General features: G+C 39.8%; 6 protein-coding genes, 1 long non-coding RNA gene and 1 pseudogene across 15 annotated transcripts; 2 read left to right on the plus strand and 6 right to left on the minus strand.

Moving 5' to 3' along the window:
- Positions 1-10,212: 10,212 nt before the first annotated feature.
- On the plus strand, positions 10,213-20,448 carry si:ch211-178n15.1. 2 transcript variants are annotated; one of them, XM_047369362.1, is made up of 3 exons: positions 10,213-11,916; positions 14,717-15,372; positions 19,899-20,448. In XM_047369362.1, the coding sequence occupies exons 1-2, from the start codon at positions 10,945-10,947 to the stop codon at positions 15,263-15,265; spliced, it is 1,521 nt and encodes a 506-aa protein (XP_047225318.1). In that variant the 5' UTR covers positions 10,213-10,944; the 3' UTR covers positions 15,266-15,372; positions 19,899-20,448. The 2 variants fall into 2 exon arrangements, with proteins under 2 accessions (XP_047225318.1, XP_047225319.1); XM_047369363.1 differs by lacking the exon at positions 14,717-15,372.
- A 17,069-nt stretch (positions 20,449-37,517) lies between these two features.
- Positions 37,518-50,942, minus strand: loxl5b (lysyl oxidase-like 5b). Of its 2 annotated transcripts, XM_047367464.1 has the most exons (8): positions 50,927-50,942; positions 44,377-44,444; positions 41,741-41,849; positions 41,224-41,361; positions 40,853-41,009; positions 39,178-39,273; positions 38,926-39,041; positions 37,518-37,934 (listed from the first exon to the last, which is right to left on the minus strand). In XM_047367464.1, the coding sequence occupies exons 3-8, from the start codon at positions 41,788-41,790 to the stop codon at positions 37,919-37,921; spliced, it is 573 nt and encodes a 190-aa protein (XP_047223420.1). In that variant the 5' UTR covers positions 41,791-41,849; positions 44,377-44,444; positions 50,927-50,942; the 3' UTR covers positions 37,518-37,918. The 2 variants fall into 2 exon arrangements, with proteins under 2 accessions (XP_047223420.1, XP_047223419.1); XM_047367463.1 differs by lacking the exon at positions 50,927-50,942 and having other exon boundaries at positions 44,377-45,377.
- Positions 50,943-51,117: 175 nt separating this feature from the next.
- On the plus strand, positions 51,118-57,923 carry LOC124870543. Its single transcript, XR_007038801.1, has 3 exons — positions 51,118-51,148; positions 51,369-51,564; positions 57,867-57,923. It is a non-coding gene; the product is annotated as an uncharacterized LOC124870543 (long non-coding RNA).
- Positions 57,924-59,476: 1,553 nt separating this feature from the next.
- Positions 59,477-64,244, minus strand: nmrk2 (nicotinamide riboside kinase 2). 4 transcript variants are annotated; one of them, XR_007038711.1, is made up of 8 exons: positions 63,847-64,244; positions 63,651-63,741; positions 62,864-62,912; positions 62,475-62,652; positions 62,324-62,395; positions 62,134-62,240; positions 61,902-62,042; positions 59,477-59,657 (listed from the first exon to the last, which is right to left on the minus strand). XR_007038711.1 is itself a non-coding variant. In XM_047368498.1 (8 exons), exons 1-7 carry the CDS (start codon positions 63,870-63,872, stop codon positions 61,957-61,959), a joined length of 609 nt encoding a protein of 202 aa, XP_047224454.1. In that variant the 5' UTR covers positions 63,873-64,234; the 3' UTR covers positions 61,603-61,864. The 4 variants fall into 4 exon arrangements, 3 of the variants coding, with proteins under 3 accessions (XP_047224454.1, XP_047224453.1, XP_047224455.1); XM_047368498.1 differs by lacking the exon at positions 59,477-59,657 and adding an exon at positions 61,603-61,864 and having other exon boundaries at positions 61,957-62,042; positions 63,847-64,234; XM_047368497.1 differs by lacking the exon at positions 59,477-59,657 and adding an exon at positions 61,603-61,867 and having other exon boundaries at positions 61,957-62,042; positions 63,847-64,231.
- Positions 64,245-65,291: 1,047 nt separating this feature from the next.
- atcayb (ATCAY kinesin light chain interacting caytaxin b) lies at positions 65,292-85,966 on the minus strand. Of its 4 annotated transcripts, none has more exons than XM_047368494.1 (14): positions 85,787-85,966; positions 85,240-85,415; positions 80,638-80,744; positions 79,355-79,404; positions 79,055-79,282; positions 76,153-76,311; positions 74,308-74,410; positions 73,763-73,894; positions 73,522-73,608; positions 72,621-72,719; positions 69,273-69,308; positions 69,135-69,182; positions 68,882-68,920; positions 65,292-66,951 (listed from the first exon to the last, which is right to left on the minus strand). In XM_047368494.1, the coding sequence occupies exons 3-14, from the start codon at positions 80,712-80,714 to the stop codon at positions 66,939-66,941; spliced, it is 1,071 nt and encodes a 356-aa protein (XP_047224450.1). In that variant the 5' UTR covers positions 80,715-80,744; positions 85,240-85,415; positions 85,787-85,966; the 3' UTR covers positions 65,292-66,938. The 4 variants fall into 4 exon arrangements, with proteins under 4 accessions (XP_047224450.1, XP_047224449.1, XP_047224448.1 ...); XM_047368493.1 differs by having other exon boundaries at positions 85,702-85,966; XM_047368492.1 differs by having other exon boundaries at positions 85,499-85,966.
- LOC124870130 lies at positions 85,877-91,928 on the minus strand (annotated as a pseudogene).
- Positions 91,929-109,221: 17,293 nt separating this feature from the next.
- Positions 109,222-115,966, minus strand: rx2 (retinal homeobox gene 2). Its single transcript, XM_047367285.1, has 3 exons — positions 115,608-115,966; positions 112,397-112,653; positions 109,222-112,072 (listed from the first exon to the last, which is right to left on the minus strand). Exons 1-3 carry the CDS (start codon positions 115,897-115,899, stop codon positions 111,635-111,637), a joined length of 987 nt encoding a protein of 328 aa, XP_047223241.1. The 5' UTR covers positions 115,900-115,966; the 3' UTR covers positions 109,222-111,634.
- A 7,740-nt stretch (positions 115,967-123,706) lies between these two features.
- cplx4c (complexin 4c) lies at positions 123,707-138,683 on the minus strand. The gene is made up of 3 exons (XM_047369302.1): positions 138,385-138,683; positions 127,795-127,882; positions 123,707-124,667 (listed from the first exon to the last, which is right to left on the minus strand). Exons 1-3 carry the CDS (start codon positions 138,549-138,551, stop codon positions 124,449-124,451), a joined length of 474 nt encoding a protein of 157 aa, XP_047225258.1. The 5' UTR covers positions 138,552-138,683; the 3' UTR covers positions 123,707-124,448.
- Positions 138,684-143,983: the final 5,300 nt, after the last annotated feature.

A 143,983-nucleotide genomic window follows, 5' to 3' on the forward strand; every position in this document is an offset into this window, starting at 1 on the left:
CTTACAAATGGGAATTGTTTTATAATCAGCTTTGGAACAGCGTAACCATTGTGTGTCTTCTAAAACAGGACATGCACGAACACACGGTAATAATATATGACCTCAGTGTGTGTTAGGTCCTGCATGGGGGAATGTTTAAAAGAAAAGCTCTCATTGGTTGATACCAAGCAGCTCTGAACGCAGGTCTTCTTCACCACTTTAACTTATGTAAATTATTTTAATCCCTCTTCAAAGGATGTCAGCCATTTAATCGCTGTCAAAAAGCTGCTTGAGGGAAATCTGCTTGATTAAGCTCTCATTCTAGTTTTTGATATATTTTACACTCTTGGATTCTCAGGCATTCAGTTTCTCACCAAAACAAAATGTAATCTCATCTCTAGATTCTTTTGCTTTCTGTTTCATTGTCATGTTTGATTATAAGGAAATGTTTCACTCAACATTAGATTGACCGAGAGTGAAATTAAACTGACCTCATCTGATGCAGAGGCAGTTCATCTTCATTAAAACCCTTACTGGGCTCACTCTGTCTCTGTACTTAACAAATAACATAAAAACAGGTACAATCCAGTTTCTGTTATTAATCTTTATTAAGGCCGTAGAAGATTTAAATGAGGTAAGGAGAAAAGATGCACGTCAATTTTCTATATTACTTGTATCATAAAGCACTTCTTTGAAATGTATAAACAGTGTTACCTGCTAATAAAGAGCGAACTACAACTAGTACTGATAGCTTTATTTATTCATCATTTATTACAATTCTGATAAAAAGCTGTTTTTGAGAGTATTCCCTTATATTCTTATTTTCTACTGTTCATGTCACATATTCCATGAATACCTTCTTCCTTTCACCTTGTTATGGCTTTACTGACCTCTATGCCATCCAGGAAATTTAGTTTCAATAAAAAAATGTCAACTTCAAATAAACAGACATTTTTTTTATTTTTGACCACACAGAACTAAATGCATGCTGATTTTTATTTATTTTGTTTTACATTTTCAAAATAGGGTAACAAGATATGCTGGACTCAATACTAACATTGATTTTGTTAAATTAATAAAAAAACAAGTTAGTTTAACATATATTTAATCGTGGGCTGCACGGTGGCGCAGTTGGTAGCACTGTTGCCTTGCAGCAAGAAGGTCTTGGGTCCGATTCCCGGCCGGGGGTCTTTCTGCATGGAGTTTGCATGTTCTCCCTGTGCATGCGTGGGTTCTCACCGGGTACTCCGGCTTCCTCCCACAGTCCAAAGACATGCCTGTTAGGTTAATTGGTCTCTCTAAATTGCCCTTAGGTGTATGAATGAGTGTGTGCATGGTTGTTTGTGTGTTGCCCTGCGATGGACTGGCGACCTGTCCAGGGTGTACCCTGCCTCTCGCCCATAGACTGCTGGAGATGGGCACCAGCTTCCCCATGACCCACTATGGAATAAGCGGTAGAAAATGACTGACTGCCTTTCAGTATGTTTAGGTTTTCTAGCTCAAAATATAATTTGTCCAATTAGGTGGTTGATAAACATGCTGGCAGCTTTGCTAATAAAACAGAAATGATCATTATAAATTGAAACATTAGCAATTCAGTGATTTTTTACATTTTAAATTGAAAGAACTCTGCATATTGTTTTAACTTTTATGTTAAAATGTCGGTCCACGCATCAGTAGGAGAATAAACGGGCTGCACCATCCGACTAGCATCTAACAACACATTGAGCTCTTGTATATTCTGAATTAGATGCAGCCATATGTTATATTTAGGTCATCTTGACCGTGTTTAGGTTAGGAGACTTCACAGTGGCAGAGCGGTACAGTGTAGCTTCTATTTTCTCCGCTGTTGTTGCCCTCCAGTTGTGCAGCGAAGCGAGGGGTTGACAGGGCGACAAAACACTCTGGTGTCGGAGTTGCAAAGGCTGTGAAGTTCTACATGAATATCTGCCGACAAAGCAGAGAGCTATACGCTTTTTTTTTTTTTTTTTGTAGTTCATACAAAGAAATAGATATGCCTGAGGAATTTCTCCTGAGAACCATCGAGATCAAATTGGCACACAGAAATCTTGCTTCATCTGCTCTTATCAGCTTACCTTTTTACATTTCAGTCTGGGTCACAGGAATGCATATTGGATATTGGCTAGATAGTGTTTCTGTGTAGTCCTTTTACTCATAAGATGGAAATAACCTAAAGGTGCAGATTTTGTAGGTGCTCAAAAGTCAGTTTTGGCACAAATTTGTGAATAAATATCACAAAGTTAAAATTTAGCACCTATTATAAGTTATTTGTTTTTTTTGCACAATACATACAGGGATTAGACATTGAAACTGAAACACCTGGTTTTAGACCACAATAATTTATAAGTTTGGTGTAGGGCCTCCTTTTGCGGCCAATACAGCATCAATTTGTCTTGGGAAGAACATATACAAGTCCTGCACAGTGGTCAGAGGGATTTTAAGCCATTCTTCTTGCAGGATAGTGGCCAGGTCACTACGTGATCCTGGTGGAGGAAAACGTTGACTCGTTCCTCCAAAACACCCCAAAGTGGCTCAATAATATTTAGATCTGGTGACTGTGCAGGCCATGGGAGATGTTCAACTTCACTTTCATGTTCATCAAACCAATCTTTCACCAGTCTTGCTGTGTGTATTGGTGCATTGTCATCCTGATACACGGCACCACCTTCAGGATACAATGTTTGAACCATTGTATGCACATGGTCCTCAAGAATGGTTCGGTAGTCCTTGGCAGTGATGCGCCCATCTAGCACAAGTATTGGGCCAAGGGAATGCCATGATATGGCAGCCCAAACCATCACTGATCCACCCCCATGCTTCACTCTGGGCATGCAACAGTCTGGGTGGTACGCTTCTTTGGGGCGTCGCCACACCGTAACTCTCCCGGATGTGGGGAAAACAGTAAAGGTGGACTCATCAGAGAACAATACATGTTTCACATTGTCCACAGCCCAAGATTTGTGCTCCTTGCACCATTGAAACCGACGTTTGGCATTGGCATGAGTGACCAAAGGTTTGTCTATAGCAGCCCGGCCGTGTATATTGACCCTGCGGAGCTCCCGACGGACAGTTCTGGTGGAAACAGGAGAGTTGAGGTGCACATTTAATTCTGCCCTGATTTGGGCAGCCGTGGTTTTATGTTTTTTGGATACAATCCGGGTTAGCACCCGAACATCCCTTTCAGACAGCTTCCTCTTGCGTCCACAGTTAATCCTGTTGGATGTGGTTCGTCCTTCTTGGTGGTATGCTGACATTACCCTGGATACCGTGGCTCTTGATACATCACAAAGACTTGCTGTCTTGGTCACAGATGCGCCAGCAAGACTTGCACCAACAATTTGTCCTCTTTGAACTCTGGTATGTCACCCATAATGTTGTGTGCATTTCAATATTTTGAGGAAAACTGTGCTCTTACCCTGCTAATTGAACCTTCACACTCTGCTCTTACTGGTGCAATGTGCAATCAATGAAGACTGGCTACCAGGCTGGTCCAATTTAGCCATGAAACCTCCCACACTAAAATGACAGGTGTTTCAGTTTCATTGTTCAACCCCTGTATATCTTTGTAGTTTTTTTACAGAGCAGATTTTCAAGAGGAGAGCATCGCCTCGTTATCTGAAGTTTCACATTTCTGAAACAAAAATGTACATGTGATGCTGGCATGATGACAGGGTGTAAAATAATTGATCTTCATTTTCTTCAGCTGTGTCAAAACAGTGAAAAGAAACAAATGAGGAAAGCTGCTAGAGCATGTCATTTTTACTGTACTGGAGCAACACAGGATGCCCTAAAATTTCCATATAATCTTAATAGTGCAATACCAGCTGCACTTAAACTGTTAGATTTTCTTGTATAGTTTTAAAGGGCACACTTGGAGTTATGGCTTGGAATTATTGTCATCGTTTTAACATGCTGTCTTAGAGTGGAGAGAAACTACAAATGTTTCTGAATAGCAGGGAAGCATTGCGCCAAAGCAGCTTAAATGTCTTCTGACAAAAAAGACGTTCAGACATAAAAGATCCAAGAGACTGACAATAGAATAGAAAAGCAAAAAGCTTCCCATCACTTTGCTAATAAGCTCCCTAATGGCCTTTCTTCATTTAAAATCAGAATCAGAATCAGCTTTATTGCCAATGTCATATTATGTCATTTTCTAACTATAAAAATATGTTTTCAGTAAAAGAGAGAAGATTGGCCATGTTTGTGCACAGAAAGAAGGAATTTGGTTTGATTTTGGTTCCTCCCAATGTACAGACATTTTAAATATAAATTTGTTGGGAAATAATAAGGATTACATTTTTTTTTTAAAGAGAAATTTGTAATTTAATGCTAATAATTTAATATGTTCTACTACTTGTGACTGGGCCGGAGCCACATTTCATGCACAATGCTGCAAATAGATCAACAAGTAAAAAGCAATGAAGAGTGGACTGATCTGATCCAATTCGTTCTTTGGACCAGATACTGACGTTATTCTTGGATTGGCGGGTTGAGACTACAGATCCAGATTTTATGGTCCTTTGTTGTTGCAGCTCATTTCAAGTCACCTCACTGCATCTAATAAGATCAAGATCTAGGTTTTGACTCGGTCCAGAGCTTTCCATTTCTTACTTTTCAGGAAGTCCTTGGTGAATTTACTGGTATGTCATTGTCATGTTGCAGAGTCCAGTTTGGCTTCAGCTTTACTTATTTTTTACAGATAGTCTCACATTTTACTCAAACACACAGATACATGGTAGAATCCATGGTGGATTGCATGATGGTGAGCTGGTCAGATTCTGCTGTAGCAAAACATCCCTAAATCATTAAATGTCTACAATTTACAGTTCATATGAGGTTTTTTTCATTGAATACTATACTTGGTTTATACAAAAATGTCTTCTTTTCTGATGATTCAAATTAGACGCATTTGTCTAAAGGGGATTATTCCAGAAGTCCTGGCCTTTGTCTTTGGCAATCCTTAGTCTGGCCTTTACGTTTTTTTCAGACAGTAAAGGTTTTCATCTTGCACAACTCCCATGAAAGGTCAACTAGTGCAGTCTCTTTCTGATTGTGGAGTCATGCACTTTCATATCAACAGTTGCAAGAGCAGAAAATCCCAGTACAATTTCAGGTTGTAGTGTGAAAAAATGTGGAAAGGTTCAATACTTTAGCAAAGCACTATATATTCAAAGAGAAGACTACACCTACTTTACTCAAAGGAAAAACAAATGAAACTTTTTGTTTTTCACTTTTATTTAGTGTAATTCTGTGCATGTAGAAGTGCATGTCTTTGTCTACAACTGGATGCCATGTTGTACATATTTATGTAATAAGATAAAGTTATCTCAACTAAGTTTCATCTCTGACTACAGTTCTTTCCTGCAGCTGTGGCTGGACCGCTCATCCTCCTGCTGCGTTGGACGGATCCCCTTCATCTTCCTCTGCTGTTATCCTCAGCAGTTCTTTTTTTACAACCCATTGTTTTCAAGGCTCCACTTATTTTCTTTCAAAACAAAAGCCTTCCTCAGATGAAAATTTGCAGCACAAGCAATTTCAGAAACAGAGAGAGATATTGCTAGCTCATCCTGCTTTTGAAATTTTGACATGTCTGTTTTCTTCAATGTATTGAAATTAGTTATCCAAATAAAACTAAAATAAATAATGAAAACGTAATGATTTTAAGTCTGCATGGGCATGGTTTCCTACTACAGAATTGTGACAGAGTCAAAGTAAATTCAGTGCTTTGCAAAATATTCATGCTGCTGAAAATGTTTACATCTTGTCACGTTACAACTACAAACTTTAGTGTATTCCAATATGATGTGAATTTGAACACAATTGTGAAGTGGAAGGAAAATGACGCAAAATATTTTACAAATAAAACTCTGAATCTGTGGCATGCCTTTGTATTCATCCCCCTTTTCTCCGACTCCCCTAAATAAAATTCGGCACAAACATTCAGCACAAACTTGCCAAGTAGTTGATATAGTCCACGTGTATTATTTATTCTTAGAGTAACTTCAGGTTTTTTTTAAAGAACATTTGTGGGCAAGCTCCATAATAAAAAAGGAAAGAGGCTAATATTCAGAAAAGCAGTCAAATGGCCAATGGAAACTCTGGAGGAGCTACAGAGATCCACAGCTCAAATGAGAGAATCTGCTTACAACTATTAGTTGTGCATAAGAAATCCTGTTTGTAGTTTTCCAAAAGCCACCTAGGGGGCAGAGCAAACCTGTGGTTCTTTGGTCAGATGAGACTGTCAGGATCTGGGTTGTGTGTGTGTGTTTGCATTGTGCTTGCAACATTGCCTCAGTGTTCCAGATGGTGTTGGAGTTCTCAGGAGTGTTGGGGGACAGGTGCGACTTATTCTGCTGATTGCTTGGAGGAGTACTTTAGCAGGAGGCTGCCAGCTGTTCGACGCCAGAGTGTTTGCCTACTGTGGTAACAAAGTCAGCCAATGCTAAGTCTATGCTTGTCTTTTGTTCTGGAATAACTTTGTTTATGTCCCTTCACAGACTAAGAATCTGAACTTTGGATTTATGTAACTGGACAACTGACTTCATGTCCAAGAGTTTTCTAGATGACCAAGATTATCTACGTTCTAAGGATTTTGTTTCCTAACTATTGTTCCCATCTGGATTACCGACCAAGTTGGCAGTTTCCTGCTTCCTCCATCTCCAGGACCTAAGTCTAAGCATACCCTGTCCACCCTCCAACGCAAGTATCAGCACAAACGAACTAACTCAATCATTTCCAAGCTCACCCAAGATGCACCTAAGAAACCAACAGAACAAACTCTCCAACGACAACTTGGATCCCGAATCCCTCTACCCCTGGCGACCTGACCGCACCCACTTAGTAAGCCATTCACTTCTCTATCTGAAATTCTTGTCCTTCGCTCAGTTACGTTTGTTCCCTGTTTTCACCAGTTCTCTTCCCTTCTCCCCTTACAGTTGGAGTTTCGCCCGTTTTTGTTCCTGATTATTTTATGGCATAATAAATATCATTTTACTCTTTCTATTTTCTCTGGAGTGTTCTCTGTATGTGGGTCAGTGCTATCACGAAAATAGTGACAGAACACTCTGGCATACAAGACCCAGCAGAAGCACTCCGTAGAATTCTCTCTGAACATGGTAATCAAATCCATTTCCATGATTCTTCTTTCCGTTCCCTTTCAGAACAGCAACGTTAAACAAACCAACAACTAGAGCAGATTGCCTCCATGCTACAACAGTCCTTAGGTTCTCAGTCCACCACTCATGTAGATGGCACTAGTGCACCACCGGTATCTCAAAAGCTTCCCTATTCTCGTGATGTCACTTCCCCTAATCCAGAAAGATGTTCTGGTGAGGTGGGTAATTGTGGGGGATTGTTGCTTCAGTGTTCCCTGGTTTTCAACCGTTCCCCCCATTCTTTTCCCCATGATGATGTAAAGATTTCATATGTTATTGGTTTATTGACTGGCAAAGCCTTACAGTCCGCTGAAGCCTGGTTTCCTGATTGTAGAGAGTTTGGTTGTACTTTCAAAGAATTTGTCAAGGAGTTTAAACGAACCTTTTCCCCTGTGACAGATCAATCTAGTGCAGGTCGAGAGTTGAGAGCCTTAAAGCAGCATCATAGATCCATTACAGAGTTTTCTATTGAATTTTGCACACTATCTGCTACTTCTGGTTGGAATAACGAAGCTTTGAAGACTACATTTTTGCTGGCTCTAGATGATTCTTTAAAGGATGAGTTAGCCAGGATTTAGGAACCTCCTACATTAGATGAGATCATTACTTTAGCAACTAGAGTTGACAACCGGTTAAGAGAGACAAGAAGAGCCAGAGCAGAGAGGTCCTTTTACCAACCCCAGCCGAAGACTAATTCTCCACCTCATGTTAAAACTCCACCTCAGCAACCAATACCTGAACCTGAGCCCATGTCGGTGGGACGTACATGTCCAAACAGTGCTTTTATTGTGGCTCTTCAGAGCATTTTGTGGCTGCTTGTCCTGTTTGCCCAAACCCATAGAATGTTTATTATCCGGTAACCATAGGGAGAAGACATTTTTTTTGTGTTTCCAGTGTCTCAAGGTTCCTTAGTCCTAGGCTTTCCCTGGTTACAGGAACATAACCCTCATTTAGATTGGTCTAAATGGCGCATTGAATTCTGGTCTACTAATTGTCACTCATCTTGTCTCCAGTCAGCCTTCTCCCCGAGTCAACCTCAACAAATCAATAAGGAGGACGAGATTATTGATCTGTCTCATGTGCTCTGTGAATACCATGATCTAAAGAGAGTTTTCAGTAAGAACAAGGCCCTGTCCTTACTGCCTCACAGGCCCTATGATTGCGCGATCAATCTTCTTCCCGGTGCTCCTCTGCCTACTAGTAGACTTTATAACATCTCCCGTCCAGAACAAGAGTCTATGGAGAACTATATCAATGACTCCCTGTCGGCAGGTATTATTCGGCCTTCTTCCTCACCACTTGGGGCAGAGTTTTTCATTGTAGGGAAAAAGGATGATTCATTACGACCATGTATTGATTATAGAAGCCTAAATCAGATCACTGTTAAGAACAAGTACCCACTTCTACTCATTTCCTCTGCTTTTGAACCGTTTCATGGTGCTACCATATTTTCCAAACTAGATCTAAGAAATGCTTATCATCTGGTCAGGATCCGCCAGGGGGACGAGTGGAAGACGGCTTTCAAGACGCTGCCGGGCCATTTTGAGTATTTGGTCATGCCTTTCGCACTATGTAATGCTCCTGCTGTGTTTCAAGCCTTAGTCAACAACCTTCTCAGAGATTTTTTGAACATTTTTGTTTTCATATACTTGGATGACATTTTGATTTACCCCAAGGACATTAAGGAGCATCGCAAACACGTTCGCCAAGTCCTTCAGCGCCTTATGGAGAACCACCTGTTCGTAAAAGCCGAGAAGTGTGAGTTTCACCAGTCTTCAGTCACTTTCTTGGGCTACATCCTTGAGGGTGGACAGGTACGTTCTGATCCAGAAAAGATCAAAGCAGTGCTGGACTGGCCTGAGCCAGACTCACGCAAATAATTACAGCATGTTCTTGGATTTGCTAATTTTTACAGACGATTCATTAATAATTACTGCAGCACCACTCACTGCTTTAACTTCCTCTAAGATCTCCATCTCTTGGTCATCCGAAGCTAAAGCAGCTTTTCGGGAACTAAAGAAAAAGTTCTCTCAAGCCCCCATCTTAGTTCATACAGATGCTTCAAGACAGTTCATTCTGGAGGTTGACGCTTCAGACATTGGGGTTGGAGCTGTGTTATCAAAGTTGGTTAGTTAGCCTTACAGTTAGAGTTTTGCCCGTTTTCATTCCTGATTATTTTATGGCATAATAAATATAATTTCACTCTTTCTATTTTCTTCGCAGTGTTCTCTGTATGTGGATCAGTGCTATTACGAAAATAATGACAGAGACAAAATTTGAACTTGTTGCCTTACATGCAAAATTTTGTGTGGTGTGGAAAACTAACACAACACATCATCCTAAATGTCATCCTGGTGTGTGGCAGCAGGGAAACACCCAAAAAATGCAGGCCAGTTACTGAGAACCACTGGGTTAGATTTTTCACACAGTCATGTTTTAGAATGGCCCTGTCAAAGTCACAGCCTGAATCTAATTAAGAATCTACAATGTTTTAAAATAGCTGTTCACAGGCACTCTCAATCTAATCTGACCAAGTCTGAGTTGTTTTACAAAGAAGAATGGGCAAAGATTTCAGTTGCCAGGTGTGCAAAGCTACTAGAGACATACACCAAAGGACTTGTAGCTGTGGTAGGAGCAAATGGTGGTTCTTTAAAATATTGACACACTACTTCATGTTGTCCTATCACATTACATCTCAATAAAATACATATAATTATGTGGCTGTAAAGTGAGAAAATGTAAAAAGTTTAAAGGGTATGAAAACATTTGCACAGAGCTGTGTCTGTAGACTGGAATGTTTCTCAGCTGTTGAGTTAAATCAAATTTAATTCAGATAATTGTAGCGTGAGGAGGAATGGAGAGGACAAAAAATTAGAACACTGGAAGAAATGTGAAGGAACAGAAGATGAGAATAATGACAAATTGCCCTCCCTGGCTATGTCTCTTTTGAATAAGACTGCTGTCTGCTCCCTTGTCTGTGTATGTTTGAAACCCCACCTCCCATAGCGGTCCTCTCCAAACCCCTCCCCTCCACTTTTCTCTCATTCTCTGGCCGAGGAATACCAGGCAGCGTTTAATTGCAGAGTGCAAAGGCTTTTAGTTGGGCTAATGTGCTCTGCGCCAGAGCTGAGCCGCTTCCCCGCACCCTCTGAGAAAACGGAACACCACATGGAGTCCTTCACTCGAAGAGCCTCACATGGTAGCTGGATTTCAGGTGGAGGGGAGAGAGGGGATTCTCAAATAATCCAGGTACTATCGACTATGTGAGAGAATATACTAGAGGCAAGAGGCGTTCAGAGGTGGAGAAAAGAGAGCCTGAGAGGGAGGGGAAGAGACGGGAAATACTCTGCCAGAGAGAAAGAGAGAGACTGGACGCCTGCAGCAGCAAATGAAACAGAACAACAAGGCGGGAGAGGTAGAAAGAAAGACAGAGAGGGAGGGAGGTGGAGAGGGGCCCCGTCCTGGAGAGAGGAGTACAGGGTGACCAAAGAAGAAGGAACGAGAAAAAGTTAGGTGGGGGAAGCAAAAAAAAGTAAAGAAGGTTTGAGGAAAGTGTGCACGTAAGATTAACAGTTACAAGTGAGAAGAGAGGGGGAAACAACAGACAGGAAGGAAGGAGAGGGAGGAAGGAGTCTTGGGTTGAGAGTTGAAAAAAAGAAAGAAAAGTTTGTGGGTAGACGTAGATGAGAAAAACAGCGAGCGAATGACTGGGCTGGAGTGAGCTCGGATGGAAAGGAAACCAGTTGTTTATTGAGGCCTTTTCTATTCAAGTCTACTGCCCACTTTGGACATGTACACAGAAGGCTCAGAAACGGCGGGACGCCACCGATTTCTTAACTACAACAACGCAAACAGCCCATGCCCCTGCCGGCACTGCATCTACTATGACCTGCTGCATGGGTATCAGCAAACAGCATCAGCCAAACAAACGGACCACTCATTGGAGGGCTGCTGGGGAGACACCCAGGCTCCTTGGGTTAAAGACGTAGGAGGCAGAGCGTTCTTGGTGGACAGAGTTGACAAAAGTGGTCATTTCAGCCCACAGAAGAGGCCTGTGTTTGCAGGGCCAGGCCCTTGCATCCAGTCAGATGATTTGAGCCAAGACGGCCCCTGGGAGTTGAACCCTTCCCAGTGGGGCGACCCGGCGGAGCCTGGGGTAAGACACTATTCATTTGTGAGAGAACAGTGTGGCTGTGTGGCAGGCAGTGGCAGAGCACGCCCCTTCCACTCTGGGATACCCCACCCTCTCCCTCATCTTCAGGTCAAAGGTCAAGGGTACAGGCGAAGGCGGACTGTCAGGTATATCTCGGTGGATGAAGAGGAAGGCTGTGAGTGCACTCCTAATGGCTATCATTTGGAGCTGCACCGTCCCCAGCCGGGTCATTCGAACATGACGAATGGCCACTGTGGACCGAGGCGTGTGGTCTTTGAGCGAAAGGAGGAAAGAGATGGGTATCTGGACCAGGGCAGACCAAAGGGTGGATCAGAGGACCGTCTCAATGGCTGCACTCAGCCTGATAAAAGCTTCTTCCCGACTGAAGTCCCTCAAAAGCACTTGAGCCAAAGACGACATAAGGGATCTAACATCACCTGCTCAGAAACCTGCAAAACGGCAACCAACAACGACCTCTACAGCGAGGGTTCAGATGTGACGAGGCAAAGGGTGCGGCAGGACTCAGTGAGGGCTCAAATCCGGCAAGTCGTAACAGATCTGGAGGAAGTGTTGGGGGGTCTGAAGCAAGTTCATGTGGAAATGAAAGAGGTAGGAAGGACTGTAATTAAAGATGTTTAATCCTCTGGGCGTACCTCAGGTATCCAATCATGAAAGACTGCAACTGCTGCAGATGCCTCAGCCTTTTATCTGTTCTCTCCTGGCTATAGTGACATTTAGAGTGATTATCACAAAGCTCAGATGCTGAAAAAAATGAGCCACGGTGCAGAGCATTTTGACACAGGTCATGCGTGTGTTTGTGCACACTCCTCAGAACAATTGTGAGTGTGTGTCAACATGCTGATTGCATTGTTTGTGACCCAGCCATGGTCTCTCACCAAAGACATGATTGAGAACAATTTGCACTGACCTTTAGCAGCGCACCGCAGTAACCGGCAGCGTTCCGGCCAACACGTTACACAGGCCAGAAAAATAGACTCTTATTAAATCATGCAGCGCTCATTGTGCATGCAGCTGTAAATGAGCATTGATTCGGAGCCAAATGCCTGGTGTTGCAGCTTGATGAATAAAACACCTCAATTATTGGTAACTGGGCCATATGGAGACAAAATAGATGAAACCATTTTTAATTTAAGCCAGTCATTCATAATTTGTTTTTGATATTTATCCAAATATTCCAGTTTGGCAGAGGTGAAAAAATTACCAATTACTAATATAAGTTTAAGAGTGCTCAGTCTTCAGGTTTGGCCTTTGAAGAAAACATTATTATGCGTTACATGATAATACTGTTGAATTAAAAAGTTTTTTGTTTTTTTTACACAAGCTAGAAAGGTTAGACCGGATTTTTCTGTGAAGCAATCCGAGCTGGCCCAAGGCAATACGAACTAAGCTGCTGTTTAGGTCCAGCATGGCGAACCCCCCCCCACACACACATACATTCGCGCTCAAAAAACTTCAAAGCTTTTTAAGATTGAACCTTATTTTAAATTTGCTTTGAAGGTTTCTCAACAGCATGTTTTGTGATAGTAGCAGTTTAACTGGAAGTGAAGCATCAGATTAAATTGTATAGGGCCAAATTTCGTCTTAGCCCAGCCATGGGAGTAATTACTTGTTTTACTACTGTCTTACCTGCAGCAGAGAGAAGTCTCAGTGATAAGAGTTTGAGAAACAGGAAAACCCCTATTACACAAGAGTAAGAGACATGGCAAGTTAGCCTCAAACAAGAGAAGGTGACTTCAGGCACAGAAAACATCCTTAAGTTAACAGTTTTATACCAGTTCAAGCAAACATTACATTAGCTGTTTACCTTTGCAGGGAAGTCTTGCATAGTTTCACACTATTTTCTAAACAGGAGGTCAGCGTTATTCTAAAAATATGTAAAAATAAGTGATTTTAACAGCAAAAATAGCATTGCTCTTCAATGGACATGGGAATAAACAAAGGAGCATAAACACAGGAACAACTGTTAGAGAAGAAACAGAATGAAAGGACAAGGGTAGAAAGGGACAGTGTTTATCTGGAGACTTCAGAGAAAAGAATGTCTACTTTGTGCTGCACAACTACACACTTTATTTTACCTGCTAATGCTGAAATAAGTGAAATACGTCAAGGACACAACATCATAGTATTTCCAGAGGCGATGCCAGCACTTTATAGTGAGTGTGTACCATGCATCGAGCAGAGCCTAAACCCCCTAAATCCTGGTGTTTTAAAGCCCTTTTTTATTTTTCAACAATATAAATGCTGTAAAATGGGACATTCTTCTTAAAATGACTATTACATGAGGAGCACAACCAGAAGTCTCAGCACAAGTAGTTCTGTGTACCAACAAGTTGCCATTTTGTCTGTTTCTACTTCTTTTTACACATGTAAACAAACCGTTGCAAATCCATAAAACATGATCATCTTTTTTCTTTACATTAGATCATAGAAAATTACTTCACATCATTGTTTCTCGAAGCACTCACGCTGCTGGTTTGACTTGATACATGATTGGTATAAAACGTTTTAAAATACACTAAATAACATGGCAGACCGCTAATTTTTGTACCCAGAAAGTCAGATGCAAAAGACTGAAAGTGAAGAAATGACCAGAACAGCAATGAATTGAAAATGAAGTTTACAATGACCCAACTTAGTGTTCCTTTGCACAAGTATGATATGACTGAATGACAGACTAAAACAAAGTAGTGCATAGTTATGAAATGGAAGGAAATGGTTTTAAAAATATTTTTACAAATAAAGAAAAGATGTGGCATGCATTTGTATTCAGTCCCTTTTGCTTCGCTATCCTAATTAAAACCTATTTCAACCCAATTCCTTCAAATCTCACTTAAATAGTGACTAGAGTTCGGCTGTGTCAAGTTTAGGGTAGAGTGTACTAGAGAGTACTAATCAACCCCACATTCACAAATTGACAGATTATGGCACAATTGCAAACCTGCCATGGGTGCCCACCTAAACTGAGTGCTGGACAAGGAGAGCCTTAATCAAGGAAGCAGTAATAAGGCATTCTGATCGGATGAGACAAAACCTGCAAAGCAATATGTGTGGCAAACAGCTAACACTGCACGTAATCCTGAACACACCATCCCCACCGTGAAGGTGGCAGAATTATGCTATATTTTGTTAACTTCGTTTTTATGTTTATGTTCTACTTTGTGTTCGTCCATCACAAAATTCAGAGAGATTTGTGGTTGTAAAGTGGCAAAATGGGAAAGAGTTTAATGTTAATGGATGGTTTTGAAAGGGACTGTATCTATTAGCCAAAAGCTGTTCAGAACATGTGGAGAACCTTTGTAAAAATCTTTAACAGTGACTCAGAAATTCAAAAGGTATCTTCTATTTCACTGCAGTTTGGTAATAACCACCTCCTCTATTATCATTCAAGGTGGTTGAACAGATTGATCGCCTCACAGCAAATATCGACCTCAGTGAAGAAGAGCCATGCATCACTCAGGGGTCATCCAATACCATTTACAAATCAGCTTATTCAGGGGATTTCAGGTTAGCCCTTCTGGCCCCTCACAAGCCCGCCACAGTTTGGGTATCATCACAAGGCGTTGACGAAGACCACGTCTTATTCAGAACCAATTCTGTATCTCCTGTCCACATGGCGTCTGTTGTTAAAACAAGCTGCTTCACCCCACCCAGTCTCCACAAAAACGTCACACACAAAAAGCCGAGTGTGAATGGGCAACTGCCTCATCTGTACCCCACAGGAGATTCAAACCATAATGGCAAAATTCGTCCAGAACCCCACCCACACACCCTTGACCCGACAGTCATAATAGGCAACAGCACTTCCAGTGCAAGGACTCAAAAGCCTCCACCTTACCCTCAAAATGGACGGTGTGGGAAGGGCCCATACCTACCTCTAAAGCCCGTTAGGATCCCTGCCTACCCAGCAAGAGGACGCCAGAGCACCAGCATGGTGTGAAGGAAGTGGGGGGTGGTGGTGGGTTGTTGTAGGACCCCCACTAGAAAAGGAGGCCCAGCTGCAGAGATTGGAGCTCAGAAAGGGACCAGGCAGGGGAACCATTCACAGTAAGTGCTTTTTCTCCCCCTCTCTTCTTTTAACAGTGTTGATGATTCTGTCTGTGCCTGCAGCTGATGACGTTTGCTCTGTTTACTGGCAGAGCAGGGTTCAAAGTCAGTAAATGAATAGCAGCGTTCCGTCTCTGTGACAAAAACAAGACGTGTGTTTAAAGTTTGTGCGTCTCTGTGTGTGGGCGACAGAGGAAGGGGTGGGCGTAATATGTCTGTTTTTGTTGATATCACATGATTTCCCAGTTTTCACCACACTGCAAAATGTATGTGCCCAAAAGAGGGAATTTATTTCTGAGTTATGTCACACATGTGGTTATAATCAGACAGCAGAGTAAGATGATTTTCACTTTTATGATTAAATTGTGGGACTTTCTGACTGTAAAAAAAGCCATATTACAGTGCTTTGAAAAAGTATTCACACTTCTAACCTTTTCTCATTTTGCCATATTACAAACACAAACTCCAGAGTATTTTATTTGAATTTTGTATGGTTTACCACATTAAAAATATACATGGTTTTCAAAAGGTTTAACACATAAATATCAGAAAAATGTGGCATGCATGTGTATTCAGCCCCCTTGAGTCAAGACTTTGTCAAACTATCTGTTTGTGTATGTCTTTACCAGTTTTCAACATCCTGAGACTGAACTTTTTCCTCATTCTTAATTGCAAAATAGCTCAAGTTCAAAGCTAAAGGTCAAATTTAAACTCTTTCCACATATTTAGATCTGGACTTTGACTGGACCATTCTAGTCCATGAATATTGTTTAATCTAACCCATCCCATTGTTGATTGTATGTTTGGAGTACTTTTCCACCTGGGAGGTAGAGTTCTGGCCCAGTTTCAAGTCTAACAAATTTTCTTCCAGCATTGTCCTGTTTTTAGCTCCATCCATCTTCCTATCAACAAGCTTTTCTGTCCATTCAAATGAAACACGTCCCCTAGCATGATGCTGCCGACACCATGTTTAACTGTGAGGATCCGGTTCAGGGTGATGCGCATTGTTAGTTTTTCACCACACAGAATTTTGCCTGTGGGCCAAGATGTTTAATTTTATTCCCATGTGACAACAGCACTTATAGCTGCTGTGTTGACTGATACTCCCACCTGAGCTGTGGATCTCTGAAGCTCCTCCAGAGTCACCATGGGCATAATGAATGCTCTCCTCTCTCCTTGCCTGACTTGTCAGTTCAGATGGATGGCCTTGTCTTTGTAGGGTTGCAATTTTTTGAAGATATACTGAGGAGTTCTGAGATTCCTGAGAAGTCTACAGCGTTGGATGTTGTTTTACCGTATATCTTTACCTTGCTTTAAGCTCTTTTAGACCATTATCATAAAATCAGTCCAAACTGCTTGTACTCGTAAAGCAGCCGAAGTGCCTGCTGATCCATATTCCACTTATGCAAAACAATCGTATTGGAAGCCCTTTGGCTTAGCAGCCAGAGTGTGAATGACATCCAGATGTGGTTTTTAAAGTCTTAATCTGTATTTTGCATAATGCACTAATGGAACTAAATGAACTGAACTAAACTGAACTGAACTTAGGTTCTAATTCAATTTCAAATCCCTGTTTAACAAAAGCGACATAAATAAAATCAGCATACCTGAGATTTGACATTTTTAGTTTGTATACGCAGCTAAGCCTATAATGTTACTAATTTGAACCATACCATTCATTTTGATTTATTGTATTTGTTAGATTCAAATTTTGTTATATTTAATTGACATCAGAAGCAAAATTAATATAAATATTAAATTCGGGCATTAAGGGGTTAAACCTTTTCCACAGTGTCACTTCCAAACACAAATTATTGAGCCAGGGGTCTGCAACCTGCGGCTCCGGAGCCACAAGTGGCTCATTTGACCTTCTACAGTGGCTTCTAATAACTTTGGCTAAAAATTATAAACCTAAAAATAGAAAGTAAAACAGTGTTTTGTTTTTCTTTAAATGACAACAGATTTTTTTGTAGTAGATATATAAAAAAAAATCATAAGTTGTCTTTTTTGAAAAGGTCATGTAACATGGAGTCCATTAAGTTTCAATCTTAAGGCTTTTTATTTTTACAGTCACTACTTTAAAGGAACTGAAACTTTGCAAGAGCAAAGTTCGTTTTGGTAACGGAAAACCCCAAACCTCATTCTCATTACGTGACACAAAAGGAAGCATTAGTGCATTTACAGAATGATCATAGCTCTGACTCAGAATTGGGTTAAAGAGGGGGAATTTAGTTTGCTTTTATTTTAAGCATCACTTACTGCAGATGTGATAACAAAGTGACACCTGGAAAGAAGCTTTCATACCAAAGCTTACTTGAATTTCAGACCTCCTCAGATGAGTCCACCTTCATTGACGCTGCACATACTGAGGTGCATGCTTCTGTACTTCCCTCTTGTGAAGAATACGGTATCTGTAACTGCAGTCTATTTTTCTGGTCTCTCCAAGCTGCAGAGTCTGGTTTTAATCACAAAACTCCTTCAGCCATCTGACGGAGCAGAGTAAGTCAAACTCTTCGTACAACTGAGAGGTCCTCATAAACATAACCTGCGGCTCAGGAATTTATTCTTTCAAGATTACGGATTCAAGCTGGAGCTTTGCAAAGCTTCAACTTTTTCTAAAGTTTTACATATTTAAATGACACAAGTGTAAGTGGTTCTCTGTTTACTGCTCTTCTTTTGTCTCTAAAGCGTATCTAAAGCCTCCATGCTGTTGGTGCTTTAAAGGCCTGAATCATCTGAATTAGTCACACAGAGCAGGTTCAATGTTAAAGTAACTAGCGCAAGACATTGCTAAGCAACCCAGCCACACACAGCAAGTTGTCTCTCAGTCCCCTGTCTTTATTGTTAAATAAATTAGAAATAAATTAGAGTCCTTTTGTGTGGTCGCTGGTCTCCGTGTGGGCATCAAAGAAAAGGAAATTTAATGAAAGCATGATGCACACTGTAACCCTGATTTGCAAAAACACCTACAAAATACTCAGTCAGTCAGGAGTTTGCACCTAGAAAATAGTTTGATAAATAATTTTAGATATGCATATTTTTTTGCATATTATATCTCATTAATATGCATTTATCTTTAAAACATGTTTTTACCATCAGGTGAATAGTATGTGCTGTTGCTGTGTTTACCTCAGTGTATCCAACTGGTGTGGCTTTTAAAATCCCAATAATCACATTTAAACCCTTCAATCTTAGACATGAGCAAAACTAAAAGGCAAATGAATGCAAATGATAAAATCCTAATACATTTTGGGATAGAAACATTATTTATAAATGGAATGTTATATAAATTAAAATGAATCTGTTTAACTTGGTAAGCAAAGTATGACATGTATGAATTTTCAAAACATACTGCACCAAATATCTTTTGGCCATCATAATTGTTTTTGAAAGATCAAGAACTGTGCAGTGCCTTGTAAAATATCTGCTAAAGGAGAAGCAGAAATGTCTGCACGCCTTTTTTGGTTGAACCTCTGCCCCAGCATCAAGCCTTTTGCAGCAACTAATAGGTTTTCTTCCAGGATGTGCTTATCTTTCTTCCCATCCCCTCTGATCAGTTCCCTTGTTCCCTGCTGAATAAAAGCATTCTGATGTCAAGGTACTACCCCCACCATGCTTCACCATGAGGATGATGTGTTCAGTGCGATGTGCTATCTCAGATTTTCCCTCACAAAGTTTAATTTTGGTCTCAAGTCAGGCAGTTGTTTACACTTCTTTGAAATTTACTATCATCAGAGTAAAGGGGGTTGCATGCTTATGCATTCTACACTCTTAGAACATTTTAAAAGCTGTCACATAAAATTCCAATAAAATACATGAAAGTTTGTGGTTGTAGCATGACAAAATGTGACAATGTTAAATGGCTATGAAGTATTTGGCAAAACACTGAAAAGCAAAACTAAGTCAATGCTAATTAACTCTTTGAAATTACCATTTATGTTAAAATGTCTATTAGTTTACACCTTTTTAACTATTTACACTGTCAAACAAACCTAAATGTGCTATAATATATGCATTACAATGCATACAGGGTTCACTTTCTGCATTTTACAATCAGGGTTGAAGATCTGCTTATTTACTTTATGCTGAAGCCATTTTGGAATAAAGCAAAACAGAAAGATGTGTGAAGGGATCCTTTATGCATCAGCCATGACCAGAAAGTTAATTTTGCTTTGCAGGGTAAGATAAGAGGTAAATTCCCAAACTTCCCACACTTGTCTTTACTGAATGCTGTGGTCTTAATAAAGCCAGAAAGAGCTGATGCACAGACCTTTTGACAAGTTTGATAAAAACCTGACTCGCAGCAAACCGACATGACTCACAAGGACACACAGCGTCTCACTTTCAGTAAAAAGCTGAGTGGTTTTGTTACTGAATTATGTTCCTGGAGGATTCTTGAAAAAGTACAGAGTATAAAACTGTCTGTTTGGGGAGAAGCACAGAGTTGGAGCTTTCTGAGCCATTGCTGAGCTTTCACTTTAGATTCTTTATTCTAACATTTTTGATTTCTTGATGTTTTTTGGCAGATGCTGTTGATGCCACTAAAATAATCTGGTGGAGACAGAGTACGGCCTGAAGGTGGGGATATTTCCAAAGGGAAAAACTCTCCTAAAGTCCTGCGTTGACCTGCTGCTGTGTCACATGAGCCCAGGAAGCTCTCAAATCTTTCTTGAAATTTTACATGGATTTGTACAACCAATACATGAGGAATTCCATGAAAAAATTCAGCAACTGAAACAAAAAAAATTATTTTCATCATTTAATTTATTTATTTTTTATTATTTTCATTTCCAAAATACCTATTTTTATGCAGTTTCCAGTAAGGATATTGCTTAAACCAGAGTGTACTATATAAATAGATATAATCTGTAATAAAGCTATTTTTTAAATGAGATCGTTTTTCCTTTCTGCTATGGGAATTTGATAAGCAGAGACTGAATTGCAATAAAATGAGTTTTCTTGCACTTTTGCCACACAGATCAGTCAGACATCTCACTTCTTCTAAAGATGGATCATTGATTACTGAATGTCTCATGTTTGAAAATCAAATAAACAGATGACACCAGCATAACATCACACATGTGTATGAGAAGTTCTTAACATGTCCTCTGAGGGAGGAGGGCTTTTGTTCAAACTGCTGAAACACATCTTCAGCTGCATCATCTTCGTTGGCGGTGTGTGATCCGAGACCAGCCCAGCTGCTGTCGGTCTCATTGTTTGTTTAAAATGTCATTTTAAACAGAGGAGCATACACTATATTGCCAAAAGAATTTGCTCGCCTGCCTTGACTCACATATGAACTTATGTGACATTCCGTTCTTAACCGATGGGGTTTAATATGACATTGGTCCTCCCTTTGCAGCTATAACAGCTTCAACTCTTCTGGGAAGGCTGCCCTCAAGGTTTAGGAGCATGTTCATGGGAATATTTCACCATTCTTCTAGAAGCACATTTGTGAGGTCATAGACTGATGTTGGATAAGAAGGCCTGATTCTCTGCACTAGTTCATCCCAAAGTGGTCTATCGGGTTGAGGTCAGGACTCTGTGCAGGCCAGTCATGCTCATCCACACCAAACTCTCATCCATGACTTTGTGGACCTTGCTTTGTGCACTGTTGCAGTCATGTTGGAAGAGGAAGGGGCCATCTCCAAACTGTTCCCAGAAAGTTGGGTGCATTGAATTGTCCAAAATCTCTTGGTATGCTGAAGCATTTAGAGTTCTTTTCACTAGAACTAAGAGGCCACGTCCAGCTCATGAAAAACAACCCCACAACATAATTCCCCCACAACCAAACTTCATACTGCTCCACCATGGAAACCCATTTCATGAAGCTCTCTATGCCCTGTTTTTGAGCTAATCTGAAAGCCACATGAAATTTGGAGGTCTGCAGTGAGGGACTCTGCAGAAAGTCTGCACACAATGTGTATCAGCATCCTCTGCCCCCATTCCATCAGTTTACGTGGCCTACCACTTTGTGGCTGAGTTGCTTTCATTCCCCATCACTTTCACTCTTATACCAATGACAGCTGAAGGTGGAATATTTAGGAATATTTAGGAGCGTGGACTTGCTGCACAGGTGGCATCCTATCACAGAACCATGCTGGAATTCACTGAGCTCCTGAGAGCGACCCATTCTTTCACAAATGTTTGTAGAAACAGTTTGCATGCTCATGTGCTTCATTTTATACACTTGTGGCCATGGGAGTGAGTGAAACATCTGATTTCAGTTATTTGGATGAGTGAGTGAATACTTTTGGCAATAAAGTGTATACAGGACCCTCCACACCTATGGTAAAGATATGTGAAATATCCTTAAATAAAGAAATCTTTTATTGTGGCATCATATTTTCCCAATGAAAATGTTTTACATTTATTTGGTAGGGAGAAGATTCTCACAAAAATAAGCATATAATGTGTTGCCCAACTTAACTGTAACTGATATATAAAATTCCCTAAACTGTGGCTAAAAAGGTAAACATAATGTTGTATTTTGCAGTAAGGAGCCAGTTTGTAAACTATGACTGCACTCATTTTGCTATGAGAGCAACATCTGTAAATGAATTTTTCTCCTGAATCGTTTTAAAAGATTGAATGTTCTTCACATGGTTTTTGTGGCGACAGGCTTCCTGATAGATATATCGGAGGCTTATTCACAGTATTACTTTGATTTGGTGTACATTACAATGATCAGCATTCAATTATAATTGAGCTTAATGCACCAGCTAGACTGCACCATTTAGAATTGAGACGTAAATTGTTAAACATTTTTTATTTCGGCCAAGGATCGTAATTAAGATTAACAGCATTTAACCTGTGCAACTCTATTTTTTAAATTTTATTACTTATACTGGAGGAAATATTGCCAAATGAATCAATGTTTTGCCTCCACCTCAGACACTGAAATCTGGGTCTGTGCTTTTGTCTTATGTGACTGAAGTCCCTGTCAAAAAAAACACTCCAGGACAGGATTAAGATCCCTTTTTACCGTCTCCAAATGTTCTGTAAAAAGGCTGATACGACCCAGAGTGTACAGGGGTGCAGAAGTCAGTCCACCTCTTTCATGCCCCTGACCAAGCAACCTGGCAAGCTAGGTAGTCACCGGCCTGCATCTGCAGACTTGTATAGGAGTGAACCGGCTTTGCAGGTCAGAGGAGCGATGTTGTGATGATTTGTTTGACCAGCCAGCAGCAGGATTTAAACATAAACAAGACTCAAAAATAACTCCCAACGAGAAGAGCAAGAAAGTGAAGTATGTCTAATGCTGAGATATGTCTATGGTAGACCTTTTTTTTCCTGAAATAAGGCTGAGCTGGAGCTTTTCAACAACAAAAATTCCAGGCATGTATGACATTAACAAAGGACAATTATGTGGAAGAACACATTATTCACCCTCGGAAGAAGAATCTGTGTTGCTGTGGGTCTTTTTATGTAAATGCGCTGGCAACCTTTTTAGAGTGCATGGCATTTTGATCTTGGACAAACAACTAAAACCCAACAATCCAGCAGCCTCTGACAATGGGCCCTTCAACAGAATTATAATAAAAACGTATCTCAGAATTAGCGCTGAAATGCTTCACCAGACACAAAATCAACAGTCTTTCATGACCATTTCAGTGGCCAAAGCTAAATCCTACAAAAAACCTTTGGGGTGAGAAAGAGCATAAGAGAGCACCAAGAACTACTGAGAACCTAGGGAAACTGTGCAAAGAGACTGAAATATATTTGGAAAAAAAGATGGTGGCAGTGGGAGGTGAAAGAAACTACAAGAACGCATTCAAAGAACATATTCAAAATCTGTGAGTGTGAGATTACACTATTGCAGCAAAAGATTCATTCGTTTGAAGGATCTTTACACACCTACACCAGTGCCAATTTCTGGGAAGGAGCTATAGTCTTGATAAAACACAAATGTGTCCTGTTAAGGTTGAGGAGGCACCAAAGTGCAGAGCATAGTTGACGTCAGTAAAATCTTTAATAATAGAAGGAACTTACAGGAATACCTGAATACAAAGCATAGACAGGGAACCAGGCGATGACAAGGAGCATATAGCATGGAGCAGACGTGCAACGGCAGACAAAAAGTAAAACCCAACAACGAATGAAAACAACCAGAGAGCTTATATACAGGGAGGAAAGAGAGCAGAAAGGCATGGTAAGCAGGTAAGAAAAATCAGGGGAAAATCAAAAACAACTGAGGCCAATGAAGGCAGAGGAGCTGAGGGAGAAAAGAGTAATGGGCAAAATCTGAGCAGAGAGAAAATACAGGAAGAAATCAATCTACAGGAATCTACAAGAAGAAATGGAACAAAACACAAGAATGAACAAAAAACCTAATCAAAAATGAATGAACAAAAATGGGAGCAACAACAGAACATCAACAAGAGTGAAGAGAAACAGACAAGAAGGAAACTGAAAACTCAAACACTTAAAAAAAAAAGCATTGATCCCTAAGCAGAGTCTTAGATAATGTCTGGAGCTCAACAGCCTCTCTGGCTTTGAGAAAGGTCACGTCTTGATCAGCTGTCCAGGTCTGAGCCTTTCTGCCAACTGGGTCAATGAATCTTGTGAGATGGAAAGCACACCAGCATAGACGTTAGCCATTGCATTTTTTGTTAATACTGGAGTAAAGCTAGAATGGACTCACTAACAGCTTATATTTGTCTTATGGAACAAGAAATAAAACCGGAACAGGAGGTTCTTTGCTCCACAATTAACTCCTCAATGTAAATAACTTCTGTAACCTACCTTTCTTCTCATTTCTCTTTATTTTCTTCTGCTCTGTGTCTTTTGGTTGGACTGGTTACCTTGGATCAAGGGTACCAAAGTCCAGTCCTCGAGAGCTACAATGCTGCAACCTTTGGTTGCAATGCTACTCTGACACACCAGATTTAAATGGTTGATTACCCTTCATCAGCCTGTCATTCAGCTCTGCAGAGGTCTGGAAATGAGTCATTTATTTGATTCAGGTGTGTTGGAGAATGGACACATCTAACATTTGAGGATAGTAGATATTGAGGACTGGAATTGGGCACCTAAGGCTTGGATTCAGTTTTTCTAAGTACCTAGGGGTGATATTCAACTTGATTTTTGTGCATATTCCTGCATTTGTATCCTCACTTCACGACCAATTTAGCACATAGGTTCTGAGACATATGCTATACAGCCTCCACATTGACATCCCTTTTAAAGATAGGTAAAAAGTATAATTTAATATTTCATTGCAGTTTTATAATCATAAACGCAGATCTTCCTCAGTTCCCTAACAATGAGCTTCATTTGCCTCCCCTACCACACTCCCCAATGTATGTGGTGTCAAAATTAAGACAGGTCCTTATCCAGGCCTTTTTGTTATTCTTCCACTGGTTTTAAATTATTAATTGTGGAAATGAGCAGGTTTAGGTGGATACATAGCCATTGGAAACAGGAGTTTATGAAAGTTTCTAAGCCTGCTTCCAACATCAAAATGCCAAGCATGCATTAAAAAAAGCTTTCTATATTTACTGTTATTTTATGAGAATTACTATAGGTTTTGCACATTACGGCATAGGTGTGTTGGGATTATGATTATTGATTAATTAATATTTATCAAGAATTATAAATAAAAATCATAATTTGAGAAAATTAATTTCTTAACCAAAAATCCTTATTTATGAATCAAAATCAGAGATGTCCCCTGGTGTTGTAATTGTGGCTCAAATTCCACCCCTCCGTGGGTAACTCAGGAGATTGGTCTGTCTTCGTCCTTTTTGGCCTCCTTGGCAAAAAGGTGAAAAATATGATGGACCGTCACTAGTCGACTGGAACAAAAAAACAAGGAGGAAAAACCGTGGTTTTTTTGGTTATGTGTTAAATCCACGTCCTCGATCGGTAAAGTTGAAAACTCGGGGCCTTCCTATTCCCGGAGCCTCTTTTATGAGGTTTGTTCTCGTTGGCCAACGGGGGAGAATTGATGAAAGTCCACGTGGGATTTCTTCTCCAGAGTGATGCTCCAGTTGCGTGGTAACCGCGTCCCGGTTTCCAGCGTGAAAAGCCATGGTGGGCGTCTCTGGTGCACTTACATAGTCCACTACGACGTCAGAGCTGCGACGCCCCCGTCTTATCAGCTGCGGTGTCCGCTGGGATTGTAGTAGCGGACTATCCTGGGGTACAAAATGGCCGATGGCACCGGAAGGCCTGGTGGCGTCCAGCAACGTGCAAATGGTCCAATATTCAGCAAAACATGTTCCAACATTCCCCCCTAGGTTCAGAGGTGAGATGAATCGCAGTCTTTGAAGCTACCGGGACCATTCTCTCCTTAGCGGAACAATCAGTGATCCGTGGTGAAGCAAAACAAAACAGCAAACTGTCTCTGTGTTCCTCAAAAGCCTATGATTGGGCAGGATAGAGGTTAGCCTGGGCAGGGCTAAATTCTGACTCATACCTTTCTGTGTTGTTCAATGAGAAAATACAAGACAATACATTCACATCATCATTACATTCTTTTGGTCATCAGCTTTGGTAACCCTGAGACAAAGTGAAACAACAAATAAAAGATACAGTACATACAGGGGTTGGACAATGAAACTGAAACACCTGGTTTTAGACCACAATCATTTATTAGTATGGTGTAGGGCCTCCTTTTGCGGCCAAATCGTTTTGGGAATGACATATACAAGTCCTGCACAGTGGTCAGAGGGATTTTAAGCCATTCTTCTTGCAGGATAGTGGCCAGGTCACTACGTGATCCTGGTGGAGGAAAACGTTGACTCGTTCCTCCAAAACACCCCAAAGTGGCTCAATAATATTTAGATCTGGTGACTGTGCAGGCCATGGGAGATGTTCAACTTCACTTTCATGTTCATCAAACCAATCTTTCACCAGTCTTGCTGTGTGTATTGGTGCATTGTCATCCTGATACACGGCACTGCCTTCAGGATACAATGTTTGAACCATTGTATGCACATGGTCTTCAAGAATGGTTCGGTAGTCCTTGGCAGTGATGCGCCCATCTAGCACAAGTATTGGGCCAAGGGAATGCCATGATATGGCAGCCCAAACCATCACTGATCCACCCCCATGCTTCACTCTGGGCATGCAACAGTCTGGGTGGTACGCTTCTTTGGGGCGTCTCCACACCGTAACTCTCCCGGATGTGGGGAAAACAGTAAAGGTGGACTCATCAGAGAACAATACATGTTTCACATTGTCCACAGCCCAAGATTTGCGCTCCTTGCACCATTGAAACCGACGTTTGACATTGGCATGAGTGACCAAAAGTTTGGCTATAGCAACCCGGCCGTGTATATTGACCCTGTGGAGCTCCCGGCGGACAGTTCTGGTGGAAACAGGAGAGTTGAGGTGCACATTTAATTCTGCCGTGATTTGGGCAGCCGTGGTTTTATGTTTTTTGGATACAATCTGGGTTAGCACCCGAACATCCCTTTCAGACAGCTTCCTCTTGCGTCCACCGCTAATCCTGTTGGATGTGGTTCATCCTTCTTGGTGGTATGCTGACATTACCTTGGATACCGTGGCTCTTCATACATCACAAAGACTTGCTGTCTTGGTCACAGATGCGCCAGCAAGACGTGCACCAACAATTTGTCCTCTTTTGAACTCTGGTATGTCACCCATAATGTTGTGTGCATTTCAACATTTTGAGCAAAACTGTGCTCTTACCCTGCTAATTGAACCTTCACACTCTGCTCTTACTGGTGCAATGTGCAATCAATGAAGACTGGCTACCAGGCTGGTCCAATTTAGCCATGAAACCTCCCACACTAAAATGACAAGGTTTCAGTTTCATTGTCCAACCAAATATATGTGTGTATATATATATATATATATATATATATATATATATATATATATATATATATATATATAAAACAAAATCGTGGTTCATAGCTTATTCGTCCAACTTCCATTAGGCACTGGAACTGCCTGTGTCATTGACAAAGGTGGTGCTATGAACCGTGGGGAAATGAATATGAGCAAATCAATCCTGACTTGTATGCGGTGTGTTATCTTAACAAAACCACTGTTTAAAACAGGTGTAGACTTAAACACATTAGCTCTTCCAAATGATGATGGGGTTTAATATAACTCCTTTCTCTAAACTATCTAGATGCGAAAAGAAAGAGAAAAAGAATAAATGAATTGCAGTACTTAGGCTATAAGCCAGGTGTGTTTGTGGAGGTTGCAAGGTGTCGGCTGTGGTGGACTTAGGATTTCTCTACTAAGTTCAGCAGAACTAGGCCAGTAGGTATCTGTGCCTCGGTGGGACTGTCTACAGATGAACCAACCTCTCTTAATAAGATTTTGTATGAAATCTCTGGCAATATGTGTGTCCAGTAAATCATTCTTAATCACTTCTGTGAGGGTCTGTTGTGCATGCAGAGTGTTAACGGAAAAATACCGTGCCAACTTACAGTTTAACCTTGTGTCCTAGAAGGTAGTTATATTTTTAACTGTTTCTGTTGAAGAAACAGCCTGTTAGTGATTAGTGCATATTAGTGTGAGTTTTGAAACATGCACCTATTTAAACTGGTCCCATGCACTGGTCTCTCCTTTCTAGGAGATGGAGACAAGCTCTGTTCTTGGGGAAGAGAGTTTGATGTAGAACTTCATCTGGTTCAGCAAAAGAGCAGCAGCTGGGATGACGGTGTCATTTGGTGCTGACTTAATGAAGCTGCATGTCACAGTTAGGAGGAATTTGTTACCGCCAGCTAATTTTGGGGCTGGTTCGACCCGGTTGGTCTGAAGGTGGAACCAAAGTAATGTAACTCCCCTTTGCTGAAGCGGAGGTTGACTGATTAGCTGGGATGGATAAAACTGGCAGCAGGTTAAGCATCCTTGGATGTAGACCTGAGTGTCGTGAGACGTTGGAGGCCAGTATGTCATCTGTTGGAGGGTGTGGAGTGTGCTTTTGTAGCTCCCATGGCTCCCTACAGGAGAGTAATGGGCGTAGGATAATGTGATCCCCCTTTGGTCTGTTGGAACAATGCTCAAAGCATGGGAGAGCTGTTCTATGCCAATTTGCACACTGGAGGTGCACACTCTGGCTGTCCTAAGGAGAGGGCGGAGCCCGTCTGCTAAAAGGAGTGTGTGGCTGGGTTGTGCCTCAGTTAAGAGGGGACCTTTTTGGTTCAGTTTACTTGAGAACCCTAGAAAAATGGTTTGTGGTGTTTCTCCTGGAGAGGTCCCAAGGGTTTCTTGGGGTTTCCCAGGTTTGTCTCCCCATCCGATCAGATAGACTCTGATGGTTGTGGAGACTGGGTCCACACCTAGTCATGCTGACAGGGATTTCAGGTCTGGTTTAAATGGAGGGTTGGCTTCCTGTTTCAAGGGTTGTGGCCTGACGCACCGCTTCTGTCACCATCTTGCGTAAGGCATCCTCCATCTCTTTCCCCAGAATCCCTTCTGCGCATCGGTTCCATCCTTTACCATCAGGTTTACCTTTGGGCCTCACGTGATGGTCAGATCGTCTATTCGACCGGAAATGGTCCGGCAACTTTGACTGTGGTTGGTATTAAGTACCACCCCCCCGGTCCAGCTGACCAAACTTACGTTGTTCCCTGAACCTGTTCTTAACATGGGTTCTGGTTGAAGGCATTTCCTGATCTTCCAACGCAAGGCTGTTCCTTTCCGTCTGTATCTGTAAAACCCTAGCCTCGCCTTCTGATCCCTTGGTCGGGCTAGCACGTATTTCCCACCCCATCTGAGCATATTTCCAGATCTCTTGCATGCTCAGGGTCTTTGTTCTGCAATACATAGTAACATCTTATCGCACACTTTCATGAAGGTTGTGGATGAACAGGGATTTAAAAGCATGTTCCTCCTCAATGCCAGGAGCATTGCGTCCTTAGAAATAAGTGGCTCTCAAGCGCCGGTAATACTCCCTGGGTGCTTCGCTTTTCTTCTGCTAGATAGTGAAAGCACCAAGTGTCGCGGAGGCCCGGTCCGTGTACACAGAATATTCTTCCCTTAAAGCTTCGCAGAGGGTTGAATAATGGTCTCGGACTGCAGGGGGCAGGCTCTCCATGAAAACATGGATGCTCCTGGATGTTGTCTTCCCGATGAGCTTCAGTTTTTCCCGTGCTGATGGGCTATACAAATCTAAAAGACAGCGTTCAACTTCCCTAAGATAATCATCAATGTTTGATTCTGCATTATTAGGGTCGAAACACTCTATGTCTTTAGCCAGAGACTCAAGCTGGGAGGTGCGCAATTCACTCTCAGGGATTGGTGCCGGCCCATCTGAGTCATCATCTGAGAGTTCACTCCGGCTGCACTCAGGGTGTGTCAGCGCATCACGCCTCATCCTCAGAGGAGGCAGTGGAGGCTGCTCAGGGTACAACGGTGGGCCCTGTGCTCCCCGGACTCCAGTCCTGGGCAGCGGTTGAGGGCGGTAGGAACCACCTGAATCCCAGGGGCGGCTTTCCTCTGAACCTTGAACCATTTACTCCTGCTGGATCCACAGGCAGGTATTGTTCATGGCCGCTGACTACAGTGCAACGGGACACCGCACCACTGAACCTACTCTGACTATTTACACCTGTTCTGGACTCGGTGGATGTTTGGGGAACCCCATGAGCCTGGAAAGGTAATCTCTGGAGGGCAGCTTCTACTTCCTCCAGATCTGACCTGCAGGTTCTCTCAGGGTATCGCAGGTATGGCTCACCTCCAAAGGTTTCAAGCTGTGAGGTGGGTTTCTTTTTGCGCCCCCATTCCTCCAAGGATGGGGGGTTGACGTGCAAATGGTCCAATATTCAGCAAAACATGGTCCAACAGGTGGTTTTCTAAATAAAAAAATAACATAAGATACATTGTATTGTTTTGAAATATTACTTTTTAACTGAATAAAGGCATTAAAAATAAATTTTGGATTATTGTGCATTAAAGATAATGCTGCTGGAATTAGAGATATTTTTTTCAAGGCTTGCTAGAAATGTTTACCCAGGATGCCAGTAACTGTAAAATGTTCTGCACACAGGCCTCGTGTGATTGGTTCTGAGCTTCCAGGTTACACTGACAGATGAAATTGAGTCTTGTTTAGGTATTGCGTGATTAAATACAATACTTTAGACACTACTGTAACTTTGCTAGATTTATAGAACATTTAAAACAGCTTTCAAAAAGAAATAGATGATGTGGGAACATCTAAAAGTTATTAGGTTCAGATTTAACTTTCATTTTTACTATTGCGATTTACTCCATCTTTAAAAGTTGATTTAAGTTTGACATGCACTACCGATCAACAGTTTTAGAACGCCTTTCTCATTTAATGGTTTTCTTTATGTTTATGACAATTTACATTGTATGTAGATTCTCAATGAAGGCTTTAAAACTGTGAATGAACACATATGCAATTATATAGCTAATGAAAAATTGTAAAATAACTTTAAATATGTTATATTTTAGATTCCTTAAAGTAGCCGCCCTTTGCTGAAATGACTGAAATATTAACCTTTGGCCGTCTCTCAATGAACGTCTGGGAAGTTCTTTTAAGACTCTTTAGAAAACCATTTTAGGTGACAACCCCATGTAGCTCATGGAGAGAATGCTAAGAGAGCGAAGCAGTCATCAGAGCAAAGGGTGGCTATTTTCAAAATCTAGAATAAAAAATTGTTTAGTTATTTTATGCTTTTTGTTTTCCAGATAATTCCATGTGTGTACATTCACAGGTTTGTTGTCTATGGTGAGAATCTACAATTTAAATAGTTATGAAAATAAAGAGACCCATTAAGTGAGACCCATTACCTTCGACCGGTAGTGTAAACCTTAAAATTTATTAACACTGGTCCAAAGACTTTTGGGACGCAAACTGTGATACCAGAGTAGGCTTGTAGTTCTGTTGCATGTCGGGTTCTTTAACAGCAAAAATATTGGACGGAGCCTAAAGCCACCATTGTGCTGCTTTGTAGTGCAGTGCAGAACCAGTAACAGCTGTAAACTATTGGCCGCTATAAATGGGTCCATTAATCTCCCATATAAAACTATCAATTTTCTCATGAATTGCTGACTAAGAACATTTTTCTCAACTCATTATAATCTCATTAGACAGATTTGCTTCCTTTTCTTGATGGACTGGAGGTCTTTTTAAAAATAATTCAAACAATTTAGTTGATGTAAATTCTTAATAAAAGATGGGTTGCTCAACAACGTCTCTCCTGCTCTAATAATGTCATAATGTCTAAATATGGTCACTTCCAGCTTGATAAAGGATGAGGTTAAGTGCAGTAGCTGGTACGTACAAGCATATAATGTCTGGACTGTGTGAAGGATCATGGAGAACAGCTGCCTAGCAAAAGTATTGACACGTCTTGAACTTTTTCACATTGTGCTACATAACAGGCAAACACTTAAATGAGGATCAAATATTTCTATGTATTTAGCCCCTAAAGATGCAAAACGGTCTCTACCAGCTTTGGACTAATCTTTTGAAACCTCTAACAGGTCTTCTCCCAGGATTGCCTATCAACTCTCACCAGTGCCTCACCTGACTATTATGATTTGAGGTTGTTTGGTTTTTGGTTTCTGGGTTTTTGTTGGTTTTTCACAGTTAAGGTTTTGAATCATGCTTCTGTTATTTTCCTGGTCATGCTTTTGTTTTGTCGTCTTGTTCATGTTTTGTCACGTTTGGTTTTCGGATCTGGTTATGCTTTTGCTTCATGTTTGTTCTAGTTTCTGTTAGTTTGTGTTCAAGAGTCTCTGTTTTTGCCGCAGCCACGTTTTGTTCTGTCTGTCAATTAAGTTTATTCGGTCCACCTGCACCATGTTAATCAGTTTTGTTTTCCACCTGTACCATGCTCCATATATACACACCTGTTCTGTCATTGATTGCGGAAACATTCTCTAACCAAGTCTTGTTTCTTTTTGATCATGCCATGCCTGTCTTGCCTGCCCGTTTGTTTTGTTCCTGCCTCCTGTTGAGAGTGAGTTTTCGTTATTAAACCTTTTTTCACTTACCATCACGCTGCCTGCTCGTCTGCATTCTGGGGTCCTATTTCTCGCAAGTTATAACACTGACCTAAAACCTGTCCCTGCGGAAGAAAACCATTTTTCACAGTGGGCGTGGTGCTTTCAGGGTGTTAGTTTTCCACCACCCGTAACTTTTTTTGGCCAATCAGCCAGATGTTTGTGTGAACGGACCAGAGGACCTTCATTTTTGGTGTCCCTACATGGATTGTTGTAAACTGCAGAATAAACTGCTTAGGACTTTCTTTCACCAATTCACTTTTTACACTTTTTCCATCAAGATCACTCCAAAGAGTGCAAAACTAACAGCAGTTCTGTAAACACTTGAGCTGTTGAACTCTGCAGCTCATCCAGGTTGATATTTGACTCTTGTTTCTGATTAATGATCTCATTTCCCATATTCTTTCCATTTTTGGATGAAAAGATGTTCAAACTTGGAATATTATTTTATAACCCTGCTATAAAATTCTTCACAGCTGATCGTTACCTGTCGGCTTTGTTTTTTGGTTTCATGATGTTGTGTTTCACCTATAAATACATTTATTTACACACAGGTGGGCAGGATATGCTAAGTACATGACTTCTGAGTTGGATTAGATTAAGGGGTGTCAAAGAAAAGGAGCTAAATACATATGTTTTCCACACTTTTGAGATTTGTTTTTATTAGAATATTTGAAACCATGTATCATTTTTTTTCCACTTTACAGTTATAGACTCCTTTGTGCTGGTCTACCTCATCAACCCCCACCCCTACCCACCCTTTGCTAAAAAGTCAAACAAAAGCTACATTTCAATCTTCATTTTGCTGTCAACAATAATTAAAAGTCTTTTTATTCTCTGTATGTTCCAACTCTGCTTTGTCATCTCAGTCAAATCATTTATTTTTTTAGGAAACAGATCTTAAAAAGAATAGTTTTCTATGTTCAAGCAAGGCTTCATTTGCTAAAAAAAATGTTTTCTTTCCATTTGTATCAAAGCACCTTTTATGCTGTGGCCACAATCACTGGGAGAGATGAAAAACATGTTGGGTCAAGAGAAGCAAAAATCTCTCCAAATACCACCCAAGTCATGATACCACCCACTTTGAAAGAAAAACAGAATCCATCATCAGTCCCACTCAAAGATGACTCTACTGTTTTGTCTCAGGATTTGGTGTAGTATTCACTGGCTTTGCTGGAAGTATGTCTCCTTGTTGTGTAAGGATCCCAATGTGAGGAACCGTGTCTGCTCTCAGTGTCCCTCAGGCCGTTAGATGATCCCAGGGCTGTCCTTAATGATCTCAGCAGGATTACAGAGATGCTGAGGAATTTCTCTGCTTTTTGCCTAAACCAACCTCCTGAGATGCTCTCCTGACGCTGAGCACGTTTCTCTATTCTCGCCTTTTGTCACGTGTTCCGGTTTTGTTGAAATAAAACCAGCAAATACCAAACCCTGCCCTCTGTAACCTCTCCAAACACTGCATCCGGAAAACGTCTCTAATTTCCACTCAGTGTATGTTAAATACATATGGCACCATCTGCTCCGTCTCTACTTTACCTCCCTGTACATTGGAATATAGAATATATGCTCTCCAGCCAAATAAAAGATACAAGCCTAGATATTATTTTTCTTTAGCTTTTCGGTGCCAGTCTGTGCTTGCGTAAGACCTAGAAGAACCCCTCCAGATGTTGATGTAAAGCTGCACAGCTGAGCAAACAGTTATTGTCTTCTCCACAGCACAGCTTGTTTAAAATGACATATTGGTCTGAAAAAGAACAAAGGGCTCTCATTCTCAGGAACAGATGTATTGGATTCGAAAGGTCTTAAGGCCTTATGGATGTATATGGTGTACATCGGTAAAAGCTCAGGAAAGAGAAAAGTAATTTTCCTACTTAATTTATTTGATATTAATGTGGACACTCACCTGTAAGCATTTTACTGTCATTGCCTTCTTGTGTGAAGAGGTTTGATTTGGCAAAACGTCCAAAACAAAATGAAGAAAAAGAGGTGGAAACTAAACTTTCCCAAAACTATCACTCCTGGTGAGATACTGAATGCTGATAATCATCCCATAAAACCCCACTCTGATCTATGCCCTTAAACCTAACTGAGCTTGTAACTATAATGACTATTTAAATGCAGTTCAATGTTAGTAAAAAAAGAAAAGTTTTGTTCTCAAGTAAAATCCTGATGAGCTCTTACCATGTATGTGGATTAAAATATTTAGTTAGTCAAGCAGTCAATCTCAGCTTTAGGCTTTCATAGAAGAAATCAGCTGATGGAAAGATCTCTGTCTATAAATATCAGGTCCAGAATTCCAAGACAGACAGGAATCGTGATGGATAATTGGAGAAGGGGGGATTTCCAGACATATTTCGTGGCTTACACAATCTATTCAGGCATGGAAGCAGCTTGGCAACTAAATGTCTTGGTTTCTAAAGCTAAATTTGAGCTCTTTTGTATATAAAACCCCACATATGAGCATTAAGCCATGTATATTCTTTCTGATGGGTAATTTCCAGTCTGAAAGAAATTTAAAAAAGTCTATGTCTGAAGCACTGATTTGTTTTATTCAACATAAAGTCTTTGTTTCAAGCATAATCCTCTCCAGAAAAAACATGATTAGTCCTGGCTTTATATTTCCCCCTTCACTTGTTTGCTATTTGAAACTCTCTAATCTCTTCAGTAAAGTCACATTTTCTGTCACTCTGGAGAATTTTTCCTGGTGTGTTTTCGCAGTTCTCCAACAAAGACAAAATATGCCAGTGACAATAAATGAATGCATGCATGCATGATGTGATGAATTCGGATCCAGAGAAGGGCTTTTAATTTAACCATGCAAAAAGGAGAGGAGCAAAAAATGGCCTCCATTCATTTCTCCCTGGACATGTTTTAGTAGATGTGACAGGGATACACAAGATCCCACTATTGTGCCTTCACAGAGATCTGTCAGCAAACATACCATCAGTGTTTGATTGCAGCTCTGTTTGTGTTTGAGGCCACAAGCTGCTCAACCACATCCATCAAATTAGAGCTCCTCTATTCACCAAACAGTGGGAAAAAGAGATTTTCATAGGATGCTGTAATAACAAACAATCATTTGCATTTTTCCTATTAAAACAGAAATATTTATTGCAAATAAACAGTAAAATTCACGCAAGAGTGAGAAAATACTGATTTGGCCACTTTACTTCCCCTTTAGTCAAAGGAAAATGTTGCACTCACAAATTCAAACATTGATTCAAATCCAACTACAACAGGTTTTCAAAAAAGAAATTGTATTAATATAAACAGTCGACAAAAACTCAATTCTGTCCAAAGACACATGCACTCAGACGTTTCACATTCACTCAATATTTCCATGAATGTCATATTATTTTGGGGCTTTTAGAGGTTTACTTGAACATTTAGTTATCTAGGATTAAATAATTATACAAACAAGTTTGATGGAATTTTAAAAACAGTTAGTTGCAAATGTTTAACTGTATTGTGGATTCTCTTTAATCCATACTTGGTTAAAATCAGAAGAAAATATACCCATTCCCCCCTATGAATATTTGGTAAATGTTCCACATCAAACTAGACCCTGAAAGCACTTTTTCTAGCCTTGGTAGAGCTCATATGTGGGTGTCTTGGTTTTTCAGCTTAGTTCATAGATTTTCAGTGGTGCTCAATATCTATGAACCAGTTTTGATGTGTGTCTGGGATTATTGTCCTATTCTAACACCCAACTGTGTCCAAGTATCAACTATCTAATCCAAACTATCACTGTCAATGTCCTGTAAGGAAACTGGTTTTGATGTTTAGGAATAACCCAAGAACCAACAAGGCTTTAGTCTGCCGATGAACTGGAAAATGCTGGAACACCAGTTCCCACCGTAAACCCATTTAAACATTGACTGAGAGGGTGACAACCAAGAAAGAAGCTTCTTCTCTAAAAGCTACACCATGGATGTCAAACTCCCGTCTTCATAGGCTGTTGTCCTGCAACCCTTGTGTTTAAATCTAATAGTTAGGTCATTATTAGGACTCTGTAGAACTTCAAGAGAAGTCAATTTAGCTTTTTGATTCAGATGTCTTGGACCAGGGATCCATCTTAAAGGTTTCAGGATACTGCTCAGTGAGGACTGGAGTCTGACACCCCGAATCTACACCTCCAACCTGAATCACAACTGAAATTTGCAGCTACCCAGATGGACAAGCTGAATGAATGAAGACAGAATTGTGCTAGGCCTTGTTAATCGCAACAACAAGGGTGTGGTCAATGTGCAACTTGCTGTAACCTGTTTAATACAGTGTAAATGTGTACTGCTTGTATAACAGTGTTATATTAAAGTGTCATATCTTCAGTGTTGTCCCATGAAAAGATACAATGAAATATTTACAAAAATGTCAGGGGTGTACTCACTTTTCTGAGGTACTATTTGTATATTTTTTAGCATGTGTAAATCAGAGAAAATTCACAATAAACTCAAACTTGTGCACTCGATTATTGTTTTAAAAATCACTGCAGATGTCTGATGCGTAATCATCCCAGTACAGGAATGCAGAGATTCAACAGCCAATGGGATTGGGTGCAGGATCAAAACTGTAAAACATGGACAACATGCACACCAAGTAAAACTCTTACAATTATTCTTTATTATGTGTTATGTGTTGTGCCTTCTTGTTTTGGTGCCCAATATAATACATAGTAAAGCCTGGAAATAGAATAGTTCTAATAAATCCTTAAAAGGCCGAATTAATTACCTGCATGCCAACGATGGGCATATTTAAACTTCTAACTGTACCCGCACTAGTGATGAATAAATCAGATGTGAGGTTAAGGGAAAAGTCACAGGATATCACATGTTTTCTGTACTGGGAAATATCTCATGAGAAACAGTGAAGTGGTTCTACCATCAAATCTGATAAATATAAATATTTAGCTGTTCTCTTTAAACCGGACATTCCTTCATTATCACAGCTACTTTTGTTCGATCCCACATCCGCCATCCGGCTGCCATGTTTGTGCATCATATGCCAGAATTAACACTTAAATGTTGTTCCAGCACCCCATTGTATGCAGTTTTTTAAACAAACCAAACTGCATACATGTGGACATATTGTCAAGGGTTCTAAGACTGTTTTCACCAGAGCTGGGTTCAGACTAAACAATGTTGACTTGACAGCCGTCCAACCTGAAAGATGGAGCCTGACCAAAATGCTGCTGGTTTTAGAACTTTCCAGGAGTTTTATTGACATCAGTTAAAATATACAACTAACACTGTGCACATAACATAGAGCAGAGCAAAAACAAGAACAGGACAGAGCTGAGAAAGCAACAAAACAAATATTTAAAGCAACTAAGCAGTACTTCTGAAACAGTACTTGAATTTGCTATATTTGTTTGTAATGAATCATGACAGATTGTTTGAAATGCCTAATCAAGCAATTATGGAATCACTAGTTTCATTCACACAATTGTACACCAATTACCAGTAAATGCAACTTTTTTCATTTTAATCTGTTATGCAAACTTCACCAGTGCAGTTTCTTTGCTTCCGTATCAGAATCCAGTACAGAAGGAGATGCTCTGCTGCGGAAATCCAGCAGTTAATGTAGAAGTTCAGGATATATAAGCCCTGAAAAAAATAACAGAATGACATGATAAATATAAAAAAGCCTGCATGCACATAAAAAAATGACACAACTGGGATTTACCCACTTGTCATGGGTGTGAATGTGGGACATTTACTGGTTTATTTGAACTGTTCTGCAACAATAACTGTAAGATTTTTGAAAAATATATTATTGGTTGCAAAAACTAAAATTTAATGTGGAATTTCTGTAATCTTCACAGGGTCAAAATTGTACATCCAGACTCAAATATATACAAAGATTCAACTAAATCCTTTATTAACCTTTCCAAAGACTATTCCACAGCTATCCAAAGCCCCAACCTGTACCAGGAAACCATCCATCCATCTATTTTCTATACCCGCTTCTTCCATGAACAGTTGTGGGCGAGAGGTGGGATACACCCTGGAAAGGTCGCCAGTCCCTCGCAGGGCAACACAGAGGACAAAAAACCACGCACACCTCCATTCATACCTAGGGGTAATTTAGAGAAACCGAATCACCTAACAGCCCGGAGAGATCCACTCATGCATGGGAAGAACATGCAACCGTGCTGGCAACTGCACCACTGTGCAGCCCACCAGAAAACCAACCAAAATAAAATTATTGCTTTCAAGAACAATGATTAAAGGCAAAATAATATCAGAAGCTTATAGATGGCAATGAAAAAAAAAGTGGGTGGTTGAGTTGCAACATAGAAAAGAACATTTAAACAAATATTTCTTACTAGTTTGTATGTACATATTTGACCCTGTGCTGATTAGTGAAAATCCACTATGTAGACCAATTCCTTTATGACAGAAACTGTGTAAAAATTAAGCATATTTAAAATAAAAAGAAACAATGATTTTGGCTGTTGAAGAAAAAAGGCCTCCAGCTATGTGATTTCAGATCAATTTTTGCTCCATTATATGTAACAACAATAAAATATGTAACTGCATACAGAGCATTTACTATGTTCGTTACTAAAAGGTTTTCAGAGTTTTTGGTTAGTACCTTGTTATTTGACAGCTGCGTGTCTGAACATAAACGCCTGTGTATACGATGTCACATCTCACAATATTGTTGGTGAAGTCTGATTCCAAGACGTGGAAATTAGGATTAACTGTAACCTGAAGAAAAAAACAAACAACAACAAAAACTTGGCAACTTTTTAAGGTTCATGTCAGTGTTGTGAATCCAATGAAAACATTATTCAAAATCCCTGGTGCTTGGAAAAATAAACCCAAACCCATGTCCTGGCATCACCTGTAGGATGTAGTTTCCTGGAGGAACGTCAGTGATGTCAATCCACTGACAGTCGATGTTGGCGGCGTAAGTGTCGTGGCATCCTGGGCTCAGTCCCTGAAAATACAAACCCATCAACTCTTATGTTCTTTAAAGCTGTGAATCTCTGATTATTGTCTTCTTAGGAGTGCTTAAATGCAGCAGCGTTTAGATTATACAAAAAAGTTATTAGAAAAAAGGTTTTTATAGGAAACCAGGATCACAGAGCTCAGACAATAGATACAATAAGTGATGTTGTGTTTTAAGAATCTTTCTTAATGTTGGCTAATATTCAAAGTTTTAGCCACCCAAAAACATCAAAAGCTTAATCTGATAACCAGACTATTCACCATTCATTCCCCTTAAACTCATTCAAATTTTGTGTTTTTTAATGGATTATATGTATAGACCAAGATATAACTGTGAAGTGAAAGGAAAATAATACATGGTTTTCAGAATTTTTATTTAAAAAATCTGAAATGTGTGGCATGTATTTGTATTCAGCACCCCTCAGTCGATACTTTGTAGAACCAGGTTTTGCTGATTTTAAACTGAAAGTCTTTTGGGGTCTGTCTTTACCTCCGTTGCACATTCAGAGGCTGAATTTTAAAAACTTAAATTTTGAAGCCTAGCTGCAAATTTTCAATTGAATTTAGGTCTGTAGTTTGACTGGGCCATTCATTTGGTCTAAACCGTTTAATTGTAGCTCTGTCTGTATGTTTAGTATTATCAGAAGAGGATTCTCTGTCCAAGTCTGAAGTCTTTTGCAGCTTCTAACAGGTATTCTTCCAGAATTGCCATGGATGGAGAACAGGTATACTATTCTCAATTGATCTTCCCATGAACTTGCACCAGTTTCCAGGTCCCTGCTGAAGAAAAGCCTCCCCACAGCCATGTTTCATTGTGGGAATGGTTAGTTAAGGTCGATGTGTGGTGTTTGTTTTTCGGGCCACTAGGAGTTTTGCATGTCAGCCAAAAAGTTCAGTTTTGGTCCCTTTTTACCAGAGCACCTTCTTCCACATGTTTGCTGATATCCTGGACATGATGAACCACAAATGGGACTTATTGTGATTTTGTAGATTTGCAGAGGGTTTAATAACCTAACACTGCTGTAAACTTCTCCACAACTTTATTTTTGATATTTCTGCTGTGTTCCTTGGTCTTCGCGAAGCTATTTCTTTACAAATGTCCTCCCACAAAGCCTTTACAGAGCAACTGTATTTATACTGAGAATTAATTATGCACAGGTGGACTATTTAATGATAATGTGACTTCTAAAGTCATGTTTTTTTGCACTAGAATTTATTTAGGGGAAGAAGAGTAAAGGCAGCTGAAAACATGTGGTTGTAATGTCACAAAATATGGGATATGAAGAGTTTATGAAGAGTTTTAAAAACCGCTGTGGGTCTTCCACTCCTTGCCCATCAAATTGGGACATAATCCTTCTTAAATATTTTTATGAATAAGCAGATATTTGAAAGGTTCTACCAACTATTCTGTTGCTGAACGGAAAAATCTGCTTGACAGCAGCTGGAGGTCCGTTTATAGTGACCAACGGGCCCACCTAGACATGTCTGTTTGAACAAAATCATAACAGCTGTAAAGTCTTGGCTGGCACTTTTAGACTCAAGCATTGATTTTGCTGGTCCAGATCTACCTGTGTGTGAGATGTGCATGCGTAGCGCCGTCTGAATCCGGGGTCACAGCCGGTGTCCTCCAGGCAGAAACTGGCCTTGTGCCCCTCGGCCACTTTACGTCCAGTAACAATGTCCAGCAGGTCGTAGTTACTGAAGGCGTCCATGCTGTGGTAGTGCCTGAGGATGAGATTAAATTGAACTGAAAAAATCTTTTATTTCTTCTGGCAGGCCTCAGGAATGCTTTTAGGGACACCATTTTATTGATGTGATTATATTTTGTGGGATTTTGGTGATGTTTTCCTGGCTCGTGCAGTGCAGCACTGATATGACGATCGTTAAACAAAATGATATGATGTCTCTTATTTCCACTTTAACAGCCAAGGAAACTCACTGGTGACAGCTGTGCCAGTCCCACTGATATCTGGGCTTGAGAGGGAGGAAATCAGCGGTCCCTTGGTTCTTCACTTTCTGAGGGAATCGCAGAAGCACCCTGAAGTCGATGTCTCGAACGCTGGGTGCATAAGCCGACCTTGGATGAATCACAGGAGAAAACAGGGATTAAGAGGAGCTGGAAAGTGCTGCTGTTGCCTGAATTTCCAGGTGTAGTTTTCTTAAATGTATTGAAGCAAAAATTATTTGTTCGAGTGAGCTTAATGCTTTTGGGAAAATCAACCTAGAACATGTTTGTCTTGGCAGGACGTGATGCTGGCCAACCGCTCCTCCATAGGAAGACCAAACTGTTTTTATAAATCAGACAAATCCCAAAACAACCTAAAGCTGAGAACAGAAATGTTAGTATTCTTTGAGTGAAAGTAAAGGAAAGTTTTGTGTGTGCATGTGTGAATTATGGTGCCTACGTGCGGCTGAGTGCGTAGTAGACTTGAATCACCTTTGGAAACACATCTTACCTAGCCAGACAGTTTTCCTCTGCAGCACAGCGCAGTGCGTACATCTGCATGCGCTGGACATAAGTCCCTGCTTGAATGGCATAGGGCTCTGGAATGAGGTCTGGCAGTCCTGGGGAAGGAAATTAGAAGTGACAATACAATTTTTCTCCTCTGAGGTTGTTTAGGCTGGAAACAGTTCATTGATGTAAAACTCTGGACTGAAAATGAGAAAACAAGAAAGAATTTTTCTTTCTGGTCTTAGTTTGACTCAAAGGATAATCGTGGTATTATCTAATTTGGGAACTCACAGGATCTCAGTCTTACTCTTTAAATCAATGCTGATTAATCAATAGATTAAAAATCCTCAAGTTTATCTTTAAGAGATGTTACATACTGTGTGCCTCCCAAAAGAACATAAATATGGCAAATTCTTTAGCATGACATTGTTTTGTTGAGTGTGTACAGAAAACCTCTGAGTTATGCCAATAACCCAAATCCTGGTTTTATACTGTCAGGACAGATGTTGGGTAGTTTTAACCAATCATCGGCAATATCATTATGTTTCCTCTTTACGGAGGATACACTTGACTGCGCTGTTTGTTTTTAACCTCGTTTTTTTTTTTTTTTTCACTTTGACAAAGCAATTAAATGAGCTATTGCTATTGTATGTATTTTACTACTGGATGAGACTTTATATGTTTCTCTCCTACAAGAAACCACTAAATGATCTACTGCTACAATTAAATCTTTATTTTTTCTTTCACATAAAAAGTACTGCTGAACCAGTACTTTTATAGTTTTTGGGTGTCTGCTCTTTCTTCTCAAACCCCCACTCGGTTGCAGCAGATACCCGCACGTACTGACCCAGGTTCTGGTGGAGGTTTTTTCTTGTGAAAAGGGAATCTTTCCTTTCCATTGTCACCACTTACATGTTCAGGATGAGGGATTGCTGTCAACTTTGTCGTATAAGAATGTTAATGTCTGTGGGTTATGTTGGGGACTTTAGCTCATATCAAAAGAGAAGACTGTTCCCCTAAGATAATATGAACCTTTTTGCCACTAGCGCTAGCCATGTTCAACATCAACACTTTGACCAAACAATTGGTCATAAAGTCAATAAAGAAATTCATCATTTATGCAGTATTATACATTGATTAGCGATTTTGATAGCCATATTTCCTTGATTGTCAGTGGAAGCAATAAATCGGTTACGGTTGCCTCAACCGAGGTCTTACTCAACTACTGAGAGTAGGAGAGAGGCTCCGTTATGAAAATAAAAGCATAGATTTTCAGCCAAGAGTTTAATAGGATGATTCTGACACAGTGAATGAACTCTACAACTTATATAGTGTTTGGTATTAATTAGTCAACTCAGAGGCAAGAACGATACATAGTCAGATTTACTTGCAGCAAGTGTAGCTCACTTTTGCAGTGCAGACTACAAAGTGTTGGCACCCCTCTCTCTTTATTTATACATGCTGGTTCACACACAGTTCAACAAACATTCAGGGTGTGTGTGTGGGTGTGTGTGTGTGTGTGTGTGTGTGTGTGTGTGTGTGTGTGTGGGGTCAGAAAGGTTAGGGTTCATGTGTCTTGATTTTAAACAGAGAGGGAGTGAGGACTTGGTAATCATAACTCATTCGTCTCCCACATATTCCTTTCTGTGGCATGTAGGAGGGAAAAGCACTTAGAGCAGACATGAGTGATAAACAATACAAAAGTTTTCAAACCCTAACATATAGAGTCACCACAAAGTCCATGGAAAGATGTAACTGTAACAAATTTAAAGACATTTTAGTGTTCTGCTTTCAGAGAGATGAGAAAGAGGGAGAAAAACCTGAATGATTGTACAGAGTAATGTGCCAACCTGAATTAAATTCATTTAAGTGTGTAATGATAACACAGTACACAGGGTTAAATTTATTCCCTGGTAATTAGTTTTTGTCCTGGTACATAGAAGAGAAATGCAGGGTGATTACATTGGCCCCATAAAACTATCATGGTTCCTGCAACAAAAGTTCCTCATCAAAATAGAGTAGCAGCTTTACTAGACCCACAAGATGCATACTCTCTGCATATATCTGGAAAACAAAACTTATAGATTAACTGCAAAATATCTGTACTTTTATTTCTGTTGTATAGCCTCTTACAGTTGCATTAGTTGATTTGTTTCTTAATTTCATTATGTGTTTATGTTGGCTTTGAATCTGATATTGGATTGATATTGGCGCCAGTGTTGGAAAACCGTCAAGTCAGCAGTTTTCCCCATTATTGTGTATGCCATAACTCGAAAATAACACAACATTTCTTGTATTTATTACTGAGCATGCTATAAATCTCTACATGAATGTAATTACTAAAATCTATTTATAGTATATACATTTATTGAGATGCAGCCAAATGGCGAGTTCCAGAGTACTACATTTACAGAGATGCATCCTGCCTTTTGTTGAGGATATGAATGAATATTTTTTTAGAAGGGAAACATTTCTTAAAGATTATCCAATCTAGTTTGTCAAAACAAATGTCCATTTTAGCTTCTATAAGTTTAAATTCTAAAGTACAACTTTACTAAAACCTACAAACACATTAAAAGCAAGCCTTATCTTTAACCTGACTGATCTCATTTCCAATGAAAGAGACACTTTCAAACTCACCATTTTGGAAATACCTTGTTCCGTAGCCTGTTCCGGGCGGATTGCGCGTCCGGGCCACTGACCTGCCTCTGTTGGGATACAAGTTGTAGAAAACAGAATTCCTGTGGGTTTTAAACAAGTTTCGGGGGTCGTCGTTGACCATACCCTCTCCTTCAGCCTCGTTTGTTATATACACATTTGACACTGGGAAAGGAGCCGGTGCCTCAAGTTCGGTTTCCAGAACTGACGGATGCGCGGGTTCCCTGGAGACAAGTATCCCCCCCGGCACTGCGGGTAATTGTTGGTGTTGTGCATCAATACCTGGCTCCCCTCCTGTGGTATGGAAAGCACCACCATGCGCAGCTTCTCTTCTGCCTAATGAGTCTCTTAAACTGCCTGATGAAGATGCATTGAAGCCCTGTGCTTCTGTAAAGCGCACAACCTGTGCTCCAGGAGCGGCTCCTCTGCGTGCGTCCGGCACATTACTAGCAGCGCCTTGCCTCCTGCTGCTCAGATAAACTCCCGACTGGCTGCCAGACCGAACCGGAGCCTGGTACTCTGACCCTGTGCTCAGTAAGCTGTAAACCTGCCCGTTATTCTCCCACTGGATGCGGTGCCGCCAGGGTCCAGCTGGGCGCTGCTGTCCAAAGTTGAAGCGAAGAAGTACTTGGAAAAAATATAATGATAAAATTGACCACTTTGCCATGACAATAAAACTGGAAAGATCCTCTCGTTTAAAAGATTTATTTACAAAAATGAGTTGCACAAAAATCAGAGGATGAAAAGCGAAGACGAGATCCGCCTCCTATAAACAGCATGCCACTTAACAGCTGGTACCGAGAGGAGGGACGGACCTTCTCTCTGCAAATTTGTCCAATTCAGCCTAGTGACTTTTGTAAAGTCAAACTTCCATGAATATAATTTAACCCATTCCTTGCCGTGGTTAGGTTCAGTTACACAAGGACGTTTGTTCAGTAAACTTTACGCAATGCCGTGAACGGTCAAGCAGTCGTCCAAATCCTGCCATATTTAGGTCTAGTTATATTCCACAAGAAAAAATGGCTGATCCTTTTAATATCTCAGATTTATTTGCGCATCCGTCATCATATAATTAAAGAAAAACTGAAACGTGCATTTTCTTTTTCCCAGTGTAACAGATATCACCAAATACAAATAACCCTTTTATTGGCTTCATGAACCTGGAATACTTAAAGGATTTATAAAAGTGCATCTTCTTATAGTTTGTTGTAGTTGTTTTTTCTTTGGAAATCACAATTTCCCAACTGATCTGGTTGTATTACACACGTAGCCATGGATTGACGCAGTTTTAAACGTTAACCAGAAGGTGGCAGTATGTGTCTTTGTAAAGAAAATGTCACTATACTTTTATAGATGACCTGAACACACAGCAAGGGTCTAGTTCTGCATGTGAATTTTATTACAAGGTGGATAATGAGGTGCACAAAACGAAAGGCACCTTTTTAAATATTCTTTAAGGATCAGTGCAATATTTCATAGCTTGTTTGCTCCATTTTGATTTTTCAGGTTTAGTTTATTTTGAACATTTACAAGTAAATAATAACCGTACCATATCATACCATACCATACCATGCCATACCATCTTTATTTGTGAAGCACAAAGTGCTGTACATATTGCAAATAAAAAATACAAGTTAAAAACAGACAGGTAAGAATATACATCCTAGAAATTAAGATAGATTACAAAGAAAATAAAAGAAAATAAGAGCCAACCTATCAGGAAGTACAAAATGCTTTTGCAAATAAGTGTGTTATAAGAACGTTTTTAAACTCACAGAGCGATGAGACCTGTCAAACATTTGACGGCAGCTCATTCCACATTTTTTGAGTAGTTACAGAAAAAGCGTGGTCATCTATAAGTTTGCGCTTAGTTTTTGGCACTTTACGGAGCTGCAGACCTATGGGAGCAGACAGGTATATGTAGCTGTAGGAGCTCAGAGAGCTAAGAGATTTAAAAGCAAATAAAAGAACTTTAAAATACATCCTGAATTATACAAGTAATCAATGGAGTGACATTAAAACTGTGCTGTGCTCGGACTTCAGAGCAATGCTGCAGTATTTTGCACAATCTACAGGCGCCTAATGGATGTATCAATAATCCCTAAATATTGTGCGTTACAGTAATCCAGTCTGGATGTGATAAAAGCATGGATTACTGTTTCAAATGGCTGCCTGGTAGTAAGGATCTGCCTCAGATGGAAGAAACTAGATTTCACAACTGCCCTAATTTGACTGTGAAGTTTCAGGTCTGCATCTATCTTAACTTCTGGGTTTGTGAAGATCAGCCTAACATATTGAGACAAGATTTATAGAAAAGGTCTCTGATGTGTTACCAAAAACACTTGTGTTTTTTGTTTGTTCAGATGCAAAAGGTTTAAGGGCATCCATGTCTTTATATAATCAAGGCATTTAAACAAAGAAACTAATGGGTTTCTGCCAGTGGGCCCACCACCTGCAGGGGGAACCGTGAGGGACCGGTGCAAAGAGGATTGGGTGGCGGACGAAGGTGGAGACCTCAACGGCCCGATCCCCGGATGCTTAGGCTGGCTCTAGGGACGTGGAATGTCACCTCGCTGGGGGGGAAGGAGCCTGAGCTTGTGCGGGAGGTCGAGAGATATCGACTAGAAATAGTCGGGCTCGCCTCCACGCACAGCGTGGGCTCTGGAACCCATCTCCTTGAGAGGGGTTGGACTCTCTTCTACTCTGGAGTGGCCCACGGGGAGAGGCGGCGGGCTGGTGTGGGTTTGCTTGTTGCCCCCCAGCTCAGCCGTCTCGTGTTGGGGTTTACCCCAGTGGATGAGAGGGTTGTATCCCTGCGCCTTCGGGTTGGGGAGAGGTCTCTGACTATCATTTCAGCCTACGGGCCGAGTGGTAGTGCAGAGTACCCTGCCTTCTTGGCGTCCCTGTCGGGGGTGCTGGAAAGTGCCCCTCCCGGGGACTTCATTATTCTGCTGGGGGACTTCAACGCCCACGTGGGGAACGACAGTGACACCTGGAGAGGCGTGATCGGGAGGAATGGCCTCCCCGATCTGAATCCGAGTGGTGTTTTGTTATTGGACTTCTGTGCTAGTCACGGATTGTCCATAACGAACACCATGTTCAAACATAAGGGTGTCCATCAGTGCACTTGGCACCAGGACACCCTAGGCAGGAGGTCGATGATCGACTTTGTTGTCGTATCATCAGACCTTCGGCCGCATGTTTTGGACACTCGGGTGAAGAGAGGGGCTGAGCTGTCCACTGATCATCACCTGGTGGTGAGTTGGATCCGCTGGAGGAGGAGAAAGCCGGACAGACTCGGCAGGCCCAAGCGCATAGTGAGGGTCTGCTGGGAACGCCTGGCGGAGCCCTCGGCCAGGGATGTATTCAACTCCCACCTCCGGGAGAGCTTCGACCAGATCCCGGGGGATGTTGGAGACATAGAGTCCGAGTGGACCATGTTCTCTGCATCTATTGTCGATGCTGCTGCCCATAGCTGCGGCCGTAAGGTCTGCGGTGCCTGTCGTGGCGGCAATCCCAGAACCCGGTGGTGGACACCGGCAGTAAGGGATGCTGTTAAGCTGAAGAAGGAGTCCTATCGGCTGTGGTTGGCTTGTGGGACTCCTGAGGCGGCTGACGGGTACCGTGAGGCCAAGCGTGCTGCGGCCCGGGCTGTGGCAGAGGCAAAAACTCGGGCCTGGGAAGAGTTCGGTGAGGCCATGGAGAAGGACTACCAGTTGGCCTCGAAGCAATTCTGGCAAACCGTCCGGCGCCTCAGGAGGGGGAAGCAGTGCTTTGCCAACACTGTTTATAGTGGGGGCGGGAGACTGCTGACCTCGACTGAGGACATTATCGGGCGGTGGAAGGAGTACTTCGAGGATCTCCTCAATCCTGCCATTACGCATTCCGTGGTGGAAACAGAGGCTGGGGACTCGGGGTTGGACTCTTTAATCACCCAGGCTGAAGTCACCGAGGTGGTTAAAAAGCTCCGCGGTGGCAAGTCTTCGGGGGTGGATGAGATCCGCCCTGAGTACCTCAAGTGTCTGGATGTTGTAGGGCTGTCATGGTTGACACGCCTCTTCAACATTGCGTGGCAGTCGGGGACAGTGCCTCTGGACTGGCAGACTGGGGTGGTGGTCCCCCTTTATAAGAAGGGGGACCGGAGGGTGTGTTCCAACTACAGGGGGATCACACTCCTCAGCCTCCCTGGTAAGGCCTACGCCAGGGTATTGGAGAGGAGAGTCCGACCGATAGTCGAACCTCGGCTTCAGGAGGAACAGTGTGGTTTTCGTCCCAGCCGTGGAACACTGGACCAGCTCTCTACCCTCTACAGGGTGCTCGAGGGTTCATGGGAGTTTGCCCAACCGGTTCACATGTGTTTTGTGGACCTGGAGAAGGCATTCGACTGTGTCCCTCGTGATGCCCTGTGGGGGGTGCTCCAGGAGTATGGAATAGGGGGCCCTTTATTAGGGGCCATCCGGTCCCTGTACGAGCGGAGCAGGAGTTTGGTCCGCATTGCCGGCACTAAGTCGGACCTGTTCCCAGTGCATGTTGGACTCCGGCAGGGCTGCCCTTTGTCGCCGGTCCTGTTCATAACTTTTATGGACAGGATTTCTAGATGCAGCCAAGGGCCGGTGGGGGTCTGGTTTGGGGACCAGTGGATTTCGTCTCTTCTTTTTGCGGATGACGTGGTCCTGCTGGCCCCCTCTAGCCAAGACCTACAGCATGCGCTGGGGCGGTTCGCAGCCGAGAGTGAAGCGGCTGGGATGAGGATCAGCTCCTCCAAGTCCGAGGCCATGGTACTCGACCGGAAAAGGGTGGCTTGTCCTCTTCAGGTTGGAGGGGAGTTCCTGCCTCAAGTGGAGGAGTTTAAGTATCTCGGGGTCTTGTTCACGAGTGAGGGAAGAATGGAGCGGGAGATCGACAGACGGATCGGTGCAGCTGCCACAGTAATGGGGGCGCTGTGCCGGTCCATTGTGGTGAAGAGAGAGCTGAGCCGAAAAGCAAAGCTCTCAATTTACTGGTCGGTCTACATTCCTACCCTCACCTATGGCCATGAACTTTGGGTCATGACCGAAAGAACGAGATCACGGATACAAGCGGCTGAAATGAGCTTCCTCCGTAGGGTGGCCGGGCACTCCCTTAGAGATAGGGTGAGGAGCTCGGCCATCTGGGAGGAGCTCGGAGTAGAGCCGCTGCTCCTCCACATTGAGAGGAGCCAGTTGAGGTGGCTCGGGCATCTATACCGGATGCCTCCTGGACGCCTTCCTCGGGAGGTGTTCCAGGCACGTCCCACCGGGAGGAGGCCCAGGGGACGGCCCAGGACACGCTGGAGGGACTATGTCTCTCGGCTGGCCTGGGAACGCCTTGGGCTCCCCCTGGAGGAGCTGGAGCAGGTGTCTGGAGAGAGGGACGTCTGGGCGTCTCTGCTGAGTCTGCTGCCCCCGCGACCCGGTCCTGGATAAGCGGAAGACGACGAACGAACGAACTAATGGGTAACCCTTTGTCTTTTTAATTTGGGAATCATCTGCATAATAATGAAAGGAAACTCCATGTTTCCTGAAAATGGAGCCAAGTGGTAGCAGATAAATGGAAAAAAGAAGAGGGCCTAACACTGAGCCCTGTGGGACCCCATAACAAATTCATAATAAAATTCTAAAGTACTTTATTCTTCCCAAAGGGAAATTAAATGTTGTTTTAGCTCATTTTATACACGTTTCTTCAAAGAGCTGTTGTATATGATGGCTGTGGGCAGGAAGGATCTCCTGAAGCGGTCTGTCTTACAGCAGATCTGACTGAAGACACTCTCAAAGAGAGGCGGCATGTCAGAATCTTTGGTGTGATCTACCTGCTGCTAACCACTTCTCACCACCAGGTGCGGTTGCCTGGAGGAGCTGGAGAGGGACAGGTGTAGCTCATCAGGCTCATCAGCTGGGCAGTATAGGAGGAGACTGCGCCTGCACTTCGTTACCTGAGCGTTTTGCCCTAGCGGTACAGCTTATCGGCCATTCAGAAAATCTGCTCTAGTTTAAAGAAAACAAGTTTGAAATTTTGAAACTTCTGTACTAATTTATCCCTGGATCTGACTGAGCTGACCTGAGACACAGAGACTCGGTCTGAACCGAGTCCCGGATCGAACCTTTTGAACTAATGCAGTGCGCTAATTTTAACAACGACCCACTGTTCTAAACGAGAAATTAAAACTGTGGTCCATTGTGTCAAATGCAGTTCGATCAAGGAGCCAATGACCATTCCAGAAGCTTAATTTTAGCCTGCTTTGTCTGCTTCTACTAACAGAGTCCTGACTAAGAAAGAAGCTTTTACTCTAAAATGAACCCTTTAGAGTCAACCGAAATTTGCATTTTCCCACATTAATAACCTAAAGGCCAATTAGCTACAGTTACAAGAAGAATGTTTGGAGAAGTCAAGGTAAGGCTTTCGTATCTAACAAATCTGTACCAGGTGTCAAGCACGGGGTTAAGCTCATGAGTGATGTGGGCAACCAACAGTAAAAAGAAGACACTGATTTAGAGAGGAAACATGCAGTGCTCACTTCTCGTCTTCTGTGAGATGGAATATCACCGAGTGACTTTGCTTCGGCCAAATAGGGCATCAGTATGAAAAGCTGTACTATTTTTAGACAGAGAAACCTTACTCCTGTTCTGAAGTCCAGCACCGCCCCATTCTGCTGTCTGCCACAGCCCTGATTTATAAGAAGCACTGATCCTCAGCACAGGTTTGGCACAAGACCTCCTGAGCAGGACATGTATAGCCAGTAAGTATGAATGTTGAATTGAGCCTTTAGTGTGTGTATGAACTGAAAGTAAAACAAATCACAACAAATGTTGCACAAATAATAGTTTTTACTGTAAATTAGGAATGCTTGGAAATAAAGCAAAAGTTTTCTGGTTGTTTTGATGGTACGGGAGCAGCAACAACAAATTACTCCCTGAATGAAAGACTAATCCTTTTACACTTTGAATATATCAATCTAGGTATCCCAGGCTGCTCACAACTTTGCTTCTTGTGAGAAATAAAGAAGACGATGGTCTTAAATGGGTATTACTACAAGAAACTCCCCCCGTTCATGGAATATACCTGTTGTGTTTCTCTGAGGCCTAACTCTGCTCTTCTGAGGAGTAAAATGATAAATTCAGAGAGTTTACCACTGATCATGGGGAGACAAAGCAGGTGAGATGCTGGAAAATTGTTTGAAAAAAATTTAAATGAATAAACGCTGCTCCTACGTGTATATTCAAGCCAAAAACAGCACATAAAAGACATGTGTTTTGAACTTAATCCTTAATTAAAGTGTAATATTACTAAATAATTACTGATCTGACATGTCGTTTAGTGTGACATGTCTAACTTGTGTCTGACTAATCGTTGCTAGTATCTGCTCAGTCAGCTCTCCTCAAGTTTTAGCCTTTAACCACACACTGTGTCCGTCTTCCCCTTTCTCATTCATCGACATGTGACAAATTAGTGTTGCAACCTTTAATATGTGATCTATTGAAAACATTTTATTCTGACTGTCATAATTATCACCTTCCACATGAACAGCTTGTCTTGTAAGGAGGATATATCTTGACCTTAATTTCTTTTATGAGAGTGAAGCAACAATAAGCCTGAAAAAAGGATCTGGAAACAGTTTGGGCATGGTAACAGTGTAACACCATTTACAGCTTTTACATTACAACATTTAATTTAGAGCCTGTATTTATTGAGCTTTACACAAATTATTAGTTATATCAAGTAGTTAATTAAATAATTCTTAATACATTATGTTTATTATTCTGAACATATGAAGTAGAATATGAAGTATATTTATACTAAATCAAGTCTGGATGCCTATATTTGTGTTGCTTTACTCGTGGTAAAGTCTGTTAATGTTGATGTTTTGTTCATTGTTGTTTCCAATTAATATTTTTATGTTTTTAAACCAAAAGTGTGAGCAGAAATGGAAAGAACATTAACAATGTTTGTTTATGTGCCTCCTTATGCTTTTTTAAAATTTTCTGACTAGAAATTGCTCAAATCATGCAGCAGACATTGCTTTTGTTGGTGTTTATGGCTCAATGTAGCAAAAGTATTCATTCCCCTTGAATCTTTACATATTTCGGCATGTCATCACCACAAATGTCTGTGTATTGTTGGAGACTTTATGTGAAAGACCAACACAAATTAGCAGGTAAATGATACATGGTAGTCCACATTTTTAACAAATAAAAAATGAAAAACTATGGTTTGCAAATGTGCTCAGCCTACCTGAGTCAATGCTTTGCTGAACTACCTTTCACTGGAGTTACACCTGCAGGTTTTTTGGAATATGCCTCTACTCACTTTGTGCATCTAGAGACTGAATACTTTATCCATTCTTCGTCGTCAAATCACTCAAGCACAGTCAGATTTCACTGACAGTATCTGTCAACTGTGATTTCCGAGGTATACTACAGATTTTGAATCACATTTAGGTCTAGACTTTGATTGGGTGGTCCTAGCACATTAATAAGATGTGATCTAAATAATTTAGTTGTGGCTCTGGCTTCAGGGAGCCTCCAGTCTCAAATCATTTTAAAATCATTTTAAACCTCCAACAGGGTTTTCTTCCAGGATTGTCCTGTATTCACCTCCATATGTCCTTTAGCTTGCCTTTCCCTGCCAAAGAAATGCATCCCCACAGCATGATGCAGCCACTACCATGTTTTACATTGGAGATGATTGTTTTATGGTGTTGTGCAGTGTTAGTTTTATGTTAAATTGAGTTTTTTTATGCTGGCCAAAAAGTGTTATTTAAGAAATATGGCATTGAGTGTAAAGACATAATATTTTCTCATAACCCTGTCCTGTCGACCATTTTTTAATGACCTTTGAGTATAATTTAACCGAGTAATCCACACCTGAAAGAAAATTTTATTATAATAGATCATTATTAGACAATGCTGTAACAACCTTTAAAGAATCTGTTCCACTTTTAATTTTCTCATTATCACAGAAAAACACAGAGGAGGAAAATAATTTCATTTCTGTCCCTTGACAAATTGATTCTCTTGTTCATAGTGTTACTTCATCATTGCGTGGTGCATTAGACAATGCAGCCCCTTTGAAATAGAGATAGAGGATAATTATTCATAGGAGGCTGGCTCCTTGGTTTAATTCAGAGCAGCGTACTTTAAAGCACAATGTTAGAAAATTGGATAGAAAATGGCGCTCTACACACCTAGAGGATTCCTACTTAATCTGGAAAAATAGCCTACTGTTGTATAAAAAGACACTTTGCCAAGCCAGAACAGCTTATTTCTCATCATTAATAGAAGAGAACAAGAATAATCCTAGGTTTCTCTTTAGTACAGTTGCTAAACTTACACAGAGTCATAGCTCTGTTGAGCCATCCATTCCCTTAGCTCTTAGCAGTCATGACTTTATGAGATTCTTCTTAAATAAAATTGATTCTCTTTGACATACTCCCGAAGATGATTACTTCATCCTCAGCATGTGAGACAACATTGGAAATAACTGCAGAACCTGATATGTGTTTGGACTGTTTTGGTCCTGTGGAGCTTCCTGAGATATCAGAAATATTAGCTTCATCTAAACCTTCAACTTGTATGTTAGACCCAATCCCAACCAAATTATTTAAGGAAGTGTTCCCTCTGATTACCAGCCCCATTTTAGATATGATTAATCTATCCTTAGTAAATGGATATGTACCACAGGCTTTTAAGGTAGCTGGAATTAAACCTTTACTTAAGAAACCTTCGCTTGATCGAGATGACTTGAAAAATTACAGACCTATATCCAATCTTCCATTCTTATCTAAAATTCTTGAGAAAATAGTTGCTAATCAAATCTGTGAGCATTTACACAGCAATGACCTGTTTGAAGAGTTTCAGTCAGGCTTCAGAGCTCATCATAGCACTGAAACAGCTCTGCTGAAAGTCACTAATGATATTCTTATGGCCTCAGATAATGGACTTGTGTCTGTTCTGGTTCTGTTAGATCTCAGTGCTGCATTTGATACAGTCGACCATAATATTATCTTAAAATGGCTGGAATATGCTGTAGGGATCAGGGGAACAGCGCTAGGCTGGTTTAAATCTTATCTGTCTGATTCCAGTTTGTTCATGTAAATGATAAATCATCTTTAAACTCCAGGGTTAATTGTGGAGTACCACAGAGTTCAGTACTTGGGCCAATTCTCTTTACTATATATATGCTTCCAATAGGTCAAATGATCAGGCAGCATAGGATAAATTTTCACTGTTATGCTGATGATACGCAGCTTTACTTATTCATAAATCCTGACAAGACAAGCATGTCTTGAAGATATATTTTTGCTTCTAAATTCAGACAAGACAGAAGTTGTCGTCTTTGGACTGGAGTCTTTAAAAAAGAAACTGCTTAGTCAATCACTTAACCTGGATGGCATTAAATTGACCTCCGGTAATAAAGTAAAAAACCTTGGTGTTACTTTTGACCAGGACATGTCATTTAAATCCTATATTAAACAGGTTTCTAGGATTTCTTTCTTTCATCTCCGGAACATTAGAAATATCCTATCCAGGAGTGACGCTGAAAAACTAGTCCATGCATTTGTTACTTCAAGGCTGGACTATTGTAATTCTTTACTATCAGGATCTCCACAAAATGCAGTTAAAAGCCTTCAGCTGATTCAAAATGCTGCAGCAAGAGTTCTGATGAAAATTAAAAAGAGAGATCATATTTCTCCTATTTTAGCTTTCCTTCATTGGCTCCAGAATAGAATTTTAAATTCTCCTCCTCACATATAAACCCCTCAATGATCTAGCTCCATCATACATCAGAGATCTGATTGTTCCATATGTTCCAAACAGAGCACTTCGTTCTCAGACTGCAGGTTTACTGGTGGTTCCTAGAGTCTCTAGAAGTAGAATGGGAGGCAGATCCTTTAGTTATCAGGCTCCTCTCATGTGGAACCAGGTTAAGTAATTGACTAAGCAGTTTCTTTTTTAAAGACTCCGGTCCAAAGACGACAACTTCTGTCTTGTCTGAATTTAGAAGCAAAAAATTTTAAGTCATCCAAGTTTGTATGTCTTCAAGACATGCTTGTAGTCTATCTAACTGGTTGGGTTCATCAGGATTTATGGATAAGTAAAGCTGCGTATCATCAGCGTAACAGTGAAAATTTATCCCATGCTGCCTGATCATTTGACCTATTGGAAGCATATATACAGGTCCTTCTCAAAATATTAGCATATTGTGATAAAGTTCATTATTTTCCATAATGTCATGATGAAAACTTAACATTCATATATTTTAGATTCATTGCACACTAACTGAAATATTTCAGGTCTTTTATTGTCTTAATACGGATGATTTTGGCATACAGCTCATGAAAACCCAAAATTCCTATCTCACAAAATTAGCATATCATTAAAAGGGTCTCTAAACGAGCTATGAACCTAATCATCTGAATCAACGAGTTAGCTCTAAACACCTGCAAAAGATTCCTGAGGCCTTTAAAACTCCCAGCCTGGTTCATCACTCAAAACCCCAATCATGGGTAAGACTGCCGACCTGACTGCTGTCCAGAAGGCCACTATTGACACCCTCAAGCAAGAGGGTAAGACACAGAAAGACATTTCTGAACGAATAGGCTGTTCCCAGAGTGCTGTATCAAGGCACCTCAGTGGGAAGTCTGTGGGAAGGAAAAAGTGTGGCAGAAAATGCTGCACAACGAGAAGAGGTGACCGGACCCTGAGGAAGATTGTGGAGAAGGGCCGATTCCAGACTTTGGGGGACCTGCGGAAGCAGTGGACTGAGTCTGGAGTAGAAACATCCAGAGCCACCGTGCACAGGCGTGTTCAGGAAATGGGCTACAGGTGCCGCATTCCCCAGGTCAAGCCACTTTTGAACCAGAAACAGCGGCAGAAGCGCCTGACCTGGTCTACAGAGAAGCAGCACTGGACTGTTGCTCAGTGGTCCAAAGTACTTTTTTCGGATGAAAGCAAATTCTGCATGTCATTCGGAAATCAAGGTGCCAGAGTCTGGAGGAAGACTGGGGAGAAGGAAATGCCAAAATGCCAGAAGTCCAGTGTCAAGTACCCACAGTCAGTGATGGTCTGGGGTGCCGTGTCAGCTGCTGGTGTTGGTCCACTGTGTTTTATCAAGGGCAGGGTCAATGCAGCTAGCTATCAGGAGATTTTGGAGCACTTCATGCTTCCATCTGCTGAAAAGCTTTATGGAGATGAAGATTTCATTTTTCAGCACGACCTGGCACCTGCTCACAATGCCAAAACCACTGGTAAATGGTTTACTGACCATGGTATCACTGTGCTCAATTGGCCTGCCAACTCTCCTGACCTGAACCCCATAGAGAATTTGTGGGATATTGTGAAGAGAACGTTGAGAGACTCAAGACCCAACACTCTGGATTAGCTAAAGGCCGCTATCAAAGCATCCTGGGCCTCCATAAGACCTCAGCAGTGCCACAGGCTGATTGCCTCCATGCCACGCCGCATTGAAGCAGTCATTTCTGCAAAAGGATTCCCGACCAAGTATTGAGTGCATAACTGTACATGATTATTAGAAGGTTGACGTTTTTTGTATTAAAAACACTTTTCTTTTATTGGTCGGATGAAATATGCTAATTTTGTGAGATAGGAATTTTGGGTTTTCATGAGCTGTATGCCAAAATCATCCGTATTAAGACAATAAAAGACCTAAAATATTTCAGTTAGTGTGCAATGAATCTAAAATATATGAATGTTAAATTTTCATCATTACATTATGGAAAATAATTAACTTTATCACAATATGCTAATATTTTGAGAAGGACCTGTATAGCAAAGAGAATTGGCCCAAGTACTGGACCATGTGGTACTCCACAATTAGCCATGGAGTTTAAAGATTATTTATCATTTACGTGAACAAACTGGAATCTGTTAGACAGATAAGATTTAAACCAGCCTAGCGTTGTTCCCCTGATCCCTACAGCATATTCCAGCCTTTTTAAGAGAATATTATGGTCGACTGTATCAAATGCAGCATTGAGATCTAACAGAACCAGTACAGACACAAGTCCATTATCTGAGGCCATAAGAATATCATTAGTGACTTTCAGCAGAGCTGTTTCAGTGCTATGATGAGCTCTGAAGCCTGACTGAAACTCTTCAAACAGGTCATTGCTGTGTAAATGCTCACACATTTGATTAGCAACTATTTTCTCAAGAATTTTAGATAAGAATGGAAGATTGGATATAGGTCTGTAATTTTTCAAGTCATCTCGATCAAGCGAAGGTTTCTTAAGTAAAGGTTTAATTACAGCTAACTTAAAAGCCTGTGGTACATATCCATTTACTAAAGATAGATTAATCATATCTTTCAGTGTTTAATCCTTTCTTTCTCCTAGACATAGCAATTGACTGAGCTTTTACTGTAACTAATTATATGTGCTCTCTTTCAGACTCTAACCTTGAAAACTGGCTCAGAGTTTATCTGTTCTTTCTTTCTAGGTGAAACAACTAAAGGAGCTACATCCATTAACATTTACTTTTCCTTTCCATAAAAAGTACTCCTGGATCAGTGCTTCTTTGTTCTCTTTGTGTCTCTGCTCTGTTCTCTCAAACCCCCAGTCGGTCGTGGCAGATGGCCGCTCACACTGAGCCTGGTTCTGCTGGAGGTTTCTTCCTGTTAAAAGGGAGTTTTTCCTCTCCACTGTCGTTACATGCATGCTCAGTATGAGGGATTGTTGCAAAGTCAACGCCAGTGACTGTCCACTGTCTCTACATGCTCATCCAGGAGGAGTGAATGCTGCAAGTCACTGACTGGATGCAATCTGCTGGGTTTCCTTAGATAGAAAAACCTTTTATCCAATTTGAATAAATAACTGAATCTGACTGCACTGTTCAATGGTTAGGATTAATTGGAATGTATGTACCTGACTTTTGTGAAGTGCCTTGAGACAACATGTGTTGTGAATTGGCGCTATATAAATAAAAACTGAATTGAATTGAATTGAAGTCTCACCTGGCCACATGTTTGCTGTGACCTCTGCATAGCTTCTAAAGAGTGCTACCAGGACTTTTTGTAGCTCTCTTTTTGAACAACATGTATCATTTCCTTTTCATTTCACAGAATATACATTTTGACCTTTTTTAACTTTCTATGTCAGCAATAAACTGCACTCCAAGGTCTTAAGATTAATTTTACTGTACTTTTCTTTTTAAAATACAGTTATGATTTAAATAGTTTTAATAGTTTGTTGGAATAAAACAAAACAAAACAGAGCATGTTGATTATTGGGGTGTAATAAAGATAGTTTTTCTTTCTGGTTTGTTAACATTTTTGCTATAAAAACACCAGCGCTAGCCATTCAAGGATTAATGTTCCTGGGTTTACACTTCAGTTCTTAATTTAATAAAATATCTCATATAATCCCCTAATTATTTCTATGTCATGTGGTAATTACTAAGCAAGGGGAAACTCACACTCACACCATAGCTCTGTGGAACATGACATGTCTCCCTATCTCCTGTGTCACTGCCTCTCCGTCCTTATTTAGACTCCCTGGCTGCATGTCCGAAGGTTTCCATGATGATTTCTCACATTACATGAGGGGGGGGGGGGGGTAGCACACATGGCCTCAGAGCTGTGAGTGGGTGTGTTGCAATAAGTAATTGGCTGTACATTTGTTACGTATATTCTCCTGACACCTCAGGCCCTTAGTCTAAATTTATTCCTGAAGAGCAGCTACTCTGCTGGCATGTGAAGTCGCCCAAAGATGTATCATGAGACCCTGACATTCCCCCGACACTCCCTCTGTGGTCCCAGGACTGTGTGGAGCAATCTTTATCCATATGAATATACAGACTGAGGTGAAGCTTTTATCGAATTTAGACATGAGAAACTTGTCTTTGGAATTTAAGAATTGTAAGAATTGTTGTAATTATGGATCATTGCTTTGTTCTGTTAATTTTTTTTATAGTTTGCCATATTGTTTTCATGCTTTTGGTATTAAAATATCAATAAAGTACAAATCCACCACTTTGTGTTTTACTCCATTTTACTTTTTAGCATATTCAGACAAAAGTCTGAAACAAAAAACATATAAAAGAACAAAAAATAAGATTATGTAGCAGTTTCAGCTTTAATGGCCAATGAATGGGACACAAATGATGTCCAGTATAATGTTCCAGTATGCAGGGAAATATGACGTAAGCCTTAAGCCCAACACCTGGTGCTCTGGGCGTTGGCTTCAGTGAGATGTACACAAGTTGTTCTGTTGCTGACTCAACCTTGCCTGGCTGTAAAGGAAAGAACATTTTATACATGGGTTTGTAGATATATTACCTTTAGAGGTCTCCTAATAACCTCCAGAAATACACAAAAATTTAAAATGTAGCGTAAAGGCAACATATTCAGCCAAAATATATTTGATTGGGGCTGAAGAAACAACTTACAACAAATTAGATTAGATTACAATAAAATTTAAAATGGCTGTGAATAACAAGAATGCAGTTCTGTTCAGCATGGGCATGAATGCCAAATTATTTTGGACTTTAATTATTTATTTAAACAAGTAGTTTTCCAGCAGGAAAAGGTTCAACTTCTTTGTTGTGAAAACAAGAATTGGGTTTACAAGATTGAATTTATTATGAATTTTCTTCAATCTACAAGCGGTGAAAGGTCTATGCATACCCCTCACTAGTAGTTGGTTAAATGTCCTAGAGCAAGTTCATCTTCAACCAGCTTCCGGCATAATTTTGGTAGAAAATATATTGCCCTTCCTGGAAAAATGTATGTTTTTTAGTTAAATTGGTTTGCTTTCTGTAAGAGACCCAGCAATTAAGCAGCAATGTTCTTACATTTTCTACAGGGTTGAGATTGAGGCTGTTTCAGAAGCTTGATGCCATCCTGCTTTATCCTTAGTGTTACTTTACTGCACAATACATGTTTTGAGGCTGATTGGTCAAACTTGAGTTGTTCTGTTTTTCCTTTTGTGTACTGCATGTGCTGTTGTTGTTTTTTTTTTAATGTATGCTCCAAATCTATTTTATATTGGGGACAATACAATTACCACTGACCATTAACCTGTTCTAAAAACACTTCAGATGTGCCTTTGGGATCATTGTCCAAACAGACCACATAAATGTCTCTAACTTTCAATCATCTGACCCAAACTGGCACTTTCAAATAAACGAAAATTGATCATTATGCTCAATAAACGACCATGAACATGAAGGCTCTGGCCTAGCATTAACTGGAAGATGCTGGAACACCAGTGTTACCCTACAGAGTGATTTTACATAAAGTTTACATCGGCGACAGCCAAAAGGATGGTAATGAAGTAATTGCATGCTGCATAACTAAGAGCATATCTAAAATTCAAACTTCAAACCTAATAACACTGGTAAGCATGGTTGTGGCAGCATTGTGCTGATGGTCTGTTTAGCTACAACTGGTACTGCTGCATTGTAGAAATTGAATGGAATAATGTAGATAGTGGATTACTGTTTAAAAGTTCATATTAAAAACACATTACATATGGATAATTTTGGATCTTGAAGTGTAACATTTAGCTTCTGCAATAGGCTGAAGCTCAACACTGGTGACAATGTTTGAACCATGCCAAAAGGTCTTCTCTGTGTGCCACAGGTAATCAACCAATTCTGACTAGAAGAATGCTCAAATATTAAGCTAGAACTGTGCGAGATGCTTAACGTTGGCTTCACACTGTGTGAGATTCCTCTGCAGCCTGCTCAGGGACATTTACACAAATATTAGTGGGTATGTATGTATATATGCGAGTCTGTATGTCTGTATGTATATATGCGAGTCTGTATGCGTTTACAAAGCCACAATAAGTGGTTCTGTAAAGTCAATGGACCCTTACACTAATTAAATAAATGGTGTTGTGAGGGAACTCTTACTATCTGAGCTTCTCAGACACATTACAATAAACTCTTTTTCAAACTAATTTAATGGTTCCTCACTCATTCATGGAGCCTTCCTTAGATTTCATATTGGAAAGACTTCCTAACAACTAATATTTTGAAATGACAAGCAAGAGAAAATTAATCTTGATCTAATCTTAAAGATTTGATGACCTACAGGAATGTTATCAGTCATCTTCAAAGAATACAAAAGATCTGGAACTAAATTGGCAAGTTTATGGCACTTTATGGGAACTACATGGGTGTGTGTAGGTGTTTGATGAGGTCCGACAGGAAGGAAACAGGAAACATGAGGTGAATTCAGTTGTGTTTAAGTTGTTTCTAGTGACAGCTTTATAATTTCTCATCAGATACAGGTATTAGACACTGGGTAGTCCAGAGGTGACTTATCTTTTAGAAAAAGAATTACACGATTATACAAAACACTTATTCTGCTGTTCATTCATAAGTTACACTGGTGTCTATTTACAAATCAGACTAGAAGTAAAGAATCGGTGTTACACATTTACTCAAAATGATATTTACAAGTCTATACACAGTCTGGTGTCGGCCCATTCCTGCTGAAGAGACAAAGAAGAGGAGAAAATTACTCACATGGATTATCCAGGGGTTGAAGCCCTTAATATGCAATATTAAACACCTTATGTACCTATAAGTTATTCAGCAGGGAGTTTTGAATGGTTTTATACACTGCATTGTAGATATCTTCCTTAGTTGTCATCCCATCAAGGTATTCTGTCAACAAAAATTCAAGTTAGAATCAAAAGTTTCCCAGATGGAAGCGTTTTGTGTCTGCTTTGACATTTAAGATATTGGCTTTGCAAACCTATTCTGTTGCAGTTGTTGTCCATATCTTTCCTGTGCTTCAGGTACATGGGCCAGACATGGCCGTCAAACAGGCCGGGGGGGTCTGGGACTGTGTATGTCCTTGTACTGCAAAGGCCGATTCAGTCCAGAGTTATGGCATGCCCTAATGTGTCCTAGAATCTGTGAAAATTATTCCAAGAGTTCCTTACCCTCTCCTCCGTTTGCATTCCTCATAAGGGATGGAAATGTAAAAACACTTGTCATAGACATCAATGAGAGGCCTGCGGAGGAAGACCAGAACTCAGATCTGGGAGAAACTTTGGAGGTCAAGTGGTTGGTGTAAAAAAAAAGGTGAGTTACTTATAGTTGTAGATGAGGAACCCCTCAATGATAAGAATATGGATCCCTTTCTGCTCCGAGTCGGATTCCTCGGCTTCAGGTGACAGACTGACTCCGTGCGAACGGGCAAACTTGACGGGGTTCTCCTGCCAGCCTTTCACAGTGTTGACCATTGCTTCCATGTCCAGAGCGGTGATCACTGATGAGGAACAAGGAGAGTAAAAGAACAAAAACAAAGTTTAACCATGTGTGCAGTAGACATTTCTCACCAATTAATTTCAGTTAGAGAATGATGTAGCATTTACAGTATATATGTGGTCTAGGACTGATTGGTAACCACATTGAAGAAATGTGCAGGAAAGGAAAAAGTACATTACTGCAGGGTTATCCTACGTGAAATCCACTCTTACCATCCCACTGTCTAAAGCCGTCCTCCCCGGCTTGTATTTGATCGGGTTTCTGAAATAACAGTCACCAACAAAACATTGCTGCAACCCAGTAACCAATGGGACCTGATCCCTCCTGGACAGGACAAGTCAGGGACTCGTCTCCACCAAAAGTAAATGCGCGGGGACACTTTTTGGTTTTTTCGGTGGTCAATACAATTCTTTCTAAGCTATCCTAATAATATTTCAGGCGGAGTAGATCTCTTTTAATGTAATTTTTTTCATTTTGTTAAAAGAATTTTTGCATGCAGGTCATAGTGTATGCTGATGACGCATTTGTTTAGCATTTTGTATGTTTTGGCAACAATTTCTAAAGATCTTTTAAGACAAAATAACATGCATTTCTTGTGAGGTACAAATTTTAATTGCTTTCAGTTGCACTGTTTTCCCCAAAAAAAGGGACAGAAAAGCAACGGAGAAACAAAATATATAGCGTTTGAATACAAGCTTCTTTTGAACAATAGGAGGAACTTAGTTGTTGCTTAGGGTCCAGCAGTAAAGTCTGACTTTTAGTGGCGACGTTCAGCCCTTTCATTGGATGTCCAGGAGACAATCAGCCAGACAATTACAAGGCTGCTGCGATGATAGGACATCTGCAGGTCAGACTGGCAAATTCTTATTTTTTTTTAGCAGAAAAAGTCTTCAAGCGCAAATAAAGCTTATGCAAAATAATCTAGCAGCTAAACAACTGCATTTTTTTCATTTAAAAATAGCAATTCTAATAGAAAAAGAACAAAAGACTTTATTTTACCTTGAAAAAGTCATCCTGATGCACCACACAGCAGTTGGGTAATGTCTTTAGTAGTCTATTTGTCAAAGTGGTTTTTCCACCGTTGGTCACTCTGAATTTAATTCCACACAAAAGTAGGTTACATCTCAATTTCTTGCAAACTATTATTTAAAAGCAGCTTGGTATCTATTTTGGTATCTTTATTTGTGAAACTTACCCTCCAATGCCAATGACGAACTTCATTTCTGACTTCTTCTGTGTTATTGGTCACCTCAGGAATTTAGTAAGTAAAAGCAGGGAACCCCACCAAAGCAAACACTCTCACAAAGGCTTTAGTTAAAACCTCACTTTTCTTCTCCTTCACCACAGATGTTCCCCCCTTTACTACTTCATTGACTGACAGTTTCCTTGTCGCACATTTAAAGGATGGGGCGGCCGCGTCACAGCCTTCCAGACCAATCAGAGCCGCTTTTCACCAGCCAGTAATCTGTGTCCTCAGAGCTGGAAGCACCAATCATCTACTGAGAACGTCAGATGATGCACTGTTGTGTGAAAGTTGATCCTAAAATTTACACCTGCTTTCAGGGGCCAGGGAATGGAGGCTGGCCACATGCAGGAAAAGTACAGAAGCTAACCCGTTGCTGACGCAACCAATGATGCAGTCACAAGGGGTGCCTCAGAAAAGAACGTGGTGAATAGTGGGAAAGAGACAAGTTTCTTAGACTTAAGGGCGACTTTATTTAACCAAAATGTGGTTTATTCTAAGAAAGGTCATCATATGTAGTAAAAGAAAATTACATCCTACTGTACAGACAATTTAACTCAACAATACATTCTGAAATCTCTAAATGAATGCAAAAGCATTGCTTTACCCTGGCAAACCAGAAGCTCTATATTTAGTCTTTGGTGTCTGGCTTCTGCATCACGCATATTTCTGATGCAACCAGAGTATGTGGCAGCCCGCCATGTGAGCAAAATGTCGCAGGTCTCAACTAAAGCTGTGATAAAATGTTTCTCTGAAGGTTAGTGCCTACCGCTTATCAGATTCGGTCGTTACACACCTCCGGATATGAGCACAGCCATTCCTGGTGCTTATTTTGCATTCAGACAGTTTTTGACCAGTACTAGAACCAATTTTACAGTCTCTCCTTATCTCTCTGAGTGATAAAGGTGTGAAGGAGGTGAACTTTGAATTCTAGATATAAGTTGACGTGGTGTCATGTTTCATTGCCAGGGCTAAGTTGATGAAAAAGTGATGGTTGGTGGCACTGTGAGACTAAAAGACCAACGTTTGTTAACAAAATATATTACAAAGGAGAAAAAACTCAGAGAACTCAAACCATTCAAATATGCCTGGTTCTACCATAAAAAGCAGACTTTTTTCTTATTATTTTAAACACTGAAAACAGCAGGGTAAAAAACAACCTAATTTGGGTAATTATGCCATTCAAGTTTACTAATTTAGTCCAACCTAGCCCAAACAGGTTGGGTTTTTAAACCCAGAAAAATTTGTTTTAAGTTAAAAATGCTACCAAAAAGTAGTTTAAAAAAAATAACCCATAACCTGGATTAACAAACAAGAAATAAATGGGTTCAAAAGGATTTTTTATTATTATTATTATTCTTTATTTAAACTAATCAAAAAAATAAAATAAAGCCAGCAACCTCTTAGGTTTTATTGAAGTATTGGAGTGCAATAACAACATTTATGCTCAATATACAGTAACAGTCAAAAATCTACATACTCGTCATGTGAGTGAACATCATGTTCATTTTGTGCTTTTATTGTGAGGTGAACTGATGTTACAACACACATTTGTAATAAAAACATAGATATTGATGCAAGTTTAAACTTATTGCAGATTTTCTCTTATCTATCGTATTGTAGCCAGAATGTTAGAGAAACCACACATCTTCTCTAGTCATAAATAAAGCTCATGGAACAATTCTGGCTGAAAATGTGACTTCTCTTCACTTCAGTATCTCGTTTAAAGTGGTTGATTTTCTTCTGGAAAGCCCCTGACCTTAGCCTTGCTGAAATGTCATGGAGAATACTAAGATGCTGGGTCCATATCAGGAAACCCAATTATTTACATGATCTCTACCAGTCATGATAAGAAGAGTGGTTGAATATCAAGGCAGAATTATGCCAGGATGTTGATCATGGCAACAAAAATGTGGGGTTTCATTACTACTTGCCAAGGGACATTCAAGTAGTAGACCTGCGTGCATAATTTTGACCTTGTGAGGATTTGAGAAAATACACAATGGACTCAAACTTGTGCAATCAATTGTTTTTGATATATATATATATATATATATACATTTATATATCTATCTGTGTGTGTGTGTGTGTGTGTGTGTGTGTGTGGATGTGTGTGTGTGTTCGTGTGTGTAGCATACATGATCAGGATCACTTCAAGGGAATGCAGAACAGATGAGACCTTTTAAAGGACAGTCAGCTGATACATAAGGACTCATAGATCATAATTACATCGCTTAATAACTCACCTGTCAGAGAGGTTCAAGGCTGAGTAAATGACAATAAAAAGATAAAAATACTAACTATTATGTACTTTGTTGAAAGAGTTCCAACTGAGCACTGAAGGTTAACATTCATGACACGGGTTATTCCACTTGGCTCTTTTATTTTATTTTTTTCTTTAAAAACATTAAATGGCACATTTTCATAGATAACACTTAAAGCAATTATTCAGACTCTCTCTCTTTAAATATATATTATTTTATCTGTAACAATTCAGTCTTTCGATCTTGAAAAAGTATTTCGTATTTTTAGAATTTAAAAACAAGACATACATGTACCAAAGAAGGAAAGGATACAAACAAGCATGCCATCTGCATATTTAACGCTGGTTAACCTGACAACTGTACAGTATTTTTGCATCAGTAACATCTAGAACATGTTTCAGAAGAAGAACGTCATTGCACATCAGTTTTCAATAAGCATATTTGTTAAATCTAACAAAACCCATTCATGTGCCAACACCTTACATTAATATATATATAGGTTGACTGAAAGTCTGCAAGAAGAGGAGTAGCATTTTTAGTTCAAATTAGTTGCCATGCTTCATAGTACAGCTCAGTTTTACATGCAGGAAGCACAGTTTAAATTTTGTTCTGTAACATCTTGTTGTAAACAGATTCTGAACAGGCAGAAATGAATAACAGGAGAAACACTGAGGAGTGATTGTCCTGCAGCTAATGGGTCCGTTCTGGGGGTTTAGTTCTGTGAAAGAAGCTGGTGATCCTGGTTCCCAGTTTACTGAATCAACATTCCTCAGCAGATCTTCAACTCAAACTTCTGCAATGCAAATACAGATAATTTAATTTGCTCATTTGTGCAACCTTTGTGCAATAACATGTGCATTCGCCACATAGATATTGTTTGGATTCAGTAGTATGTAGAGTTCATAGGCTCTAAATCTAAACCAAATCCGACCCGACACATCAGACTGGTTGGAAGACAGTGCCTGTTTCCATTCCCGTGATGTCGGCCAGTCCACTGGCTGCCGGATCTTTTGATATACAAGGGAAGAGAGGAGTGCTCGGCCCCACAGGACAGCTCACGGGGTTGGACTTCTGAAATAACCCCATGTACTTTGCCCACTCCAACCCACCCTGACTGGCTCAGGTGGGGATTTCTTACAGTAGCTTATGACTTGTCTGTGAAGCTCAGTAAAAATAGACCTGGCAGGTTCTGCACAGGGCGGGTTAGATGAGTGGAGCAGCTGTGTTTTATGTAACATTGGGGTGCCTGTCTGAGGATTAGCTAACATTTGGATTTGGATTCACACGCAGCCCTGATTTCAAAACCTAAACCATGACTTGGCAAAAAAATTGAGCCAGGCTTGATGCTTGACATCAGAGAGCAGCATTCAGAAGGTTCATATTCCCAAATACAGTTGTTCCTCAAATCACTCTTTAATCGGGTGTAATGGCTAGCATTTTCATGTCAAAACATACTTCACTGTAACTAAAGACTAATCTACAGTGCCTTGCAAAAGTATTAACACCCCTTGATGTTTTTAACATTTTGTCCAGTCACAACCACAAACTCAAATGTAATTCATTGGGATCTAATGTAACCAATCAACACACAGCAATACAAAATTGTGAAGAGGTAGAAAAATTATTCATGTATTTTTTTTTTACGAAAAAAGAAAAATCTGAAAGGTGGCATGCATCTGTTTTCAGCCCCTCTATTACATCCACACATCTTTTGGATTATTGCACATGAAGAAAATTATTTTTTGCCTATTATTCTCTACAGAAACCTCAGTCAGATTGGACTGAGAGCATCCAAGGACATGTATTTTCAAGTCTTACCAAAGATTTTGTTCTAAATTCCGGTCTTTACTTTGACTGGGCCTTTCTAACACATGGATATACTTTCATCTAAACCATTCCAGTGTAGCTCTGGCTGTATGTTTAGCGTTGCTGTCCTGCTGGAAGATGAACCTTTGCCTCAATCCCAACTCTTTCGCAGCCTCTAACAGGTTTTTCAGGCTCGTCCTAAACCTGCTTTAAAGCTTTCCACCACTTTCTCCCTGACTTGTCCACTGTGTTCCTTGGTCTTATAATCTTTGTTCACAATGTTCTCTAACTAACCTCTGAGACCTTCACAAAACAGTTGGATTTACAATGAGATTAAAGTAATCACAGATTTACTTTATTTGCCAAATAGGCTGAAGGCAGCTGGTTGCAGTGGACTTTATTTAGGGGCATCAGAGTAAAAGCGACAAATTCATATGCGAGTCAAACCTGTCAAAATTTTATTGCTAATGAAATGCAAAAGCCACATATCTTTTTACTTCCACTTCACAACTATGCACTACTTTGTTTTTGTCTACTGCATAAAATCCCAACAAAAGACAAAACTTGTTGAGTAACTTCACAAAATATAAAAAAATTCAAGTGCTATGAATACTTTTGCAAGGTACCTACTGTCATCCTGTATATGTCATGTAAATATTAGCATTTTTGGCAGAGGGTTTTTTAATTACTTGACTTGATAGAATAACTAGGATGCTAGGACTTGGATTCCCTCTTGACTTTTCTCCAGGATTTAATTTGCTGTATCGTGTGTCTTTTGCACACATAAGCAAATGTGTGTAAAAAGCAACATGTCCCTGTGTGTGTGTGTGTTTGTCAGATATAAGTTACAGAGGGCTGACATTACAAGCTGGGGTGCAGAGTTAATGATGGACAGTTAAATGACTGGCACGCCTTACCTTAATGACAGACCAACATCTGCTAACATTGACTTTGGCCTAAAAAATAATATTTTAAAAAAACAATAATTAACCATAATTATTTGTTTGGATGTCTAATACTAAAGATTAGCTCACAAATAATGACCAGGAGTTCCATAATTGTTTAATGATGTGACCTAAATAGATCTAAAAAAAAAAAAAAAAGATGTCTGAGGGTCTTGCATAATGTAACTGAATGAAGCAGATGGTATGTTCTGCAAAATGAGGTCACCTTTCTTTAGGAAGACTGGACTTGGTCTCCTGCTGCTCTTGATCCTGTCTGTATCAAAAGACCAGTATGCTTACTTTTGATCATGGGGGAAACTTCTTATTTTTTTTAAAGAAAATGTCAAGAAAATCTGTGGCTTACCTCAACGTTTGTGCTTTTATCTTCTCTTGGTCATACCTTAAGAAATTAAATAAAAAATCTTTGAATAATGTGCTGTTTAATTTCCACTTTTATGCAGTAATACAGAACAAAAGAAATTCTTTTTAAATGGAGATGTATAATAGCAACAGATTTTTTTGGCCGCCGTGACTCTTATTCCATCGTGTAGCAAACAATTTGTAAAATACATTCACCAGGATCATAGTTAAAACTATATGAATACCTGTATGCACTCTGCAAAAGAACAAGCTGTCATGGGTTTCCTCTCTAATATTAAACTTTAGAGGCTCATAATTTGGGATTGTATAAAACTTTAGTAATGTTAGAAACGTAAAACTGCAATTTAGAGTTCAGGTCAGAATTTTGCTTGCAGCCATTAATGAGGTGAATATTCATTAAAGGCTTTTGGCGATGTGTTCGAACTTTTCTTTTTGAATTCTCCTCTTGGGAGAATTGCTAGATTATTATGGCACTCAGTTGGCTTGTAAACATAGACCACAGGTTTTAAATACGGTTGAGTCAGGGCCTTGAAAAATACCTTTTACTGTTAATCCTAAACATCACTGATACTCTAAGCTTTATAATGAGATATTTCAGTGTTTCCCTGAGGAGTTTAACTAGATTGAAATCAAGTAAGTGTGAAGGGCACATTGTAAGAGTAATATCCTAATTGTACTGATCAAACCATACAGTATGTGGCCGTAAGCTGTGGATAGGGTAGTTGTTATTGGTACATGCACATCTCCCTGTGGAGGATCTACAGGACAATAGTTTTCAACTTTTCTTTAATTTGCTGTCAGGATCTGGGTTTGTGTGCTTGCTACATGTGCTCATTCTCAGGTGGTGTTGGAGCTCTCAGGTGTGCAAGGTGACAGGTGCGACTTATTCCACTGATTGCCAGAAGGAGTACTTAAGCAGGAGGCTGCCAGCACTTCAATGCGAGAGTGTTTTGCCACAGTGGTACAAACTCTAGCCACACTCCAAGTTATGCTTTGTACTTCGACCTCGTTTAACAGAATAAGAGAAAGAAGAAGAGCCCGAGCAGAAAAGTCATATTTTCGCCCCCAGTTAAGGAGTAATTCTCCATCCGTTGTCAAGGCCTCATCACAACAATCATCTACCGAACCCGAGCCCATGCTGTTAGGAGGAACCCGCTTATCTTTTGAAGAAAGACAAAGACGAAGAATTTCTAGGCAGTGTTTTTATGTAGCAACCTGTCCTGGCTGCCCTGGGCCAATAAAAGACAGGGTCCACCGGCTTTGAAGGGGTGGTTGGTGACCCAAGCTCAGAATAGCAAAGCCCCCAGATTCAGCTTACCTGTGGGTCACCGTACATTGACTGTATCTGCACTTATAGACTCCGGCTGCGAACAGAATCTCATAGATCTGGATTTGGTAAACCAGGCAGGAATAGAAGTGGAGTCCCTTGAATCACCACGTTCAGTTTTAGCTTTAGACGGAAAGAGACTACAACAGATAATACAATGAACCAAGCCAGTGGAACTACTCTTATCTGGCATTCATAGGGAAGAAACATAATTTTTTGTATTTCCAGTATCTCGAGGTTCTCTGGTTTTAGGATTCCCCTGGTTACGACAACATAACCCACATCTAGACTGGTCAAGGTGTCGTATAGAGTCCTGGTCCGCTAACTGCCATTCATCTTGTCTAAGATCAGCGTTCACACCAAATCTACCCCCACAGGCTAGCAGTGAGGACGAAGGAATCGATTTGACTCATGTACCTCAAGAATACCATGACCTGAAGGGAGTGTATAGCAAGAATAAGACTCTATCATTACCTACTCACAGACCCTATGACTGTGCAATTAACCTTCTTCCAGGCGCACCTTTGCCCTCTTGCAGACTCTACAACATTTCATGTCCTGAGCAGAAATCTATGGAAGAATATATAAAAGATTCCTTATCTGCAGGCATTATTCGGCCTTCCTCATCACCACTAGGGGCGGGTTTCTTTTTTTTTTCCCCCTTCTGACTGGTGCGCATATCTACCTTGGGTAGAATATGCTTTAAATTCTCACATCTCCTCTGCCACTGGACCTTCGCCTTTTGAGACCTCACTGGGCTATCAGCCACCCTTGTTTGCTGCTGATGAAAGAGAAATCACTGTGTCATTCGTCCACCAACATGTCTGCCGCTGTAAGACCATTTGGAACTCAACTGTCCAGAGCTTCAATCGCACTGCAGATCAAAACAAGTGTTTTGCTGACCGCAAACGCAGACCTGCACCGGAGTATCGACCTGGATACGTGATGTGCCCCTTAAATCCATGTCTAGGAAGCTTTCACCTCGTTTCATTGGTCCCTATGAGATTGAGACGGTAATTAGTCCATCTGCTGTTCGTCTTTGCCTTCCTGCAAGTCTTCGTATCCATCCCACATTCCATGTTTCCCAGATAAAGCCAGTGGTCTCAAGTGACTCGTTCACTCGTTCATTCTCTTCACTTCTCTCCTCACAGTGAGATATTTCGTCTGTTCCATTCCTGACTATATCTTCAATAAACAACCTTTATTTTACTTCCTCCTCCTGAGTGTTCTCTGTATGTGGGTCCGAGCTATTTCGAACATAATGACCTTTGCTTCCATATTACCCTTTGTCAAGTGTTCTGGCTTTTATTTAAATGTCATTGCCAGCTTAAGAGGAACTACTGAAACAGTTTATGTTCCCATAAATGATCCACAAACAGCTGTCAGGCTATTTCTTTTCTCGTTGTACTGCATGTTTTATTTAAACTTTGTAGTTGAAAACTATGGAAATAATTTTAGATGAGTTTAGAATGAAACCCTCCTAAATTTCTTTTTATGTTTCCTTACAATTAAAGGAAGAAAAATATCATGTAAAAGGCACGAGTGTTTTTACAACTTGTAAAATAAGAACTGAACATACAGATGTGTTTCAGTTTTGAGAGTCAAATTATGAAATGAGCTTGAAATAAATGAACATGAATAGCACAATGAGGATTTTCAGATGGTTTTTAGATGATTAAGGATTAGAATTTGCTTTGCATATATTCTGAGACATCAGATGTTTTTATAGGAGAGGCAAAATAAGCCAGTTTCTTTTCTGGTTAATGATGACAGGGGACATATTGTGTAAAATCTTTTGGAACATGAACTGTTTTTGTTTGTTTTTGCTGTGTTTTAGGGTCTGTTTTTCACATAAATTGTAATGATTTTTTTCCTCATTATGTTTAAAAACTAAATTTTATGAATGAATTCATTCATTCATGTTCTTCTGTCTATGTATAGTCGCCTATATGTTGGACAGATGTGGTATCTCAACAGTGACCCTTGGTGGTAGAGATAACTTACTGCAGCACACAGTCAGGAATCTGCACATGCTCCATGGGGATGATGTGGCTGAGCTCTTCCAGGGTGTGAATGTATCGAATCTTATCCATGAACTTCACACTGTGGAAACCATGTAGAAGTATAAGTAAACAATTATCTGGTCGGACAAGCTTCTGACCCCAGGCTTAAGGAACATGAGTTGCTGTTTATGGCCCTCGACCAGCAGGTGGCCACCAAGAGTGCTCGACTTCTTACACAGAAATATACTGTAGATTGCAAATAGAGATCTGAAATCTTTAAATAATTTGTTATGTTTATTAAGAAACTGCCTAAATTTTCTTTGAAGGTTTCTGCATATTAAAATTAAGTTTATAAAGTTAAACTGTTTATTTAGGAGTTATGGAAATTTACTAGCTGTAAACATACAGAGGAAGATCTTCATAATTTCGTTGTTAATAAGGAAAATGCAATGGTTTTCTGTTTGTTATAGAGTATCTTTTTTCATACATTGGAAAGGTAAATACATCTCTGTAAATAAAAGACAATATACCTTGATTTCACATTAGTAGAATTAACATTGACCCCTCTTTCCCCAACCTAACTGAGCCTGTAGTGAAAGGGTGTACCCCAGACACGATTCCAAGACCAAATGCCAGGAAAATATTACTGTCTCCACGTGTTATCGATGGCTATAATGTCAAGGAACGAATGTGGGGGCAAGCTAAAAACCTTCAGTCAAATAGTAAATGTAACTGTAGGTTAATATGAAAACTCATGAAGCCAAGGTCAGACCTGGACAAATTAAAAAGGAAATCAGTGACATCTCTTACTTATTATTATGAATAATATTTTATATTATTTTTAAACTGAGGGGAGTAATTACAACCAATAAGCAGAATGACTGAGAATAGATGTTCCGGACCTGATGAATGGTCTTGAGATAGCCAGGACAGTTCTGATGAACCATGTTGGATGTGCAATGATCAGACACTTGAGGTTTTTTCTCAGTCTGCAAAGACAAAGGGAAAGATTTAGGGTTAATGAGCTCCCATTTATTACTATTATTTTCATTTTCTGTAATAATATTATATTGCTACTGTTCTAAGTTGCATTACAAGAAACTATTTGGATGTCATTTTTCTTACTGATGTCGGTTTTCTTACTTTCTGTCAATCATCTGGTAGCATCTCTTCAGCCAGCTGATTCCCGGCATCTTCCTGCGAGGAGTTGCTCCATTCAGGTAAACGATCATATAATCTTCAGCCACCAGCAGCTCCAGGCTGCTAACAACGTACCTGACAGGAAAACAAACAAGATTAGCTTAAAATAAAGGTGTTTTTTTTCAGTGTCTGAGCCAAATGAAGGAGTGAACCACATTTTTCAACTTCACTTTCATCCACCGGATACCTGAGGGCATCAGAGTAACAATGCTGATCAACACTGAAGACTGTTCTCAGCTGATTTGTGTGTAATTCTTGTTTTAGATATTTCTCAGTTTCAATCATAAATGCAGTATAACTATCATAAGCTACAAACCTAAACACAACTGAAAAGGAAAACCTAGAAGAATTATGATATATCCTTTGTAAAATTGTATTTAAAGTAATAGTGTATAAATGATGTTTGGTGAATTAAGCAGTAAAAGTGAGATTGAAGTCGGGTCAGGTGATGCAGTATGTTGCTGTTAGACAACAGAGGAAGAACGTACAGAAACAGATTCTCCATGATGTATGTGTAGTCATCACAGCTGCTATCAGGGAGGTAGCAGGCTGCAAACACAATGATGGCGTTCAGGCCTTCACCATAATATCCTGAGACAGAGAGAAAAAGACACATTTAAGGGATTGATCACTTCTGATTTTTTTTTTTTTTTTATTCCGATCTCATTATTGATGTGTCAGTTGCTTTGCTGTGATAGTGTTTTGGGTCAAACCCTTTGAGATATGTTTTTTATTTGGCTTGTTCTGACTTTTTTTATTTTGCAGGTTTTGAACTCTGCTGTAATCTGGATGCAGTTTCAGGGCTTTTCCCATAATGACATTCTTAGGAAATGGTGGAAAATCTTTTGACTATGGCAAAAAGAATGTTTCTTGTATCCATCAGTTAGACTCAGGATTTAACCTGTACCTAAGTCAGAAATTTCTATGTATAATAAACATCGATCAGACATAAAACTCTAAACACTGACAAGTGAATAACACTGTTCGTCTTTTCATCAAGTCCCATGGTTTCTATACAGTTTCGTTTGTTGGTTTTCTAGTTTTTTGTGTTTAATAAATTCTCATCTTCACTACCAGCTGTCTTTTCTGCATTGGGTCCTACAAAAGTAGGATAACTTTAGCTGCAAGTGAACATTTTATCCTCAAAGTTATTGTGTTTGGAGCCGGAAAAATAGATAAGCTTAGGTATCTAAAAAAGTTTGGCAATATGCAAATTGTGATAGATAGAACTTTGGGTTAAAACATCTCTAAAACTGCAGTTATTGTGGGGTGTTACCAATCTGCCTGTCTACCTGTGACACCTTTCTGGAGAGGGGAATTGTCCAAGCTTCTGCTGGCAACAACTTAATGCTCACCGTCTACCGATGATCCACATGGCCCTGTCTTTTAGTGTTTAACCCTTTCTCTCTCTTAGACATGGCGATTGACTGAGCTTAACTGTAACTAATTATATGTGCTCTCTTTCAGACTCTAACCTTGAAAACTGGCTCAGAGTTTATCTGTTCTTTCTTTCTAGGTGAAACGACTAAAGGAGCTACATCCATTGACATTTATTTTTCCTTCCCAAAGAAAGTATTTCTGGATCAGTGCTTCTGTGTTCTTTTTGTGTCTCTGCTCTGTTCTCTCTAACCCCCAGTCGGTCGTGGCAGATGGCTGCTCACACTGAGCCTGGTTCTGCTGGAGGTTTCTTCCTGTTAAAAGGGAGTTTTTCCTCTCCACTGTCGCTACATGCATGCTCAGTATGAGGGATTGCTGCAAAGTCAACGCCAGTGACTGTCCACTGTCTCTACATGCTCATCCAGGAGAAGTGAATGCTGCAAGTCACTGACTGGATGCAATCTGCTGGGTTTCCTTAGTAAGAAAAACTTTTTATCCAATTTGAATAAATAACTGAATCTGACTGCACTGTTCAATTGTTAGGATTAATTGGAATGTATGTACCTGACTTTTGCGAAGCGCCTTGAGACAACATGTGTTGTGAATTGGCGCTATATAAATAAAACTGAATTGAAAATTTAATTTAATTGAATTGATGCTACGAACAAAGTTCTGATGGAAAACATTTGGTCTTGCAATCCACATGATGTTACTTGGACACATTTAAAGACCATATGCACGCTGTAATGGAAACAGTATTCCCTGATGTCTGTGGTCTATTTCAACAGGATAATGAAACCTGCCACAAAACTATAATAGTTCAGCAATGGTTTTCAGATATCAACACACTCTAAGGCAGGTATTCATCATGTTATGCCTGTTTTTTGGTTTCTGAACTGCTCTGCCTTATCTGAAACTATTCTTTATGATTCCAATCCACAGATGCTTTAGCTAACCTCCATGAGTGACCACCCGCAGATAAGATCTGATGATCTGCATGTCAATCCGTTGCTCCTGATCGCCGATTATCACCGTTCGCCACAGACGACCAGAGGAGTCTTTTTCCTCCTCACTTTCACCTGGAAGACGTTTGGCTGTGGCCACAGGAGTGTCATCTAAAAAGAAAAGAAAAGACAATAAAAGAAAAGAAAAGAAAAGACAATAAAAGAAAAGAGCAAAACAAAGTGACGTCAAGCAGCTGCAGGCCAGAGTGTTTAGTAGTCATCTGTATCTTTCCTGCCAGTTATTCAGTCTGTGAACAGTTTAAACATGTAATTTGCTTATTATTAATTATGAAATAAATAAAAACATTCAAAGCATAATATTGTAGTAGTAAAATTCAAATATTTCAGTTTTTATTTGTATTGATTTAGTTTAGATTAGTTTTTGTTATGCAAAAAAAAAAAAAAAAAAACACAAATAGTTTTGAGGGAATGAATAAATAGATGAACAATTCACATAATTTTTTTTAATAATTGTTTTTTTTTTTACTCTGCGAAGCTTTATTTGGTGTTTGTTTAAAATTTACATACTGACACACTGAATTTTTTGCTCCCCCCGCAGCTGTTTCTTATCAGTCTGTCAGTACAGCAGCTGCCCATCCAGTAATCTTTCTATATCTGTTATGTTTCCTATATAGAGCCACCAGTCCTTCCAGCTTTTTCACTTATCATGTTTACTTGTGTCTTTGCAGTTTTGGATTTTGTTTGTTACCCCTATCTCTAGCTTGTAATTTCTGAACCTTTAGTTTCAATAAATTATTTTTATTGTTGTTTATTATTATTATTATTATTATTATTATTATTATATTTCATTTCAACCTGCCTTCTGCCTATTTTCCCCATTCATTGCCCTTTATTGCCACAATTAAAGATGATCATGATAATGATAAAGAAGAAAAAGCATCATCATCTCCTCATTTGGGGACCTAAAAACACACAAGGTAGTGTCACTACACTTCCGTTTTTATTGTCCAAGTTTCATTGAATTCTGCCTTCAACACAATTTATTTTACATATAAATACTGATCAACCACTGAAATGGCTATATCAGTCATTTCGGTATTTAATAAACAAAAAGCACAAACACATTTATTTATTTTATATTCATTTTCCACATTGATTCTATAAGGTTTTCTACAAAACCCAGAATCAAGTGTGCAGGATGGAAAAACCTTAACGTCCTCCTTTAAAAATATTTGGTTCTTCAACAGCAAAGTTTAACTGAAAAGTGCACTATGTTATGTTATAAGACATAAAAAACATCATGTCTTATTTTAATTTTAGTTTTTATTAAAAAATAAAACCATCATGTCTTTCTAAAATTAAATTAAAACATGATAACCACACATGCTGGGGACATGTTTTCTGTTTTTCCTACAGTTCTGGTTTTCTTCTGCCTCCAAGTGTGTTCTCCTCTCACTCTTTGTTCCCTTGGCGTTGCTTTCCTGTTCTTAGAATGGTTTCATTATTATTATTATTATTAGTTCTCCGGTCCCCCTTAGCCTTGTTCCCCTAGTTTATCTTTGTTCTCTAGTTCCTCCTTTATAGGTTATCTTTAGTTATTATTTACTTTTATTCTAGTCCTCGTTTCCTCTGCTTCATCCTCAGTTTTGGTTCAGTCAGTGTTTGTTTAGTTTTGTTTACTTTTTAGTCAGGGTTCCCTTTTGGTTCCTATTTTGTTAAGTGTTTAGGCCTTAGGTTGTTGTGTTACAACTCACTCACACTCGCTACCCTCATCCATGTCATGATCCTACAGTGTTCAGCCTTGTAAGTTTTGGATTCTACTCTGGTCAGTACCTGCAGTGTGTTTTTTGTTACGTTTTGATACTTTGAATAAAGCTCTGGATTTCACAATGCTGCTACCAAGCTCTTGTCTGCGCTTTAGTCCAACCCAAAACCACTCCTTGACACTCTTGGGGTCCTATGCAATCACATAAATTATCTATTGGGCCAGCTCTGTGGATGATGTTTCTCTCAGATCTTGTCAGGTGTTTGATGGATCCTATTTCCTATTTTTGAAGAAAAAGCAACACTTTCTCTTCAGATCTTTGCTTGTCAACCTTCCTCATGTTTAGGGACACTCTGAACAATGTGCAACAAGTCAGTTGCAGGGGCTGGAGAAATGAATGAGTGAAACAGTTGCCGAAGAAAACCTTTAAAGTACCTTCAGAAAGACTGAACAGCTATTGTTAAGACAAGTTTAAAAGATAAGAATGTCTAGCAACCTGGTAGCAGAATATTACAAAGTACATCCTTATTGGGCTGCACGGTGGTGCAGTTGGTAGCACTGTTGCCTTGCAGCAAGAAGGTCCTGGGTTCAATTCCCAGCCAGGGGTCTTTCTGCATGGAGTTTGCATGTTCTCCCCATGCATGCGTGGGTTCTCACTGGGTACTCCAGCTTCCTCCCACAGCCCGAAGACATGCCTGTTAGGTTAATTGGTCTCTCTAAATTGCCCTTAGGTGTATGAATGAGTGTGTGCATGGTTGTTTGTATGTTGCCCTGCGATGGACTGGCGACCTGTCCAGGGTGTACCCTGCCTCTTGCCCATAGACTGCTGGAGATAGGCACCAGCTCCCCCATGACCCACTATGGAATAAGTGGTAGAAAATGACTGACACCCTTATTTAACAATAATGCATCTCCTGCCCCAAACCATGTCAGCACTAAACATCTAAATCCAGTGGTGTCCATTGTCAATCCTCAAGAGCTGGTGTTCTGGATGTTTGAGATGTTTCCAAGTCGCATGACGTGCTGAAAAGGTAATTTAGTAATGTGTGTTTGAGGAAAAAAAGAGCAGGTCACCAACTTGAGGACCAGAGTTGGACAGACATAATCTAAATGTTCCTTTGTTCTGACCTTCCCACTCCAGCTCGTTGCCATTGTTCAGGAACTCAAGTGAGTCGGTTTCATCTGGAGTCTCAATGTCATCAACATTGATGTCCAGGTCGTCAGGCGTTTCCAGGAAGTCATCAGAGAGGACAGAACCCTCGCTCTGATCCAGGGACAGGTTCATGTCGGGGGCTACCAGTGTACGGCGCTTTCTCTGGTTCATGGATTCCCCAACATTCAGACTGGTGGGAGGATCTGCAACAACAGGCAGGTGTTAGTTTACAGTTTATAGTATACAATCCAAGGCTGGGTATTTATTCCACTTACTGCTTCTGTTGTCAGTGAGGCCACATGAGTCTCCATCCTCTGGCAGTGGCCTGCACAGAGAGCACACATAAATTGATAAATCAATACCCCTAAATATTCCCCTGCCACCACTTTAAAAGCAAATCTGTTTATTCACTTAAACAAATAAAACAGTAGAAATACTCTCACTGTTTATTCTATATAACTACTGCAGCAAGATGTGGTTTTGTAAAGTGTTTCTACTAATTAGCAGGTATCATGGGTAAGGGGGCTGAGAACACAAGAAATTTGAAAAACCATTCTTCAGGTCATGAATTTGTGTGGTCTACCCCAACTGTCAGAGTGTGGTTCTTAGTGTGGACCCAAAATGCAGACAGGTAACCAAAGGCAGCACAGTGAGTTGAAATGTTTAATAAATAAAACAAAATGAAATCTACAGCCAGGCATAAGGAAACCAGAAGCAGGCATGGACATAAGCAGACATGATATGAAACAAGCAGTATAATATGGTGGGGAGGCAGAGAATGGAGAGAGCATTTAGTGCACAGGTAAGACAGGAAGGCTGATTGGCATCAGTTTCATTCAGGTGGACTGTATGAAACTGATGACAAGATGACTGTGGCAGGGAGTGGTAACTAAACCATGAATGAGCTGAACAGAGATGCAAGGAAACATTCTAACCAAAGTACAAATCTTATAGACGTAACAGAACATAAACAAAACTGCACCATGAACAGAATACAAGGATAAGTAAGAAATTAAACCTAAAGGAATTAACTAATAAAGCACCACCTGGAGAGCATAAACAATACAAAGGCAAGACCCAAACCCAAACAAATCATGACACCATCATGGTTATTGCTTAGAGAAATAAAAGCAAAACAGGGACTGATGTAGTCTTTTTTAATTGTTTTTTTATTTTTATATTTGCTCATAACTCTAACTTCCATTCTTGTGCATGTATTATTAGATGAGGAGGCAGCAGACATATACATCTATATATGATAGAAGTAAATAAGAATGAACAATATAATAAAAATATATAATTTTTTCACTGCTTGTCACTATGACATGTTTAATTCTTTTTTATGCTCTGCCAGCTGCTGTTTTGTTCCCTGACATGATACAGTGTCACCATGTAATGACTGCATAACGGAAAGAACACACCTACTACCCCTCAGCATCTGACAGGCACACACATGACTAATTTTCCATTGCTATCCAACCTGTTTGTCTCAAGCAGCACACCACTTTGGCAAAATGTAACCACATACTCTGAACCTTCCTCTCATGTAGACAAATACCTGGGGAAGTCCTCGTCCTGCCACTCGTCCTTGACCTCCATACTGTCCATGCGTAAAGTGGCTTCTGCTGTACCCATCCTCTGGCAGGGAGGATGGGCTTCAGCTCACTTTGAATGACAGGAAGATGGAATAAATCAAGGGTGAGAGATAGCTTGGTAAAACACTGCTATAACCTTTAAAACAGTTTTAAACTCTGAAGATTTGTCCTTGACCCAGGGTCAAAACTCGGAAGACATTTTGGGGTACTCTGGATACTCTGAAGAGATGCCAACCTGAGGGCCGCATATTACATCAAGTGCTCATAAGTGACGATGAATGTACTCAGATAAAGGGGTTTTACTCCGTATAGCTTTGTACATTACATATACCAGTGCTCTTGTCTTAGGTTTGATATTGGCCAAGAAACAATATTATAGCAAATTATATTATATTATATAGCAAATTCCTCATAAAACCTAAACAACAGTAGTACACTAAATCTAAACAGCAAAGTGTGGAGGAAACAAAAGTTAAGGAAAAATTTAAAATGTAGCCTGAACAAGTTTTTTCATGACCAATAAATTAGAACAGTAATAGTAAATGCCAAATTTTACGTTCGGACTTTAAAATAAGGTTACAATCCAGACACTTACCTAAGTATTTGTAGGACGGTGTTTTAATAACAGCTTCACCTAGGTTATCAATGCCAGTAACATCTTTAGGAACAATATTGGGAAAACTACATTAATGTTGTTTAATGTACATTAGGGTCCAACTTAAAGCCATTTATTGTTGCCTGCAGGAGCTGAAAGGCTATTTATTTCATGTTTAAAGCATGTCAGCGGCCTGCTTTAGTGTAAACTGAATAACACAAGGTATCATCCGCATAAAGCAGCACTTTGATTGCGGACATAATCTTGCTGATATTATATAGAAAAACTGTAAAATAAAACAGGGCATGAAACTGAGCTTTGGGGGGCACATTTTAAAATCGTCAAAAGGTTTATTTATTCAATTTGAAAAACACACTGTTTTCCACATGAAAGGTAGCCTCTAAACCAACTTAAAGCTCTGTTACTTTAAACAACATCACATCGCAGGTTACTGAATCACTCATAAAGAACCAACTTTAAGGCATACAGTGTGATATTGTCAGCAGCTGAAAGGTAGTTTGAAGCTCATCAACAGCCTGCCATAGAATAGAGTCAACTAAATAAAGTATGGCATCCTCTGTCTAAAGTTGGACTTTAGCTGTACGCACATACCTGCCATCGTTATTAATAAATCCTGGAAAACAGAACAGGGTCTAATATTGAGCCCTGGGTGACTCCCTTTATAATTAAAAACAAAAAGCTGGAGTTAAAGCTTTCACTGTAAACACGCTTTGTTCTATTTGAAAGAAGCTTCTACGTCAGCCTTAAGCCCAGTTACTCAAACCAATAATACCGCTCAACATACATGCCTGAACCACCTCAGCTGACTACAGATAAGCACCTATGCTGTGCTCCCAGATGAGTTTTAATCTGTAGAGGAGGAAGTTCAATTAAGCCCCTTGTATCAGAGATCTCATTCTTTTGGTCATGATCCATATTTTGAGAATATAGGTAAGAGAACTTGGATGTATCAGTAAATTCACCATAACAGACTAGAGCATCAAACTGAGAGGAACCCTATTCTCATATCTGCCTCTTTACACTTGGCAGCAAATAGCTCCAGTGTTTCAAAATGTCATGACCTAAAGACACCAACAGTAACACATCATCTGCATAAGGGTCCTAAACCGAACACTCTCCTTTCCACAACTACATATTGAGGTACAGCTCCAGTGAAGTCCAACATGCATTCGAACCAAGTTTAACTTTGTAACAATGATGCTGACAGAGGTCTTGCTTTGGTGACACAGGGCCCTGGATGGCCCATAAAAATTGCCCTAGCTTCCCCAACTGCTGCGGCACTCCCCCAACAGGATGCACTGGGGAACACAATCGTAAGCCTTCATCAAATCTACAAAATGTTCATCCTTCATGCATAAATGATGAAAAGTCTAAAGTACATAAAAAGCACAAGTATTTGAGTTAAAGACTGCTTTTGGATTTGTATAATTATCTTGCCAAGACATTTTCAGTTTGAGCATGCCAACACGTCAACTTCTAACATACAGTTGTAATTACTTTGCTCGAATATCGTCTTTATAAAAATGCATAACACCAGATCCACAGGGAAGGAGACTAAAATAAAACACTGATTTGGTCATACAGCAGCCATTCCCTGAAGGCAACACAGTCAGCTCATATGTGCATCCACATAACCAAAATAAAGGTCTTCAACTATTACATTTATTTTATATTTAGTTTTTCGATGTGCGCTGTGTTTGAATCATTTGTTGCAGCCTGACATACAAGTATCAGTCAAGCTAAGTAGAGCAAACCCATACAAATGATTCTACTACACAAATAAATGTCTGTCCCAACCTGAGTTTATTTAACAGACATCACCACAGCCCATTAGTCCACTGGGATGGAACTGATTTGACACAGGCAGCCTATTTCTGGAAAAAAAAAAAAAAAGGAGCCTGTGGGCACATGCTCTGTGCCCACAGGCTCTTGATGCTGCTGTGCTCAGATTGGGGAATCGAGGTCGACTGTTTAAACCCGTAAACAAGTTTTTTGCATACCTAACACAAAATTCCATCATCTGCATTTTAATAAAGACTCCTAAGGCTAATCCGGTACTCACATAAAAATATGCATATCCTTGCTGAACAAGGTTTCTAGTTTGTGCAAATGTCACTTTTAATGCCTTTCTTGTTCATTCAGTGAACATCTGAGAAACAAAGTAATGATGCAGCAGCACGTGTCTGTTGAGGATTTGTGTCCAGATGGCAGGGCTGCCTTTGCCTTCGTGCCCACCAGAATACAAAATAGATGAAAGCAAACTGTAACAGAAGACAGTGATTACAGGTTTATTTCCTGACAGGTTCTCTCCCTTTGAAAAGTAGTCAAGAAGCGGAGTTCCCACTTGAGAAAGCCGTATTTCTGTTGGCTCGCAGCTTGAAAGGCATTTGTAAGCCCATTGAGGATTAAAGACAACCCAGATGTAAGTATTGATTATAAACTCAGTTTCTCAACTTGTCTTTATTTAAAGGCAAAAAGATCAAAAGTATTTTTGGTAATACTCTGTTTTAATGTTATGACCTCAGTTAATTTACTTTATGAAGAGAGCACTTCTGAGGTTTGATCAGAATCAGTTGAAATTAACAAAATAAATCGTCATCAGACTTAGCTTTGACACTAAACATTTTTCTATTGTAACTTGCTCTGTCTGAAGCCTGAAAACAGCAAGTAAATCCATTTTCTAAAAAGTAAAATAAAACCTAATGATCTTTACAAAGAATTTAACCCTCTGTGTAGGACATGCACATCTTGGATTTGACCTTTCAGTAACAGGAACTGGATTTTCTAGAGGTTCATTGAAGCTTCCAAATGTCAAAGTCTTTCTTATTTAAATAATTTTTGTTTGTTCATTCAGATGTTTGGGAAATCTTTGTATTAATTTACGATCAGTCATGACTTCAAATATAGATTGTTAATGTGTCAGTTGTGAATCTTTTATTCAATGCAATAAAATGTGTTTAAAAAGTGAAGTTGAAAAGCCCCAGTCATAAAATAGAAAGTATTTTTAAGTGATAGCTTGTCAAAATTTTTGGAGCATTGAGATGTTATCTTTGACAGTCTAAAAAGACATGGCTCTCCCCAAGTCTACATCGGATTGTCTTGTCATTCCCTCAAGACGACTATTTTCACAGAAGTGCATTTTTCTGAGAGCTCAGTTCTGAGAACTTTAGAATCCATCAAGAACAGATTCAAAAAGAAGACTGATCAACCTTTCAAGAACTGGATATGTTGTTTCTGTCATTTGCATTATCTGCTACAATACGTTACATTTACATTTCTCTATCTTTGTATTAAGCTGTGCAAGATTCCAGTTTGTTCTCCATACACGTTGGATGTCCGCTGAGCATCGCTTAATGTACTTATAAGCTTGTGTTAAATTGTAGACTTTAATCAGTTTAAGTCATTTTAAAATCTTAATTTGCTATTGTCATAAAACTTCCCCTTTTCATCTTTTTTGTAGTCTTAATAATATTTTCTTTTTGTTGAATAATCAGTAGAGAGTAGATATTAGTGAGTAAATTAATGACACCTAACTTGTGTTGCTTCTTCTTATAATATTTAATCAAAATGTTTATTTAGAATCATCTTTCTGATGATTTTAAATAAACTTTTCATCCTCAGAAATATACAGACATCTCCTGATTCTTCTTCTAGTGTCTAAAAAAGATAGCTCATTGAAGAGGTAGGATTTATCTATGAAATAGATTTTTGATGGAAAATGAGAGTGACTTATGACGTTTAATTGAGTTTAACGTAGTGTGGTTGCTAGAACTGGCTTTAGATTCATGTTACAATAGAGACCAGAGTCTATTTTTAAAGGACTATCCTTGAAAATTAAACATTGTATTTGACAAACTGCTTGCATCCCACACAAAATAACCCAAACTCCTTCAGGTGGATTGTTTTATCCAGTTGCAATCAGAAAAAATAAATCTTGCAAAACACTCACATTATATAATGATGTAGTTCTCGGCCGACTCTCCCTTTCTTCACTTGCCCCTCCTTAAAGCTGCTGACCGGGGGTCATCACTGTTTACCTGTTCAGGTGGTGCTCTCCTGTTTTTAGGGAAGCTGAACAGTTCCTGTTGCTTACTGATGCTGCCAGTGGGGTCCAGTCTTGTCTTACTGTGGAAAGAAGATTGATTAAGAGAGTCTGGAGGTGACATCACCATGCTCACATGTTTTATTGAGCCGGATCCTGGACTGACTGCTGGACAGAAGATGATGCTAACTCTTGTGCCGATCCCTCTGTTTTCTCTTTTCCCGCTATTTGCGTCTCTGCTGAATGCCTCTGTCTCCTCCTCATCCTCCTCCACCCACTAACGCTAAAACCCCCGGGCTCTAATCCTTTCGGATGATGTCAGCCGTATGGGAGCAGTGTTCTGATGGTTATGTAATCCCAGCTGCCTACCTTTTTCTTTGATTCTGTAAGGCTGTCCGTAGTCAGGATCCCTTTTCCTGCAGTTCAGTCCATTTTGTATCCATCATTAACTGACCTTTCATCCGCCTCTGAACTGTAAGAGATGGTTTCTTCTATTTCAGCCTTGTTCCCTGGCAACAGCATCTTCCTACCTCAAACACAGCCCCTATCTCTCTCCTGCTTTTTCCCATGATCTTTCATAGCCTCCCTCACTCTCTGTGAAACTCCTCTTCCTTTCCTCTTGCTCGTTGACCGTGACGTGGTCGCCACCTCCCATCCTTTCTTTCTCTCCTGCTTTGCTCACAGCTGTTGTGAGCTCTGTGCAATGACAGTAAACACACAGTAGCATTTCACTCATATTGACGATGCTTTTCAGCAAACGCACCGGCAGTTTGATCATCTCTTTTTACTGAATGTTGGAGAAAAATATGCATTTCTGGTATCTTTACTTGTTTTGCTATCCTGCACATGAGAATACTGCAAGCTAAAATAATCTGTTCTTCTACCAACAGATGTACTAAGAACTACAGTTTTTTTGCGTACTTACAACGTTTTGTGATTACTTAGGGAAAGTTTTGTATCCCAGCATGTTTATTTAATGGTTCTAACCATAGTCTAAATAGGTCAGCCATAAGGTGGCATGAGAGAGCGCCAAATAAAATTAGAGGAGCTGAACATGCCTTTGAACTTTAGTTGTGCCCAAGCCCCGTAGTCCCCCAATAAGACCTGAACAGCATAAGGTGGGTATGAAAAACAAACTGATTATTTCCCAAGGCGTGTATCAGCTGCAGGAAACCTTTTCAAAACCAGGGTAGTTTTCCAGTTTTCCAGAGGCATTGTTTACTCTCCCCCTTCATTTCCTCCATTTACCAGGGTAAAGACAGATGACCAGGGTAGCTCTGGTAGGGAGGCAGTCATTTTTTATTCAACCTGAACTGTTGGATGGAGTTTTGTGAAAGGAAAGTGCTACGTGTTTTCATTCAGCACTGTACTCAGCAAAACCTAGGCACTCTGCTGTGAATTGTATGTTGTGGTCAATCCTTCCCCAGGATGTGACTAGCAGGATTAAATATTTCATAATTCGTGAACGTTACAAACTTCCTCTGACATGAAGATGATATTAACTCTGTTTCAATATGTAACCGCTGAAACAATTTGAGCTAATGGCTCTGGAACACCGAAACTCTTCCAATCATATGAGGACATGTACAACATTAGATTAAACCTTTATTGACATATACAAGTAATAAGGAAACAGATGTCATAGTAGTGCAGATGTCAAGAGATTCTGCAGTGTTTAAAGATAAATCTGGCAAACCTCCTATGATGTGTTCAGAATTGGGTGCCCAGAAACTCCATGACTTGTTTAAGCGCCCTTTGCTGGTTTCACTATCAGAGCACTAACATTTGTGTGCTCCACACTGAGGGCAATCTACCTTACAATTGTTGAAGAAATATAGAAGAGACAATGTGAAACTGGGTTTGTAAAACAAAAGATGTCAACTTTAGAACATTTAGTGATGTCTAAATTTGCATAAGAGGTGGTTGGTGTGAAATAGGTTTACCAAATCTGATTTTCAATGTCTTTGTTTAAGATCAATCTGGACCTATGTCCTAAAAAATAAAATGTTTTAACAGATTTTTCTGAGTTAAATAAAGACAGCCTTAAAAAGCGCTAACAAAGATATCCATGGAGATCCAGTGTATTGAGATATTCTGCAGTAAGACCACCCAACCTCTTGCCAACCAACAGTGAGACCTCTATCTTTGATGCAATCTCTATTTTTTTATTAACTGTTTTCACTATATTAGCAAAACAGTTTTTTTTTTGGTTTTTTTTGCAGAAACTGCCAGATAACCCTCTGGCTCTCGACTCATGATGCCACCACCGTCTTGGAGGTCCATTCTAGAAGCTGAAGGATTCTTGCATGTCTGCATATGGATCAATATTATAGACAAAAATTCAGTTCCCACATTTTCATTGCTAACAGTTTAAAAAACAGTTTAAAACCACATAAATTATGTGTAGACAGTGTAAATCTTCATAGTGAACCAAAAACAAAGTGTGAAGGTAATTTCCTAAGAAGTTGTCCTTTCTTAAAACAAGAACAACAAAAAACAGAAGAAAACATTAATTTTTTTGAAAGACATCACATAATTATGCTCGTATTTTTTGTAGAGTGGTTGACTTTCTTCCAACACCTAGTCTTTACCTGCTGGACTGGACAGCTGCAACTCATGCCTAAACAGATGTTGTACACACCGACACTGATGCAGTCACCCAGAACATTGATAGCTGTCAGCACACGATCCCTTTAAACAAGGAAACACAAAAAAATCTGAGGTTCAAAATAGTCATAAAAGTCGTTTTCTCCTTTTGTGCAATTTCTTTTAAATTAGGTCAAAATTGCGAGATATATGTTTACTACTATTACATATGTTTACATGATTAAATGGAACGTTGATTATATTGTTTTTTACAAAACATTTAACTTCAATTACCCAAAGTATTTTACAACAAAATGCCTAAATCGTAAAAACTACTATACTTACAAAATCCAATCAACCATAAGGAGCAGTGATATTTCCTCAGTGGGTAGTCCAACTGACCCTAACACAATCAGCATGGATGCCATCCCAGCTGATGGGACACCCGCATTACCAATGCTTACTGCTGTGACAACCAGACTAAGAGAAAAAAAGTTGTTACTATGTCATATCTGACAAAAATCATCAACACACCATTGAAATTTAAAAGGTTAGGCTTATAAAGGCATGAGAGTTTCTGTAAAGCCTAAAGTTCTGTTAAGATTATCAATTATAGTTCCCTTACTTGTGGCAGAAAGCGGTTATACAACTGTAAGTTTGTGGAAATGCAAAGAACTCATCAAAGCAGTGGAAGGGTAGTAATTATTTAGAGAATCTGGCAGTTGGTAGCCAGAGGTTGTTCTTTCAACCTGCTGCAAGTCCTACTAGATGTAGACACTGTGGGATGTTTTTCCACACATCACAGTCAGGGCAGCAGCCTTTGCTTGGTAGAAAATCAAGATGTACAGTACTGTGCAAAAGTTTTAGGCTGGTGTGGAAAAATGCTGCACACAAAGAATGCTCTCAGAAATATAAATGATGATTGTTTATTTTTATCGATTTACAAAATACTAAGTGAGCAAATCCAAACATAAAGCCAAAGTCATTAAGAATTATCTTCAGCGTAAAGAAGAACAAGACGTACTGGAAGTGATGGTATGACCCCCACAGAACCATGATGTCAACATCTTAGAGTGTGTCTGGGATTACATGAGGAGACAGATGGTTGTGAGAAAGCCTACATCCACAGAAAATCTGTGGTTAGTTCTCCAAGATATTTGGAACAATCCACCAGCCGAGTTCCTTCAAAGACTGTGTACCTTGATGCTGTTTTGAAGGCAAAGGGTAGTCACACCAAATATTGATTTGATTTCCAGTTGCTTTTTTTTTTTTTTTACCTTGTCCTGTCCGGCAGAATACTACTAAGAATTGTTGTCTGAGCACCAAGAAGAAGGCCAAGAGATTTACTTTCACAATTGGAGCATTACGGCTTTTGGAATAATGCTCCACTTTATATACATAAAACTCTTTTTTAGAAACTGCTTTGAGATTAATTCAAATACAATGGACACAGAGATGGAAACGAAGGAGAAAATCAGAAGACAGAAAGGGAAAGAGGTTGGGCAAAAAGGAGTCGGGTAAAAAGGAGAGAAAGCACACGGTACTTATTCATACAGGATGTATTACGTGGAAACTACAGCTTAATATAGAGCCTACCTGTACATCTGTGTGTCTATAAACACCTGGATCCAAACACCTGTGAGTGTACATGTGAGCGCACTTCTGTATTTAGGGTTTCTCCATAAGAATATTCAATAGCGGATGTTAGGAGCCACAGACCTGCCCCCCAGGACACGAGGTGGACATAGAGGAGATTGGACGGGGCCAACGAAACCCCCATTAAACTACAATCCTAACCCCCAACCCAGCCCCCAGGCCAAACCCCCCAATTAACTACAATCTCATCCTCATGAACCATCCACCCCCAAAGAATCCCAACATGAATTTCTCCACAGGGCCACCCCAACCAGGACACAGACAAGGTACACATGTCCCCAAACACAAATGCCATAAATCCCCTCCTCACAGGGGCACAACCCAACAAGAGAGCTCCACTTCCGAAAAGCCGATGAAGACACTCTCTACACTCTCTACACTCTCTACATCAATGCTGGCAGTACCCATGCGTCTAATTTCAAAATACAACCTCTCGATATGACACTGAGCCTGTGCACTCAACTTCTTTGATCAACCATGGCGAGTGGAACGTGTCCTGTTGAACCATTGTTTGGTCCTGGCCACTGTGCTCCAGATTAGTTTCAGGGTGTTAGCAATCATCTTATAGCCTTGGCCATCTTTGTGTACAGGAACAGTTATTTTTTTCAGATCTTCGGAGAGTTCTTTGCAATGAGGTGCCATGTAGAACCTGCAGTAACCAGGATTAGAGAGTGTAGGAGTCATAGCACCACTTCTTGACACTAACAGATCACATGACACTGGGGAGGCAAAATGGCTATTTGGGCACAATTTGGACATTTTTTACTTAGAGGTGTACACACTTTTGTTGCCAGCGGTGAAGACATAAATGGCTGCGTGTTGAGTTATTTTGAAGGGACAGCAAATTTACAGTGAGTACTTTACATTGTATCAAACTGTTATATCTTCAGTGTAGTCCCATGAAAAGATACAATGAAATATTTACTGTAGCTGTCACATGGGTAAGCTTGGTGCCACCCTTTGTTGTTCTCACTATTCAACATTAACTGATATGCTTCGATACAAAATTGACTAAGTGACAAATTTGTACCTACACATTAATTCAAACAACCACAATACATGAGGGTCTAATCTCTACATCAATATGACATACATATAACTATATATAATGCATGTATATTATTGATATTTAACTGATCTATATGTTTTTTCCTATTTCAGTTGTAGATATCTCTATTGTTGCTTTCCCCGACCACTGACAATTCTTGTTTTAATTAAGGATTGTTTGAATGCTTGTGTCAGTAATCAATCAGTTTTTTCATGTTTTTCCTAAAATGCCAGAATAGGACTCATAAAAAAGTACCTGAGGACAATGATTTGTCCAAGGTTGAAGTCTACGTTATTGATCTGGGCTATGAATAAAGCACCCATTGCTTGATTCAGGGCGGTACCATCCATGTTCATTGTGGCACCTATAGGGAGCATGAAGCGAGTCACCTGTTTGATTTTCCTCCATACAATGGAGAGTAACAGGCAAGGTTGCAGAACTGTTGAAAAGCACATAAGATATGAAGTTATGCTTTTAAAACCATTCACCTTTCATTGTTTACAGTGTTTATTATTAACCTGGATGAAGTCCCAATGGCTGTACTGAGAGCCTGGCGGATGCCTCCATAAAACTTCAAGGGATTCTTTCTTGTGACTATAAAATAGATGAGCCATGGATGACAAACCCAGTGATCACAGTGAGTGTACATGGCAACATCACGACTTATATCTGCTGCGTCCGTCATTTTAATAACCTGCCCTGCCAGCAGGAAGATAATTCCCACCGGTGAATACCTGTAATATAGAGACGTAGAATGATAGAGACGCAATGACCAGTGCTTAACACTAGATGGAACCAACAGCAAAATATCGAGATTGAACACTGACATGCAATATCTAATGTAGCCTCCTACCAGATGAGAACGTTAATATGACGCATAACAACCATATACAAGCAGTTAAAGAAATCTCTCAGAGGTTTTCCGTCTGTTTCCATACTGCTAAGAATGAGGCCAAAAGCAATGGAGACCATCAACAAACCTACAGTGTTGATGCCATCTGCAGTTCCTTGCATTGGTGCTAAACAGTAAGAAAAAGGTCAAACTGTGGTTTAAATATTAATATAAGATAACAACAACAGCAACATACAATGTGTTTGATATGACACACATCTGAAACAGAAAAGACTCACTGTTTCCAGTCATATTGATGATGGCTACAGGATTTCCTGAAGAATTACTGCTGGGATGAACTGTTACATACTAAATAAAACAAAAAATGAGTAGCTGAAGATTGGTTACATGTAAAAACATCAAAACCAACATCACTAATCTTACTTGTCTGAAACAAGCTTCCACCAGATTAGACGGGAGAAGGTTTCTGTAAAAAAAAAAAAAAAAAATGTTAAGGCCATTCTTTATAAAATATGCAGGTATGAAAAATTGAAAAACCTTATTTGAAATAACTTTTACACAGACCTAATCAGATTCAAGATGAATCCATACTCTGCACAGCCTCTGTTTTACCATCAGAGAACTGCAAGGCCTGTCTGACTGATTTTCCAGGCTGGATGAGAAACGTCAGAAATAAGCGTCATTTATCTTCCCTCTCATTAACATTAGAGTAAGTTTACAGCCCTGGTTGGCCATCTCAAAAAAATATTTTTCCTTACAGATTCAATTTGATCTTAGATTGTTTTATGAACCTCCTAAGGTAATCCTTACCTCTTTTAAACATATTTGTATACACAAACTGCAGCCCTCTTACCATTGTAAAATAATACATACTTCTCTTACTGTCATAGCTTGTGCATTTGCTAATCAAAGTGACCCCTATTGTATACAATAACCTATAACTAATAAAATATTCGATTTAAAATTAGTATTAAAGCTAAAGAGTTATTTTTAAGGAAGGAATCTGGGAATATTTCTGAGCTCATTAAATAAAGTGTTTTACCAACCTAATTGTTTTTAAAGTTTAGAAACATCTGTTTTCTTTTATCTGTTTATTTTAGATTTTATTTTTTCTTAAGAAGGATAAACATTATGGAAAAGCAGGATTTTGGGAAGAAATCTGGCTCGGCTGAACGATGTAATGGTAATACATTTTAATGAAGTCGATTAAACCTTCTTAGTCAATTATTTAAAAATATGTGAAACTTCAACTATCATCTTTACAGTCCTTATACTTCTGTTAGTCCTAATGTGGTTTGCTGCAACAATAGAATTATAACAGTTACTGTGTGGCTAAAAAATGAATATATTTTCCACAACTGATCCAAAATTCAACTCAAGATAATATGTGGCGCAGACCTGCAATCAGACTGGAAACGATAAGGGGAAGCACAATCATCTGCAACATTCTCAGCAACATCTCTCCAGGAAACAAAAATGAAGTACACCCTCTGTTAAGGAGTTTTGGAAATTTGCTGGTCTGGAGAATGCAGGTGTGTTTTGCCAAGGTGGAAAGACATCAGCAAGGAACTTCGATGGAAGCAAGTGTTGCTGCCCATCACTGTAAGAGAAGTTAAAGGAAATTTCCAACCTATTGAAACATTTATAGAGTTTAAACATTCACATTTACAGGGTTCCAACACATTTCCCTGTAAAATTTCCAGGCTTTTCCAGACTCAACTTTTCAGAGTGCTTAGTCCCATGAATTCAATCTACCACTGAATGTACCACAGGTGGACTCCATTTAAGCTGAAAAAAACATCTCAAGGTGATCACCTCAGCTGCATTTTGAGCTTCACGGCAAAGGCTGTGAATACTTACGTAAATGTAATTTCTTTGTTTTCTATTTGTAATAAATTTGTAATCTCAAACAAACTTAATTCACATTGACATAATTTAGTATTGTGTGTAGACTTTTGAGGAAAGAAATTAATGTGATGCCATTTGGAATAAGTATGTAACATAGCTAAATTTGGAAAAAGGGCAGCACTATGAATACTTTATTGATGCACCGTAAAGGAAGGAAGGACATAGAGCAATAAAGGACACAAAGAAGGATGTAAAGAAAACAAAACAAGGAAAGAAATACAGGCAGCAAGGAAGAAAGGCCTGGAGAAAGGAAGGGAAGAAGGAAGAAAGATCACAAGGAACATTGGAAAAACTCAAAAGCAGGAAAAACAGAACATTTAGACAAAGAAACAGCGCATAAAATCTGCAGGAATCCTGTATTATGGTTGCCAATCATTCCAGGAGTGGATGTCCCAGGATATCCACCCCAGGTTTGGATAGTGCAATGCTCAAAGAAATCACAAAAACCCCAAGGGCTTCATCTCTGATTCAACAGGTTTCATTTAGCATTTTAAATGTTAAAGTAGATAATTCCACAGTGTAATTAGAAAAAGTCTAAACAACTACGGTTTTACTGACAAAAACGCCAGGAAAAAGCCTCTTGTGACACCACAACTTACTTAGCATCTAAATGTATTTAAATTAAACAGAAGGAAAGATGAGACCAAAGAGCCAAGAGTTCGTCCATAATCCACAGTGCTATGCCTATTTAAAAAACTTTACTTTAAACACCTAAAACCAACTGGAAAGCACACTGGTCGAGAGGGTGATGATTTGGGCTCATTTTAAGAGCCAAAACTCAGCAGTAAATCAGCAAAATGATGGCTTAAACAGAAAGGTTCTGCCATAGCACAAAGTCCAGACATCATTTGGACTGGACCTTAAGACAGCTACACAGAATGTTTAATGAGTTGAAGCAATATTGCAAAAGAAGATGTGGCTGAAATCCTGCTACACAGTGAGAGACTCATAAAGTCATACAGAAAATGCTTCCACTCATTGCTGCCAAGACTTTCAGTATTGTGCCTTTCTACTTTGGCTTCATCTTTGTTCAAACAATAATGTATAAAGATAACTTTGTAGAATCAATTTTGTACACTTGAAGTGCGTTTAATATTTGTAGAACCTGGTAAAACCTAATCATTTTTTAAATGTAAAACCCTGCATGTAAAAGAGGGTGTACCTCCTCAATGTAGATAAACTTGGATAAAAACACAGTTTTATCTTCAGGCTATGTAAGAATGACCTTAAAAACTGAATATGTCTTACCTACTGCAACACCAGCCAATGTGAGTATGACAAAGGCATTTCTCTTAAAACATTTCCAGATATTAGATATATTCTCAATCGAAGTTAGTTCCGCTGAAGTCTTAAAACATCCTTGGCGTATCAGCCTTTCTTCCGATTGTACAACCTCTGCTGAACCCACTTCAGCAATATTTTCAGTGCTTGAAGGCATCTCCGTTAATGACTTAGTACAACTGCAAAAGAAAGGAGAAAAGACAGCTTTGCTTCACACAGGCAGTAAAGGTTCAAGCAAGATAACTTAAAAGCTCTGAAAACCTCCAAAATTATAAACAAAAATCTACCCATTAATAATATTATATGAAATCTTATCCAAATGTACTTAAAGTTTTACTCATGTAAAAATGCCTTTAAAATGCAGTACCCCTGAAGAGTCCTACCACCTGAACTTTAGAAGACTGTTAGAAGTCTTTTTAGGTGTGTTGCATGAAAACACGCCCTCCATTTCTGCTACCTGTATGACCCCTTCTCTTTTCCAGTGGTTATAATCAGTCTGACAGAGAGAGGTATCCCAATCATTGTGGTTTTTAGTATAACAATGACCATCAGTGGGACCCTTTGTGGGGTTCCTTGAGACGACATTGTTGTAAATAAGCGCCGTTTACCTAAATGATCTGAACTGAAACTATCTCTGTAGTTATGCTGCTATAGGCTTAGGCTGCTGGAGGACATAACGACCACTTTCACCCTCTTCGCTACATTCTCACACTACTCTCCAATTTTACATTATTTGCTGTTATTTCAGCTTTTAACCTTGTTCTCTCTATTCTCTTCCTAGAAGCTACACCTGGCCTGGCTCTGTGTCTACCTGTGACACCTTTCTGGAGAGGGGAATCGTCCGAGCTGCTGGCAACAACTTAATGCTCACCATCTACCGATGATCCATATAGCCCTGTCTTTTAGTGTTTAACCCTTTCTCTCTCCTAGACATGGAAATTGACTGAGCTTTTACTGTAACAAACTCTATGTGCTCTCTTTCAGACTCTAACCTTGAAAACTGGCTCAGAGTTTCTCTGTTCTTTCTTTCTAGGTGAAACGACTAAAGGAGCTACATCCATTAACATTTACTTTTCCTTCCCAAAGAAAGTACTCCTGGATCAGTGCTTCTGTGTTCTTTTTGTGTCTCTGCTCTGTTCTCTCAAACCCCCAGTCGGTCGTGGCAGATGGCCGCTCATATTAAGCCTGGTTCTGCTGGAGGTTTCTTCCTGTTAAAAGGGAGTTTTTCCTCTCCGCTGTCGCTACATGCATGCTCAGTATGAGGGATTGCTGCAAAGTCAACGCCAGTGACTGTCCACTGTCTCTACATGCTCATCCGGGAGGAGGGAATGCTGCAAGTTACTGACTGGAAGCAATCTGCTGGGTTTCCTTAGATAGAAAAACTTTTTATCCAATTTGAATAAAAAGCTAACTTCGACTGCACTGTTCAATGGTTAGGATTAATTGGAATGTATGTATCTGACTTTTTTGAAGTGCCTTGAGACAACATGTGTTGTGAATTGGCGCTATATAAATAAAACTGAATTGAATTGAATTGGCTAAAATAATCCAGATTGTTTAATCTGTATATTTATTAAAGAAAAAAGAACATGGGGTCGAACAGTTTGTACAGTTAAAACCTGAGACCAACGTGTGCCTGCCAAGGACATGATGAGTGAGAGACTTATAGTTTGAGAGAACCCTCTCTTGTCATCGCAGTTTTTAATACTTACCATGGTCAAAGATTGAAATAAAACCCGAAGTCCCATGATTTTTTTGTTGTTGTAATTTCTTTATCCTATTTGAACAACATTAGCACATCAGCTTTCTATTTATGTCCTTTAGACTTCAAAGGTATTTTGGATAACCTAAAAAAAGTTGTTCTCAAACTTCTTGAGAAAATGGCAAGATCTTTGAAGTAAGTAAATTAAGCTATTTCACAAAAGGCGTTTGCTCATCTATCCAAATAGTTAAATTCAGGTCACTTCCTTGACCACGGAAGTGATTGGTCCAGCATCGATGCATGCAGACTTCTACAAACTTCTCAGGAGCTCAGTGAAGTACAGACTGGTAGTCCGATACCACACGATAAGTACTCGTACTCGTACTCGTCGTCTTCCACTTTATCCGGGTCGCGGGGGCAGCAGACTCAGCAGAGACGCCCAGACGTCCCTCTCCCCAGACACCTCCTCCAGCTCCTCCGGGGAGAGCCCAAGGCGTTCCCAGGCCAGTCGAGAGACATAGTCCCTCCAGCGTGTCCTGGGCCGTCCCCTGGGCCTCCTCCCGGTGGGACGTGCCTGGAACACCTCCCGAGGAAGGCGTCCAGGAGGCATCCAATATAGATGCCCGAGCCACTTCAACTGGCTCCTCTCAATGTGGAGGAGCAGCGGCTCTACTCCGAGCCCCTCCCGGATGGCCGAGCTCCTCACCCTATCTCTAAGGGAGTGCCCGGCCACCCTACGGAGGAAGCTCATTTCAGCCGCTTATATCCGGGATCTCGTTCTTTCGGTCATGACGCAAAGTTCATGGCCATAGGTGAGGGTAGGAACGAAGACCGACTGGTAAATTGAGAGCTTCGCTTTTTGGCTCAGCTCTCTCTTCACCACAATGAACCGGCACAGTGCCCCCATTACTGTGGCAGCCGCACTAATCCGTCTGTCGATCTCCCGCTCCATTCTTCCCTCACTCGTGAACAAGACCCCGAGATACTTAAACTCCTCCACTTGAGGCAGGAACTCCCCTCCAACCTGAAGAGGACAAGCCACCCTTTTCCGGTCGAGAACCATGGCCTCGGACTTGGAGGAGCTGATCTTCATCCCAGTCGCTTCACACTCGGCTGCGAACCGCCCCAGTGCATGCTGTAGGTCTTGGCTAGAGGGGGCCAGCAGGACCACGTCATCTGCAAAAAGAAGAGACGAAATCCTCTGGTCCCCAAACCAGACCCCCTCCGGCCCTTGGCTGCGCCAAGAAATCCTGTCCATAAAAGTTATGAACAGGACCGGTGACAAAGGGCAGCCCTGCCGGAGTCCAACATGCACCGGGAACAGGTCCGACTTAGTGCCGGCAATGCGGACCAAACTCCTGCTCCGTTTGTACAGGGACCGGATGGCCCCTAATAAAGGGCCCCCGATTCCATACTCCTGGAGCACCCCCACAGGGCATCACGAGGGACACAGTCGAATGCTTTCTCCAGGTCCACAAAACACATGTGGACCGGTTGGGCAAACTCCCATGAACCCTCAAATACCCTGTAGAGGGTATAGAGCTGGTACAGTGTTCCACGGCCGGGACGAAAACCACACTGCTCCTCCTGAAGCCGGGGTTCGACTATCGGCCGGACTATCCTCTCCAATACCCTGGCGTAGGCCTTACCAGGGAGGCTGAGGAGTGTGATCCCCCTGTAGTTGGAACACACCCTCCGGTCACCCTTCTTATGTAGAGGGACCACCACCCCAGTCTGCCAATCCCCGTCCGCCACGCAATGTTGAAGAGGCGTGTCAACCATGACAGCCCCACAACATCCAAATACTTGAGGTACTCAGGGCGGATCTCATCCAACCCCAAAGCCTTGCCACTGCGGAGCTTTTTAACCACCTCGGTGACTTCAGCCCGGGTGATGAAAGAGTCCAACCCAGAGTCCCCAGCCTCTGTTTCCACCAGGGAATACGTGATGGCAGGATTGAGGAGATCCTCGAAGTACTCCTTCCACCGGCCGATAATGTCCCCAGTCGAGGTCAGCATCTCCCCACCCCCACTGTAAACAGTGTTGGCGAAGCACTGCTTCCCCCTCCTGAGGCGCCGGATGGTTTGCGAGAATCGCTTCGGGGCCAACCAGTAGTCCTTCTCCATGGCCTCACCGAACTCCTCCCAGGTCCGGGTTTTTGCCTCTGCCACCGCCCGGGCAGCGGCACGCTTGGCTCGACGGTACCCGTCAGCGGCCTCAGGAGTCCCACAAGCCAACCACAGCCGATAGGACTCCTTCTTCAGCTTGACAGCGTCCCTTACTGCCGGTGTCCACCACTGGGTTCGGGGATTGCTGATGCGACAGGCACCGCAGACCTTACGGCCGCAGCTACGGGCAGCAGCATCAACAATAGATGTGGAGAACATGGTCCACTCGGACGGACTCTATGTCTCCAACATCCCTCGGAATCTGGTCAAAGCTCTCCCGGAGGTGAGAGTTGAATACATCCCTGGCCAAGGGGTCTGCCAGACGTTCCCAGCAGACCCTCACTATGCACTTGGGCCTGGCAAGTCTGTCCGGCCTTCTCCTCCTCCAGCGGATCCAACTCACCACTAGGTGGTGATCAGTGGACAGCTCAGCCCCTATCTTCACTCGAGTGTCCAAAACATGCGGCCGAAGGTCTGATGATACGACAACAAAGTCGATCATTGACCTCCTGCCTAGGGTATCCTGGTGCCAAGTGCACTGATGGACACCCTTATGTTTGAACATGGTGTTCATTATGGACAATCCGTGACTAGCACAGAAGTCCAATAACAAAACAACGCTCGGATTCAGATCGGGGAGGCCATTATAAATATTTATCAAAAATTATTATAATTCAATAATAATAATTTATCATTAATAAGTTCTAACCAATTCCTTACGGTTAGATGTTAGAGATACACTCTGGGGTTATGATTATTGCTAACAGCACGGTGGTGCAGTTGGTAGCACTGTTGCCTTGCAGCAAGAAGGTCCTGGGTTCGATTCCCGGCCTGGGGTCTTTCTGCATGGAGTTTGCATGTTCTCCCTGTGCATGCGTGGGTTCTCACCGGGTACTCCGGCTTCCTCCCACAGTCCAAAGACATGCCTGTTAGGTTAATTGGTCACTCTAAATTGACCTTAGGTGTATGAATGAGTGTGTGCATGGTTGTTTGTGTGTTGCCCTGCGATGGACTGGCGATCTGTCCAGGGTGTACCCTGCCTCTCGCCCATAGACTGCTGGAGATAGGCACCAGCTCCCCCATGACCCACTATGGAATAAGTGGTAGAAAATGACTGACTGACTTAATAATTACAATTAGTTAATTGTCATTAATAACTGATAATTATTAACCAAAACCACATTAAATGTCAATGTGCTATCAACCATTTTACCAAACGGGGTGGAACGAGCACTAACCTTAGTCGACAGAAAATGACTCTTACACAAAATAAGCACAAACACTGTCTCTTTGTCTTGTCATATTTGTTTGTTTGTGACTCTGGTGGAAGCAACAAGTATGGACTCAAAGCATTGTTGAGTAAGTTTTATTAAACAAGCAGATTTAATGCGGGTCCCTCTCGGGCCTCCAGGGGAAGCACTTAGGAGGAGAGACTAGAGCTAACACTGACGGCCAGAAGAATGTTATGGTCAGATGATGCTTTGAGCACTGTCGGGGTTCTTAGTGGTGCTGGTGAGAGGTAACGAGCTGGAGGTGGTGATAGGATCATCTGAGGAGGAGTATGTTGCCGTTGGAGAGTGGACAGTTGGATTTTATATCGGCTGTTGTCTCTTGTCGGATGGAGAGCATGGGTGGCCAGACTGGCAGGTGAGCAAGAGATATCTGAGAGAGATCCAGCAGCAGGCAACAGGAGGGCAACCAGAGAAGCAGCGGGCCGGTACACTGAGGCATGTCCTAGGAAATCCGTTCTGGAGTCCAGAGGAGAAAGTGCGAGGAGATCGTTGAAGTCTGGAGTCAGAACGAGAGAGAAAAAGATAAAACTATCAGCAAATAGTCTTGTGGCAATGTGCTAGAGAAGGTTGGTCTGATTACCAAGATTACCAATCAATCTGACATCAGCCTTGGGAATGCCGCTACTCTTCATGTTCCTCCTGATTACTGCTTGATGCCCTGCAGCTGCGGAGCAGCACCTGCCAGTCACGCCCTGCAGGAGAGAGGAGAGAGAGACATCCACACAAACCAGCAGCTCACAGCTCAGAGGATCTGACATATCTACGTGAAAATTTATCAATCAATTATTCCTGTTCCAACAATCCTTTCACCTAATTAAAACACGCACTGTTATACAAAAGGGGTGATTAATTTTTTTTTTTTTTTTTATTCACATGCCTTTAGATGGATATCAAACCCGCAGTTTATGGATGGAAGTGGGAACAAATCAAAGCTCTAGTTTAATTTGGTATATGGAATAAAAAGGAACAGCAGAGAGTTTTCACATAAGCGGCGCAGCACAGGGTAGATTAGCTCCTTAGCCACTAACAGCTGAGGGCAAGCTGGCCAAAAACAAAGGGTCATAAAACTCAACGAGCACAAGGTTCAGATCACAGCCTCAGCCTACTTCGACAGAAACTTCAATAGTGCAAGTTTAAACTCTTGGTTGATTTGGGATCAGCAGGTCAAAAGCACAGTGAACACACAGACATTCAATAAACATTGCTCGGGCACGCTCACAGTTCAAACACATTAAAACAGCACTCAAACATAGCTCAGCGTCGCTCAATAAAACAATGCATGCAACATCCAAGTTAACACATTGGATTAACTAAGTGGTGATCTTACATCACCCTAAAACTTCCCAAAAGACTAAAGTACTCCATACTTTTTGACAGGTGACCTTTGACCTTTAAAGGGTGTCATGGGGGACTGAGAACAGGAAACAACTGGTGGTGTGGGGGGTGTGACCAAGGGGTGTAACCGTGTATGCTGATTGGATGTTGTCATTAGGGGCGAACCTTTGAATGATCCAATTAAAACAGGGGTGTGTGTTTAAGGGTGTTATTAATTAATTGTAGGTTTTTCAGGTGTTTAAACATCTGAAAAAACTTGAAGCCTTTACACTTTAAAGGTATACTCAGCTCAATGCTGGCCTGTCACATGAAATCCTAATAAAATGCACTGTGTAGCCCGACAGAATTGTACGATCATTTTGCCATTTTTACCACAGGACCTATTCGCTGAATATATGAGCCAGTTGCAATCAGTACAAAATAGAATGACCTAAAAGTAAGTAAAGTAAATAAAGATTGTGCTTCCCCACTGAGATAGAATGAACAGAACCTTCTACTTCTGCATCAACATCAGAAAGTACTCAACTCCAAGGCCCTCCTCTGCTAAAATATTTGAATAATCCAAAGGGATGATCTGCACCAACCACTTGTAGAGATGATCTAAACAGAGAAACAAATGAGCCGGGAAAACAGTTAACAAGTAAGACAAATATAAAATTAACAGAAACTTTATATACCCTCAATATACTGTTTCCAAATTATGAACTGACTCTGGCTAAGTGTTTGTTTGTAATCATGACGGGCTCCATTTGGTAAAAGGAATGATAATTGTAGTTACCTTTAGCTTTTGTAAGAAATTTTTTCATCTTAGACTAATAGTTGTTGAGGGATTTAGATAAAACAGTTATTCTGTAACTGAACCCCCTATCAACCTCATCCTTCTAATTCAGAGTCTCCACATCGAGTGTGTGAAAACCAGCAATCATGTAATTAGAGTCCCCCCCCATTCATTCTGCTTCTCCAGAAAGAAAGCGCTGAGTCAGAGGTTTGTAAACAGGTGAGGCCTGGTGTATGTCAAAGATCACTGGTTTCTCACTGGTAATAGTACGCTGGCTTACAGATTATGAAAACCCTAAATTCTGTTTTTCAACAAATTAAAACATTGTATGAAACCATTTTTAATAAAAGCCATTCATGCTGATATCAAGGCCAATATTATAATGGGCCACTATGGAATAAGCGGTAGAAAATGACTGACTGACTATTATAATGGGTACAAACTGATTTTTACAGAGTGCTGCAAACATCTCAACTTTCTCCCTGACAATTCTGCTGTGATCGTGAACATTATACACAGGGGACTCTGTTTAGTAATTAGAGAAACTATGAAAGCAATTAGTTAGATTGAATTTTATTTTGGCATATCAGAGAAAAGAGGCTGAATGTAATTCATACCACACTTTTCAGATGTTTATACATTTAAAAGAACATGCAGCTTTTCCACTTTAACTTAGTGCTGGCCTGTCACATGAAATCCTGATAAAATGAACAGTGTAACCCGACAGAATCTTAACTTAACTTTGCTTTGATACAGGACCTATTTGCTGAATATATGAGCCAGTTTCAACCAGTACAAAAATTAAAGACAAAAAGTAATTAAAGATTGTGCTTCCCTACCGAGTCAGAATGAACAGAACCTTCAGAAAGAACTCAACTCCAAGACCCTCCTCTGCTAAAATGTTTGAGTAATCCAAAGAAAAGATATAAATAGAACAAGACAAATATGGAATTATCAGAAACTTTATGAACCCTCAGTATACTGTTTCCAAATTAGAAATGGACACTACAGCTAGATGTTTTGGTGTGAACTCACAAGAGACTCAAATTGGAAAACGAATGATAATTTTAGTTGCCTTGAGCTTTTCTAAAACAATACATTACAAAAACACTTTTTGACGAATCATCTCGGAGCAATAGTTGTTGAGGGATTTGGAGAAAACAGTTATTCTTTAACTGAACTCAGAGCCCCTTCCCACCTTTCTTTTGCTTCTCCAGACTCAAAGTGTTGAGTCAGAGGTTCGTGAACATGAAGTGGGAGTTTGGTCCACATTGCCGGCACTAAGTCGGACCTGTTCCCAGTGCATGTTGGACTCCGGCAGGGCTGCCCTTTGTCAGCGGTCCTGTTCATAACTTTTATGGACAGGATTTCTAGATGCAGCCAAGGGCCGGAGGGGGTCTGGTTTGGGGACCAGTGGATTTTGTCTCTTCTTTTTGCAGATGACGTGGTCCTGCTGATCCCCTCTAGCCAAGACCTACAGCATGCACTGGGGCGGTTAGCAGCCGAGTGTGAAGCGACTGGGATGAAGATCGGCTCCTCCAAGTCTGAGGCCATGATTCTTGACCGGAAAAGGGTGGCTTGTCCTCTTCAGGTTGGAGGGGAGTTCCTGCCTCAAGTAGAGGAGTTCAAGTATCTCTGGGACTTGTTCATGAGTGGGGGAAGAGCGCCCCCATTACTGCGGCTGCCCCGCAGTAATGGGGGTGCCATTGTGGTGAAGAGAAAGATGAACCGAAAAGCGAAGTTCTCGGTTTACCGGACGGTCTATGTTCCTACCCTCACCTATGGCCATGGGCTCGGAGTAGAGCCGCTGTTCCTCCACATCAAGAGGAGCCAGTTGAGGTGGCTCGGGAGGTGTTCCAGGCACGTCCCACCGGGAGGAGGCCCAGGGGACGGCCCAGGACACGCTGGAGGGACTCTCGGCTGGCCTTGGGCTCCCCCGGAGGAACTGGAGGAGGTGTCTGGGGAGAGGGACGTCTGGACGTCTCTGCTGAGTCTGCTGCCCCGCGACCCAGTTCCGGATAAAGCGGAAGACGACGAGTACGAGTAGTACAGTACTGATACCCGGTACCTGGGAATTGATACCGGTACTCGACGGTACGTTTATGAGTGTTTATATGGTAATAAATGTTAATTCACTTAATAATAAAATCTCAAACATTTTCGATTTAACATATTTATTTCTCAATACATAAACCTTAATGAATATATCAAATCAACATCCAGCTGTTTGTATTGTATTGTAACATTGCAGTTGTTTCAAACATTTCTTCAACATGAAACCCCTTAACTGACTATGCAGAGTTTTTTCTTAATAATAATAATGATTAAAACCCAGCCATGCTTCTGGCTACAGACAAGTCGCTAACGGATGCAGGCGTGCTAACGGTGCCGAATGCAGGAGTTGTAGCCGTAGATCTGAGAAAAACGTGGTGCTTAACCAGGTGCTTCCTCAGATAAGAAGTATTTCCGCCGCTGCTGGCCTTGCACTTCACGTCACAAATATTGCAGCGAGCGTAATCTGCATCTTATTTTGTACCATCGGCTACTGACGTCACTACGCTCTTGTGCGTGCAATGTAGTGTTCATGTCTGGCATGGAAAATCCGCCACTCTTTCACTCCCTCAGTGTCACAATGACGCGTTTAGGTGCTGAAACATGGTACCAGTTGATTTTACGTGAACCGATACTCGGTAGTTCCGAAGGAATTCAGTCAGTACCTATAAAAGTACCGAATTGGTTACCCAAGGTTAGGGTTAGGGTTTAATGCACAAAGTGTGTGGAGTATTATAGAAAGAGCACTACCTCCAAATACTTCAACTTCACTTCAAATAAACCACTAGGTGACTAAAGTCTAAACACAGAACTAGTTTTAGATTTTATGAAGCAGGTTGACATTAAGTTTCTAGAAGGGTCTTCCTAAAAAACGACGTGGCTTCTCTGCAGTTTGCTAAGGGATATTTATCCTAATATTAGAGGGTGTGTATATATATATTTGAGTCTGTAGATATCATTTATTTGTACTCTATTAAGACATCCTTAATAAATCCAAATTTGCACAACAAATTGTTTTTAAAATAATTTCAAGCTCTTTGTTGTATAATCAAAGCCCTCCATAAAAAGAAAAGTTTCCACAGTTCAAATTATTAAATAAAGGTCCAAAATATAAAATCAAGAAGTTTATTTTGTTAACTAGATCAGATTTTATGTCACTGTTTCTATTGGTGACTGAAAAATTATATTCACAGATACGTTTTACAGAAATGAAGCCTTTTATCATAATTTGTCAACATTAACATGTAAATTTCACAAAATGTAACAAACTCAAAATTAAACCATTAGCAACTGCGTTGGTGCCATGTGAATATTTGTAAAAGAGGATGTTCTGCTTGAGTGGTGTGTCTGTTTTCTAAAGGTGAACACTGCCGCAAAGACAAGCAACTGGCGCCAGCCATCAACCCCCCCACCCCACCCTCTGAGTGATCTGCAATTACGTCAAGAGGGGAAAATAGTGTCCCTTTGAAAAGTGTTCTTAATCAAACCCAATTAATTCCGCTCTTTTCCCTTATTATTTCCACCGTGGACCACGTCCCGCTAGTCAGCCTGTTAACTAGAGCCTGGGCCCCAGCAAAGGTCATGCTTGGTCAGCCAAGATAACATCACAATGCATGTAATTAATTACAAGCTGGAGTGTATTCTGGGTGCTGCTACATAAAGTTTCAGTTTCCATGATATTAACTGATAAATCATCTCAAATTATTCTGCAAGATGCTCAAAATGTAGTGACTATTTTACAAATAGATACAACATTTAAGGGTGCATACTAAAACTGTTTTTCTTGAACTGTGTTTAAAAAACAAAATTGAGATTATATGGTTGAGAGCTTATGTTCGGGTGTCTGAATCAATTACCAATTCAAAACTCCTATATATATTTTGCTTTTATTTAACCAGATTTTAGGATGAGTTAAGAAACAACATTTCTTCTGTTATGGAGGGATAGTCAAGGTGAGCTGTACAAATGTTATTCATCCAACAAAAGGCTAAAAATAAACATAATAACGCGAAACGAATAAGACGCAAAAAAACTTCAATCATGAATATTCCATATAGTTAATTAAATGCTGTGACACTGTTCTACTAAAGCTTTTAAAAGTGAATGAGTCCAAGCTGAGTTCATTCCTAATTAATTTTACCAAGTAAGAAGGTAAGAACAGCAACAGAAAAGCATTTTTAAATGAAAATAGACTTGAAGATAAGTCCTAGGTGTTTTAGAAGATTATTAATACGAAAGTAGTGAGCAGAAAATTAAGTTAGTCTGAGCAAATATTTCTTATGATATCGTCTTTACTGACTGACAGTCAGGAGGATTACAGAAATGACCAGAAGATTGTTAGTGCCTTGATTAACTAATGCAAATGCAAGTTGTTCTGCCATAAAGTAACTATAAGAACGTGTTAAGGCCAGGTAGGGCAGAATATGTGTCTGAACTGCACGATAAAGTTAACCAGTTGAGTAAATCAGGGAAAGTGAATAACACAGCAGGAACTAAACTATGCACAAGGTAAACTACAAACCAAGTGGAAAAAGACTTGCACTTGTTCTAAGTAGATAAACTAAAATGCACGGAGAACACAAGAAAAAGTAAGAAATTAAGAAGGAATTAACCAATATGGCTACACCAATCTAACAAAAATGAAAATAGAGGGGCCAGTACATGGCATAGTGATCGAGCGAGCGACCCATATAGGTCTCAGTCCTCGACGCAGCTGTCCCGAGTTCGAGTCCCGAGCTTGGAGACCTATGCAGCATGTCTTCACCCTCTCTCCACGCCATTTCCTGTCTTAACACAATCTTTTAGTCAGGTTGCTTCATAACAACATCTAATAATGAATTTGTTTATTAGATGCTTAAGTACTTGTGGTGAATCAATTACTTAAGTATCTATGTATTTATATGCCTTGAAGACAATTATAAGTAAAGGAAAAAGAAAATGTAGATAATAGAGAAAATGTTTTTATGTGCTTCTTGCATTTCTGATTAAGTTATCGCATTACTGGGGGCATTAGCAACTTTGCAAGTTCAGAATGCTAATACCAACATTGAATTATCTCTTGGTCTTATAGCATGCTTATATAACATCACTTTTTTTCAAATAATCATTTATGACTTTATTTATGGGCTGCACAGTGGTGCCCATGGTGGATTCGACTCCTGGCCGGGCCTCTTTCTACATGGAGTTTGCATGTCATCCCCATGCATGCGTGGGTTCTCTCTGGGTACTCTTCCCCCCACAGTCCAAAAACATGATCTGTTTGGTTAATTGCTCTCTTTAAATTGTGAATGGGTGTGGGCACAGTTTGTCTTGTGTTGCCCTGTGATGGGCTGCCGACCTGTCCAGGGTATATCTTGATCATAGACCGCTGGAGATAAGCACCCGCGACCCTGTATGGAAGAAGTGGGTATTGAAGATGGATGGGGTTTATTTATTTTTCTGTCCCTTTTAAAAAGACAATGCCCACTTTTTCATTTAAATTTCAACTTCCCCAAAATATTTTTTAAGCTGTTAATTCATTTGAGAAACTTAAACTGTTTCATTTTGCCTTTAGAATGTATGAATGAGGAGTGTAGGTTGACTATCAAAGTTCTTGGATGCCCAAAAAGACATCTCTCCTTCCTAAAATAAAGACAGACATTTGAGCCACACAGGCTACCAGAGGACAATTATGGTCTAGCCCTTGTGGCCTCTGCAGCCTAGCTGACTGGGCCCCCTGACACCCCTTGTTGGGCCTGATGGAGTGGAGCTTCATCTGCCTAACGGCCTGGCAAGGCTCCACAGGTCTGAATGAACACAACAGGCCCCCATCAGGCCAGCTCTTTCTGTCATTGCTTACATTGGCCTATTGTCAACCCGTGCTCATTAACAGCACAAAGTCATTTTAGAGTCTCTCAAATGGATGTGTGGAAAGAAGATAAAGTGCCTTCACAGACGGTCCCTGTAAATATATTTATTGCTTTGCATTTAGAAAATTAAAGCAACACTCTAAACCAGGGAAGGTATTGAGCAATTACAAAACGAATAAAGTAATAAACCAATATTGGTGAGTATTTTGTCATGTGGAAGTTAATTTTATTTCTTTGGCTCTAATCCAATATAGTCTGGATGAGTTGTGTTGTCTCCACATTACTTAAGGTTATCATATATAGTTGGAATAGCATAGCATAGCCTGCTTTGTTACACCCCTATATGTTTGATTGAGCATTTATGAAACACATTTAACAACATTTTTTATTTTACAGAAAGAGGTAAGCCTAAGTACCTCTATTTTACATGTTGAAAACTATACCCTTTTTAATGATCAATGGAAAAGACTATATTGGAATTTCAGTGATCAAACCCTTGCTGTAATTGCTGACCAGTTTTTCGCATATTTCCACTGGTATTGTGAGGATTTATCTTTAGTGATGTGCTCTAAGTGCTTGAGGTTGGAAGGCCAACTTTCCATCACACTAATCTTTAGTTCCCTCCACAGGTTCTATATCCGATTTAGGTTGGATGAGCCACTCCAAAACGTTAATATTACCACCAGTAAAAAGAAACTAGTTGTGAAAACTTTAAGATTACTTTAAACCTAAATCTGCCAAGTGCATGGATCATTTTGGTCTTAAATGTATTTGTTTGTTGCTGATATTTTGTTGTTTGATCTGCTCAGGTATCAATCAAGAATAATTTGTCTTATACATATATTTCAGTAACATATTGAAGCAATAGTCAGTCGATTAACCTCATTCAGCAGGATGCAACACAAATATTGGAATAAATGCAAAAGCAAAAGATTTTCTGTAATTTAATCATCTCATCCATTTTTTGTTAAAGTGAGGGCTATAGTTTTTTAAAAGTGTGGCTGCATGTTACTAATTAACTTACGTCCCCACAGCAATATTTTTCGCAGCAATATCACCCCACTGGTTATTTAAATTTAGCAGTACTTCAGGGAATAATTTATTAACAATGTAGTGAGTAGTATATTTTAGCAGCAAGGATTATGTTCATTAAAATTTTAAAACAAATGGTCAAGTTTGTTTGAAAGGGAGGATTTAATCTGGTTTTGAAAAGGGTTTTTCAAGGGTAACTTAGGCCATTCTGTCTGTGACTGACAATCCAGGGTTAATCGCTTTAAAAGCAGTAATTAGGTGTTAAGAGGTATGCTTGTCTGTTTAAATTAGCCTTCAAATCAGATTACGCCCTGTGACTTCCGTTAACCTCGCTCATCAGAACTCAGTGCTCTCCATAAGACCGTTTTAATTATTTAAATATAAAAGACCAGGAGTCGCTTTAAATCCATTTCAAAGATACATTTGAGCAGACATCTAGTTTTAAATACAAACTTTAAAGCCCGATATACAGCTTTGTTTAAAAGTATTTGCCCCTTACAGGTTTCTTGTTTTAGACTTTTTTTGTCTCGCTTTTCTCGCTTTGAGATCATCAAACAAACATTACCTTTGGACAAAGATAACCATTAGTCAGCCATTATTTACAAAACTACCGGCAGAGCAAATGAGAAGTCATTGACACCTATCTGTCTGGAAAGGGTTACAAAGCCAAACTTTGGGACTCTGAGAGTTTTTTATCCACAAATGGAAAAAAACACAGAACAGTGGTGAACCTTCCCAGGAGTGAACAGCCCACTAAAATCACTCTAGGGCCACCTCAAACCCACCCAGGATGTTCCAAAACAACCCAGAACAACATCCAAAGCACTGCTGGCCCCATTTCCCTCAGTTAAGGTCAGAGTTCATGATTCAACATCCTTAGTAGAGTTCTGAGGCAAAAACCACTGCTAACTAAAGAAGAACACAAAGGTCCATCTCACATTAACCATAAAACATCTGGATCATCTCCAAGACTTTTAGGAAAATATTCTGCGGACTGATGAGACAAAAGTGGGAGTTTTTGGTATAAATCCTGTTACACCTGGCATAAAACTAACAGCATTAAAGAAAAACATCATAAAGACAGTCAAACATGGTGATGGTAGTGTGATGGTCTGGAGCAGCTTGCTCCTTTACGACCTGAATGATTTGTCCTGTTTTATGGAACCATACATTCTGCTCTGTACCACCTGAAGGAGAATGTTAGGCAATCAGTTTGGAATGCACTCCTGTATGGGAATCCTAGCAAAAATCTCCAGAAACTGCAGAATATCTCCATGAACATCCATGAACGCCCGTTCTACACTCACAATATTGGCCCACATCAGTGCAAGAATTGAATACAAGATCTCCGTCATCAGTGCATCCACTGATCCTTCCTGTCTTAAACAACTTCTTACCCCACAAACAACCTTCCCTGCCTTCCACACATTCAACCCGACTCCTTCTGAGCTGGTGCCACCCATCTATGGAATGCTCTTTCAGACACTTAGTCTGTGATCTTAAATCAGTCAGTCAGTCATTTTCTACCGCTTATTCCATAGTGGGTCACGGGGGAGCTGGTGCCTATCTCCAGCAGTCTACGGGAGAGAGGCAGGTACACTCTGGACAGGTTGCCAGTCCAGTGCAGATAAATAAACAAATAATAATAATAATTAATATTATTATCATTATTAGGCTCAGTCCCCTTTGGGTTGTGCAGCAGGATAATGATCCAAAGCACGTCAGCTCATAAGCCAGTCCACGTCTGAATGGCTCAGAAGAACAATATGAAGGTTTTTTCACTGGTCTATAGAACGTCCAGACTTAAAACCAATTGAGATCTTGTGTCATGGCCTTAAACAGGCCACTCATGCTCAAAAATGCCTCAATATAGCTGAATTAAAATGATTCTGCACAGAAGAGTGGCACAAAATTCCTCCACAGCCAGTTGTTGTCAAACGCTTAAAGGCACTAAATGCTGTCAAGGGTGGCACAAGGGTGATTAAGTCTAGGGCGCAAATACTTTTTCATATGGGGCAAAATACAATGTTTTTCCCCTAATAAATAAACTATCATCTGAAAACTGAATTTTGTGTTTACTCTGCTTGTCTTTGATATTAAAAGACGTGAGAGTGACAAAAATGTCAAAACTGGATAAATCTGTAAGGGACAAAAACCTCTGAAACGTTACAGCATTCAAAAACAGTGAGATCTTTATAGCTATTCAAAACCTTTTAAGGAGAATTTATTTCCCATTAATCCTCAAGAAGACATTTTCACATCAGGGTTGCCCAGCAGCTTTAGAAAGACCTATAAACTTATTAGGTTTTTTTTTTTTTTTTTTAACAAACACAACAAAAGTCAAAACACCACTCAGTTAAGACATGAAACAAATATGAAATTTTAACATCTGTCAATAAAATCAGTTAAAAAACAGAGCTACCTCTGACAAGATGGCTCTAAACAGCCTTTCTGTAGTTCATATATGTGGATGTAAATAGTAGTCTAAAATAAAGACATTTATGGCAGGACAAAAAGTGTAATTTGAGAATCTGTACCTAAACATTTGGAGGAGCTAAACCAAATAATACAGCCCTAGACATTTTACCAATTTCCTAAGACTTGATCATGTTTGAAAAAGACATTGAAAAGTCACAAAAAGTTCATTTTGAGAGTTAGGTCTTTACATCTTTGGTACCACACATCACCTTCAACGATATATAAATCAAAAAGCAGTCTGTAAACATTCCCAAGAGGGAGATCCATTCATATTAAACAGCAAAATCACATGTGCTGCCAGGTTTTATCCATTGACTGAATGTGCTCTTTAGCCTTCATCCTGAGCGCTGCAATGCTGGTGCTCCTATCATCCTCTATAGGGTACTTATCGTTGAAGCTTGGTGGACACTGATATGGAGGTGGGCCCATGGGCTGCATGCCTTGGACCATGCCAGGTGGGCTGTTGAGGAAGCTGTGGCTGGAATAGGCAGGTTGTAGGGCCTGTGGTGAGCCCATGAACCCTGGAATGCTGTGCATGGCCGTGGCACTGGATATTGGCGAGCTTAGCCAGGGATCGAGTGGCATAGGGCTGGCCACTGGGCCCACGTTTGGAGGCATGGGGGGCCGATTAAAAGATAGCATTGGAGAGTCATGGATCTTCATGGTGCTGGTGTCCATCTTTTCCTGACGTCTCCACTTTGCTCTTCGGTTCTGGAACCACACCTGGAAAGAGAGTTGTGGAGTTCATTATTGTACTTGCTGACAGGCTGTAGACTTTAAGAGATGACTTCACAACACAGGAAAAAAAAAACTAAAGAATGACAAAGACCAGCTATTCAGTAGCTGAACAAATTTTTCTTGATAGACCTCTAAAAAACAAAGGTATTTAGTCACAGTAATGAGAGAATTGCTAGAAAAGATTACCATTAACCTTTCAGTAAAGTAACATTTTGTAATACCTTTAATGTATAAAGAATTAGGCAGCTTCCTATCATTAACTAGAGTCAACAAATGTTCACCTATTCAGTGATTTTCTCTTGTTTTTACCTGAACCCGAACCTCAGGCAAGTTGACCTTCATCGCCAGTTCTTCCCGACTGTAGACATCTGGGTAGTGAGACTTCTCGAAGGCTCGCTCCAGCTCATGAAGTTGATAAGTGGTGAAAGTGGTACGATTTCTTCTGTGCTTCTTTTTAGCGTGCTCCTCTTCTTTAGTTGCCTCTGGAGAGTCTTCAGCAACATCCACTTCCTTGTGCAGGTCACCTATTTCTCCATCACACTTGTCATTGGGGAATAGGTCCGAATCTGAAATGAAAAAGGGTTTGATTAGTAATACTGAGTGTTTTAGAAAGGCTCAGTGTCTCTGATTAGCTTTGAAAATCATCCAACTGTAATTTTCCTGTGACCCAGCCAACATGTCTATGTGGGCCCCCTTTGGGGATGGTTATTATGTGGACCTTTGGTTACAATAAGCATCTATTATGGGACCCAATTTGGTTTACTAAACATAAGTCATATCAACAATTGGACAAATATGTAGGTCTTAGCTGGGTCCCAAATGGGTATCAACAAAATGGGTTCCACAACTCATCTATGACCAATATAGGTCCAGCTATTTTATCCTGGGGTGTACCTCATCAGGCCTACACTTGAAACTAACTTTATAGCCATTATTTAACTCTGCAAAGTTCTGTCTGGGCCCATTCTTCAGCCCACTTCGAACGCTTTAGGACCCCACATGTAAATGGAAGCTAGAAGCATGGCAATCGTCAAAGCGATAAGGTATCCGTGTTTTCTGATCCTGTTTGTTTTAAAAAGCAATTCAAGTTAGTTTTAAATCAGTGTAGTTCACATATAGTTGTTATATTTACGCAATTCTCTCTTATTTGCTACTGGATGTACATCATCTTGGCAAGTCTTGTTTAACCGAATAAGGCCATTAGGATGATGATTAAACAAACATGGCATCATAGTGAATTTATATATTTTTACCTACAAATGCAAGCTTTTCTTTCAATGAGCTAGGCATATCTGCTTACTCATGTATAATGCTAGACAAACAAATGCCAGGTCAGTTTAAACAGAGTCACAGCTATAGTTTGGATCATTTTGAGTTTAAAATTTTCTACATTTAGCTGAATTTATTCAACTTGGGCTGAACAAGATTGGACAAGGATAAGATGGCATTGATATTAATTAAACCGATTTGTGTTAAGGGCTGCATTGTGGTGCACTTGTTAGAACTGAAGGTTCTCCCACAGTCCAAAAACATGACTATTAGGTTAATTGATCTCTAAATTGCTTTTAGGTTTGTCTGTTTGGCAGTTTATCCGGTGTGTTTTTGTGTGTGTCACCCAAAATTGGGTGCAGCTTTATGAATTTGAAATGGGAATAAAAAATGTTTGCAGGTCTAAATAAAAGCTTTAAAAAAATCAACTTTTCATTTACTGGTTGCCACAGAAGAACTTTAATTCCCTTTCCATCTCACAATGAATCAGCATACTGGCAGATGAGTCCCTTTAAGGTTTGTGAACTTAAGGTATTTGGTAAGTCTAGCTGACATCACATCTTTCACTGATTTCAATAATCCCACAGTAGCAGATGCTGCCTGTTAAACCTGTGAGCCCCTGCATCCTCTAATCTAACGAGGGAGACTTCAGGTGGCTTCTGCTCAAGTCAAATAAACAGTCTGGACTCTATATTTCAAAGTAATATTCATGGACATATTTCTGAAGAGCAAACAAAGCTTATGAGTGATTCCTCTGAGCTCAGTAACTGTACAAATCTGCTTTTTGGCTAAAAACTGGATTCAGTGAACAAAATTATGTCTGATCCAAGTGTAACCCTAGAGATAATACGTGGCATGGTGGCCTCTTAGATTGCATAAGGAAAGGGTTCATGTTAAACAAAAATAACACAGTTGGGATTAAATAAAAATTAAAAAATGACCTTAAACTAAACTGAAAATAACCAAAACAACAGGGGCATCTATGTAACACCCAAGTGAAGCAGTTTAGTATTAAACTCCACCAACAGTTCTAGAAATTTATATGGAATAATTGCCCTTATAGAACTGACATTATTATTGTTGTTAAAATATATATTTTCATTTTGTCACCAAAACAATTGCATTTTTTATGTGCCCTGTCCCAGAAACGATTATTGTGGGTGTGAATGCACTGCAGTGTCAGAGCAGATTTCCTCTTAAAAGGGATGTGAATAGAACATTCCCCTGCTAAATGAATACATAAATAAAAATTACAAAGAAACCAATAGTAAAATAAGGCCCAAGATACTGCACATTCCCCACGATTCTAGTGTCAGGAAGGGTGTGAATGTCCTTAATTGCCTTAGTTCTGGCTTCTCTAGGTGTGCCAACAACCACACCCTTTAACCAAAACATGTGTAAGCATGTCTAACCATTATTCACCGTGGTACCACATCACATCAGTGTTTAAGAAGTCAAAAAAAAAAAAAAAAAGGAAAAACAACAAGGGCCTGTTTCTGAGACCACTGGTCTTTAACAAAGTTGGTGTTGTCCTCAAGAACCTTCAGTATTGAATCCTATTTTGTCTTATGCCCTCTGGTGGAGGATCTAAATACTACAGGTTGTGACTATGCATTTTAATATGCGGCGTTTTGATCATCAATTTCAAAGTCCTTTTTCGTTATGGTTACAGAAGATTAACGAATGTTTCTTTTAAAAAACTTGTCTTTAATAGCACAGCAAATAATAACTGACAGAGCATTAAATGCTTTAAACAATGGTAAAAATCTGTGTGTTATTTTTGAAACTTCAGGTATGCAGTTAGACTTACCTGATACAATGACCTTTTTCATATTTTGACTTACTTAAATATACTTAATAGAAAATTAATAGAATTTGACATTTGTTAATATGTAATTTATCAAGGCATTATTGTAACAATCAAAATATTTATATAGATAAGTAAATAATTTTCTGACTATTTTTTTGTATACCAGGCTTAAAGAAATATGAAACATTTCTTCACCATAGTCCCAAAATTAACTCACATTTTGAGGAAGACCTACAGTTTCCGTTTCTTTTCAAATTTTCCACATCTGAGGTAACTATTTTCAGAGTAGCTCATTTTGGAAGTTGTGAGAGTAAAATGAAACAAACGTTCTTCAGAGGCAGCTACAAAGCCTGTTTTTATACTGTTTTAAATCAGAGTATTCATAGGAAAATGATCAAACATATTGTGATTTGCAATAGTTCCTTTGCTGGAAAGACTCACCATGGTAAACAGAGTGCTGGGAGCCGTCACCCAGTTCTGGTAGGTGCCCATATGGATCCGCCGAAACGTGCTTTTCAGGATCCTGTGCATTTGCTCCAGAGTCCTTCGGACTGTCTCCACCTCCCATCGAATGAAGTAAACGCTCTTGGTCTTTTGTGAATCCCAGGATGACATCAATGCTGTGGACCCTTCCTCCAGCGCTCGATCCGACACCTTTCGCCATGTCATAGTTGTCCCCTATTCCGTGTCCACTATCGTCCACTATTCCAAGGGTATCCATTGGCAAATGCATCCAAGCATCCGACCAACTGAGACAAGACAGTTTGCAACTTTAATTGAAAGCTATTGTTCTACTTCACATGCACATAGGCGATGAGTTAGGTGCTCCAAGGGGTCACTTCAGTGAAGGTGGAGGTATTTCTTCCACAGCAGTAGAACTATCTTTCATTTTTGTCTGCAAAGAATCAGGAGACAAGAACAAAATATTTTATCATAAAATAATCTGGATGTCCTTCATAAATGTTAGCATTTATGATTTAGGTGGAAATTTGTCATCTTGCCAGGCGATGCATATGCAGTTGTAGCATATTATTTCACTTTTGTATATAATTCAGTTAATTTATATAGCGCCTATTCGTGGCACGTTATTTTTTGCAAGATATGTTATTAACCAACATTGTTTTGACAGCAAACGTTAAAATTCTTCTTGAATTAAAAGCCAGTGTCCATTTTTTAATAATGACGAGTCAATATGATTGGTTCAGTTTAAATTTCCTGCATACAAGCATCATTTTCAGTAATAAAATATATGACTAAGTGAGAGGGCAAAGCTTTTCATGCTCAACCAAGTGGTTTCATCATTAAATATTACACATGTTTATGCATTTGTTATTCAAAAGCTGAAGTACCAGCACAGCTTTAAAAATTTCAGCTGACAACTTTTTATCGAATTGCTTTTAAAAATGTAGTCATTCTAGGGTAAAATCAAACTATGTACCACACAATGATGACGTTGTCAAAAAGTAAGGAAGTATAAAATAATCTTACCTTTAAGTTTTACTACACTTCACACTTGGTGTCTATGTTAACCACAAGTAGACCAACAATATCTTCTGTAGGCACTTGTTACTCCCAGTTAAGTCCTTCAAATCCTCTGCAAACAATTGCACGAAGGACCTAATGCTGGTGATCCATGCAGCAGCAACAACATGTAAAGTCTTTCTCTCCTGCCAAAACTCTCCTTAACCACATGAGACACCAAAAAGCTGTTGGGGGGGAATGGTAGTAAAACCAGAGGCTTTAAGAGGTTTATTAATTGGAATCCTTCCCCTTTAAGAATGACTGGCAGTTGTTTTCTGGTCAAGTAATTGCTCCAAATGTGTCCTGCTTTCAGCCCACAGAGGGAGGCCATTACTAATGAAGCCTCAACAAAACTTTCTTTCAAAAACTCTATTGTCCAAAAGATAATGGGTTGTGTTCAGTTTTTTTTTGGCTAATCCCTTCATTCTCAATAATGATCGACCCAGGGATGGACTTTTCAACATGGAAAGCTATACTCAGTAAAACTGTTTCATGTTAGGGGGTATCTTCATTTTTACGTTTGTAGTTATAGATGTTATACAGAAAGTTGTTAGTATATATATATATATATATATATATATATATATACACATATATATTTATTTATTTGAGTTGTTTAGTTTATGAAATGGTATATTAGCAACAGGAATCCACAATAATTCAAAATCAGGTCATGTTTTGCATCATTTTTCAGTAACACAATTTTTTTAAGTTCATCTTCTTAAACTTTAAAAAACATATTTCTAAAATTATCTCTGTCACAATTGTGCAAAAAATAAAATTACCCACTAAAGGTGCCTGTAGGACTTAGATGGCAGTTTTTATTGTCCATCCTGTAGGTTTCTCCTTTTCCAGCAGGCACATCCAAAGCTGCCGCTACTGTAGGTGTTGCAGAGATCAAGCCCATCCTTAATGAGGCTAAAGACTTCGCTCAGAGATTTCCTCTGACCTCACTCCACCTACACGGAGATATATATAGGAGCACTTTGTACGTCATATACAAAACTTGGACATGTAAAGGTGGTGCAGAAAGAATGTTTTTCCAAACTGCATCATTTGTCTGTTTTTGTTTCGTTCGTCTTACGATAATGAAATAACACCACTTTTAAGACAGCATTTATTTATTTATTTATTTTTATTCATTCATTTTTTATCATGTTTTTTTTAAAGAATTTTCCTATTTCCCATTCCAGACAAAACTTTATTTTAGTCAAGTGTTTTTTTAAATCAGTCCATTTTCAACACCTTCTAACCTTGCAGGGTTGCAGGAGAGCAGTAAGCAGTCAATGGGCGAAGTACACCCTGGGCAGGTCGCCAGTCAGTCCAGAGATAAAACAGGACAAGCAACCATGCATGCGTACGCACACACCCACTCCAAAGGAAAATCAACCAATTAAACAAACCGATTAACTTACGCATTGTTCTGGACTGAGAAAGGAAGCCAGAGTACCCAGATAGAACCTACACACGAACAGGGAGAATATGCAAACTCCATGCTGAAATGTCTCTAGTGGGATTTGAACCCAGGACCTTCTTGCTGCAAAGTAAGAATTGAAACAGCTGCACCAATGTGCAACCCTATGCCAAAACACAGAAAATAGCCATGTCCCTCTTTGAGTCAGGAGTCAGTCCAAGTTTTTAATACAATTCAGACACCTTTCTTTTATTTAGGTAATGAATGAATTAATGGATTAATGAATTAATCCATTCATTTAGTTTTTTTGTTTGTTTTCTGATTTTCCTCCACATTCTTTAGATTAGCTAAACAAACTTAAATTCAATTCAAAATTCAATTCAAAAATACTTTATTAATCCCAAAGGGAAATTAAATGTTGTTGTAGCTCATATTATGCAGGTTTCTTCAAAGAGCTGTTGTAGATGCTGATGGCTGTGTGCAGGAAGGATCTCCTGTAGTGGTCTGTCTTACAGCAGCATACATGTCAAACATTATGTAGACTATAACAGGTAATTACTGTTGAATATTCCATAATGTTTTAATGAAATTAAGGAGATTAGTTTTATTATTAGGCCTAATAATAAAATAAGGCTCTGGCCTTATTCCGCCTATTTAAGTGGCTTTTTGGGGGCCTAAACATATATGAAAACTCACCAAACTTTACCCACAACTGTTGTTAGGTATTATTAAGTCAACTCAGAGGCAAGAACAATAAAGTTTTTACATGAGTGATAACAAGTTTTCGCACCCATCCAACGACTGTCTTTTTCGGGCGTTTTTGACATTTCAGAAGTGTTGAACTTTAACAAACTCCTCCTAGAGATTTGGAACTATTGACTTCAAATTTGGTCAGTATGTCTTTAAGGCATTGCGGATTAAAAGTTATCAAAATCCTAACTATTTGGGTGCGGCGCTGGTGGTGTGGGGATTAGCGCGCGACCACATGTAGAGGCTGTGGTCCTCTAGGCGGCCTTCCCGGTTCGAGTCCCGGACTCGGTGACCTTTGCCAAATGTCTCCCCCTCTCTTTACCCCTCCTTCCCGTCTGCCTACTATAAAATAAAGGCCTCTAGTGCCGAAAAAATTCTTTAAAATAAAAAAATCCTGACTATTTGAGCCTGTTTTAGATGGCGTGGCCAGACCATGAACTTTACCTACTCGCCAGTGACAGCAAACTTGGTAGAATTCATTCCCTTTGGGTGCCTGACGATTCTATGTGGTCAAATCTTCAAAGCCCCGCCCCCTGAGAACAAGGAGTCACTTTTTTCACTTGGAAAGGTCCCTCTCTGACCCTCTTTATTAAATCAACTTGAAATTATGTCAGAAGACAGTTAACTAACTTAGGTTGGAACGTGGCGACGTGGCGAATTGTGACGTCACGTCGTGGCCATATGTTTAGCTCTAATTTCCACATTTATCATCTGCTCTGCACCAAGTTCAATTTGATCGATCCCGGTCCAGCAACCTTAAGAACATACAGTGAAACATTTAATTAATAAAATTTTTACTATTATTATTATTTATAGTAGTAGTTTTATTGCTAGTATTAATATTATTTAGTTAATTATCATATTTTATTTTTAAAAAGCTGCAGGTATTTGTTCTAAAAAATGTTACATTATTATTTTGTTTTGATTTTTTACCATACATTTTAATACAATTCAGACAGCTTTGTTTTATTTAGGTAATGAATGAATTAATAAATTAATGAATGGATTAATTAATTAATTTATTTATTTATTTTTATTTTTTTCTCTTTTCTGACTCACTATATTTTGGATTTCCATCCAGATTCTTTGGATCAGCAAAAAGAAAAATCTTCAATTCAGTTCAATTCAAAATTCAGTTAAAGAATACTTTATTAATTCCAAAGGGAAATTGAATGTTGTTGTAGCTCATATTATGAAGGTTTCCTCAAAGAGCCGTTGTAGATGCTGATGGCTGTGGGCAGGAAGGATCTCCTGTAGTGCTCCGTCTTACAGCAGATCTGAAGAAGCCTCTGACTGAAGACACTCTGTTGTTGTAGGACAGTCTCATGAAGAGGATGCTCAGGGTTCTCCAAAATGTTCTTCATTTTATGAAGAATCCTTATTTGCACAATGATCTCCAGAGGTTCCAGAGGAGTTCCCAGAACAGAACCAGCCTTCTTTATCAGCTTGTTGATCTTTTTTAAGTCCCTGGCTCTGATGCTGCTTCCCCAGCAGATGATGGAGAAAGAGATCACTCTCTCCACAACAGACTTATAGAAGATATGCAGCATCTTGCTGGAAACACTGAAGGACCTAAGCTTCCTCAAGAAGTACAGTCTGCTCTGTCCCTTCTTGTAGATGGCTTTACAGTTGCATCTCCACTCTAGTCTGTTGTCTAGGTGAACACCGAGGTATTTATACTCCTCCACCACCTCCACTTCTTCTCCCATGATAGAAATAGTTTTTGACTTATTCCTGTTTCTCTTAAAGTCTACAATCATCTCCTTTGTTTTAGTCACGTTCAAAATGAGATGATTGTTTCCACACCATGCCACAAAGTGGTCCACCACCTTCCTGTATTCATCTTCTTGTCCATCTCTGATCCACCCCACGACTGCAGAATCATCCGAGTATTTCTGCAGATGACAGGAGTCTGTCTTGTACTGGAAGTCTGAGGTGTACAGAGTGAAAAGGAATGGTGAGAGTACAGTCCCCTGTGGTGCTCCTGTGCTGCTGACTACCTGGTTAGACTCACAACCCTTCAGTCTCACAAATAGTTTGTGTACCTGATAAACACTACAAAATAACCAATGTTTTGTTCTGTTTTTATGCCACAAATGCAAATAAAATTCTTTATTATGTCAGTCAGTCCGAGTTCTTCATACTTTAGACATATTGAGCATAACAGGCCGATGTTATATAAAATATTTGAAAATGTTTTGACAGGAGGTAACTAGGAAATGCATTAACATCTCAGCATCAGTGACATGTTTAAGCAGCTAAGCTGAACTGAAATTTAAAAGCTAACAACTACTTAAAGACCTGCCTCTGTTCTCCCTCAGCAGACTGGATGCAGGTTAAGTGGCTTTACATTGACCACATTTTCCTGGTTGTCAGTGTTGCTTTCCAAGAAAGGAGAGTTTGAAGAGCCCATTATATTTGCCTTTGAATAAAACAAAGAACTTCAAGATGCCAACACAGCAGGGGATTTGCCACCAAGCATATTTAAGCCATACGGCCTTCACAAAGAAGTCAGGTGTCTGATGGTTTTGACCATCTCTACACGTGTCTCTCAGCATTTTGTGGCCACAAAGCATTTCAATGTATCTTTTCAATTAATGGTTGTCAAATATTTTATATAAAACATGCTGTTTTAAACATGCATAATTTCTTAAGGCACGTTTACATATTGAATGGATGACTATTTGTGATGTAGTTTAGTTGATTTTTTGTCCAGTATCCTTTTCATTTTTCTGAAAAAAGAACAAAGTTTAAATAATCAATCACTCTTCATAATTCAGCAACACTAGCACTGAAATTAGAGACTGTTGTATCTTGAATGTGTTTTTATTGTCATTTACAATACAGTGTCATTTAATTAATATCCATTGCAGACATGAAAAATATATGAAAAATACAACTGTAAAACTTCAGTTTCATGTATTTTTTACAGAACTACCACGAACAAGCCAAACCTGGGCCTTAAAATTCTGAGAAAATATTCAAATGTTTCACTTGTCAGGTTAAATCAGAATTTTATGTGATATTTGAATGACCCTTTGAGCTCCCATTCTTACTTTTGACATTGTAATCCAATCGTAGATCAAATAAAATAAATGTTCTCATCATTCTTTACTCCTCTGCTCACTCCATCAATGACTAATAATTCTAATTAGGCCTGTGAGATACTCCTCATAGCACCCAAGTCATAGGCAAGAGAAACTGATAATCATTTTATCACATTAATATATTAAAGCTGTCCCTCTTTGCTTGTTTCCCCATTATCCTAATTGAGTACAAATTGGTTAAGAGGGTGCAGCACAGCTATCAAGCGCCTTAGATTTATCAGATGACAATATAAGTCTCTCAGATCCTATTAGGAAGAAAGCAGCTAATGTTTAAAGGCGCTGTGTCAGCTTACTGGGGGAAAGGGGGATGGTTAGCTGCAGGGGGAGGACAGGGACACGACAGAAAGGGAGGGTTAGATGCTGATGGGATCACATGGTTGTCCAGAAATTGGTGGAAATAGCTGAAGACAGTGTGACACCAATGAGATAGTTAATAATAATTGTTCTGCTTCACTTTTCTTAAATCAGTTGGCTTTTGCATTTACAGAATTTCAAACTAAGAATGCAGACGTATTTACAGTGACCTTAACGGGTTACCACTATTATTGTTCATCACTTCAGGAAGGTTCAACTTGCAAGTAACAAGTGATTCATCCTGAGTAAAACCATAATCATGCTGTAATCTGTATTTCCAATAACTTAAACATTGCTACATTTTGACATGTTTCTACCATACACCTTAATGTATTCCATTTTAATTTTATGAAATTGACCTAAACAAAGTACTTCATAATTTTAAAGTGTAAGAATAATGATAAATAGTTTTAAAATTTTTGTGTTGTTCATTTTTATTCAGTCCCCCTTTACTTACCCACCTTTAACTGCAAGTAAAGCTGTAAGTCTACCAGCTTTCAACATAGAACATTTTTTTTTTTGGGATTCTTCTCTCTGGAGTAGCTTATGGTCAATCAGACTGGATGAAGAGTGTCTGTGAACATCCATTTTTAGGCCTTGCCACATATTCTCAATTGGGTCTAGGTCTGGTCTTTGACTGGGCCACTCTAACACACGAATATTCTTTGACCTAAACCATTGTATTGTAGCTGTTTAGGGTTGTTGTGCTGCTAAGAGGTCAGTCTCTGTCCCCGTCTTTTGTAGCAGGTGTATTGTGAGTGTATGTGCATCTGTGTGTGGGTGTAAATCTCTGGATTGCTGCAGGGTAGGACTGGCAGGTGATGCTTTAGTTATTTTTGTGTTCACGTTGGTAATCAGGCTCTTCTTTTGCTCCTTGTTATGCTCATGCGAGTTACTACATACCCATTTATTTTTTCCCCTTCATGCTTTGAATCCCAAGCATCCAAGTATGTTGTCAGACACACTTTGTGGATTTTAGAAGACTTCTTGCCGAGACACTTACCACCTCCACTCCCAAAATGTTCCAGAGTCCTTCGTCGTCCTTAGCTCAGCTTCCTGAGAACTATTTTGTGCCTCTCCACCCCCATTTGTGCCTGTCCACTCGTGACTTCCATCTGGGACTTCTTCCAACAAGGTGAAGTCTGGAACAATTAGTTGCATTAATTATTATTAATGTTTTTCATTTTTGTTTTTGTTTTTTTGTGGCACTGGTGGCTTTCTGCTTTCCCTCTGCCACAGCTGCTCCACATTTCCTCTGATTGGCTCTTCTAGTTTCTTTGTCTTCTTCCACCCTTGCCTCGGTATTTATACTCCTGACTTCTCTTTGTTTACTGCTGGATTCTTCACAAAAAATCCTAATAACAAACATCGAAGTTTGTGGGAAACTTCAAGAGGTGTGAATACTTTTGCAAGCCACTGTAAATCCGGTATACCGAGGCGGTGACAGACCTAGCAAGAGGACAACTGGACCTCAAAATCCGGAATAAGACATCACTGATGTGGAAAGTGAATAGAACCCATCTTCTGTTCATTTGAAAACAAAGCACCCACAGGCAGCAAAATATAAATTTTGGTCAGCACTTAAATACCATTTTATAGCTTTCAACAATGTAAAGATTTTTAATATGTGAAATATGTTTTAAAGGTTAAAAAAATGTCAAGAAAAGGATAGAAATATGTTATTATTCTTTAAATCCCTTCTGGCAAAGCAGACATTTTATTGTACATTTTGCTTTTACGTTTCTTGTATTTTTTACATGTTTACTTACACACATACTAATAGGACCTAGCAAGCCTAATAGTTTATTTTCTAAGTCTGTTTTTACATTTGTATAAGAAGCATTTGAATGGTTTCCAAAGTAAAAAGGAAAGACACACTCAAATAAAGCCACGCATACAAAAAACACTTGTGTAAACAAGAAACTTTCCTGTAAAGAAGCGTTCCAGAGCCACAACTGTTCTGTAACATGAGTAATAAGAAAAAGAAGACGCAATAGCTGCACAAGTGCTAAGTTTGATGAGTAAAATCAGCCTGTACTGTATGTACAGTACAGTACATACAGCACAAGCTGAATTTACTACTTACTTACTTGATATTTAGCCTGTATTGTATGCACTGTATGCACATCATAGGGTTCACATGAGGATACATTTCTGCTCAGCAGTCTGCTTTAGCTCAGTCACTGTGCTTTGGGCCTTGGTTTTCAATGTATCCAAGTCCATGTTTTGCAGCTTGTTAATGAATGAATCGTTGGTCTCCTCTTCCTCTTCATCTTCATCCACCATTTTGGCCAGTTCCTCCGGCAGGTCAACATCATCTCCAGCCATCTGAATCATTGCACTGTCTTGTGCACTCTGTTACAAAAAGGGAGACAATAATGTTAATTGAATAATTCAGTCATTCAGTTAATTTTAAATGTCTTACTGAAATTTAAAGTACAAATACAGAACAGATGAAATAATATGTTTATAACAGAGATTCCACTGTCAATACTTGTTTGTCCAGGAGGAATGATCTACAATGCTGCAAGTCAGTGACTTAATGCGATCGGGTGAGTTTCATTAAATGGAACACATTTGTACCAATTTGATAACAAACTTAACTGTATAATTGCATGAAATTGACTATGTTTTTATGTATGTAAATTGGATATGATGTTTATTTTTGGAAGGTGCCTTAAGACAGCTTTCTGTTGTGAACTGGCGCTATATGAATACACTGAATTTAATTAAAATGAATATCTGGAACACAGAAGTAATCCTCCTCCTGAATAATATAATAGCTGGACATTCCTATACTGTTTATACTTCTATTTGATTGTTTGATCAGATAAATGTGGCATCTTAAGGCATCTGGATATTGTACCCATGGATGAGCCAGACTTGTGGTAAGGTAAGGTAAGTTTATTTATATAGCGCTTTTCAGTAATGAGACACTCAAAGCACTGTACATACAATTACAATACAATCACAAAATCTAAAAATTAATAACAGTCATTTGCATCCATTGAAATTTAACTAAGCAATCACTGAGTTCTAACTAAGGAAGCTGAGTCACTGGTGTAAAAACAGCTTTTGTTCAAATTTATAAGAGACTAGTATTATTTTCCTTTCACTGGTAAATCTAAAAATCTATGAAAAGGAGAAGACATGAAGAAATGAAATCCACAATTAGGTAAAAATAAGGAGCATGGGAAAGCAACACACATAAGCAAAGATTTTGTAGGGGCATGGTGGACTCGTGAGGGTGCCAATATTTAAGTATGATCATGTGTGCAAAGAATTAGACTGTCAACACTGACGAAGGTGCCATTGTCCTTGAAAAAGAGATGGAAGTTTTATCAAACGGCCATACTGTTCAGTTCACAGATGAGGGGGGTTGCTGGGGCAGAGTGTCATATTTACAGAACATCCAGGAGAAATGTTTTGATAAGAAGCCTGTGGAGGCCGTATCAGGGCGCCTGAATGAGACAAACAATAAATGTTTTGGTTCAGGCCGGCTGTGATTTTCCACCTGCCTTCAAAGTCTTACTGGCATTCTCAATTTCTAATTCATATAGCCAAATTTCTGGTACTTTCAGTAGATCCTGAGCAAACAACATTCTCCAAGATTAAATCATATCACCTTTGAGTCCGGGAAACGCAGCAGGCCTGTGATTCTGTTCAAGGATCGCGTCCAGCTTGCGATTCTGATTTCTTAACATATCAGTCTGAGTGCTGAGAGCTCTAAAGATCCCTTCAAACATCCCAGGCAGCTTTGGAATGCTTTGAACAGCTGCCTGGGATGTTTTACAAATCTTTCGATAAGCCAGGTAACCGCCAACTCCAAAAAGCAGAAATACTGTTATCAGAAATCCAATTATGTACAAATCTTCCACATCCTCAACTGACATTGTTGTCAGGCACACAATCTTCCAGTGCTGCCAGGAATCCATTGCGTATCCAGAGAAGAACGTCCCGTCTGGACAAGAGGGTTCCCCTTTACCCTATCTTCCCGTTGGGAAGATTTGATCGATTGCATTGAGAGACCAGCTGACCAAATCTATAATGAACAAATTAGGAGGATATGCGAACAGAGGCGCTAAGAAAAACATAGATAAAAAGCTGAAGCTGGGCAAAAAATGGGGGAGGATCAAGGAGAGAGTGGAAAAGCGTCTGACCCCACCGAGAGCAGAAGAGAAAGCGGATTGTGGTCCACAATTCTCTTTCTTATACCTCGGAATGTTACGATTCTGGCACGTCTGCTCTACCCTGTCTCCCTGGCTGCAATCAGCAGATGAGATGCACCTGGTGGCTGCTGCAGTGCAGTGCAATCTGTGTCTTCTCTGATATATACTGACTCTGACAAGCAGACGGTGCCAGATTTTTGAAAGCCATCGTGTGAGTAGATATCCAGCGTTCCTTCCTGTCTGATCATGGTTTCTCGACCTTGCCTTGCCTCTTGGATTTTTGCCTCTCTGCCTGCTCCCTGTCGGACTGTTTGGATTTTGGTTCGACCCTGTTTCTTGCATCTGGTTAATGCCTCTGCCTGCCCCTTGCCTGACGTCTCTTGTTTCGATCATTGACCCTGTTTCTGTCCTTGGATTATTGAGCCAGCCTTGCCCTTGGATTATTCAGCCTGAAGTCACACCTCACCTGTGCTGTGGAGATCACTGCCTGCCACCCACCGAGGTTTCCCCTCTGGGTTTCAAGTTCTACTCAAGACAAAAGCAGTTTAGTGACTTTTCTGATCCCTGCAATATCTGGAGAAACTACAAGTCACTAATCCCTCTTTCTGCCCCAGTGATTCCCGGAAGCTGTGTGGAGTTTTACCGGAGTGACGTTTTCCTGTGGCTGAATAAACCTTTTAAATTTTCAGTACGGTGTCTGGCTGAATCTTGGGTCCGCCTGTTTCTGATTCGTAATACGGAAAGCAGTGTGTTTGAGGTGTTGCTTTAAAATACTCCATGTAGAAAGACCCCAGGCCGGGATTTATACCCAGGCCCTTTTTACTGTAAGGCAGCAGTGCTAACAAATGCACATCTGCATATTTGCACATCTTTAATTGAAGTAAATCAGAAACATAATAATTTAGAACACAAGAGGGGCTACAAGCTTCTACAATGGCTAAATTTCCATAAAGCTAACCTTAACCTGAATGACAGGTGTTGAGAAAATCCATTCCCTCCCCTCAGAACAGAGATCACAATATTGTTTTGTTTTTTCTTTATTAGTTAGATTTTGCTCCCTATAATGTTTGGCTTTCTTTCTTTATGTATATTTACCAAATGTTGAAATTATACATTTAGCTAATAGATAGGAACTCTGAAATATATTAAATACACCCCGCAGATAAATCACCAATCTCACAAATAGCTGTCTTAGTTTTGAAATAAAAAAAACAGCTAAGAGTAAATCATATTTGATCTGGAGACTTTTTTTTAAACATGACTTTCAGGTCTTAACACTTAAGCAGACAGACAATAATTCAAGAGCTCCTTACATCCGGTAGATGATATTTATCTCTGAGTGCAACTCTCAGGTTTGCCCTCTCAGCCTTTTTTGTTGCAAAGTCCTTGTCTTGCTGAATCCTGCAGAACACAAACACAACTCATAAGACAGGCTCTGAGAGCAGCTAAGTCCCAGACTGTGATGGTGACTGGTGAAAAAAGAAACCCATTAAAATATGCAATTAAAACTTTTTGAATATAACTTCATCCGTTGTTGTTATACAGCACATTGTGAGAGTGTTACCCCGGTTTTCTATAGACGAAAAGCAGTTTGCATCACATACTTAATATTTGACAAAAACGTTTGTCAAATATTGAAAAGACTCACACAGCATCACCCACAAAATCCTGATACTCCTTGGAAAGATGGATAAAACAGTCTTTACATAAAATAATCACTTATTACAGTGGAATAATCTCACGTAGAAAAAAATGTGGTTCTCCACTTGAGAGCTTTGGATGTTTGTCTTTCTTCCCATTCTTCTCACTGGGAGTTTTAACAAAAATAATTTGCTTAATGCGGGATTATTTTTCACACACCTTTATCAATGAGTGCCAATAAACAGCCTGGTTGATGTATGCTGTATCCTTATATTAGGTTCATGGTGTGAAATGAAATTAAACTTCATAGTGTAAAAATTGTGTTTTATTTTTATCATTTATTAATCTTTTCTTTCTACAGTTCTTTTCTGATTTTGGGATTTTGACTGTAGCTTTAAAATGCCATAAAGATGCGCTCCTTTTTAAAACAAAGCTCGGGTGCAAAGTACTTCACAGTAAGGCTCAGTTGTATAGCTGTGAGCTATACTGTTATGAACTGACTTCCTGAATCCTGATTTACCTCTTGTGAATCCCTGAACTGATGTCATTTGTGTTATTAGCCCAGTTCTGCAATAATGTCATTATAGTGTTAAATGTCCATGTTACGTTTCCATGTTGCTAGATTTGTCCTGTGTCTATTTAAGGGTGGTCTGCGTTAACCCAGCTTTAATAAGATTAGCTTCCACAAGAGCCAAAGCTTGGCATAAATCCTCAGTTACTTGATGTCTAGGACAGGACTGTACTCTTACCTCGTTACTCATACACAATTTTGGGATATGCACTAAAAGTCACAGGAGTTGCAGTAGACAAACTCAGAATTTTAGAGTTCTTTTTACGTAAATGGACGCTTAACTTAGTTGTGCTCAGAGTTAAACAACAAACTCGCTGATTCTGAACCCTTTCAGGAAAGATGCAGACTTATACTTATGTCAAGTTTTAATGGCTTTCAGATCAGATTTAGCAAAAGCTAAAGCCTTTTCTTAGTTTTTATTATGGGACATATGTGGGAGACCCTCAACTGATCACCGGTTCATTACAACCAACAAGCCCTTCACCAATTCATGCATCCATTTCGTACCGACACATTACATTCTCGTTCCTTCCCACCTCGCATTTCGTCCCCATGAACCTAAGTATTACATACAATTTCATTTTGGGTATTTGTGATAATTTATAGATAGCATATACTATTACATCCTATTTCTACTTATTGTGATTTTGATTTGGGTTTGTATGAAAAGTCCCACAGGAGAAAGCTACTTTCCACACTAACAAAAGTCAGCCATTAATCATCAGTCTGCCTGCATGCTTTCTGTGGTTTCCAAAGAAAACACAGGCCATTAATCAGAAAGCATGCAAACCCCGAACAAAAAAGAAAATCGGAGATAATTAATTTAAATTGTGTGGAAAAAAGGAAAAATCATTTCTGACTTTGTTCATTTCTAGTTGGCAGTAAGACCTTAATTTCATTAGAAGTTGTATTTCACCTAATTGAAGGTAACAATGAGTTCAACCTCAGATGAGAATGTAAGGTGATTAAATAATTATTGTTTTAAAGCACACTGGCTAAGAGATGTGTTTAATGGTGGCTTCTGTCCTGACAAGTTATTACACACAAGCTTAACCTGGTTGCCTGTCTAATTTGAGCCCCAAGGAAATAAAGCCCTACCTAAAGCTACCCGCTAAATACCAGCCCACATCCGTTGACGTCATGCATGTATCACAAGTGGTCAAGCTATGTCATGGAGGGACAGTTTAAAAAAGAACAGATCTCAGCTACTGAAAATGCATTTACATCAGTCAGTCATTGAGAAAAATAAATGAATTAATTCATTCAAACAAGGCAGTAAACAGTGATGACCTGAGATGAGCCCAGAAAAAGTTAATGAGTGTTCACTCTCCCAGCTGGAGACCAAGACTAAGCTAGATTATAAACCTATTAGCCAAGTTTAGATTTAAAATAATTTTATATATTAATTATATTTTATAAATATACAAGTCCTGCACAGTGGTCAGAGGGATTTTAAGCCATTCTTCTTGCAGGATAGTGGCCAGGTCACTACGTGATATTGGTGGAGGAAAACGTTTCCTGACTCGCTCCTCCAAAACACCCCAAAGTGGCTCAATAATATTTAGATCTGGTGACTGTGCAGGCCATGGGAGATGTTCAACTTCACTTTCATGTTCATCAAACCAATCTTTCACCAGTCTTGCTGTGTGTATTGGTTCATTGTCATCCTGATACACGGCACCGCCTTCAGGATACAATGTTTGAACCATTGGATGCACATAGTCCTCAAGAATGGTTCGGTAGTCCTTGACAGTGACGCGCCCATCTAGCACAAGTATTGGGCCGAGGGAATGCCATAATATGGCAGCCCAAACCATCACTGATCCACCCCCATGCTTCACTCTGGGCATGCAACAGTCTGGTGGTACGCTTCTTTGGGGCTTCTCCACACCGTAACTCTCCTGGATGTGGGGAAAACAGTAAAGGTGGACTCATCAGAGAACAATACATGTTTCACATTGTCCACAGCCCAAGATTTGCGCTCCTTGCACCATTGAAACCGACGTTTGGCATTGGCATGAGTGACCAAAGGTTTGGCTATAGCAGCCCGGCCGTGTATATTGACCCTGTGGAGCTCCCGACGGACAGTTCTGGTGGAAACAGGAGAGTTGAGGTGCACATTTAATTCTGCCGTGATTTGGGCAGCCGTGGTTTTATGTTTTTTGGATACAATCCGGGTCAGCACCCGAACATCCCTTTCAGACAGCTTCCTCTTGCGTCCACAGTTAATCCTGTTGGATGTGGTTCGTCCTTCTTGGTGGTATGCTGACATTACCCTGGATACCGTGGCTCTTGATACATCACAAAGACTTGCTGTCTTGGTCACAGATGCGCCAGCAAGACGTGCACCAACATTTGTCCTCTTTTGAACTCAGGTATGTCACCCATAATTAGAGTTGCCAACCATCCCTTGAAAAACGGAATCGTCCCATATTTAGAATAAAAAGTACGCGTCCCGTATTGAGCTGAAACGGGACATACGTAGTCCCGTATTATTAGGTGGATCAAAAATCTTCACTAAAATGTCAATAGAATTAATAAATGATGGGTTGCTTTATATTTAACATTACAGTAAAATCATTACCAGCCATATCCTGCTCTGTGACCAATGAGCTGACAGAATATTTCGGCTCATCTCATTGGCCAGCAGGTACCGTTGCTATGGATAGATACAGGTGGTACGTCAATTCGCGTTTTCCCATCAGATACGGTTTCCCCAGCGTCTCCTCGCCGCTTACGCAACAAAAAAGGCCTGTGCTTGTTCAGCGCTCGTAACCAGCGCGCCGTGGTTCCGCCGTTGTTCAAACAACGTGTTTCAGCGAAGTTGTCCCACTTTTTTGCAACTGTGCTCTCATCATAGATAGATAGATAGATAGATAGATAGATAGATAGATAGATAGATAGATAGATAGATAGATAGATAGATAGATAGATAGATAGATAGATAGATAGATAGATAGATAGATAGATAGATAGATAGATAGATAGATAGATAGATAGATAGATAGATAGATAGATAGATAGATAGATAGATAGATAGATAGATAGATAGATAGATAGATAGATAGATAGATAGATAGATAGATAGATAGATAGATAGATAGATAGATAGATAGATAGATAGATAGATAGAAGATAGGTTAAACCTGTCCATGGATGAGCTTTATGAGAAATGTGTTCCTGCAAACTGCCTACTAGAGTGCCTCACTACAGTCTCTCGGGAAAAGGCGAAGTGGTAGTCCAGTGGAACAGCAGAAAGGTGGATGCAAGTTCTTCAGGCAGCTGACATCCTCAACATCCAAGCTATTATACCCTTTGTCCTCAGCATCCCTTCTTCTAGTGGGTTTGTGGAAAATATTTTCTCCATCATGAAAAATAAGTGGACTGATGTGAGGAACAAATGTTCTACAGAATTAATGAGAAGTGAGCTAATTTTCAGTCTAATTAATGAAATGTCCTGCTCAGAGTTTTACTCTGTAGTCCTGAAAAGCAAACAACTCCTTGCAGCAGCAAGAGCTCAAATTAAATATAAATGGAAAAAATAGGTTGTTTCCACATAATTCAGCACTGCAGTTTTTAGTTCACTAGTTCAATATTTTTTTCACCACAACTATACAGTCATGGCCTTTAAGGCACAAGTGTTTATGTTTACAACTTTTCTACAGACTTTTTGTTTGCACTAAATGCACTATTACAAAAATGTTTTGCATTATACTGTTATGCTTTTTTATATTGTTTTAAGTTAAGCAGGATGGAGGTCTTTTTAATAGTGGTTTATTTATTTTAGAAGGATATTTGTTTTTGTCTAGTAATTTTATTTTGCAAAAAGAATAAATTATTTTATAAATTGCTGAATAATTGTTTTTCTATGGATATTTGTATCAGTCAAAAACATGCATCGAATTAAACTTGGGTTCGAGTCAAATGTTTCCAAAGTTATTTCACACAAAGAAAAAGGGTGAAAAAAATCACCAGGCCGGTAGAGGTGCAGACAGTGGGGTTGGATAGCCCTACCAAGAGGTGTCCCTTATTTATTTATCAAGGAGTTGGCAACCCTATCCATAATGTTGTGAGCATTTCAATATTTTGAGCAAAACTGTGCTCTTACCTTGTTAATTGAACCTTCACACTCTGCTCTTACAGGAGCAATGTGCAATCAATGAAGACTGGCTACAAGGCTGGTCCAATTTAGCCATAAAACCTCCCACACTAACATGACAGGTGTTTCAGTTTCATTGTCCAACCCCTGTATATATATTTATAGACAGGGGTGAAAGGGAGCCGGTACGGTCCGGTACTGCGTACCACTAAAAGATTCTGCGCTGGTACGCAGTACCGGGAAGAGAGAAGAACGGCTGTCTACTATGAAGCCGTCATCCAGAACCAGTTAGGGCTGCAAAAACTCATGAGCACACAAAGAAGATCAGATCCGCTACCAATAGGCAGTGTAAAACACGACTTAATCTGTTTATAAATATATCTATTTTTTCCTCATTCCAAACTGTTTCTGAACTGTTCTGCTATGATGGAGCCTCAATGCTCTTGCTTTGCTTCTCTCCCCTCGGAGCTCGAGGCTGTTGTGAACGGCCGGCCTTTAAAACGAGCATCGCTACATTTAATGTCTGTCTGCTCGCTGCTAAATACCCCAGTTAAAAGCAAAGGGAGAGAAACTAGTTGTGTTTCATGTTATTTTGCTGAATTACAGCAACACAGTACAGCTCGAAAACACCGCTTATGACCAGAGATTTCACATACGCTACACAAGAGCGCATGCGCGCTTACCTCCAAAACAGAATGGTTGCCAAGGAGATCAGTGCGTTCGACAGGACGAACAATAAATCACTTACCATCTACAAACTTTTAAATAAAAACCGCAAAAACAACCGAACTGTCAAATTTTTTATTTAAATGAAATCAAAACTTGACCACAATGCAGAGAACAATAACTTCTTTGTTCAAAAGAAAAGATGGAAACTGAAGATGAAAATTTATGCTTCAGAGAACGGTTTATCATTGTTTCATACATGGCAGTTCTTTAACAATTGAAATATATATATATATATATATATTCTACATTGTCAAGTGATTCTAATTTCTGCCTTATACAGACAGCCTACAGTAAAGTAAAATATTGATACGTTTTAATTTGTTTGAGTCTGGACTTTGCTGAGAGAGAGAGAGATCTCGAGGGGGCCACAGATGAGAGTAACAATTAACACACACACACATATATATATATATATATATATATATATATATATATATATATATATATCCCCATTCCCCCCTCTATTTCCGCCCCTAAGTACCGGCAAGATCTGTATATATATATGTATATATATATATATATATATATATATATATATATATATATCCCCATTCCCCCCTCTATTTCCGCCCCTAAGTACCGGCAAGATCTGTATATATATATGTATATATATATATATATATATATATATATATATATATATATATATATATATATATATATATAATACTGCCTTAGAACTGCCTTAATCCTTCGTGCCATAGATTCAACAAGGTACTGGAAACATTCCTGAGAGAGTTTGGTCCATATTGACATGATAGCATCACACAGGTGCTGCAGATTTGTCGGCTTCACATCCATGATGCGAATCTCCCGTTCCACCACATCCCAAATGAGCTCTATTGGATTGAGATCTGGTGACTGTGGAGGCCATTTGAGTACAGTGAACTCAATGTCATGTTCAAGAAACCTGTCTGAGATGATTCATGCTTTAGACATGGACCGTTATCCTGCTGGAGGTAACCATCAGAAGATGGATACACTGTGGTCATAAAGGGATGGACATGGTCAGCAACAATACTCAGGTAGGCTGTGGCGTTGACACGATGCTCAATTGGTCCTAAGGGGCCCAAAGTGTGCCAAAAAAATATCCCCCACACCATTACACCACTACCACCAGCCTGAACCATTGATATATGGCAGGATGGATCCATGCTTTCATGTAGTTAAAGCCTAATTCTGACAATACCCTCCGAATGTCGCAGCAAAAATCAAGACTCATCAGACCAGGCAAAGTTTTTCTAATCTTCTATTGTCCAATTTTGGTGAGCCTGTGCGAATTGTAGCCTCAGTTTCCTGTTCTTAGCTGACAGGAGTGGCACCCAGTGTGGTCTTCTGTTGCTGTAGCCCATCCGCCTCAAGGTTCAATGTGTTGTGCGCTCCGAGATGCTCTTCTGCATGCCTTTGCTGTAACGAGTGTATGTTTGAGTTACTGTTGTCTTTCTGTTAGCTCGAACCAGTCTGGCCATTCTCCTCTGACCTCTGGCATCAACAAGGCATTTGTTAACGAGCAGTTGGACAGGTGTACCTAATAAAGTGGCCAGTGAGTGTGCATATATATATATATATATATAATTTACATAATAATGCTATATAAATAGTTTGTTGCGATGTGATTTGAATTTAGAAGCTAATATGTTTTTCAGTTTAATTTGCCATTTCATAGTAAGTTAATATTCTAGATCTCCTTTTTGTAGAGCGAAGCTGCCCCGGCACATGTATGCAAGCAGCATCTCCGTCTGAAATGTTTGAAATGCGCGTCAGGACATGTGAAAAAAGAAAGTTAATAAATTTTCAGCTGGATGAAATATACCCTTATTCTAAACCAGCTACACATTCAATGTATGTAACTCGTACATCATATAACATGTTGAGTATTTCTAAGTGTGGCTAGTAAGCTTAAAATATGCCTGTTTTCCTCTGTTTTATTCACATTTCCTCCCCAGTGGTATCTAGTTGTATTCTGTACAGCTGCAGCAAACAAAAAATGCATGGAAGTGGTTTGAGAGAGAACCATGACCGACTGGAAAGGCCAGATATTTTTTTTTTTATATATACTGCCAGGACCTGCTAAACTGCAGCATCATCTGCCAAAACTGCCAAGAACAATGGCCAGGCAGACAGACTTACGAAGGGTCCCACGGAACCAGTTTGCCCCACCATACCTGCACATTAAGCATGATCCATAAACGTTCCCGTTGTACTTACATTTTCCGATTTTCCAGTCAAAAATACATCAAGAATGACTCATAAGTATGACAGGAAAATTCAGAGGTCGCAGATCAACCCCAAGTTCAGTATCCAATATGGCTGCAGTGAAATGCAGTAAATGGTGTCAGTATAATTTATTTTGTAGCACTTGTGTAACAGGTTTTTTTATTGTATTAATCCAGTCTTGCACATAAAACTGTACCATGCCTCTTAGTAAACATGTTCTTTTGGTGCTTTAACAGAAAACAATGACATAAGTGAGTGTCATAAGTGAAAGTTGTAAAATAAAATTGGGGCCCAGGCCTCCATGGGAACGCGGAGATGGAATACCTTCCCCCCACTCCAGTGACCAACCCGTAACCAAGGTCTTACATCAGCAGTAGCGTGATTGGAGGGAGGTGTCTGGGGATGGGGAGGGAAGGACTGCGGGGCAAAATGCTCTCCCAATAGGCACCCCCATTCCATTTCCCGAGCCTCATCATTTTCATTTGCTTCTACTTTGACTGTGGTGCCTCCAGTTTATACATGGCATAGATGTTCCTGAACACTATTCACTAGGTTTAGACTTTTGGGGTCAGGTATAGCTGATGAAGAAAATTGTAATAAGCCGATATTGTGAATTAATTGTGGCAGATATACTGTCCTGACATATATCAGACCAGACGCCCTCTTCAATAATGATGTTTAAATCTGATTCTCACCTTCCTTTCGATTTATACAGAGCTGGTTTAGGACATTCTTTTGTCAAAATAGAATACACTAGAAATAAATTTAGATGGCTCACCATTATGCAGCAGCCTTTCAAGTGTTGAAAGAAAAAGAAAAACACAATATTTTTGCCCCTATTGCTGCCTAGGAACGACCGTAGTTGAAGATAACAAAAAAACGTTTGTTTGACAGATTGTATTTGCTTTTTAGTTGTTCCAAAGACATTGAAGTTCCTTTTTCAAAGCAGTCCTCCAAGATATGTACTCCATTTTGATACCAGGTTTCCAGAATGATATTATTTACAGTTAGTGGAATGAGTTGGCTCTGTTTCAAAGGTGACTTGGCGACAGTCTGGTTTTATGTCTAATGCATTTATGTACGTCATACCATAATTTAATAAGATATGACAGAATGGGATTGTCTGTTATCTTAGACCAGATTTGTGAGTTATACACAAAATCACAAAAAGCATTATTGCTCAAAGATTGAAATGCAAACATAATGAAATGAAATTCAAACATAGATAAAATAAACTGCATCTGTGCTGTGAAGTAATATTTTTTAAAGTAGTAGTTGAAGCCCTTCTGATTTGTAATCCCATGATAATATTTCTAAAGACCACCTGGCCACCTTACCACTCCAAATAAACTGTCTCACCCTTGTGGTAAGGGTATAGGAAGCGATTGAAGAAGATATTGCAACCTTGGTAGGATGTTCATGTTATTGCAATAAATCCTTCCAATCAAAGAGATGGATAGGCTTGACCATTTCTGTAGGTCTTCCTCAATGTTTTCAATAAGTGGTTTATAATTCAGAGTATGAAGATTTTTCAGATTGTTTTCTAAAGTTATACCCTGATATTTTACATTTAATTTAGTCCATTTAAATGCAGAGATACAGTACCTTGACACTGTGAGATCGAATGTTGTAAGTGGAATAATTGCAGTTTTATGATAATTTACTTTCTAACCTGAGATAGTCCCTTATGAATCAAACAGCTGCTGTCGAATAAGAGATTAAGGTGGGTTTGTAATATATAACATAAGATCATCAGCTAATCAGTTAATTTTATGGGCTGTCTGACCAACGTTAAAGCTCTTTATGTTAGCATCCTGCCTAATCACCTCCACCAGAGGTTCAGCAGCAAGTATAAAAGACCCGGGGATAGTGGGCAACCCCGATGGCATGATCTATTCAAGGGGAAAATTAAAGATTTGCTCTTATTCTTGCCGTGTCGTGTCAGTTATTATGATCCCCAGTGACATTAGTGGCTCAATTGTTTTCACTGTGCAGAAACAATATATATTTGTTGTGTTTTTATGTATTTTTTGGCATCATGCATTTGCATCATGCATTGGAAATTTATAATCTTTATTATCATGTTTTTTTAGAAAATTTTACAGTTGTTGAAAAGGAGATACAACCCTGACATTTTACTTAAATGTATGCACTTTGTGTGTTCAGCTTTCACAGACAGATGTCTTTGCAAGAATCATACTACAAATCTGTGCTACATATTGTTTAAACATTTCACAGCAGAAAACAAGCTCTGGATCCATACAGTATAATTCTTCTATTGTTATTAGTGATTAGGCTTCCCTAACATTATACTTGAGACAAAGATGAAGATGAACTCTGCTTTATATTCTAATCAAACCTAGTATTCTGTTTTAAAACAATATAGTGGTTAGCTTTTTTTCCCAAAACTATTGCTAGTCAGTTGATAAAACCTACTGAATTGTGTTTTACATCACATTGAAGCATGCTATGTTATTTAACGATTGCATAACTACTCGACAGTACATACACTGATTTATCATGTTAAGGCAGTATTCCCTCCTAGGGTACCTGTTGTACTCTTTCAGTGAAATGCATTTTTGTTTTGTCAAGCTTTGGTATAAACACAAGCTCACAGAGGTAACAAAACCTTCTGTTTTTACTCACTTTTCTTCCAACAGCTGCTTCTGGTATTCCTCAAACTCCTCCTTGGAAATGCCTTTGGACTCTGCGGTTTCTTTTCCATCTTCTCCAGCTTTGCTGCCACCTTCTCCACCTCCATCAGAATAACTCTTTAACTTACTGCCCAACATTTGATTCATAAGAAATGCCATAGCTTTTTCAAAATGTCGTTGAGTCGGACTCAAGTATGGCTTATGAAGAGGAAAGAAAAATTCATGACAAATTTATTTCCTAATATTTTCAAATTAATAACTTATCTAGCAGAGTTGCTCACTATACAAACATCCCAATTTGAAACCTTCCCTATCATGTGCCATGATGATTAGTCTGTATCAATAACTTGTGGCTGGAGTAAAACCGCTAAAGAGCTTAGCTCATAATTGACAGGCTTCAGACAATGAGGAGTATTTACCTTGTCAACAAGATGCACCAGGGTCGGACCTCTGTATGTTAGTCATATGTTTTCTTGTCTAACCCAGCACGTCTTATACATGTTGCAATGGAGTTATTAAAATAGATCAAATTGTGAATGTTAATCAGTAATTCCAAACTATAATTGTGATTTACAATGCTGTATCAGCATGGCCATTTGTCTCGGGGTATAGTCAATAAATGATCAAGCTGGCTCTAAAAGCCCGAAACTGGAAGGCAAGTTTGCTGTTCAAAAGAATGGGTCAGGATACTTGAAGCACACATTCTGTGAAAAAATGTCATAAGTAGTTAATATGCTACCTGCAGCAGATAACTCTCTTTGTGTCTGTATTAAGTATAAATCCAGATTAGCTGGTCCTAAAGGCTAAAAGCTAATAACTAGTCAGAGAGGGGCCATTACCAGAGCAAAACCTCTACCGTCTAAAAATAACTTCAGTCTCATTAACATGATCAGTGTTTATGTAAATGCTATTTTGAGAACATTTGTCAGTTTTGCATTGGGAAATGGTTTAAATAGAAGCCAATATCTAAATACAAAGGGAATGGAGGTAGGAAGCGTGCACCACCAATAATGTTCCTACGTGAAACTTCTAGAGTGCTTCTACAGAACATATAAAGCTTTTCTGTTCAGTGGAACTTTCTGATATAGGAGTAAAGCAGGCTAAAAATCACAAAAATAGCCTTAATCTAAACTTCTTTATTTGCTTTTGCTTTTAACACTGCTTTACTTGTACATCAGTTGCTTGTTTCTGCGGGTTTCCCTGAGAAACATTATGCATCTCCAATTTACATCTATATATAATCATTGGCCTACGTAACAATGACCAACCAAAGGAGACATCACATTTAAAGATTTGTAAAATAGTGTTCCCACTAGCTGCTATGATGTTGATGAGACTAGAGTTGTTTTTAAATGGTAGAAGGCTGCGTTGGTCTTGGCCCCTCTCTGACTATTCATCAGCTTTAGCCACCTTGTGGATGTCACTGTCACAAGTATCACCTACCTAAGCATCATTTCAGACCATGTACAACCTTTGATGGAAACAGTATTACACAATGGTTGTGACGTCTTTTGGCAGAATAATGCACTTTGCTGTAAACCTAAAAATGGATCAGGTATGGATTAAAGAACACAACAGCAGGTTTAAGTTGTTGACTTAGGTTCCAAATTACACAGATTTCGGTTCAGTTCTGATTTTTTCTGCAATATACAGGATCTAAAGGATCTGCTGCTAACATCTTGTTGTCCAGAGACAACGCCACACCGTAACAGGTCGACTGGAATCCAAACTTCACAAAACCAGGGCTATTTTGGCAGCTAAAGGGAGACCAAAACACTGTTAGGAAGAGGATCAAAATGTTAAGCCCTAATGCATGGATATTTTAACTACCCATAAACCTTTAAACAGAACAGAACAAAAAACTGTCTCTTTATTGTAATGTGAAATAAAATGAATTACACACACATTTCACAGTTTGAATTTCATCCAGTATTTTGCATCATATTATAATTTTGTTTTACTTATGCTTATATTTTCAAATTAAACTGAATCTTTTTATATTTTCATTATTTTTACCCAACGTTGGCTATCACTATTATGTTTAAAGTGATTTCGTGATTTTACATTTCTTGAGTTAAACATTTTTAACAGTTTAATTCAGATTTCAATTTTATTTAAAGCACAAAATTACAAAACATGTCATCTTATGGCACACTAAAAGAGCAAACATATCCAAATCATATTCAGTTATGTAGGTCTAAATTAATTTCATACCAACACAACACAATACGATCACATTCTCACATACGGGGTCCAATTATTTAGTACAGTAAATTCTAATTTAATGGATCATTTCATGCTAAATGGGATGGGTAAAATGCCAGTGTTACAGAAGTCATCCTAGTTCAAACATACTGTACGTTTTGAATTATTTGGTCTGTCACTCACTGATGGACTCAAGGAAACTGAACTGGATGGAACACACGAGGCTGTTAGAACCTCTACCCTCCGCCGTGCCTCCTATGCATTGTCCTCATAAGATGCTAAGAGTATTTTAGGGACGCCGTGGTCTTAGCCCTTGACTGACCAGAAACCTCTGCCTCTAACACAGAACTAATAAGGCTCAGGACATTAACCATGTATGACTTAGGATCACCTAATTACAGAGCATTTGCTGTAGATTTTCTGCCTTGTGGAATCAATCCAGACTGTCAGTTATCATCTATGGAGGACGATTAACCAAACAAATAACACCACTTTTAAATGTGCAAAAAATAATTCTATTTTATAATATTTCAAAGATTTTTTACATATATTCTGTGTAAATATTAGAAAACAATAGATCTTTAATCTTGTCTTGAGTCATTTTGTCATGATCTGCCTGTCTTAGGTTTTAGTTTTGAGTTCTGTTTACTTTCTCTTCGCTGCCATGTCCTGTACTTGCTTTATTTCAGTTCATTGGGGTTTATTAGATTCATTCGGTCATTTACGTGTTACTTCTTTGGATTCCTAGGTTAGATGTTTTAGTGTGTATTTTCATGTAAATCTGTTTTCCGCCTGTTTATGTTCTTTTGGTAGCCTCATTGTTTACATATTTCTGTCACTTAGATGTTTTCTGTTACCACCATTCTCATCTGTTTAAATTAGTCACTCTTCCTCAGTTCCCTTTAGTTTCTTTTCCACCAGCTGCTTCTCATTCCCTCCTGATTAGTTCCCCTGGTTCATTGGTCCATTCTCCTACCTCAGTATTTATACTCTCAGGTGGTTAATGTTCTCCAACGGTTCCTCCTGTTACTACCCTTCTTGCTATCCACCTGTGTCCTAAAGTGTTTCTTGCGTGGATTTATGTTAGCTGCCTGTTGCTCATCAACGTGGTTTTTGCAAGCTCTGGCTTTAAGATTCGTTATTAAAACCATTTTCAACTCACCATGATGCTCCTCGGCTCTGCTCTACATGTGAGTCCAACACAACCTCAGTACCTTTGACCTCTTATGAGAACTTTATTTCTCTAAAATAAAAAGATATATATGCCAAACATTCTTTTTACATAGATCTTATTTATATGTCATGTTTTAAAAACTCAAACTTTTGCATGCTCATAGACCCTGTTTCTTGTAACACTATTGAAAATTTGTGGACTTAAAGTTAGTCTCTCCTCCATCCAATCAGCGTCAGATCCGTATGTGTCTTCAATCAATAATCCTCCGAGGCTACGCTTTTAAGGTCCTCCTCCGCCAACTCCCTTCCATACTCCTCCCGGCTCCCTTACCTTCTTAGGTCCTCACTCCACCACCAGTATCGGATCCCAAGGGGGTGAAGACTCATCTAATTCTAAGCCTAAGACGTTCATTCAAGCTCATGTAATTCTCAGCATTCATGTCTTCCACCGGGGTCCGAGCGCCAAAGATGTGAATTTTATCTATAAACTCCTCTCCCTAGTCTTCACTCCATGTTTCTGTCTCAGCATGCAGTGTTTTGCATGTAGACCAAGATGCTTACCCAAAGAACCTTCTTCCTCATATTTTTCCTACAGAACAGGACAAACTGATCAATAATTTTGCCGAAAAAGGTGGGGGTGTGGATGAGGTAGGTGGTGGTTTTGTAACAAGCACTCTAAAAAATAAAGATAGGTTATTAAAAAAATGTACCTTCCTCTGTTGCAGGCCACATGCTCCTTGCTCCATGTCAGTTCACACACTTTTGTTCCTGCTCCCTTTTGGCAGCTTCTTAAGTGCAAAGACAGAAGTAAACAAATCCCACGGAAATTACAAAACCTAATACATTTTTTCCCTGCAGCCCTATACCAAACCACGCCTAGACTGGTGCTGGTGAGTGGCCTGGTGGTTGGGCACATCTGCCCTAATGCTCTCCTTGTCTGGCCTGTCGGTTTCGGTGGACAGCCATGTCTTCATAGATTCACAGCTACCATACATTTTCTATTTTTAGAAGATGGATTGAACAGAGCTCTGGGAGATGTTCAAAGCTACCTGGGATATTGTTTTATAACCCAAAACTGCTTTAAACATCTCCATATTTTTTTTCTGTGCTGTGTTCCTTGGTTTTCATGATACTGTTTGTTCATGAGTGTTCTCAACAAACCTCTGAGGCCTTCACAGAACAGCAGGATTTATACTGCTATCATGAATCACTAAGATAGTCGAAGTAGAACAAACCAGAGGATGAAAACAGACTCAAAAAACACAGGATGTAGACGGTAAGTGAAGTTTATTCCTAGTGTAGGCTTGCCTAGGATAATAAGTTGGTGTTATCCAGGAACCAGGGGAGGAGGACAGAATCCAGGAATCCAAGGTGAGAGTGCTGATGGTGAGTTTATTTACAGTGCAGTCCTTAGGTGAGTATTTACCAGGTGCAGGCAGGCAAATCGGCAGGTAGACAGGCAGGTAGGTAGGTAGCCGGGCAGGTAGGCAGACAGGCAGTCCACATAACATCCAGGATACGATTGACCGTATATGCAGGGTGGTCGAGCGGAGGGGGGATCTTGGTAGGTGGACTCAGGGGGCTTTCAGAGACTGGCTTGATCTGAGAAACATGAAAAGTAGGATGAATATGCATGGAAGATGATCCTCTCGATGAGAAAAGGACCAATGTAACGGGGGGCCAACTTTCTGGGAGTATCCTTTAATTTGATATTCCTGGTAGATAGCCAGACCCTCTGATTGATTCGGTAGACAGGTGCAGCAGAACGTCAACGGTTGGCGAACCTCTTATTTTGTTCCAGAGTGTGTAGGAGGGTCCTCCTGGTCTGTCGCCAAATCCTACGACACCTGGAAACATGATGCTGAACAGAGGGGACCAGGATCAATCATATTCAATACTGGGAAACAGCGGTGGTAGATAGCCAAAGGAAACCTCAAAGGGGGACAAACCGGTAGCAGAGGAAGTATGTGTGTTATGAGCATATTCAATCCATGTGAGATGTTTGCACCAAGAAGAGGGGTTGTCATTTATTACGCACCTTAAGGCGACTTCAAGTTCCTGGTTGCATCTTTCTGTCTGCCCATTAGATTGTGGGTGGTATCCTGATGAAAGACTTACGGAGGCACCTAGAGCCTTGCAGAACTCCTTCCAGACTTGCGAGATGAACTGCGGGCCTCGGTCAGAAACAATATCCATAGGAATACCATGGATGC

Source organism: Girardinichthys multiradiatus, chromosome 6 (assembly GCF_021462225.1).
Source record: "Girardinichthys multiradiatus isolate DD_20200921_A chromosome 6, DD_fGirMul_XY1, whole genome shotgun sequence".
NCBI lineage: Eukaryota > Metazoa > Chordata > Actinopteri > Cyprinodontiformes > Goodeidae > Girardinichthys > Girardinichthys multiradiatus.

Excerpts from the sequence above, each read along its gene's own strand:
- si:ch211-178n15.1 (XM_047369362.1), top strand. The coding sequence starts at position 10,945 with ATGTACACAGAAGGCTCAGAAACGGCGGGACGCCACCGATTTCTTAAC. Across the intron at positions 11,917-14,716 it reads TTCATGTGGAAATGAAAGAG|GTGGTTGAACAGATTGATCG; the intron begins GTAGGAAGGACT and ends TTATCATTCAAG.
- loxl5b (XM_047367463.1), bottom strand. The coding sequence starts at position 45,061 with ATGGCAAAGTGGTCAATTTTATCATTATATTTTTTCCAAGTACTTCTT. Across the intron at positions 41,010-41,223 it reads GACTGGCACAGCTGTCACCA|GCACTACCACAGCATGGACG; the intron begins GTGAGTTTCCTT and ends TCTCATCCTCAG. Across the intron at positions 39,042-39,177 it reads CAGGAAACTACATCCTACAG|GTTACAGTTAATCCTAATTT; the intron begins GTGATGCCAGGA and ends TTTTTTCTTCAG.
- nmrk2 (XM_047368498.1), bottom strand. The coding sequence starts at position 63,872 with ATGAAGTTCGTCATTGGCATTGGAGG. Across the intron at positions 63,742-63,846 it reads TTCGTCATTGGCATTGGAGG|AGTGACCAACGGTGGAAAAA; the intron begins GTAAGTTTCACA and ends AATTAAATTCAG. Across the intron at positions 62,241-62,323 it reads GAATGCAAACGGAGGAGAGG|TACAAGGACATACACAGTCC; the intron begins GTAAGGAACTCT and ends CGGCCTTTGCAG.
- atcayb (XM_047368494.1), bottom strand. The coding sequence starts at position 80,714 with ATGGGTACAGCAGAAGCCACTTTACGCATGGACAGTATGGAGGTCAAG. Across the intron at positions 79,283-79,354 it reads CCTCACTGACAACAGAAGCA|ATCCTCCCACCAGTCTGAAT; the intron begins GTAAGTGGAATA and ends CTGTTGTTGCAG. Across the intron at positions 73,609-73,762 it reads TACCAGATGATTGACAGAAA|ACTGAGAAAAAACCTCAAGT; the intron begins GTAAGAAAACCG and ends TTGTCTTTGCAG.
- rx2 (XM_047367285.1), bottom strand. The coding sequence starts at position 115,899 with ATGCATTTGCCAATGGATACCCTTGGAATAGTGGACGATAGTGGACAC. Across the intron at positions 112,654-115,607 it reads CCAGCACTCTGTTTACCATG|ATTCGGACCTATTCCCCAAT; the intron begins GTGAGTCTTTCC and ends TTTTCATTTCAG. Across the intron at positions 112,073-112,396 it reads TGCCTGAGGTTCGGGTTCAG|GTGTGGTTCCAGAACCGAAG; the intron begins GTAAAAACAAGA and ends CTCTCTTTCCAG.
- cplx4c (XM_047369302.1), bottom strand. The coding sequence starts at position 138,551 with ATGGCATTTCTTATGAATCAAATGTTGGGCAGTAAGTTAAAGAGTTAT. Across the intron at positions 127,883-138,384 it reads AAGCAGCTGTTGGAAGAAAA|GATTCAGCAAGACAAGGACT; the intron begins GTGAGTAAAAAC and ends TGTGTTCTGCAG. Across the intron at positions 124,668-127,794 it reads ATAAATATCATCTACCGGAT|AGTGCACAAGACAGTGCAAT; the intron begins GTAAGGAGCTCT and ends TTTTTGTAACAG.